This window comes from Lates calcarifer, linkage group LG4 (genome assembly GCF_001640805.2).
Source record: "Lates calcarifer isolate ASB-BC8 linkage group LG4, TLL_Latcal_v3, whole genome shotgun sequence".
Classification (NCBI taxonomy): Eukaryota; Metazoa; Chordata; class Actinopteri; family Centropomidae; genus Lates; species Lates calcarifer.
The window spans coordinates 5,187,319-5,325,133 of record NC_066836.1 but is presented as its reverse complement, the minus strand read 5'-3'; the positions used below and the strand labels follow the sequence as shown (position 1 = coordinate 5,325,133).

The window sequence follows — 137,815 nt, the reverse complement described above, 5'->3', positions numbered from 1 at the left end:
TATGTAGCATATCCGCATATCCCAACTTAACCCAACATAACAAACATTACACTAATTTTAGTGTGCTTTACCTCAGATGCATTCACGGTAAGTCCCAGTGCGACATAACCCATTGAGTTTCCTCTGAGTTCGACGGACAGGTTAACGCCATTGGGAGCCACTGGGGGGCTGGCAACAAGAGACCCAAACAGACAGGTGCCGTTTCCTGCAGGATCACAGTTATTTGGTGTCTCCAAACACAGTTTACTGACTCTGCAGCCTGTCCGAGTGATGTTCACCTGGTAGACACACAAACACACACACTCAGTAACACATACAGTACAAGTCACAAAGTGGACATATAACAGCTTCAGTAATTTACATTTATTACTCCCACTGAGCTAAAAAATCTACTCTGCCAGACAATGATAAATTAAAATTTCGCCATTGCGGGACTAAAAGGATTATCTTATCTTAATAGAAATATATATACAGTATATATATAAAATATATTATGTTTCCAATGGAATGATTTGCCTACAGATCTAAAATCTGTCATGTTCTGCACCATGTTGTCCAGAGCAGTGAAATGAACATGTCTGGTCCTAAAGGAAATAAAAAACCTAATAATGTCAGCTAAAGAAAAATACTGCTGTGATTATGGGAAATGTAGGACCAAGCCCTTTCTGGATTTTGACTCATACCAGGGTTTAAAACTTAACATAACTTATCCTCCGTCACTTAAATTTAGCCCAGTTTAGTTCCCTAACTTTGTGGAAGGGCAGTATTGGATATTCTTTGACTGCAATACAACAAACTACATTTCTCAATTCCAAACACAAACGATCCATATATTGTTTAGACTATATAAACTAAAAATCATCAATATCATATACCCTAACATGAACACTTGTATTGTTAAGTTTTCACAAACAGATGCATTTGGAAATTTCCACAAACAAAGGCAAATTGTAATTCTATTTTTAATTCTAAAACTTGTAGTGAATTGTAAACTGTGTTTAAAGTACAAAGGTCAAAATGATACTGTGATGTTGTATACTGAGTGAATGAAATGAAAACCAACCTCTGTATTGTTGGCAAATGACAAATGAGCCGTTCCTCGGACACCAGGTGCCACAAAAACCATAAAAGCAGCGACCAACAGGATCAATCCTCGTTCCATCTCTACCAGGGAGACAAGGACAAAATATTAAAACCAGTTAAATAACATCTCATTTTTTCTGTACAAGGACAACAAGGAGGAAAGAAAGAAAACCAACTCAAATAACTGTCATAATCACATCTTCAAACCTTCATTGTTTACAGTAACAGGAAAAAAATCTTTACTACAAAACTGTATGTATAATAATATCGGAGAGATTAGAGTAAAAACTAATGAAATGGTCTATCTTCACTTCTTTTCCAGTCATTTGAGGCAAAGGTAAAACTTAAAAATCAAAACAACCTCTTCCTTTTTTTTATTAACAATACACAAAAATATGTAATACATAATATAAATATATTTCAGGATCTGGTTGAGACATAATATGGAAAATGAATACTCTTAACTCAGCTTAGTTTCTACAATGCAAAAGTAAATAACTTTCCACTTCTTCCACTTGAAATAACTTCAAATAATCTCATTACTCTTATTTGAATTCTTAAAATTAACCTAATTAAACCCTATAAATAATAATGAAAATAACAATTAAAAATAAGTATTCAGGAAAATCCTAATAATAAAAAATGTGGTTCAATCAAGTTTTGAGAGACTTACCTAAGCTGTGAAAGTCAAATCAGTTGAGTTGAGAGAATGTTCTTTGTTCAGCGGTTTCTGCTCCTCTGAGTGTGTCTGATCCCCACGAGAACGTTTTAAATCTTCATGCTGGTGGTGGTGATGCAGAAGAGGGGGGAGGGGTTTTTGCAGCATCCTGAGGAGGGTGTGGCTTTGTGAGAATTCACCTGACCGACTACCTGCCCTGCAGGTGCGCAATTCCTTTATGTTTGTGTCACCTAAGCAGTTTCTTGAAAAAAGCCACATCATACTAGAGGGCAAATAAAGTTTGTGGTTTACCAAGAAGAATGTACTCAAGAGTTTATTTTAGAGTCTGGATTACTGAACATGGGCCTATTCAATCGTTCATCCACTTTATACATGAACAGATATCTATTTATTTATTTAAATCATTAACTAACATTTACAACAAAATAAATAACTAAAATATAATCTATGATCGTTTGGTTGATCTGAATTTTTTATCTACTCTCATATAAACTCATGAAACACTTTACTTCAAGTCCTTCTCTAACTGTTACAGCTACATAAGAAGCTGACCACAATTATAACTTCTTCCTCTTTTAGAGCACAGGGGATCAGTATTATACTTACACACTACATAGTCACAATTAGGAAGATTCAATAAAGGAAATAAAAATTCAGTTTTGAGAGCAGATTAAACATTTATCATAAAAAAATACAGAATTAAAAGTGAGGTAGAGAATATAAAATTATTGTATGCTGTGTTTTACTATGCCTGTGCTAACAAAGATTAAACTGGTTACGTGAGAAGGTTTAGTTGTTAAGTGTGTAAAATCACATCTTTCTCTCAAACAGCACTGGTAACATTATAAAGTAACATTAGGATTATGATATGTAACATTATGATAATTAGTTTATTGTAAGACAAACTAGATCATGAACCATTACTGTCTAATTAAAGGAACAGTGTAATTTACCGTTCAATGTTACCTGCTGATAACACAGATATGGTGTGTGACCGAAACTGGATTGTTGGGTATTATTATGCCAAATGCTATGCTGGTGAAAGCCAAGGTGTGATACATCAAATCGGACATTCCTATCTGTTTCCATCCTCCATGTTCCAGTAAGTAAAGTTAGGTTTGTATCCTGGGAATTTTGTATGTTTTTGAGATGAGACAAACGTTTAATGCGTGAGAGGGAGATGAATTTGCAGTGGAATTTTTAAGCACACTATACCAACATGCAATACAGCTAAATTTGACTTTTAACTCACCAATATTGGTGAGGAGATGGTATTTCTCTCTGTGTTTTTCATCTGTAAAGGCTGAAAAACTACTGAAACGGTCTGTAGTCCTTTGTGTGGCTCTAAACTCTCTCCTTAGACAATACAGATCAAATTTCCTTTGTTTGTACTAGTTCTTTAAAACAGGGTGTAACCTGTTCAACAAGAGGAGAAACTCTGGAAGATGAGGAATTAATTCAGCAAAAGACATTCTTTTACAAAGAAAAAGAAGGCTTTGTGACATTATGGAGAAACTTCCATTATCTCTGAAGTGCCTTTTGTGAAAAAGACCCCTGAAACAATCACTCAGTATATAATGTGAAGAGAGGACCAGTCATTACTTCCTCTGAAACTAAATGTCAAAGGGAACCCAGGTGCACTGGTATTGTTCAGTGTAGCACAATGAAAAGCATCCAAGTGTAAACTATATATGTTTACTTTACAAAACAGTGCAAAGGACTTGTGCAAGGATAAGTGTTGAAGTTCACAAAGTGCAATTATGTCATTCTCAGTTAGAAGTAAAAAAAATCTGACCTGCATGTGTTACTAAGAGCTGAGCTTACAGCTCTGTGAGGCTGTGACGCTTTGAGCTACATGCTAACAAGAAAGGACAAAAAAAATCCTGCACACTGTTGGTCACTTGTACCTGCTTTGTCTGTGAGGCCTCTCAGTCATCCGGGTCATGGTATTTCTAAACGCTATACAACTGGACTTGCTTGAGGTTCGTGAAGACGTTTTAACCTCTCATCCAAAAGGCTTCAAACTGACAAGTGGGAAGTGCAGGCAATTAACCTGTTGTGGGCTTGTTAACACCTTGAGAGTCGTTGGCCCACCTGGCCATCGTGTGAGTCATTAGCGTCACATGAGAGTGAAATTGTTTTGCAATAACGTCCATCCACACTATGACTCACACCATGTAGTATTCATTTTGGCAACTTCAAATTCACCAACTCTACTGTTCTACTCTACTGTTGTACTGTCATTCTATCCAGTGGATATTAATAGATTTTACATGAAATGTCAGGATTTCCAAAGTCATTAAGAGTTGGGGAACATTAACTATAAATGTTATATTATGAAACCTCATGAAAGATAGTACCAAAATATAGTAAGCCTTTTATATTGTGTGGTAAAGAACAATACAGATGTTGCCTCTGAGAAAACTTGGTCTGAACTAAAGAGGAAATTCCTAACTTCTCTAGTTAATATGCTATATTAACCGAACATTAAGGTCTTAATGGCTATTTTCACTTAATCTAATGTGTACCTATATTTAAAAACATATGGTTTCAATACAAAGATATGTAGATTTGACTTTAAAGGGGTTTTGCCCTACCTTAGATCCACTCTCCACACTTACTTTGCCCATATTTGGATTTCTTGGCTTCAAAAAAACAGGGTTAAATTATCCATTTTGAAACCTGTGAATGACGCCAGGAAGGGGAGTTTCCATCAGCAGTTTGACGTCAGACTGCTCACGCCTTTAGCTCTTTTCCTGTTGAGTAAATATTACTCTTCATTGTTTAGATGGCTATGTGTTTTCAAATGCTGCCCTCTATGAATATGTCTTAAAAAATTGTAATCACTATTTAGTAATAATGTGACTTTTTTACTTGGGTGACAGAAATAATTTCAGGTTACAGAACTAAGTTTTAAATATCTGCTTTTAAAATCATATCATTGTCAGTTTAACTGGTCTTAAGTTTAGCTGAAAGGCAGCTGTGCCATAAACACACTCTTTGATACACCCTAATGATGTAATGTTTATGAAAAACTAACACCAAATACAGGTATCAACATCATGACAGGCTCTGTCTTCCTTCAGGAGAATCTGAAACTGTGGGAAGTGTCCTTCACAGTAGAGGACATTTCAAACAGGTTTCAGCGGCAGTCAGATGGACTGTGCAGATATCATTGTGTCCACATCAGTAAGCTCTCTGAGTAACTGTTTGTTCTGTAGGTTTGGACTATTTGACCATAATACTCAATTTAAATGAGCCGTGCCCAAGGCAATGTGTGGCTGTTTGTTCATAGTAAAGAAAGTTAAGCATATTCTGAAGAAAGTGTGTTACACAGTGAAAGACTTTTAGCACAGTGAGTTAGCCAAGATGTAATGGGAGTGAAATGGGTGATTATAAAGAGCCCATCCACAGTTGATCAGTGTGAAATACTGGGTTCTGCGTTATGAATACAGTGGGACTGAGGGAGTCTCCAGAGACGTTAGACTGCCCAGTGAATACATGTTAGCATGCTGACGTTAGCATTTAGCCCTGCACCTCACAGAGCCTCTAACATGGCTATATACTGAGTATAATAGTTACTATTATACTAGAAGTACAATAGTTAGTGGTTGGACTGTGGTTCAGACAAAAACAACTATATAATATGAAAATAATACCATAGGTTTTAGGAAATTGTGATAGAATTTTTTAACAGAAATTTTAAATCTGAAATTTATGAACCAAATGATGAATCAGTTCACTGGGAAAATAATCAGCAGGTTAATCAATATTGATAATAACCATTAGCTGAAGCCTAATTCAGAGAAATATGTAACTCAGTGTTGTAGCTTGTCCTACAAACCATGTAATGACCAATAGTTTCCACTGTCCCATGGTAAACCTACAGCTTGATTGATAAGATACTCTTTTGTTGTTTGGGTTAGCTCAACAAATCCCACCCCACCCCACTGCAAACTGAAGAGGTCGAATCAAACAGAACAACTGAAAACAGGCTGAGTGTGTTCAGGGTTTCTGAGAGAAAATCCTACATTTAGACAGATTGACAAACACCTAGCTGTTTGTTTTTTTTTTTTTTTTTTAAATCATTTATTCTTTTATTTTGAAATCCTTATGATGGAAAGCTGGGTCATTTGTATTTGCATCTATCAACATGATTAATTCTGCTAATCTTTACTCACAATAGGTCTTTTCAAAAATGTAGTAGAAGTATTTACCAGTTCCGGAGGAAGTGTTCAGATCCTCTACTTAAGTAAAAGTAGTAAGACCAGAACGGAAAACCTGTTCATTTAAAAGCAGTAGTTTAGGTTTATATGCAAAATGAGCTTAAGGTATCATAAGCACTCATTCTTAAAAAGTAAGTGTTATTATATAATATATGTTACAGTGCATTATTATTACTGGTGCATTCAGGTATTTGTAGGCTTTGTAAGTAAAATCTTACTTTAGAAAGTAGAGTAAAAAGTGCAGTATTTGTTATGAAATGTAAAGAAGTCTAAGTATAAAGTGTGGTAATATACAAGTTAAAAACTGACCTAAGTACACAAGATGAGTAAATGTATGGTCCACCTATGGTATTTCCAGAGAATAAAGAACAACAGACAACAAAGCTTGATTTGAAACATAAATATAACTGTCAGGTAAATGTACTGAAGTGGAAATATAAAATAGAAATAATAAGTACAAGTATTCATCCAAATTATACTTAAGTACAGAAATAGAGTAAAAACTATTAAAGCAAGTTGTGTTACAGAGGTAATTTACGAAATGATAGCCGTACTTTAACACACTCCTGGTTCAGCCCTCTGCTGCTCCCCAGTGGTGATTATGACCCAGAACACCACAGAAAGTCTTCAGTCACGTTATCTGTGTTTTTAAAGTCCCAAAACCAGACGGACAATTTATTTTCATGTTTCTGTTTAGCACAGAATAATAATTCTATAATAATTAGCATTATTTTTAAAGTAAAAAGCTTGTATACTTTGTTGTGGAGGTAACTTTACTGACTCATTCTACTCCCTGTATTCCCATTTATCCCTGTTTATCACTGCTGCACCATTGACTCAACAGTTAAACAACAGCATCATAACAAGATCATGTTTCAATTACTCTAATAATTTATTTGTTCGGTAAGAAACTAGCACCGTAGAAATAATGTTTACCCATATAAAAATACAAACAGTAAAGATATAAAACATCAGATAAAAGACAAAGTGCACTGTTGCACCATATTCCAGTGGTTACGACTGACGTTAAACCTGAGAGCAGAGACAGAGAGGTTAAAGTGCACCGAGTGAAAAACAGATGATATAAGGAAAAACAGACACTGAACAGATGATTTAATTACAGACATTACAATTCCATCACCCTGTCGTATTTAACAGGGAAGGCGAAATATAAAAACTGGCTAGATACTAGATAAAAATCCTCCTTTTCAATAAAACAGAGGACATTTAATCCTCCCTGCTGAGAAGAGTTCATGACACAGCTGACATTAATGATATAAAGTTATTATTTAGAGTTTACAGATGCCACAGGTTGCAGCTTTGCAGGATCTGCCAACTGTTGGCTACCGTTGTTTTTATTGTGTTTAGACAGAATAACATGACTGATTATTGATTTAGGCATCACAGCACTTGGGCTGCTTTCATGTGTTTTTTGGGTACTTATTTATTGTCAGAGCAGCGATTCTCTGCTGCTGATTCTGCCGACTGCTGCTCTCCTCCTGCCAGTGCATTCAGTTCAGCAGCCTCTGTCTCATCATTTCTTCTGTGCATTAAAGCTGAATACTCTGTCAGTTAACATGCAGTAGAGACTTTACTGCTGAACTTCCAAAGTGAATCCACATACACCATCCTGCTGCCTCCAAGTACCGATCGATGGATTAACACCTTGTTGATTTCAGTCTTTTCATGCGAGTTGTTCACAATAAAGAAAATATGGAATAACTTTGTCCTCGTCCATTAAAACTAAATGTACAGTCCATCTTCCAGCAGAGCGCTGGATCCAGATCGAGATCCTCTGTGGCTGTGTTTGTGCTCTCTGTCACTTCCTCTCCTATCCTTGTCCCTCCTCCGACTACCCCCTCCATCCTCCCTTCTCCTCCTCCTCTCCTCCTCCTCCTCCCCTGCCTCCTCACCCCCTGCTTTTTCAAACTGCCTCCTCGCGCTCTCAAGCCTGCTCCCCTGTTTCTCATCATGCGGAGCTGTTCCTCTCCTGTGGTGACTCCTCTGTGAGTCTGACTCCTCCCTGCTCCTCCCCCACTCTTTCTCCCTCCTCCCCGTCTCATGACCTCGATGTGACTCTCTCCTCACCTCGCTTTTTCCGTGATCATCTTGTTTCGTCCCTCTCTGTGTCTCTCTCTTAGATTCTCTTCCCTCTTTACTTTCTTTCCTCTGCTCTCTACTTTTTGCCATCTCAGCCCTCCAGTCTTTTACTCCTCTCTCCTCCTCTGTCCTCCTCGGGCTCTCTGTCCCGTCACTTTCTTTTTTGGGGAGTCTCTCCTTATCAGTTTCTCTTGTTTCATGTTTACCCCCTCTTTCTCTGTCATGCTCACTCCTGCTGCTGTGCCTCCTGACACTTTCCACCTCTTTCTGTTTAGTCACTGAATTCCACTCATGCTTTACTCCTCTTTCATCCTCTCTGCTGCTCTTGCTTCTTTGACTCTCAGTTTTGACCCGTTCTGACCTCGGCTTTCCTCGTTTTGTATCATCCGATTTACTCGCAGGTTCATCCTGTTCTGCATCCACCCTCTTCTGTTTTACATCTGTCTTTGCCTTGTCTCGCTTGCTCTCATGTTCTTCTTTCCCAGCAGTTATGCGGTTCTCAGTTTCTTTGTCTTTTTTGCTTCCTTTCTGAGACTGTTCTTTTAAACCTTCCTCTTTAGCTGCTTTGCCAGTTTTCTCCTTATTCTGCTCTCTTTCCTCCTCAGGTAGTTCCTCTAATGCAGACTCAAATTTTCTTTCTCCTTTGTCTTTTTCCTTCTTACTCTCCTCCTTTACCTCTTTCTTTGCATCATTTTCTCCCATTTTCTCCTCCTCCTCCTTCTGTTTCTCTGGATCTCCTTTCTCCTTCATGCTCTTCTCCTCCTTTGTCTCTTTCTTACTTTTCAGATTTTCTCCTTCCATCTCTTTATTCTTCTTCTGCTCTTCCTCAATCTTCTTGTCCAGTTTCTCCTCCAGGAGGTCTAGCTCCTGCTCCAGCTCGGCCAGTTTCTTCGGATCAGACTCCAAGTCGTCTTCGACCTCCACCTCCACCTCCTCGACCTCCTCATACTCCTCCACCTCGATGCCGTCCATGGTTTTCTGCAGCTGTGTTTTCACCTTGTTCAGCTCCAGGAGACCGTCTTGAAGGTCTTTACACACCTCCCTGATCTTGGTGGCGAATTTGGTTTTGGCGCCTTTGCGGAGCTCGTGGGAATCTTTGGCAAGGAAGAAAACATCCAGAGCCAGGAAGAGGGCCGACATGACCCCCGTGGTGACGCTGATGGCCTGGGCGGCTTTGGCAGCACCGCCTGCAGCGCCCAGAATCTGCACGGTGCTGATGAGTTTGTCAGTGTTGATCATCAGGGCTTTCCCAGCACGGCCACCCTCCTTCATCACATGTTTAATGTTGTGGTTCAGGGCCTTTTTGGCAGCACTCTGAGAGTATTTCTCAAAGTCCCACTCCTGCAGAGTGTCCATACCTTCCTACAAGAGGCACAGAGACAGGAAAGGATGTTAAATACTGTCTCAGAAAGACATTATAATCATTCTTTTCAAAGGTTTTCTCATCATACATGAAGTGTAATTTAAAAATCAAAATATATACCCTAAAATTCTGATTTTATTCTTTCATATTTGTTAATATTTGTTGAATATTTTTAGTGAACCATCGTTGAGGTGGAAAAAAATAACATCAACCATACAGAAACATTTTAGGATGGAAATACCTGAAAGAAACCCCCGATTCTGCTATATTACAGTAACAATAGCAACTTAGGTTGGATTAAACAGTAGTAATAGTCGTATTAAAGCTTAATTAAGTGCTTAAAATCTCACAACCATTTCCCAAAGAAAAGGGACCAGATTTTGGTGAGAATTTCTGTGAAATACAGAAAATTGAAATCTCAGTAATTCTTCTCTAGGACACTGCAGCATAAAAGCGTTCATCTTGTGATGGTAATTTTTGAGTATTAGACATTTTATAGACTAAAAATACATGGACTACTTGTAAAAATAATTGTCAAATTATCTGTGAAAGAAAATAAGTAGTAGCTTCTGCCCTAATCTACACAACACCTACTTTTTTTAGGGTAACTCGTTTATCTATTTCTGCATTACTACTCAACCCAGACCTGAAAGCGGGCATCAGAAATTTGTGATACAGCTGGAAAGCCTGTGTGAGATTATTCTTAATTTCTAAAGCACAAACTCAAGTCAAACATGTCCTCACCTGCATGAACTCCAAACACTCCCTGATGTCTTTGATCTCGTCCTGGTAGCCCTGGATCATCTTCTCCACCTTCTTCCTGTCCATGTTGGAGTGAACTGTGTCTGTGATATTAGCCGTCGCTGAAGTGATGCTGCCTGCCGTCGCCACCCCGATCCCCACCGCCGTGACAATAATAGAGGCACCGAAGGTGAAAGGTGCCAGAATGAGCCCTGTGATTGTAGCCACGCTGCCTGCAACACTGGCCACCCCCCCACCCACAGCAGCCGTCACTGTTTTCTTGTGGAACTGATCCGCGGCGTCGGCCAGGGCCAAAAGCTCCAGGATGCAGTGTTGTAAGGAGGCACCGCGCTGGTTGAAGAGATGCACGAAGAGGCGAGCTGCCATGTAGACACGATCAGCTGCCTGCTCCATAGCCCTGCAGAGAGAGAGAGACGAGAGCTGCAGTTTCCTACACTAGAACTGAAATGATAAGTTGATTAATTGATTAGTAAATTGACAGAAAAATAACTGGCAAATATTTTGATCATTGTTTTCGCATTTAGAGGAAAATTTTACACATTCTCAGGTTCCAGCTTCTTCAGTGGCAGAATTTGTCTGATGATTTGTCAACCAAATGATTAATCAATAATGAAAACAATCATCATCATGACAAATACTGAACAGGGAAACAGATAGTACATAATGAGAATATCCTAAAATATATTCCCTGAAACGCAAAATAATATTTTCTGGGGGAAATCTGAATCAAAGAAACTGTGCTTACGTATCCTCATCCTCCTCCTGGAAATTGGATGTCTCGTTCCACTCAGTCCAACCTGGAAGCCAGCAGCAGAAATAATACATATTAATAATAATAATAGCATTTTGTTTTTAATGTCTTTTATATTACATCAAACAGGTGGACGTGCACCATTATCGCACTAACCTTTTACAGAGTTCCACCACTGCATCAGTTCATCAGTTTCCTGAAAACAAAAGATATTTGTTTGTGAAGAGTCAACTTATTTCCTTGCATATATTTAGTAAAACACACACACACACACACACACACACACACAGAGAGAGGGGTACTGAAACACACCTGCCCATATTCAAGAGGGTTATCTTCAGTTGGGTAAGCTGCCATCTCCACAGGCTGGAAGTCCACTGTGCCCTCAGCTGTAACATCTGTAAGGTTCTGTACAGTTGACATACAGGACAGGGTTTATATCTCCCACTTTAACACACACTAACATGACTTTATGGTGCCGTTTGTCATGATCTCCTCAAACAAAACTGCTAACAGCTAACTCGCTAAATGCTAGCTGATCTTCACAGGCTGCAGACACAGAGTGACAACTTGTACCTAACACTGTGTTTCACAAACAAAGTGCACAATTAAATGACACTGTAATCATTATCACACATATCAGGTAAAGATATGCTGCAATTATGATTTCATGTGCATACAAATATATATTTCTATCTAAATGCATGCACAAATGTTTTTTTTTCTGGATGTCTACTTTATAATATCCTCATGCTAACCTGTGCTGGGTTCAGCTCCTGCAGCTCCACAGTCTCCTCTATGACAGGCATCTTATCAGAAGTCTGTGTAGAAAAAAACGACTCATGTCATTAAGTGAGTAACAAGCTCAACTGAGAACTTCATACACATTAATAATAAAACCATTTATGGTAAATAAGTAAAGTGAATATAAATTAAAAAGAAGACAAATTAGATTTGTAAAGACAGGACGTCAATCTGTGTGAAATAAATGAACTTAAACTTTTTATAGGCCTTTCAATCAATCAAAAATTACAAAAAGAACAGGAGCAGGGTGCAAAACAATGAGTTATGACTGAGGGACAGCTACAGGAAATCAGTACACACCTGTGAGGATGAATTAAGTTTGGGTAGTTTGGGAAGAGTTTTCTTCACTCGGAATGACACGACCTGAGAAACAGGAACAGGAAGTTTATATTAGTCAGAAGAACTCTGGAGAAACACGAGAAAATATGTGTCTAACTTTTGTTGAAAGCTAAACCCTCATCTTGACCACTGATGTTGGAAGTAGAAATTCACGTTATGAAACACAGCTGTTGAAATATATGTTATTCTTGCTGCTGCTACTTTCTGTCAGGTCTCACTCGTCTTTTCTTCTTGATCGTCCTCCTGCGTCTCAGCCCACCTCCCTCTGGTGCCTCCATGTCCTCGCTTTCCTGCAACAGAGAGAGAAAATCTTTGTTTAGCAGCTGCACAGAAACGTACATGTGATCATCTATTTGCATTTATTTTATTATCACTGTTAAGAATTTATGTATTTTTATTTTTTTCATAGTTTCTGTGTTGACAGTGGATGCATCTCACATTATCACAAACCTGCTATTCAAATTCAAAAATACTGTCTATATACAGAGAGTTTCTTCACTGAGGTCATCTCAAATGCACAGACTGGAAATTAATCTGAAACAAAAACACTTTTCCTGATACTGATTGTACAACTCGAACCAGTATTGATAATATCACACCTGGTGTTCCACAGTTTTGGGCGTCCTCCTGAACATCCCACCAAACCCTACTTTTTTCTCCTGTAAAAATATAGAGTGTGATGTTTTTATAAGTCACAAAAAGGTGTTCATTCAATCAGGTTAACACACTCTGCAAGTCTCACCTTTGCAGTGCTTGTAGCTTCACAAAGGTTTTCAGTACTGGCAGACAATTCACCGTGTGCTGACAGATCCTCCTTTAAAAAAATGCAATCACAAGTCATTTATCACTGACTGGGAACCTTCTCATAACCAGGCCACAAAGTCCAAAGTAAAGTAAAGGTTAAAAATCTACAAACTGTGGAAGCCCATTTCTGCCAATGTGATGAAAACAAAGATCCTGTAAGTGCCTTACTGAGTCACTATCTTGAGAGAGTTTCTTATTATGACAACTTCCCATCACAGTGACAGAAATGGGCCTCTGTATGAAACAGCAAATGCTGATGTTGAAAATCTATTTTAAAGTTTGCTGGCAGACAATCTGGAGAAAGGAAGGCGCCACACAGTTACTTCTAGTCTTCTGAGATTCCCTTTCCTCAGACATGAAGCTCTGAAGACAGAAAATGTAGCCTTTTGTTTAAATACTTACCAACTTGAACCGCAGCATTTTGTTACTCAAATGTTTTGTAGGCAGCAAAATATTCAGATTAAAGTGTATTGGTACTGTTGCCTACAGTATAAACGTTGCTCAACATGTTGTAAAGTGCATCCACAGACTTCATGTTGCTCTCACCTCAGCAGCGTCTGCGAGACTGTCCCAGCTGGCGGACAGTTCCTTTGAGTTACTGAGTGGATCCTGGAGGACAGTTTGTAGGCAGTCAGGTTTGTTGAGGGTTATTTAAGGAGAATTTGCCATAATATGATTCTCTTAAAAATGTAAATAACAGGTTTCACAGACATCTAACAGCTGATAACTTTACACATCAAAAAACCCAAATCAGTTTATTTAGTCACCTTAGTAACGACAGAGCGTGGAGCTGGTTTGGGAGACTTTTTGAAGATCCCTGCAAATCCTCCTGTCTTCTCCTGAAACAGATGAAACATTTACACATTAATAATCAACAATCAATAAGAGAAGAGAGAGAAACAGACTAAATTTGTGATCATCAGACGACATTTGTACCTTTGATGCGTTTGCCTCCAACAGATTCTCACAGCTGGCAGATAATTTGTTAGAATTGCCTGTGTTTGATTCCTGATAACACATGGCAGAAAATAAAACATAAAAAATGAAGACAAAATAGTCAAATGTGTGTAATACAATTTCAACTTTATGTAAATGTTATTACTGCACCTCATCTGTCGTCCCCTCTGCTGGTTTATGAGCCTTCTTAAACATCCCGCTGAAAATACTTTTCTCCTAAAAACAGAAATGCAGGAACTGAATGAAGGGGAGACATTGTTTTGTTCCCGAGATGTAGAAAAGCAATGTACTAATTAGAAATGATACATTTTATATTTGTACAGTTTGTAAAGGATGAAGATGAGAAAAAAATTCACCACAAACTTATAAACATATGTGTTGCACACAGTTTATAGTGCTGACATTTCTCAGTACCTTGGTGTTAGTGTTCTCAGGCAGACTCTCGTCACTTGCAAAGAGCTCGTCTTTGTCCTGAAAAAAGAATAAAGAATGTACAGTAAGTTCATATGCACAACAGTCACCATAGACTAAGGTGCTAACAGTGTTAGCATAAAACTAGCCGAGCACTCACCTCTGCAGCTGCATCATCTCCAGACACTTTGGGTGTTTTCTTCTTAAGGCCACTGAACAGTCCTTTCTCCTGACAAGAAAAAATTCAGATGCATGGATGGATTAATGAGGAGGAAGACTCAAAACAACCAAAAAGAGACAGAAAATAACAGCAAAGAGAGAAATGACCAAAAAGTAAAATCTAAATGCTGAAGCTTAATGTTATGAATATAAATTGAATACAGCCTTGCTGCCATTTAACCCCAACAACCCAGAGTCCTCACAACTGTCATATATGTTAAAGACAGAAGATTTTTTTTGTAATTATACACGATGAATGTGTGATTGTGAGGAGAAGAGCTGCTGTTATTTAGACTGAGTGAAAGGAGGAGATAAGGAAGATGAGTTATCAGGACACTGACCTCATCAAACAGGTTGTCGATGCTGGCTGATCTTTTGAATATGCCGGCCAGGCCTCCTTTTTTCTCCTAAAACACAAACTTCAGTTACTTTTCTCAGTGAATACATCCAGATAATTGCTGATAATTCTTCGGCACCTTTTCTTAGTTAAGATTTTAAACTTTTACTTGTATGTGTATTTCTCTAGTGTGGTATTAACACTATTACTTCAGTGAAGGCTTTAATACTTCTTCCACCACTGACAAAGGATGTGTATATTATTTTTTGCCTTTTGCATACTTTGGTTTAACATTTATTTTTTGGAAAGTACTACATAACTTTGTTTTTCAAACGAACAGCACAAACCTGAGTGCAATGTATGATAAGAACTTACAACAAACACAACAGTATCATCTCATAAAATCTGATTTGTGTAAAAACAAAGAGAGAAAATTAATTTTTTTTTAGACAGAGGCACCTTCACGACGGCTGTGTCATTCAGATTCTCACAGCTGCCAGATAACTGATTTTCACTGTTTTCCTCCTGCTCCTGAATTCAAACCAGAAAAGAAGAAATATCAGTATTCCTCCTCCACAGCAGAGATTTTAATAACATCTTGTTCAGTCACAGTACCTTTTCAGCTGCAGCGCCCTCTGCTGGCTTCTGCTGCTTCTTAAACATGTTGCTGAAAATATTTTTCTCCTAAAAAATAAAGTGGTGTTAGTGAATGTTCCCCTCTGGAGACATTTTATCTACAAAGTTTTTGTTGTATTACACCGCTCACCTTGGTAGTGTTGTTCTCAGACAGGTCGTCAGTGCTGGCCGACAGCTCACCCTGAGTCTCTCTTTCCTGAAACAGGGGAATTGAAGCTACATGAAATGTCTGTATTGTGAAGAGGTTTGAAAACTACCTGATAAAGACAGGAAGAGATCATCACCGGTGACGCTTTCCTTTCTCCTGACGCTTTTGGAGTCTTTTTGAGGAGTCCACTGAACAGCCCCGCACCTTTCTCCTGATGGAAAGAGACAAGAAAAGGCTTTAGGCTGAAATGGGACCAGTGCTGAAATATTTATAAATGAAACTGGTTCACTGAAAAGACACTAAACAGCACTGATTTAAACTCACTGACCTGTTTGTTCTCTGCCAAATTTTCATAACTGGCTGAGAGCTCATCCTCAGAGGACTCATTCTGTAAAAGACAAAGTTGCATTAACATTTTTTATCCTCTGAAAAGTTTTAAAAGATTGCAGATAAATTGAGACATTTTTTTCCTAATAAAACTTAATAAAAATAATTGTAATGTGTCATAGTTTCAACAGGAATTTGTTTCTTTAATTGTAGAAAATGTTTTGAAACTTGAATCTACACCAAATCTCTATCTGTGTACAGATCTGCATCAGTATAAACATAGTAACAGGCAATCATTCAGTGCAATGTTTTGTGAGGAAAATAGGGGAATAGTTCAAAAATGTACAATGTTAAGAATGCTTTTAAAAGACAGAGTTAATCTGCACCAACAACTGATCACTGTACACTGAAATGAGTCAAATTTCAAACAGCCTCTGGTGAAAAAACACAGTGCTCTTAATGGAGGTCATGAGGCTTTACAATATAAAAAGGTATCATAAACGTTTTCCAAGCATCCTTCAAATGTTGAAAATGGAAACACAATAAAGAAAAGCAAGTTAAGAGCTGGATAAAGGTCAGTATTTTGAAAAATGATTCATACAGTTTACCTCCTCAGGTTGAGCAGCTTCTGTCGGTTTGTGCGACCTTTTGAATATTCCACTAAATAGTCCTTTTTCCTGAAACACACATGAAACATGAGCACTCTCTCTTAAAGAAATAGAAGGATTGTTTTCTGATGCTATTAAAAAAACTCACCTTGGTGTTGTTCTCAGACAGACCTTCACTGCTGCCTGACCACTCATCGTCTTGCATCTGTTTTTCCTGAAAAGAGAAAAAGTCAATTATAACCTGTTTCACATTAGAGGTTTTTACATTCACCACTTCATGGTAACAGTGCAGAGGCTTACTGATCTTTAACAGTTAATGCCTCAGCTTCAGGGCATCTCACTGTGAAATACTCAGGATATGAACTGTATTTACTCCAGAATTTCCCACAGTGTTTATAAATAATATCAATAAAAGTTTGGCCACCTCGTCTGAAATGTGAGCCACATCCACTAACATCTAACAGCTTTTATAAAACAACATTTCATAGGGAAAAGAGCAGAGATATTTATTCACATATCATATCTTGTTTTTCAGGCGTTCTAGCTTGGGACCTTCAACGTCACCTCTCTCTTCCTGTTTTCAGTGAGTCTGTCTAATGTCCACTGTGCATCTACTAAATAAATTTATGACAAGAAGAGATGAGGCTTACCACCTCTGCTAAGCAGTTTCCTCAGGGTTCCTTGCTTTTATTTACATGATGTTTTTTATGTTGGTCCTGGGATTCAAACCAGCAACCTTCTAGTCACAAGTCTACCCTGATGTTTTACTGACATGCAACTTTCAACAACACTACTGAGTGACTGGACAGAACCAGAAAACAGAGGAGACACTTCTTACCTCCTCAGTGGGAGGACCGTCTGCAAGTTTGGACGACTTCTTGAACATTCCACTGAACGCACCTCCCTTCTCCTGAAATGTCAGGTATGCAGGTTTTTCTAAATTCTATATATCCACATTACTTCTTCCAAACACAACATATGAACTAACTGGGAAAATGATGACAATAAACGGAACTTAAACCAGAGAAATTTTTGGCCTTTTTGCTTACTTAATAGTTAGTTGCAGAATAAATTTCTACACATTTCAACTCCAGTCATGAGTCCAACTTTTAGAAACAATAAACATGATTCCACAAAGGATTGACTCTTTGAGCTGCATTGTTTCATTGTTTGCTCCCAGGGTCAGATATCAAAAAATATCTTTGCAAAAAACCCCACTGGTCTCATGTGTTTATGGAAACTGGACCAATATTCATGTATTTGATTTGTAAATGATTGATGTGGATCTTTTAAAAATGAGACTCTGGAGAGCATTCTTATGACCAAACTGACCTTGGTGTTGGCGGCCTCAGACAGACTGTCATTACTGGCTGAAAGATCTTTTTTCTGTGCTGACAGATTCTCCTGAAACAACAATCAAAACTGTCAGGAAAAACGATGCTCCAACAGGAAATGGTAGAAGGGGTTCAATGAAAAGGAAATGTGCTTAAATATTTGTCTGTCATGATTTATTTTCTCCTCTTCCTGGGTGCAGCATTTGAAAACACTGGAGGACATATGAGGAACATGTGTCACACTGGCTGTGCTCCATTTAGTCATACTCATGGGAAGGACAGGGAAACCAGTTGGCACGTAACATGGTAGGTATGATGCTGAGTCTCTTTGAGCCGATAATAAAACAGCAGCAGGTAATAAAGATGCTGCGGTAATCTTTGATTGCATCTTTTTATAGCTTGTCAGACACGACATGACAGGAGCATTTTAATTAGGAGTAGTATAAACAACAGGCACTTGAACTGCCTCATGTGCTGCCGTGACCTCCACAACAAAAGACCACGTATGCTCAGCTCGGAGCGTCTGAGGCCCCGGGGCAGTTGCCTGCTTTGCCTAGTTGGTAATCCAGCACCACAAAGAACAATGATATTTTGTAAACAGTATTTGAAAAAAAAAAAAAAGATGACTGCAATGTTTTGCATATATGATATCTATGATCACATGATAGCGCAACTTCTTCATCTCGTCATGCTAAAATAAGTGATAGAAATTGAGGAAAAACAAGAGTTAATTTTGGTGTTGCTCTTAGCAAGTAAAGGAATGAAGTTTGATGCTGAACTTGTAACATTTCCTCTAGACTTAATGATAATGTTGGCTATACAGCAAGAGCAAAAACATACATATAGCACCTTTAAAGCCTGCTGGGTCTCATGACATGTGGAGGGAGAACCACACCCATTCAGCACAAACGGAGCATTTTGCCTGTTGGGTTCATGGAGCACACCCAGTGTCTTGAGCACAATAAAGCAACTGTTTGTTTTTTTTCATTTTAAAGATTAGACAGTGTTTATGGGTCGGCTCAGACTGTCTCCATGGAAACTACGCTACACTGTTTGAGAAGCTGTACCTCTCCAGTTGTTTTGGGCGTCTTTTTGAGGAGTCCACTGAACAAACCACCTTTCTCCTACAGAGACAAGAGAAAACAAATTAAATTTACTAGATTAAAACAGTTCTTAGGAACCTTATCTTCCTCCTACAGAGCTACAGGTACATTAATTCATGTTTCCATGCTCATCATGGTGACTCATGCAGTTTCAGTGGGTGTGCGAGGGGGGAGGAGGAACTGTTAAATCTGTCATGAAAACAAACCTTGTTCTCCATTAGACAGTCAGTGCTGGCAGGGAATTCACCGTGCAACGACTCTGAGACCTAAACACAACAAAAATGTGACTCGACCTGTCTGAACATGAACACTCATGCCACTTACATGCAGACATGAAACCACCTACAGAAACAAACAGGTAGAGGCAAAAACCTCATCACTGCAGAGCCTGCATTGACAAGCAGCTTATTGGTGATTTAGGAACATAATACGAACAAACACAATACAGGTAGTAAGTGTCAAGATGCAATACTATCATAAAAATTACTAATTTTGTCAACAAATCAACAGAATTTTACACATTTTGGACCAAAGAGCATCTGAGATTAGAAGTCCTGTGTGTAACAGCAATTAATAATAATTGTCATTAGATTATTAGAAGTGTCTGAGGTGACCGATATTGATATGTCCTATTTTAAGCTCTTGGTGTGTGTGTCAAAATGCCTCATTTGTCCAAGTTTCTTTTAGGATTCAGAGTTCACCTTTTTAAACAGAAAAGCAAACATTAGGTGACCAGACAGGGTTTCAGTTTATTGTTCAAAAAGACACTTGAACAGACAAACTGGCTTTTCTGGGAGCAAAACCTACTGACTTTTAGTTTCACCATTTATCACTTGGTCATTGTTATCTAGACTCATTGTAATCCTTTAATTTACTCTCCAACATATTCACACTCTGAGCTCCACTTAAATGCTTTTATCTGCTCTTTAATATGTTGAACCACAGTTTATTCCAGTTTGAGCAGACTACCACTATCACACATTCCTGGTGACTATTAGAGTTTCTAAAATCTGTGGAGGAGAATTTTAGCTATGTTAAAATTTCACTTGCTCACACATTACCTGCCCCTCTCCAGGAATCTTTGGAGATTTTCTGAGAATCCCGCCGAAAAATCCTCCCTTTTCCTGGTGATGTCAGAACAATTAATTCACACCATCAGCTGCTGTTACATAACAGTAATAATGGTAACACTGCATCATAATCCTGTCATTTCATAGCTGAATACCTCTGCACTCACCTTTGAGTTTTCAGACAGATTATCATTACTGCCCGACAGATCATCATGCAGAGACTGTTGGTCCTGAAACACAAAATGTGAACGAGTTCAATGTGATTATCAGGCTGCAGGATTAAACTGATGATATGACCGTGTTGGCTTCGTTTGAGGAGTTGCACAATAGATCTGCCATCTTGTGTCATAGCACATTAACTGGCATGTTACAGCTGTTTTCCATCTATGTCACCTCGTCAGTCTGAGGAGCATCTGTTGGTTTTGGAGACTTCCTGAACATCCCACTGAATAGTCCTCCTTTTTCCTAACACAGACAGAAAAATGGTGCACACATGGTCAGTTATGGTATTTTTATTCGGATCAAAGTCAGGTCAATGACGTGCTTTTGTTGCAGGAAAATCTACTTTAAGTCTGTGTGTACATGGTGATTAAAGATAACGTTATCTCTGCTGCTCCCATAGCAGATACTGTGACTGAAAGCTGCTCACCTTGTTGCTGTTCTCAGACAGACTGTCACTGCTGGCCGACAGCTTGCTGTTAGCACTCAGATTCTCCTGAAGTATCGAGGTAATATTTTGGAAATGTGGAAAACAAATGACAAAAGCTTTACCAGATGACAGTAAAATATATCCAAACTCCCTGTTCTATCCAAAGCTACAGCCAGGTTAGCGGTTTCTCATTGTTTTCAGTCTTTATGCCGAGGTAAGCTAACTGCCTTCTGGCTGCAGCTTCATATTTAAAGGTGCTATATATGAGTTTTCTCTGCCACCGAATATGGTCTCTCGGTAGTGGGTGGTGGTGATTTGCCAGGACCTTCAGCCATTGTTGCTTTTACAATACAAGAGGTTATAATAAGCTCTCTGAGCAGCGCTACTGCTTCAGGGAAGCTTGGACACTACAATGAGTTCAGTTAGCTGGTTAGCATGCTAACTTCAGTAGAGGAAAAGAAGCAGTAGAACTAGAGGCAAAACATTGCCGTTGCTTTCCACCAGTGGAGACAACTTTTGGTGAGTAACGGAATAAAGTTTGATTCTGTACTTGCAACAGCTGTTAATGCTAACAATGACTTTGTAGCGATAAAAGCTTGTACACTTAGTTGTATTTTTATAAGCAGAAAATCATTAACATTTTTGCCAGCTCACCTGTGCAGGTGTCTCATCTGCTGGTTTGCTGGATTTTTTAAGGACACCAGAAAAGAAGCCTCCTTTTTCCTGTAGAAAAGAAATGTGTTTTTGAAGTATAGTCTAGTACTCTTTGAAAATAACAATTAAACATGTGGATCTTTTTACATATTTGTTGCATATTCTTCAAGCCAATATTAATTTTACATAAAAAATGAGCTTTTCAAACACAAAAAGTTAATTCTTGGCAGCTACTTTACTCTTTAATCTTACACTTAAATAAACTCTTTAAAGTTTTTTTTACTGTGTGGATTCTGTTTGTAAAATGGTATATTTATGTCAAGTTTACTTGCTTGCTAATGCCACTAAGACTTACATGGGACTGTTCAGATGTTTTCTCCTCTTCCTCAGCATCTTCAGCATCACTGTCTGTTCTGCTGACCTGGGAGGGAACACAACAATGAGTGAAAAGGTTCTAAGATCAAAGATCAAAACTGGAAATTCAGTTTAAAAAAATAAAGAAAAAAAGAGTTATCGATGTTACCGTCGGTTGAGGAGACAATCTCTCTTTGGGTGTTTTCCGAAACATCCCAGTGAACAGACCTCCTATATCCTGAAGAGACAAGTAGGAAAAAAAACATCTGCTTTTAAGTCTTCCTTTTTTGAACATTTGCATTTGCATACAGAATATGTAACCTGATTTTCAAAAGAATGAATTTCCATTTTGTTGTTCTGTAACTTAAACACTAAAACAGTGATTCAATAATGGTTCTGTTTGTTTGGAAAAGCAGAAGCAGAACTGGCGTGTTCACATGAGCAATCACAGTTTAGCATTTTAATGTGGTTACTTATCTCTTACCTGTTTGGGTTCTGTATTTTTCTCTTGCTTGTTTTTCTCTGCTGGTTGTTCCTTATCTGAGACTCCTTCTGTGCTGGGAACTGGACTCGGATCTCTGCTGGTCTGAGAGAAGAGTCAACAAACCTCAGCACAACAGTCATAAATGTGAATTCTTTAAAATGAATAAAATCTAACCGACAAGATGTAAAAAAATAACCAAAAAAAACAAAAAAAAAAACACAGTTTTGTGAACACTTCGTCAAGTTGTGAAAGTTGTAGGTTTTACAAACTGACAATGAGATAATCTTTTCTACATTTTTATTTTCATAGACAACAGAGAGATAACAGGGAGTGAGGGCAGACCATCCAGGCAGTCTGGGCATCTGTTATCAAAATGTGGCTTTTTAAACCAAAGCTAATACATATGAATATTGTTAAAATCAGAACAATCCAGTTTCAAGACAAACACCACCACCACCAGCACCATCACCACAACAACTGTAGTCTAAGTTAAACTGGACAGGGAGACGGTGTGAAACTCTGCAGCCACCACCAGCAGAAAACACCAAACCGGACGGTGCCTCGTACCTTTGGTGACGACTTGAATTGCAAACCTTTCATCATTCCCTTCAGAACGCCCTGTCAACCGCAGTCACATGTCAAAAACAGGCTGATAACGTCAGCACACATCAACACACACACACACACTAACAACCATACAAACACTCACCGGTTTGCTGCCAGGAGCCTGTTTGGCCGGGACATCACCAGGCTTTTCCCGTTCGTCACTGTCGTCAAGCACATAACTCTGAGAAGAAATCAGGGAAACACTGACTAAACAACTGATGTTTCAAAGCATAAAGTAAAAATCTAATTCTGCTTTATATACATGTATCTCCTGTGTCTAAAACATTGTGTATATGTTTATATCTTCGTGTTTATTTAACGTGTCTATTGTTATTATTATGAGACTGTGTATTCACTGAACAAATTACATCAACACTGAATCATGAACATGCAGACAGACAACTATTGTATGTCTCAATACACACTAAGGTTTGACGTGTACACACCCGCACACACCTGTTTGCCTCCAGAAACCTGTTTAGCTGAGGCACTGTCAGTTTTGACATTTACATCAACTTGTTCGGCAGACGCTTTTATCCAAAGCGACAACACGAATGCTTCAGTGCAGTGGGAGACTGTGAAATAAGCTCTAAATCAGTTCAATAAGTGCAAGGAGATCAGGTAAAGAAGTGCACAGTAAGTGCTAGTTTGGCATGTTAGTCTAAAGCGGAGAAGAGCTGCAGGTGTGTTGCTTACAGTGAAAGTAGGTGTTTTCTCTTTTTGGCTCCGCCATAACATTCCACCCAGGCCCGATGGATTATTCTACAACACAGCACATGTAAATAAAGAGGAAGACACTGTGTATTCTCTTTGTAAATCTGGTCAGAGGTGGAAGCCAGTACTTCCAGCTGTGGTACCTGTTTGAAGTCTGCTTCATCTTTGGGACCTTCAGCATCCTCTGGTTTGTCATTTTCTTTGGAGCTCTGAGGAGGAAGAGGAACGTCATTGACTCTGCATTTTATACAAAACAAGCGAGGAGGAACATGGCATTTTCATTGCATGTCTTTTACGTACTTTGGTGTCCTCGGCCTGCGCCCTCCTGCGGTGGCTGGATCTGCTCGAGGCGTTCAGTTCCTGCACAAAATACACATGAAAAGGCCACGAGGGAACAATAACAATAGATGTTTGAAACAGGAAAGAAACATGAAACCTCGGGTAGCACAGGATGATTCTTTACTGTAAACTGCTCTCACACTAAACTCCAGACTCACTTTGATTTCAATTAAAAAGTAATTCTCCACATAAAACAAACATATATGTTCCCACAATATTCAACAGCCTTAATACTTTATTTAAACCTGACTCTATCACTGGCTATAATCACTCAACTGAGTATTTGGGTGTACTGTACCTTTTCTGTGGGTCTGGGTGGAACCACAGGAGTTTCAGGCAGCTTCTCTTTTGTGTCTCTTTGTGGTAAATTTCCATTGGCCTGACACAGATGGAAAAATATGATAATACACCTCCTTTTGTTTGAACAATAATGTATAAAGGTAAACATATGAGTATCAGTTAAAATCAAAATAAAACATTTTCAATAATTATATTGATGTTGATATACTCTCACATGCAAGCTCAAACTTAAGACTTTTCACGTGTCTCTGTAAAACCAAGACATTTAATAAAATTTCATTTTTAAATACCGCTTTGTTTGTTGTTGCTGCTGATTTTTTCAGTCTGTATTGTGTGTGACTTAGCTCCTGGACAGAAAAACAAAAATCTTTTTCAGAGTGTGATGAAAACAGAACTGCCGGCACATTCACCGCAGAATTATCTATTTAAGCAGATAATATTTAGATTCCAGTTCGCCCAGTTTTTAAGGCACTGCTCTCATATTGTTAAACTGAAGCTGGATAATTACAGAAATAAGCTTGAGTGAATATTCACTGTCTCTAAAAAGTGACTGAGTGACACGAGGAAAGTACATGGACAAAAATCTGTTTCAGAAAATCACATTTCATAACCTACAGCCTAGAAAAGATTACCGGCCCAGCAGAGAAACATTACAAGTCTCTATAAAAGATCACTAGAGTCTTCCAGGTCACTCGTTTAGAGTATAGTTTAACATTCAGTACAAATGAACCAATGATGAGACTGGACTAACAATCAACAAAGCACATAACTCTGCCAAGGCCAAACAAACCTACACATCTGTCTAGCTCTTATAACAGAAACATGAAAGGATTATTATTTAAGTCTGCACCCGAGTACACAAACTCAAGACCATAAATATGGATTTATTTACATCAAGATCCATATATAAGTTTCTTCTAAGAAATAGACTAAAATGTCAGAAAATGCCCTCACATCTCGCAGTGTTAAAGCAAATTGGTTCAGTATTTTTTTTTTTTTTCCGTAATCCTGCTGACAAATAACAGACACAGGTGAAAAGATAACCTCCTTGACAGAGGTAAAGGTTGTTCATGCTGGACTTACAGAGTCTGTAGGTCTTTGAGGCAGCACAGGAGTAGGTCTCTCCAGTTTCTCTGGGTCATTTCTTTTAACCTGTGAAGATAATTTCAGATTTCATTATTTACCTAAGTCTGTAACCTCACTACAACATCCCGAGGCTCATATATAGAAAAACACATGAACTTTAATCAAAGGTTTGGGTTTATTACAGTACCTCAGCAGGCTTTGGAGGAGGTTTAGGCTGTGAATAGAAAAACACATTATTTTATAGGAGCTGTTTATATACTGTACACAGTCAGAGTGTTCTCTGTGTTAGCTGTAAATGTTCTCACCGGCTTTGGTTTCTTTTTGACTTCTGGCTTCACCATACATGCCTCCATCCTGCCTGTAGAAACAATACAGAGAGATACAGTTGTTAAATTTGACCAGTTTACAAGCATCATTGCTTTAAACAAGAAAACAACTTCCACTGTTCTCCACAGGACGAGCTCCAGCAAGAAGAAATCAATATACTTTACAGTTCATACTAACAGGACAGAGAAAAAGCTTTCCCCAAAGATTTAATATGCATTTCCTCTTCCAAGACATTTCTGTCGTGTCTCGCCACCATCTGTGATTTGTTTTAATGTTTTGCAGCTGTTAGCAGTTCCTCTATTCCTCTGTGCAGTGATACTCAGGATTTTTAAAGCAGTATTAGAGCACACACTGACTTGTTTTGAAAGCAGACTTAAAACCAACATGGAAATCAGTTTGTAGTATAGAATCAGGGGCACAGCTCAGGTGCTGTACATGCTGGTTTCCTGGGACACAGACATGGAGCAGAGCTCTTGCTAATGCTCGTTAATGTCATTGGTAACACCTGTGTGTTTCATGCTATGACAGAGCCAAAGTGTCTGCTGTGAAAAAGGCTTTTTAAAATACTGATTTCTAACATGTCAGTTGAGAAGACAGATTTATCTTTTGCAGCGCTGTGTGTCCCATAATCCACTTAGTGCCACTGAACAAATCAGCTAACAGGCCTTTTTCATGGCACACATTTTGACTTGTCATGGTGGGAGAAGCACAGGTGTAAATAATACCTGTAATTCACCTGTGCTTTTCCTCCCATGATGAGTCAGTCATCCTGCCATGAAGAAGGTATATCCAAGTCACAAAATGCTGAGTAATCATGACATATTCAGCACATGTTTCTGTATAAGAGATCATCAATCACTGATAATATATATGATTGTGACGGCTAAAAAAAAAGACACTAAAATCCCATAAATAATTGAAGCCAGGTATTATCTTCACGGTTTGGTTTTGTTAGCCTGACAATAACTTGTCAGTTAAATATCACAGCCTGAACAGTAAAGTCTGATATTATGAAACTTGTCCAAGTTTACCACTGAGTCTCAGACATGGTACACTGAATATCTTTGGCTTTTTGATTAGTCAGACAATATAAGACACATTTTTTAGATCAGATAAATCATCAGTTAATAATGAGTATTTTCCCTATTGATTAATCAGCCCATTATTGTCTCCATCAATATTCTAGTTTGTAAAACATCAGGAAACAGTAAAAAAATGTCCAACAAATTATCCCAGAGGACGAGTTAATGTTATTAAACGTCTGGTTTTGACTGACCAACAACCTCAAAATCACACATATTCTATTTACTGTGTTGTACGACACAGAAAAACAACAAATCCTCACATTTGAGAACCTGGATCCTTCAGATGTTTGGTAAAGTAAAATACTCCTGTATCAGCAGCAAAACAGCACTGAGCAATTCATCCTATCTCTGTGCACCATGTTATTTTTGCAAAGTCTTAATCCAGTCAACAATATGCAGTACAGTGAACTGTTTAAGTGCAGAGTATATGACAGCTAACACAGCCAACCACTTCTGCAACTGATCAAACCAAGTGTCACGACGTGTTACTATAAGAAGGAAATACACGTTACAGTGGCCACTTTAAGTTACAGTATGAAACATATGGAGAAGTACAGCAATACACATTTCCTAAATCTGCAGCCAGCTGAAGTCAAAGCCAAAACTCCACTCGGCTATCCAGTAATTAACTCCAATAATTTAACGACTCTGAAGACACAGAAACTGAATCTCTCTCATGTCAGACTGAGCGCTTTCACCTACCGAGGGTTTGAAGACACTTCAGAGATATTTAACATTCAGTTTACGCCACGCAAACAAAATCTTAGCGGCGTGCACTGGCGACTCCTTCAACGATAAGACATTCCCAAGAGTTTTAAAACTTCACCACACCCACACAACATCTGCATGCATGATGCGTTCAAAAGCTCCTCAAAACCTCAGACATCCCACCTCCGAAGTCTCCTCACGCTAAAGTGTTTTGTGTGTGTGTTGTTATGTACAGTAAAAACTGTGTTGGATTTATTTACATATTTACTCAGAAGTATAAAGATGGGATTTCCCCATATGTCAGGTTAATGTATAATGTTTTCAAATTCACATTTTTTACATTTAGACAAAATATACTCTGTAAATAAAATGCAAATATATATTTTGTACAATAAACATACAACAATATGATTAAAAAATATTTAATGTTATTGTTTTATGCAGATTTTACATTATAACTCAGTATAGATACATTTTTTTCATGCAGTTTTTGCTGCGAGCATGCAATGCTATTTACTTAGCCTACATAAAATGCAAAACAATAATATGCACGTCTCTGTCAGCAACAGTTGTTCTTCCCTCAACATCATGTGCACCACCATACCTGTCTGTCTCATGTTCCCATGTTTCACAAGTGTATTTACCGTGTTGAGTAATCGAAATATATCCGACACCACCCAAAGGCAACATCAGTTATAGGTCGAACAAAGCATCTTAAGCAAACCAAAACACGCCCTGAGAGCTTCTGTGCCACAAATCCTCACAGTGAAAAAGTCTGCAATATAATGAGGAGAAATTCTACCACACAGAAGATCTCAGTCAACAAATCCCCATAGGCTGATAGTTCCCAGGATCAAAAGTCCAATATCTCACCTGGTCTTCACAGTTGGAGAGGATGCAAGATCTGAAACCGTTGTCTCCTCTCTGGCTTTGTGATGGCGGTGGATTCACCTGGGAGTTGGGCGTGGCCACTTTGAGGTCTACCTGTATCTGTGGGCCTCTGGTTCCCAGGCAGTGAGACTCTGACTCATCAGTTTCAGTGTCAATAACATGTAATGAAAATTCAAACGTGATAGGAGTTGTTCCAAAAATAGAAGTCCAAAGACTGACACATTAAGAGTGAAATCATAGCAACTCATAGCAGTGGAAACTCACTCTCTGCATCTGAAGGTGTCAAAGGTCTATTAATATCACATACTGATACATACATACATTTAAATCTACTGATCTTTAATAAATCTTCTTCATCTTAAATCACAGCTATAAAAATAATCTTAAAACTTTATTTTATATAATTTCCCCAGGTGAGTCATCCTGCATCCAGAGGCTTTTATCCCTATTTCATCTGCATCAGGACTGAGTTTTTTCATAAGGGAAACCACTGAAAGGTGGTTATTGGCCTTTTGTTTTGTAACAGTACAGATAAAAACTTAAAAACTAACGGCCTATGCTGAAATTTTTTTATAAAGGGTGATGGAAATGCAGAGACATCATCATGGAAATCTCTGAAAAAAAGTAAACGGTGCTGAGAGACACTGACAAATGAGTTTATCTTGGTTATTAACTGAACAAATACCAACTCAGCAAGTGCAGTCATCAGTAGAAGGAGATAAATTGTTTGTTCACTTGCATAAAATATACAGATTGACAAAGTGTTTCTCTGACTTTTTATTAACAATTTTTACATTTACATTTATTACACATAAAGTTTTACAGCATATTGCACATAAAAATAGGTATCACCGAATAACCAGCTCAACCCAGAATAAGACCGGAAAATAAATATGAAGTAAAACAACAGTACAGATCAAACCTCGACTTTGAAATAAGTCTTGATTGCTCCGATAAAGGACATGATTGTTTTCAGGACAGGGTGAGTCAGTCCTGTGTCATTCCAGTCATCTAACAAGGATCTTTTTTTTAACACCTGGAAACCATTAAAGCAACTAATACAACAGAAAACGTCATTAAAAACCAATGGCTGTGCCTTGAGTCGGTTGCACCAGCTGTGTGTGTTTACTGAGTGAACACAAAACACTTCTAAATTGCTCCACAAGGACTATTTCTCATATAGGGATTAGTTGCTATTAAATATTTACACCAAGTGAATGTCAGGTGTAACTGCTGTCTAGCTAACGGAACAAACTGACACAGCTAACGTTAGCTTGCTAGTATGACCAGTTAGGAATTTTAGAAGTAATGACGATAGCTGACTTTCACACTTGATCAATATGCTCTTTACTAATGATTTAAACTGGGAAGAAACGGAATTTACCACAGATAACAAAATAATATAATGTTAAATGACCAGTAACAGGTTTCTCATGCCAGGATCAGACTACACTATTGGTTTGTCTTTCACGATGGTCAGCATGTCAGACTATGCAAATATGGTGCCATACATTCTTTCCTTGTCTTAGTCGGGAGATTGGCAACACTATAAGTTTGATCAACCATCGCTCACATTCTTGTGTCTTGTTGGGAAGGTGGGTCAAGAAATTGTAAACACCCAGTGTAAAGCATGCCAAACCAACAAGGGGCAATATAACCCTGATGCCATGTTCATTCATCATTTTTTTTGTCGGGGTGTTGTGGGGCATCCTGGACGCCACCCCACTGATCTTTCATTATGTCACATTACAAAGTCTGTTCATCAATCTCGACGTTCATCTTGAGGCAAAACCCTATTTCGCAAATCACTACTTTTGCAATAGCTAGTGACTTAGAAAGGACTTAACACTCAAAATTAGTGATTTACTTATGAACAGCTGATGCAACCCAACTGTGTTCTTCCTCACCCTCCTCTCTCCTCTCACTCAGCAGCTTTAAAACAAAACTTATTACTGTTTACTGTTTATTATTCTTCAAAATGAGACCAGTGTCATCAAGACAAACAAGACTTTCTGAACATTAAAATATCCCACATCATATCTATAACCTGAAGCAGAGGGGAAGTGGTTTCATTGCAGCCCTGACATCCCAAACAACAACAAAAAGAAAAGAAAAAAAAGAAGAAGAAACACATTAATGCTGCTCTGCATCATATAGTATTTCAAAGGCATTATAAATAATAAAGGCACTCCTCTCTTTGAGTATACACAATCTCTACAGCTGGTCAGTAAAAGCCCCAGTGTTTCAATATGAACCAATAAACTTTGATGAACTTCTAAGCAACGCTTTATAAAGTACAAATAGAAAATACTTTGCACCTATAGTATATCTTGAATTAATCTAAAACTACACCATCCAAATACATGATTTATATAAATCCCACTTTCTCATAGACGACACAGCAGTTTCACACGTTGGCATAACTGCCTGAGAAGCAGATACGATACTATATCTACCGCAAAACCTCAGTTCCTCCATGTAGTGTAAATGCTGAGCGGTTTCCTAGCAGTCAGTTACCTAAAAGAAAAATCTAGAAGTTTTAGAAATCTGTGTATTTCATCAAGAGTGAAGTCGCCTCTTTGGACATTCACAATACGTCTGATTGTAGTTTCAAGTCGGTTCTTTTGGAAGTTTTGTTCACACATATTCTCGATTCTCATAGTCCTTTTTGATGGCTTTTTTAATGCGGTCAATTTCATCTTCTTCTGAACTGTCATATCTATCATCTTTCTCTTTCTTGTCATCATCCAAAGCAGCTGTATCTTTGTCAGGGTTGTTTTCTGGTGTGGTGGACTGCAGCTCCTCTCGTATCGAGTTGAGCTCCACCAGACCATCGTGCAGTTGTGTTGCCACCTCCCTGATTTTGGCAGCGAACTCTGACTTTGCTCCTTTCTTGAGTTCTTTGGAGTCTTTAGCCACAAAGTAGATGTCCATACCTACGAAGAAGCCAGTGAGCACACCAGTGGCCATGCTGGCGATCTGCACCGCTCTGGCTGCTGTGCTGCCGGCCATATTGGCAATCTGAACCACACGCATGATCTCATTGGCGTTGATGAGGATAGCTTTTCCTGCCATGGCACCGTCCTCATAGAAACTACTACTGAGCACAGGGAAGTCACGATTGTATGCATGTTTTTTCATCCTGATCAGGTCAAATTTGCGCAGGTTCTCTATACCCTGCTTGATGAATTTCAGGCACTTGTTCAAGTCCACCATCTTCTCCTGGTAGTCTTCCACAATCTTCTCCACCTTCTTGCGGTCCATTGAGTTGTTGACCTGGTTGGAGATGCCGGCACCTGCTGAGGTCAGACCGCCCGCAGTGGCAACGCCCAATCCCACTGCCGTCACAATCAAAGAGGTTCCCATAGTGACTGGGGCCAGAGCAAGGCCGGCGATGGTGGCAACACCCCCGATGGCGCTGGTGGAGCCGCCGGTGATTTGAGCGATCTTTGTTTTCTTGTTGAACTTGTCCAGGGCATCAGCAATGCCGTTGAGGTCGATGACGTGCTGCCAGAGACTCTCAGCGCGCTCCGAAAACAGTTTGTTGAAGACACGAATTCCCTTCTGCACCTTTTCAGCCGTCACAGCAAACGCCCTGAAAACATAATGTTGAGAGTAATCACATAGAGCCAGGTCACTGTATGTAAAAATGACATTTTTTCCACTTACGCCAGTGTATGTAGACATGCAGACAGTAGTGTATTAGTAGTAGTATGTGCATAAAACTGAAAGTATCGGCATGCCTACATACCACTAGAATTAAGAGAAAAAGGTATACTGAAGAGACTGAAGAAAAGATGCAGTATACAGTATGAGCTTATATATTTGACCCTTCACTTACTTGGCCTCTTCTTTTTCTGTCATGTCATCATCTTGAGGTGTGTCTTCCCATGCTGAGGAAGTAAAATTAAGAAAGAACAATTGTTATCTTTCTCATCATCTCACACACAATACTTGGCCAAAAGTATGTGGGCACCAGAACATGATGCTCATGTGCTTGTTGAACATCTAATTTCAAAACCATGGGCATTATCAGCTGCTATATGAGACCCATTTAAGACTCTTCTGGTTTCAGGTCTTCTACCAGATTTTTGAAACTGACTCAGGGATTTGGTCCTATTCAACCATTACAGCACTGGTGAGGTGCTGTAGCAATCAGATTTTGTGGCCCAAACCTTGAAAAGCAGCATGTATATGTATGAAAACAGGGTCGTTCACATACTTTTGGTCATGTAGTGAAACTGCTTATAGAAAAAACTCCAAATTCTGCCCTCTACCCTCAGAGTAAACCCTGCAAAAAAGCCAAACAAAATGCTAAACATTTTATTGTAACTCACGCTCCACTGTGTTCCACCATTCCATAAGATCCTCCACATCCTGAAAGATACCATTTGCATTTTAACGGATGCTATAAACAGTAAATAATGGCGCATCAGACTGTATTGGAATCTAAATTTGGTGACATATCTTGTTTCAGAGACCAACCTGCTCATTTTCAGGCTGTGCTGGATCAATACGGAAGTCCTCCAGCTGGTCAAACAAGGACCTGTTTCCACCTTCATTCTGCAAAAACAGAAATAATACAGCTTTAAAATCATATATGAATACTAGTATTTTTATGCCCATGTTAAGACAAAATCTCTGAGTGTCGCTGAAGTTTATATCAGTGAGACAAGACTGAAACTTATCTTACTTAACTGAACTTATCACATATACTCAGTTTCACTTTTTATATGATGTGTGCTCAGACTAAGAGAAGGGAAGTGATGGTGTAAGGGATTTTGAATGGTCTGACTGCTGCTTTTGCAGAAGTAAAGAGAGCCAAACTTTTCCATGGACACAATGAAAAGGGAAGCAGAGAAACAAGTCTGGGCACATTGTAACCTAATCTCAGCTCATGTTCCATGTTACAGACATGCACAAACACTGTGTGAAGGTGTGGAGGTGGGTTTCATGTCAGCAGTGGAGGGACAAAACAACAACAGAGCATGTTGGCTATAATAGTCCCTGATGGGAGCTGAGTAGACACCCTGGAGACAAACACTGTAGATAACTGCAAGAAAGAGGTTGTTTTCAGGGGGGAGGAGGAGTGGAGGGATCAGGTGACTGAAACAGACCTGTTGTCTGTTATCTTGAACCACAATGAGTAAGACCGCAACATGCGAGTCCTGTGGACAAATATTCTGATACTGACTGAGTGTGAAATGGGTAGACGCTGCTTTTAGTTCAAAGCTTAGTGTGTGTGCCAGGCAACTTAAGAAAGGAGAAGTCAGAAAGAGAAGCAACATCAAATACAATTTTCTGTCTCAGAGAAGCAAAGACTGATGTGTGTTTTCTTCTCTCTACCTCTGCTGTATTGTCTGCAGCTCCGTCTCCTGCAGGCTTCTGTACAGCTTTGGCCTAAAACAAGACATACACACACCATTAAAGCACCTGTATTATCAATAGAAATTTAGCTTATATATGTTATAAAGCAAAAAGGAACACTGGAGAAAATATCAATGTCACAGTAACTCCTTATTTTAATTTTCCCTGATCTTCAAGTTAGCAGGTAGGTAACTAGGTCAAACATTAGCTCCTAAAGATAATATGTGTTTGGAGTTTCATCTACGCCACTGTAACTTATCTTGCCAAAATAACATGGCAAGACTTCATATCCTGAGTCAGCAGCTAGAGAGATACAAACAGGTGGCAAACTATACACTAAGCATATGAATGGAGAAAGAAACCAGATAAAGATGGCTCCTTACACAAAGGCTCATTGAATGATATGATCAGTATGAAAATGATGCTTATGGTCACAAGATCTCAACCCAACTGAACAGCTACAGTGTGGGAGGGTGTCAGACAGCTCTCTCCACTACCATCATCAAAACACTTCCCCACAGAATAATTCAAACAAGTAGATTATTTCTGCCTTCAGGTCTGTTCTGTCTCAGTTCCAAGTTCCTACTGCACTATGGAGCAGGAAGTATTTTTTTGACAAAGTTTTAGATTTTACATGGGTTGGTGTTGTCTTTATTTGAAATCACCAAACCTCCACTGGAAGTTTTGTTTTTGTTAGTTAACACCCACTGACATCAGCTTTTTCACATGATCCTCGTATATTCAACACTAAATTTAATTTGCAAAGACTAACAACCACTGAATGCCTGACATGGGTGGATGCGTCACATGTGACGTCGGTCTGGATCAGTCAAGTCAAATTATAGTTTGTCTTGTTCAGTAGCACATAAAAATACACTGCCTGATGCAAGGGCTCCGCACTGAAATAAATCCACTGTTTCCACAAACCCCCCCAAAAATATCTGATTCATTTTGATTAGGTTGCAGGGATATGAAAGATGTGACTCCAGTGATACTACTGACATGAGAGAAAACAAGTTTGTCAGTCACATGTCATGTGTTTCAATGTTACCTTGACCCGTGGCATAAAGGGATTGTGTCGCTTAGGTTTCTTGACTTTGGTCTAAAAGGAAAACAAAACAGGATTTAAGTGTTACCTCAGGGAACATATACAACAAACTCTGAAATATTCCTTCAGCTGTATTTACAGTAAAATGTTTGTGATGACTATCAGTGTCAAAATCAAACTAAAGAAACCGACAAGCAAAAATGAAGCAGAGGGAATTAATGAAATTACCTCTTTTTTGTCCTTGTCCTCCTCATCTTTCTTTTCCTCTTTGGACGAAGATTCATCTTCTTCTTTCAGCTCCTCATCATCAGATGCAGCCTAAAACAAACCATAAACAAACACTATAATAAAGCATCAGTGTAACAATTGTGAATTAAAATACAATTTAAACATTAAAGGGGTTATTTGTAAATTTTCTCTGGTGGTGACAGCCTGCCAAGAGCTTCACTACATGCTACAGTGAGTCACAAGGAAAGTGATGAACTGGCTAGCTGGTTAGCAATACTAACTTCAGTTAGCTAATCAAGTAGAAGAAAAGCAGTGGTAGAACCACAACATTGCTGTTGCTTTCCACCACTGGAGACAGCTCTTGGTGACTAAAGGAATGAAGTTTGATGCTGAACTTTACCAGCAACATTACCTCTAAACTGGAAACCAAACAGCTGTCAACTTTGACTATGCAGCTACAGCACAACTTACAAGTAGCTCCTTTAACATTGGGTAGCCTTTGCCAAACAAAATTGAGGAGGTAATGCATTAAACATAAGCCCAGGTGTTGTAGGCAGAAAGTGGAAAATAGATAAATATAAAGCCTGTCATGTACCTTGGCTGCAACACGTGGCATAAACGGGTTATGGTGTGTGTGTTTTTTCACCTTGGCCTGTAAAAAAACATGGCACAGTGACAGATGTTAGGTGACATGAGAAGGAGTAACTGGAAAAACTACATTTCATTTGAGCTACTGGTGACTGAATAAAACAACTGCATCTGCACTTAATGTGCTGCTACTGTCAAAGAGCAACAAAAAACATCTCTCTGCAAATAATATACATACATGTAGTGTTTGTTTCATTCCTCAAATACTCAGAATCTATATTTTTGTTTAATGTATATCAAAGTTAATTAATTAATTCTGATCTCACCAACATGTACTCTGTTGTTATCTTAGTGTTATCTTTGTTAAACTCTGACAATAGCCTGAAGGTGCCACATGTCATCTGCATGGCTCTGGCATGAAAGAACTGATAAGAAGGAAGCAGGAACTAGAACAATTAGATCCTGGCAGAGTGCAGTTCTCAAATACTGTGTTTGTTTTCACCTGCATGTTGCAGCAAGAGGTGGGTTCAAACCACACGCAGATGACTCACACATACATTTTATGTAAATAAGTCTATCCAGCTTTATGTAACTGTCATTAAGTTAGGGCCGGGTATCGTTCAAAAATGTTCGACACCAAAACCAATACCTTGGCTTTGATACTGGTTCCTGAACTTTTTTCAATACCAATTATATCAAATCAATTCTAACAAAGAAAATGACATTACATATTATGGTACAAATCTTGAGTTTTATTTTTCAGCTTTCCACCCAAAGCAGTTTTCTAACATAGAAACTATACAACAAATAATTTTCAGTGCAAAAGAACTGAGAGTCAGTGTCTAATGCTCACTGCTGCATACTTAAATCTTCTGTGCAGCTGAACACGGAGCAACTTTCTGCTCTAAAATTGATTCTGTTGCTCATTCAGATGCTTCATCAAATTGGTCATGTCCTTTTTCCAAATATTGCATCGCGCACTAATGGCATCAATCTTGCTAAAATGGAGACACACTTTTGACCTTGGCCGCATTTTCTAACCGCTTCGACACACACACACACACACAGTAGTTCCTACACGTGAACCCTGTCTGTGGGCGTCACCACGTATTTTTCCTGCATGCCCCTACCGCGTGTAACATTACAGCCCATTACCAGCAGCATGACCGATGATGATGAAGAGATAAACTCACTGTTTTGCTCTCTGGAGGGTTCACCTCATCTTCGTCTTTGGCCTCTGCAGAGTCATCCTGTTTGAGACCTTCATCATCTGACTGGCTCTGCAGCAAAGTAAGCAACTTAGTTAATAATAATAATAGTTTTTTATTTTTTTTTTAACCTTCAAATATCTTTTAGCATTAGCATCTCTTTTAAATGAGATGTTTTTAGGGTTTTTTTGTAACAGTGGTCAGAGAGTAACTCACAGCATAGCCAATAACTGATATTCAAAGTCAAACAAACAGCCCAGTCTATCAGCAAACCATTGCATCAGTTCAACGCTTGTACTGTGTGTACACATCAATACCTGATGGTTGGTCTTCTGCTTTTGCATATCACGTCTCGCTCCTCTGTTCATCTCCTGAAATTAAACCAGAAAAGTTTCCTAAAACACGAGGGCTCAGAGTCCAGCACCGATACACATGGATATACATCAGCTCCAAACTGATACAAACAACCAATGTTCTGTAAACATTGGAGGCTAACTCTACCTCCCCTGTTGGTCTGGTAGGAACTACAGGAGTCTCAGCAGGCTTTTCTTTTTTCTGTCTGGAGGTCGTGTCAATTTTATCCTGCAAATAAAGACACACCAATATTTGTAAAGTGACACCCTAGTGATACAAAACATGAAATTTAACCACTTATGACTATTTTAAAAGCACTGTGTGTAAATGTTATGCTTGCTGCTTGCTATGTGGCATAAGACTGTTATATAACTTATTTAATTTGTATCCTGACATATATGTTCAAATGAAATGAAAACTCTGAGGACAGAAGAAATATACAGACCTGCATGTTGTTTAGTAAACTGAGAAGTGCAAACTGTACCTGATTATGATTATCCTCAGTTCCTCTTGATTTCACTTTGTCGTATGTGAAAGTCCTCTTCATTTCCTGCAGCACAAAACGACAGAGACAGACAGAGGAGAAGTCAGAGAAGCCTCACATGGACCGCATGTCATTGAAAAGCAGGTGTGTTCCACTGCATGCAAACCTCTTCAGTTGGTCTGGGTGGGACCAATGGAGTTTCACTCTTTTCTTTCCTTTCTCGCTGGTTCATGTTGCTTTTGACCTGACAAGGACAGACACACACACACACACACACACACACACAGAGTCACACAGTGTGCTGGAGCAGGAGGGCACTGAGGTCTGACAGCGAGCAGGCAGGATTTACAGGGAGGTAAGGGGAAGAGGAGGATGTGGTGGAGGTACGGAAGAGAAGGAGCTTGAGGAGATGGGTATTTTTGACAGAAGTTGATCAGCTGTGTGTGTGTGTGTGTGTGTGTGTGTGTGTGTGTGTGTGTGTGTGTGGTCACTGATGACTCAAGTGATGCAATAAATAGACTGACCATTTTTGGCTCCTCCACTTGTTTCTCGTTCTCCTTGAGTGCCTCTGTGTCTTCAGTGTCTTTCTGAACAAAGGACATGAAATATTAGATATTAAACTGTATCAACCAAAATCTGATAACTTTTCTAGTGTTTACAGGTCTGTACCAGTACTTTTGTACATTTTGGCTCCTCAACAGTGAATCTCATTATATTTTGGTGACTATTTTCAAATGCTATTTAGACTTTCCAGTGTATTTGACCTACTCTACCATTACAGTCATTTTCATTCACTTCTGTACGGCACAAAAATCAAATGGCAGACTTTTGAAAAGTTTGTCAAAAACTAAAAAAAAACTATGGTAATAGATTTATATTGTACTGAAATGAACATAAACAAGTGGTTGTCTCAAGTGGTCGAAAAACTAAATAAAAAATGTAAATTGCACCAACACAATTAGCTGTGATTACAAGTTTATGTGATCTGTAGTCAACAAGCTAAAACATGCAAATATACTGGTATAAGAGTGTTCAGCACATCGACACTACTCATTAAAATGAACAAAGAAAACCCTACAGACATCACCACCACCACTATCGTAGTCCTGATTATGACTTCCACCTCCACCAACACCAAACACATTTAACGGCATAATTACTTTGTTTCCAGAGCGAAATGGATTCAGTTTGGACATGGCTCCAATCATGGCGTTCTGAGAGGAAGAGCACATCGTTCTAAGTGAATGCCTCAACATTTCAGATTTGCATCTTTCTCAGCCATGAACCACACTCGGCTCAGAGTAAAGCTAGACCAACATTAGCTTATTAAAGATACAGAGGAACCAAAAACAAATCAAAGAAATCCATGTCAAGATTGTTCATTTATGTTATGTGTTTATATTTAGTGTTTTTCAGAAGCTCAAAGCAGAATTTTACAGAAAGTTTTAATAAAATTTTTTAAAAGCTTTCTGTTGAAACCAAGGGGCACAGACAGATGATGTGAGGCTAACAGATAACTGAGCCTTTTATTTTACAGTAATGTAATGACTACTAATGACCTATTTTTAGCACAGTGACAGTGCATTCAGATTGCAAACAAAAGTATGTCACCACAAGGCTATTATTTCTGAGCAGACAAGAGCACTTGACTGATGTTCAACAAATATGTCGGCAGAGGAAATTCAAAGCAAAAAAATGTAATTAGTTGTTCAGATGTTGATCAGAAACCTGTCAGGCTGCCATGTCTTCTGGTTTTCCTACTGATGGAGTTTAATATCATGTATTGTTTTCTTAAGGGCTCAGGATGCTGAACATGAGCTGCAGCATCTCCGGTTTAATGTCCCAGAGGGAATCCCTTGTTGCATGTCCTCCTGCTCTAATTTTCTTGTCCACTCTCTAGTGTGAACTTTAGTCTGCAAGATGAAGAAGCTGTTCTCTGTGATATTTACTTAAAAGACTTAAGGTATGAAGACCAGACAAGACAAGTTGAGCTGGACTGCAGATAGGGCCTATGGGTAAAACGTTTGTTAAAAACTTCAACATTTCACTCATGACTTTCGTCTTTTCTGCCTAAGAACTTCACAATGCCTCTTGCATATCAGTGGTAATAAAGCAAGACACTAAAGCCCTGATGGCATCAGAGAACCGTGGTGTGTAACTGCATGAACAGGATAAATAAAAAAAAACAGGAACACTATCAAAGCACCTGTTTGTTGCCTGATGACTTATCGCTGCTTGCAGGTGGATCCTCATCATCAGAACCTGTCAGCTTCTCATTCTGCACAGAGAAGACAGAAATCCTTACTTCATGAAAAACAAATAAATTAGGCCGTACAGTCCTTGTGTGGAATTATCAGTAGGAACTTTTCTTATTTCTTGAGCGCTAAATCAAAAGATTACAAACTAAACTGCCCTTACTTTGTGTGCAGATCGAAATGGATTCAGCTTTGTCATCGCCCCAGCAAGTTTATTCTGAATATGAGAAAAGAAATCAAGAGAAATTGAACTACATGGAAACACAGGAATGAAACTGAATGAAAATTTTAAAACCTTACAAACCTGTTTGTGACTCTGCTGGCCCTCTCCATTGTCCAATGTCTCCTCATCATCAGAATCGGAGTTCTTCTCCTGTAAATCAAAATTTCAAAAACATATGGTTAAACTTTTCCACAATATATAGTGTCAGTGGAGTGTGATGGAGTGCAATACACCACATCTCACCTGTTTGTCAGTGTAGAACGTGCTCTTCATCATTGCACTGAAACCGTTCTGAAAAAACACAAAGACACTGTTACTGTCACACACTGTTACAGCAGATCTCATTCCTAAACATTCAGACAAAAAAATCTGAGTTTCTTAAAGCCTGAAAAGTAATTTTAAAAAACTGATTTTTATGCCACGACGTCTCAGTACAGTCCAAACTGTTAAGGCAACAGAAAAAAGATTCAGTTACTGTGGTGTAATGACAAACCTGCTTGGCTTTGGGTTTCTCTGTGGAGGAGGTATTCTCATTTGAGTCTCCAGAGTGTTCAGTCTTTTCCTTCTCCTGATATAATAACACATCAGAAAGCATCAGCAACAGGCTGCTAGAATACACTATATATAATATTTCACATGATGCAGCATTCACTGAGAGAGAAAATGACCTGAGATGAGGAAGTGAAAGGATTCTTCCGGATCTTTGTTGCCACCCCACCCTGACAAGAGGTTAAAGAGCACTTTAAGTTACAATCTGACATCCTCAGCTGTTCCTTACATGTTCATGCCTCATCCCTCACCTTTGAAGGCTTCTCTGTGAGACTGTCCGTGCTGCCAGAGAGTTCATCTTCCACAGATAAATCATCCTAAAGAGTGTGATACATTATAACCCAAAAACCAAGACAAAAAAGACACAAAAAAACACATTTTTTCACTTTTCCAGGGAATATTACTCAAACAGAATACTTAACCATTTGTACTGAAAACCTGTCATTGACTAACTTTCATCTTACCTGAGACTGAGATCTGGCAGCTTTTTTCTTGAACACACTTAGAAATCCTCCTTTCTCCTGGGGAAATAATATACAACATTAACAGTTACATTATTTATGGTTATGATTGAAGTTTTTGTTTCAGTTGAGGATGGAGACAGCTTTAACACACCTTTGCGTTGTTCTCAGAAAGATTGTCATTGCTGCCTGAGAGCTCGCTGGCTGCAGACAAATCCTCCTGAAAGTGAGACACAAACATCAACCAATTAATTTATCATCTCTTTATAAAGTAACACAAGTAAATGTGAGACAAGTGAGATGCACAACTCTCACCTGAGATTGTGTCCTTGCGCCGAAAGGCTTTGATTTTTTAAATATTCCACTGAACATCCCACCTGACTCCTAGAGAAAAAAAGATCATATTAAAACATTTTTCCATAGTGGTGGATTTTACTCGAGCAGGAGTTTGACACAGCAGCTTGTACTCTCATTCAAATAGGAGGAGCCTTCCTTCCAAAATTGCTCCAAACTCAGCCTTGAAAATGGTGTTGTGTTACAGTTCAGAAGTTAAAGATTATAGTCTGTTAGTGTAACAGTGTACAAGACAAGTTCATGAAGGTCACCTCACCTTAGTGTTGCCATTTGCAGAAAGATTGTCGTTGCTGCCTGAGAGCTCGCTTGGTGCAGACAAATCATCCTGAGGGAGAGAAGCACGTCCAAATAATTAATATTATCATCTCCTCATACTTTGAAGTAGGTTAAAGTGAAATGAGTGAAATGCACAGCTCTCACCTGAGATTGGGTCCTCACTCCAAGCTTTGGGGATTTTTTAAACATCCCACTGAACATCCCACCTGACTCCTGAAGAAAGAAAAAAGCCACAAAATAATTACTTACATTGTAAATGTTACTTGAAATAAAATAAACTCTATTTTGTTTTGTATTTCTGAACTGATGCAGCTGTCCCTGCTGAGACTGGCAGGGATTTACACATCAGCAAGTACTTTCTTTCAAATTGCTGATGACTGCAGTTACACCTCGCTCTCTACACACAAAAACGAAAACAACAAACGTACCAAACTCTCCATTCAGTGAGTCGAGCTCTGCACATTAACTGGAGGGCATCAGAACCCCCAGTATATGTGTATATTTGTCGTTCTGTGGCTATGATTTTGAATCTTAGTCTGGTATGTAACCAACTTTTATTCAGGCTGTGATCTCTGATTGATCTATACTAGTTTTATTGATAAAGATTTTTTTAAATGATCTGGTGGATGACACTCACCTTAGTGTTTGTGTTCTCAGACAGACTGTCATTACTGGCTGAGAGCTCATTGTCCAAAAGATCCTGAAACATGAGGTGATCTGTTAGCCTCTTCCTGAAATAACACAACACTACATTCTAGATGTCAGCAATTAATCTGATAATTTCCCAGATGATCTATTTTCCTTGTGTGTGCAGGATATGTAACAGAAGATCGTGTTTTACCTGTGAAGGCCTCCGGACGTGTCCTAGTTTGGGTCGTTTCAGTATCCCACCCAAAACACCTGGTTTGTCCTGAAGAAAGTGGGGCAGATAAAAGTTTAAGTTTCAAAGACTAACATGACTAACTTACCAATAATATCACAGAGCAAAAACTGAACTCACCTTTGATGACTTCTTGTTGTCTGTTAAACTGTCTCTACTGTCAGAGAGTTCAGGATTTTGTAATGACAGGGTGGCCTGTTGACAGAAAAAAGTTGAATACCTAATCTGAATATTTAATTTAGGAAACTCTCAAATTTTAATATCAAACTGTATAAAACAGAGAAAAGCAGTAAAGCAGATTTAAGACCCAGCAAATATTTGACCTTTTTGTTTGATAAATGTTAATAAACGAGCAAAACTGCTGCTGATCAACTAATTGATAAACTGACAACTCATTTCAGTTCTAGTTCAATCAGCTGTGCTCTTAAATATAAAAGTACAGTACAGTACAGTACGGTGAGTTCATGAAGGCCTCTACGAACCTGTGGCTGAACCTCTTTGGCAGATTTGGTCGTCTTCTTAAACATTCCTTTGAACACGCCTCCTTTGTCCTGAAACATTCATCAATATAAAAAATCTCTGTCACTGATTCAAAATGCGATACAGTATTTACAGAAGAGAAATAAGGTTTGAATGAATGAATGAATGAATTTACACACCTTGGTGTTGTTGTTGTCGGTCAGACTGTCGTTGCTCTTTGAAAGTTCACTGCTGGCTGATAAATTATCCTATAATGTCACAGAGTCTTTGTGTGAGTGATAAATCTGCAGATTATTTTATTGATCAGCTGATTGATAGTTTATCTATAAACTTTACAGAAAATGGTGCAGAAATGTTTGTTGTAATTTGCCAAAGCAAGACAAAACCCAAAAGATGCTCAGTTTACTATCACAAACCCTTTTGAGACGCTTAAATTCAAAGAATGCTTGGTATTTTCAACCAAATCACTGTATGAACTGCTGAATTGCTCTACTCTACAGTGTAGTAGCTCATTTCTAGATTGAAATTAAATAAAGTAAACATTAAAACTACAATATCACCTGTGCTTGGACAGAGGATTCTGCAGACTTAGTGGATTTCTTGAACATCCCACCGAATAACGCTGCTTTTTGCTGAATGAGGAGAGAAGAAGAGACATGAAATGTTAAGGATGAAATCACAAACAAGAATCATCTCCACTGTTGTTTCAGTGCTGACGTAGAAGCCACATTCAGCATGAGTGAGTGACAGATGGTAAACACACACTGACATGACCTGTGAGTCAGCAGCATAAATCTGCCTCACTGCTCCCCCGCTTTACATGGAGACTGAACTGGATAAGATGCCAATCAATAACGCCAGCTCACTGATGATTTTATTCATTTTTAAAGGAGGTGTTTTCAAGTTCACATCTCACAGTCCAGCTCCATGTCCAGATTACATGTCTGGACTTGAAGCTGGTTTCATGCCTGGACCTGAAAACCTGATGTGATTGTCATGTTTCTAGCTCGGGTGGGGGAAATGATCATTTTACTGATTTGCCTGTTTAAGAAGGAGAAACTGGGGCATTAAAATAATGAAATACAACAGATTGGATAGAAAACAAGCAAAAGTTAAGTAGGAACTGTTGAATCTCTGTTTTTAATTTCTGCTCAACTACATTTTAAAACCTTAATCAATGATGGAACAGTAAATAAAAAGGTAATTAAATGAAGATGGTGATCACGTCCCATATATTAGAATTGCAAATTCAGTTAATTTACAGTTCCTTGTTTGTTAAGTGTTTATGATCATATATGTCATCAAATAGTGACAAGTGGCCATTATTATTAAGAAGATATTGAAATGTCTTGTTTTGTCAGACCAGCAGTCAAACAACGAGCAAATAATCACATCTGAGAAGTTGGCATCAGTAAAAATGTTGTATTTTTACTTTAAAAGTGACATAAAATCATTAGTCAGTTATCAACGCAGTTGCAAATCAATCATTTAACTGATTCATCAACTTATTTCTTCAGCTCTGGGGCACTGGTTTGTCTCTAGATGCCTGAGGAAATAATAACAAACTGCCAAGTGTAATGGAGGTCCAACCACAAATCTATCAAGTTAGTCCGGCCATTACATTCAAACAAAATAAAAGTCAGCACTTGCTTCCCAAAGTCACTGTTTATTGTGAAGACGATTGGTTCTTGTCCACATACTTCAGACCCACACTGTGTATTTGCATTTTCAGTCACAGATTGAGGTCAGGGCGGTAAACCGCAAAAAACCTCACGTTATTATCCGACTTTAAGGAGGAAAACCCAAAGTCTGCAAACATTAACTGACAGCTGAAGTAGCTAAAAATGACATTAAAAACATTAACTCACTGCAACGCCTCCTCCATCACACTCCAAATCCAAATCCAGGTTATCGTACCGATCCTGCCAAATGGTAACGACACGATTCAGTGTCATTGAAGGTTATTTTCAAACGCATTAACCGACATGTTGAACAGTTATGATACAGAAAGATGGTTGAAGTTTAACCGTTAACTCACCATTGGCCACTCTTCCTGCGTCCCTGTTTTGTGTTCAGTTATTCCGCAGATTAACCGACGTTAGTGGATAAATGTTAGTGGAAATGTTTCCGTCCTCAGGAGAGAGTTTATATCTTCCCTTGTCGACGGTGTTGCCGGTTGTTTACACTCGCTGGGATTTGAAGTTTAAGATCCTCCCTGCTGAGTGAAAAAACAAGGGAAAAAAAGAAAAGAAAAAGGCTGGAGACCGGAGACTTTCCACTGATCCTTGTGACTTCTGTGTGGGTTTTCATAGAGTGGAGTCTCTGTACTCATAATAGAGAGACTGGTAGATCCAGTTTTTGGTCTTTTAACTGTGTTGTCGTGCGGGAGAAGGCGTGTCTGTCTCACCTGGGGGGCTAGAGATCAGCTTGATGCTGCGTTCAAGTGCTGCTCGGACATTAACTGCTGCCCAAGGCCATAAAAACACCATTAAAAGTTACGGCCATTGTTGGGTGGGGGAAGAGACAATAAGCTCACTTAGTGAACGCCATGAGGTCCGACCTATTAAATAACCATCAGAAAATTATTCATTTAACCCAGTGACTGAATAAAAACATACAATGCCAGTTAAGCTTGCATGTATGACTTCTTTGTATCATCAAAATGTTCAAATTATACTTAAATATATCATGATAATGTATATCACTGCTTAGAGTTATTTATGCCTTAATGTGTTCATGACTTTGATGCTGTATCTGGCAAATATGGGGCTGATTTTAATAACGTTATAAACTACTTGGATAAATAAATAACTAATTTTTAACACAAGTTAAAATGAAGCTATTTGCTGGGAATTTGTATCATCTCTTGAATTTCAACAACCACTTTCCAAATAGCATAACATATAACATATTTTACTTTGTGGTAACATATCTGTTCAGATCACTTCATCACTTTATCTTTTATGATAAGTTGTGTGCCATTTGCAAGGAAAGACTTTCAAAACATGAATTTAAAAAAATTACAACACAACTTTTTCAAAGTGCTTTTATTTTCAAGACCTTCAGATAATGTCAGACCAACAAACACGATAAAATGCGCTATGGCAACAATGGAAGAACAGTTGAATAGCTGTTTCATATGTTATTTCATATAGCAGATTTCCTAATCCCAAACCTCTGTCACACAACAGCAATATTTGGGGAAATATTAGGACATTCAAAATAACTCGGTTAAGGCCTATGGAAAAACACATGCTCTGAGGTATACTTAAAGTTATATTGTGATTTTATATACTTCCATTAACATTTATGTCTCTATTAAAGTTATGGTGAAATTACTGATATTCAATGAGAAGCACTAAATATAGTTTTATTTACTTACCATGTTTTACCGTGACTCATTATCAACCTCACAGAGAAATTCAGTGCAGATAACAAGGTTGTAAAAGCATTAGATGATAAGCTGTGTTTACACATCTATCATTCACCTCTCACTGTTTGAGAGGATCTCAGTTGCAGTCTCCATTTTCCATTAAACATGTGTCAAATAGCATTTAATCCCAACTCTGAGCTTTTTGGTTTAAATCCACGGTAATTCATACAAAATCTGACAATAACATGACTATCACCACCCATTTACTTACCCAGGAATATAAAAGATATACTACTAATTAAAAGGAAATCCTGTCTCAGCCTGGTCAGAACTATCACTGAGAAATTTGTTAAACATGAGGAAAGTATTGTGTGTAATATTTTTGTTTGTCAGGTAAACAAACAATATATTCCAAACCATATTTTCCATTCTAATCTTCTAAAAAAAATTAAACCAAACAACAAAGTGACAGTTGCAAATAATTTACTCAAAGAAAATATCATATCACATCCCACATTCCATTTTCCTTCCATTACAATTTTCAAATTAAAAAAACATCAATAAATTCAGGCTACATAAAACTATAACATGATACTTATAAAGCTTTGTCATTTTTTATACTTGCTTGTTATATTTGCAAGTTTCTCTTAATCTAAATTAAAGACACATGTAAACACAATTATTATTGCACATTTACCACAATTGAAGCAAAACATCCCATAATCTTTGTTAGTGTAGTGATAAACTGTTTTTAAGAACTAGAGGATTATTCCTTCCAGGAGAGAAAGTAGAGCTTTCCTTGTCCGTCCCCACAAACCAGCTCAGTGGGTTTTTCTGGATTCACCTCCAAAAGCAGGACAGGACCTCCACACACAAACATTCCCACCTAAAGAAGGAGAGAGACAGAATGGAAAAGATGTGCATAGAGAGGAGAAAGTTACCAGTTAACAGTCTTAACTGAAGGAATACAGTGTTAATGCATGTTGTCTTTGTTAGAGCAGTATGGCACAGTCATGTTAAGATATATCAGAGTTCGGATACACACACAATACTAATGAATTGGATCAGAGCTTTGTTTTTTCATGGGGTTCACTAACAAATCAAAAGCTACAAAGATCCCCGGACCTATCCTGTAAGACTTTAATGCACCTGTTTCTTGGTGACTCTGTCCCACAGCTTCACTGTCCTGTCATCGGAGGCTGAGATGATGGTGCTGTCGGTGAGTCTCAGCACACTGATCCTGTCACTGTGAGCCTGAGAATAAAATAAAATCAAAATCATAATCAAACACTATTAACTAAAGTGCAACGTTGTGCTGCTTTTCAGCATTGTAATTTTGTTGGGTTTTAAACTCCAGGTCAGACAAAAAAAACATACACGAACATTTAAAGATGTCCTCATACCACAAAATTATACTCCCATACAACACAGTGCTGGAGTAAATGTAGTTACTTTCCATCTCTGCGATGTGAAATATGCACTAATCTCTTCTGTTCTGTGCCAGAGTCAAGAGTCTCTTACAGGTTTTCTGCTGGTCCATGATGAAAGCTCAGGAGGCTGGTTGAACCACATGTTGCCCCTCATGTCTCCACACACCACAAACTCTGAAAGAACATTCAACACATTAAACAATCACATTATAAACAAATAAATGAAAAGCTGGCACATACAGAGGTAGTTCCACTTTAAGTAAGAGCAGTGATTTTAACAGCTGCAGTGCAGTGTTGATGTTTGTATTAGAGATTCAATGATTAGTCGACTGAACAGAAACATAATTGGTGACCCGGCTTGTACCTTTGTCCACAGTTAGAGCTGTTACTGGGGTTCCGATCTTCTCATTCTCCTCAACATCGTACTCAAGTTGCATCGAGCTGAAAGCGGAGCTGAGACTATTTTTGGGGCCCATGGCAAACTGAAGAAAGAGAGGACAATGCCATCAGTCAGCATTTCTTTTTACTAAAAACAAAGTTTGTGGTGTCCCACCCTTGAGTTTCAACTTAATTTGTCATCTAGATGATGTGCCTACTGAGATGGACAAAAGGAAAAGAAACTGGTATTTTTGTTTGTTATGTAGGAAGGTTTTACAATAAAAATGTATGTGTACTTATCACTTTATAATTATGTTTTCTAAGCTAAAAGACAATATTTTATTTTCAAGCACATGAGAATATGAGTTACAGGCCAGGGAAAACTTACAATGAAGCCGATGTGAACTTTTTCATCTTCTTCGCCCACCAGCCACATGCTTTTCTCATCGTTACGGATCAGACTCAAAATTCGGACACTTTGGGCCCAGCTGCAAGAAGACAAGTACAAAAGGAGCTTTGAACGTTAACTTTTTCACACCTTGGGGCTTAAAAAAAATCAAACCTCTCAATGTATAAGAAACAAAACCCAACATCTAGGGCTGAGGTGGAGTGTTTGTCAAATGAGGCAGTGTAAATTAAACTTATATATTAAATTTAAACTGTTCATTTGATGTTTTAGGGCAATTTAGGGCTCGTGTAATCAGTACATTTTCAAATGTGCCAGCTGCCATGTTTGTCAGCTATAGAATAATGTTACCATCGATATTTAGTTTGATTCCATATTAGCCTCATTCTCACTATGATTCCGTCTGCCAGCAAGCACCAACTTTCAAGGAAAAATGAAGGCTCAATTTACGTCACAAACTAACATATCTAGCACAAAATGATGAAAACTTAAATCATTTCAGGAAGAAGCGAGTTTTCTCTAACGACCCCTCAAAAAGCTCAAGATTTTGGTACACGCTGTACAGTGTGTATCGTTACTTTGAGACTGTGTGCTGCCAATTGTTGTCCTCATGTGTGACGTCAAATATTATTCCACAGCCAGACACGCCGATCAGGACGGAGCAGTAGGAGAGGTGGACCACTGGTCTGTTCACTTTGTACGTTTTTACCTTCACCAGGCTAGGAGAAACAGAAATACAGAAGCAGGACTGGTTAGTTTTTTAGAATCAAAGTCTCACTAGAAATCCCCAGTTTTCTGAAACTCAGCAGCTCAAACTTAAAACAGAGAAGCGGCAAAATCTGGGGGCCTGTAGTTGGTGTTGGGGGGAGTGCAATAAAACCAGCGAATGTACTTTAATTAATACAGGCAGGAAGTTGGGTTTTATTTTGGAGTCTTTCAAGTCTTACTAATGTCTTATGAAATCTTTACAATAATTCATAAAAGTCATACAAACAAATTTGATGTCAGGCTTGATGATTTTATGCCACTGTAGAAATCAGCATCTGCTCCAGAGACCAGTCCAAACTTCCCACTAGAGGGAATAAGTCTTCAGCCGGTTACAGTGGTTGTATTCTACATTCTGCTAATGTGGCTTCCCATCTGTACAGGTATTAATCCCAATCAGGACTGATTACATTTTAAAATTAGGTCACGGGATGCTCTCAGAAGATAATGTATTGATTTTGACACATTAATCAAATGTGTAATTTTCATTGCGAAGTTTGTTGCTGCTTTCAAATTTAACATAAAATTGAGGGCAGTGCAGTTTCATGTAGTGTGACTTTTGTTGTTTACCTTGCGGTGCTGTGTTGTTGATTCCACACCAGCTTCCACACGTCAACAAAACACTTTGTGTAGCCAACAGCAAACTGGCTGTGAGGCATGGAGCAGACTGCTGTGATGGCGCTGTCTGAGGCCTGACACACACACAAACAGACACAAAGCATTAGTGCACAAGCACAAAAACAAACACAAGGTTCAGTATAAATCCCTTTGTCTCATGCATTTCTTCACCTGTTTGTGGCCAACCAATACGCTGTGCTGCCACAACTCCAGCAAACCAGATTCATAACCAGCAAGACATAAATCATCCTCCTGAGAGAAGCAGAGCGCAGTGACGGGGCCTGAGAGGTGGACAGGACTCTCTGGGAGGAGAGGACAGAATACAGAGGTGAAATGACATGAAACGTCAGACACCATACAAAACAGCTGCAAAATAAATAATATGATAATTACTTTCTCATGACACAGGAACTCATTTTCTGCCTTGCAGCTGTGACTGGAATCTGGTTGTGATATATGGCAATGTTTCTGGTTTAACAAAAAGGATCTAGCTCTTTATTAAAAAGGTTTATCTCTGTAGGAATCCTATCCATAATGTTTTCAGACACTTATGATAGTAATCTAAGCCTGTCTACTGTTCACAGTGGCCTGGTACACTGTTGCTCAGTCCTGCACTGATTGCAAAGATTGTTTGTCCCTATCAATCATCTGCACCCAAAAACATGGGAAAATAAGGTTTAGGAGTTATAGTTTAACATCTGATACTGTGAACAATTTTCTCACTTTATGGTATTATATAGAGGAAGAGTATGCAGTATTACTTGCTGTCCATGTCCAGCATCGCAGTGAGCCGTCTTCAGAAACACTGAGGAATTCTGGGGCTCCTTGCTTGCAAACAACTCCATGAATTGCACCACTGTGTCCGTTGAAGGTGCTGAAGTGCTGCATCTGTGCGTAAAAAATAAAGGATGCAAGAGAGGAGACAAAATCTGAAAAGTAAGTGTGAAGCTCACACTTAGAAAATCATTTTTGCTCTGCATCTAGATTACAACTAAATAAGTATGAATGAAGAGAAAAACACATGAACAGGACAAAACTGACCAACAAGAAAATTACAGAAACAAATCAGGAGCATTTATTTTGACCGACAGACCTGCAGTGGTTTCCAGAGCTGTACTGTGCCGTCATCAGATGCAGTGATAACAGTCATTTCTTCTGGGTTGACTTCTGTGTTCTTGTCTTAAAACCAAAGCAAGAATAAATAAAAAATAAAAAATAAAAATAAGGCTTGGTGACTCATTACACTGTGCAATGTTATAGAGCAATTTACCTGTATTTGTGAGGAGAGAGCAGTGGTGTATACGCTGCTTGTGGGCAGGAATGTGGCAGATTTCTGCATTGGTTTCCCAGATCCACACATGTAGTCCTCCCTCTGCACAGCCAGCTATCACATACTGTCCCTGCATACAGAAATAACAGCAAGTTGCTTTCTTAGTCTCAAGAAAGAAAATAAGGACAACACAGATAAATTTCTTCTCTGTACTCAATCGATGAAGCTCTTACTCCACTGATACATCAGCTGACTGCAAAAAAGTTTTCTAGGAGGAAAGAAAACAAGATTTATATTTATGTTCTCTGAGAGACAGCCGTATAATGTTCTCACCACACAGCAGACAGAGGTAAGAGGACTCTTCCAGGAGATTTCTCTGAGGCACTGGCCTGCCTGCAGATCCCACAAACAAAGTCTCCCATCGTTTGAGGAGCTAATCTGAAAGACAGATAGATGCTGATGAATAGTAATATGGTAATAAAAATCTCTCAGGTAACAGCTCTGTATGGGGGACCTGTAACTCAGGTTTGTTAAAATCAATGAAGAAATATAATGAGGACTCACCACACAGTCTGGAGTCCAGACACAGCCAGTGATCCAGTCTCTGTGAGAGTGAGGGAGTGACTTTGAAAGAGCAGGAGGAGATGAAGTTACATCCCACAGCATCAGAGCCTGAAACAAAGATACACCTATGATTATAACACAGCCAGCACCAGGTCTGAAACAGAGGTTTAGTTTAGGTATGTTTCCAGCTTTTTACCAGCTAGCATTAAATCCCTGCACATGAACAGTTCAAATGTAAGTCCATAAAACTCTAGATAACTCTACCTGATCTTTTCCACCGGAGAGCAGCTGTCCACCATCAGGGCTGAAAGCCAGACAGGTGACCCCTCCACTGTGGCCTTTCAGCAATATTTGAGGATCAATACTGGGGTCAACGGCCAGCTCACTCAACAACCACAGACCAATGGTGCAGTCATCTAATTCAAAGGGAAATACACACGAGGAAATAATAAAACATGTATTAGTAGAGAGAGTGATGTTTTAAGAAAAGGTGACTGGCAAAAGCATCCTCTACCGGAGAAATCTATCATGTTGCCTGGAAACCATGATAAAACGTGCTTCTCTGATGTCAGTAACACATACCTGAGGCTGCAGCCAGGTAAGTGGAGTTCTGTGCCAGAGCCAGGACGACACCTCGTTGCGCAGCAAACATTTCCCACATTTTCAGGTCCCCCATCATTCCCTCCTCTCCTTCTTCTCTCTTCCAGGCCCTCAGACGTTTGTCACTCCCAGAAGAGACCAGCAGCTCAGGTTCAGTCTGCTCCGGGTCCAAAACCACCCACATCATGCACAGTACAGACACGTCAAGGCGTCCTGGTGCCCAAATCATCTCACCTAAGATTAAAATAAAATCATTTATGGTTTGTTTTTTAGTGTATAACATCAAATCTTTGTAAAACATCCTTTCAGATAAAGTGAAAAAGTAGCTTAAATCAATGATTATTTTATCTGTGCAGCACAAAGTTAATGCTGCAGAATAATAATGTGACTGTAGCTACATAAAGAAAAATTCCTGTAAACAGTGAAATTTAGAAATATGTTGGCAGTTAATGATCTGAAGTTCTGTCAGTCTCCCAGGGATGAAATCTTATAAATAAGATGGCACACACCTGAGTCGAGACGGAAGAGTCTGATGCCTTCACCGTGGTATCCCACAGCAGCGTAGTCTCCATTTACAGCCACACACAGCGCAGCAGGGACCGAGTTCACAGACTTCCGTTTCTTCTGAGGAGGCTCCTGTTCACTCTGAAAAACACAGATCATTTACTGGAAAATTCCCATTTTCATTTACATTCAATTTTTGGAGATATATTTGTAGTTCATTTTTCAGCATGTTAAAAGGAGTCTCACAAATTAACGCCCCTCTAAAATATAGTATCTCAACTTAGATTTCAAAAAGATAGAACACTGTAAAAAATGATTGACTAGCACCTAGTCTCTGGCATGCATACACCACACAACCTCTGCACTGTAATGGTAAATGTTAATGTAGAACGGTAAGAGAGGTAAAAGAGGAATAGGAACTTACTTCATCTCTCTTCAAGGCAATGACTGAACGCCCAAGTCCTCCTGACCAGAGCTGGAGCTGTTTTTCAGGAAAACAAAACAGACAGAGAGAAAAGAGATTTGATTTCAAAATAAGAGAGAATGTGTAGTAATCTTAAGTAAGTAATCGTATCATTATGATCCAGCCATTTTGGCCAGCAGATTTCTGTTTATTTTTTCTGGTCCGAGTTCAGTACGCGCAGGCAATGATGTCTCACCATGTGATCTGAGCCACCGCTGAGCAGCATGGCTCCTTCATCCAGGAAGGTGAGGACCTCTGTGGCTCCACAGTGAGCCTGGAAACATCCAACACAGGTGGAGGTGGGCACTGACCACACCCTGACCTCTCCAGATATGGAGCCAGAGCAGAGCATGGAGGAGGAGGAAGAGAAGGAGAGACTACGCACTGAGCGCTGGTGACCAGACAGGGACTGAGGAAACAGACAAGAGGAGAAATGGCAATTATATCACCACAACATCTGGAATGTGACCTTCAACACATTTAATATCTCAGCACTTTCAAAATTATTGTTTTTAATTTTTAAAGAATGAGCATTAAGCTAATTTTAGCTCCTTATACAAGTAACATGCAGCTTTTCTTTGGTCTCTCCTCAGTGTGACTCACAGTTTGAGTTTTATTCTGGAGCCAGTTCCACACGATCACGTCCCCGTTCCAACAACCAGCAGCCAGCAGATGACCCTCAGGGTCAAAGGTCACACAGTTAAATGGGCTGGCGCTGGACAGGGCTGCTACCTCATGTGCTTTAGTAGAGGACCACACCTGAAGAGCAGAAAAACATTCAGACAGTACAATCAAAGATGGATAACACTGACAGCAGTAAATTCTATTATTAATATTTTTCATCAAAGTTGCTGCTCATCTTCCTGAGGTATGAATAAAATAGATTATAAACAGTTATTTAAAATCACACACAATAAATGAAATTTCATGTGATTTGTTTGAGACTAACTTTCAGCTTGAAGTCCAGAGACACAGTTGCAAGGTGTTTATGGTCTGCAGTGATATCACTTGCTGTTATAATATTAGTGTGGCCATCTATAAGAGCAGTCCTGCAAGGAAGGGAAACACAAGTAAGTTTATTTAAACATCACTGAAGAACACAAATCCAGCGTGTGAGGTATGTTCCTAATTCTTCATCCTCTCACCTGCAGCCATTCTCAATGTCCCAGATCTCTATTCGTCCATCAAAGGAGGTTGTAGCGAGACGTCTGTCCTTCAGGAAGACACAGCTTGAGATGCCATCACAGTTGCTCACCAGTGACTTCACTTCCTGTTCACAGCCAGGAAAAGGTCAAGATTAGACATTTCTGCAGCATTTTTACCCTGATGGTGTCGATTTAACTGTAATTTGTTTCCATAATTGCGTATGGTATTAAAGAAAGCCATCTTCCCCAGCTAGGCTTGTCCTGGAGACAGATGATTTCTTGGTCGTGTAAACAAATAATTGAATCTCTACTCTCTCAAGTGTGAACTGGTCAGAACTGCTGTTCATTTGCCGTGATTACAAACCACCCTGACGGTGTACAAGGCCACTAAATGATGAAAAAGTGATTGAAAGGCACACATGGGAGATAAAAACTGTACATTACTAGTGGAAAAAAATGACCCATAAAACCCCCACATCCTGGAGTTAAAGTGTGTTCACACCTGTCCTGTCTGTGTGTTGATGAAATGCAGCATTCCTTGTCCAGTACCAACCACCATCAGCTCTCCATCCGAACTCACGACCAAACAGGTCGGTTCAGTGGAGAAGGTCGACACCAGCTCACTGTGGCAAAACACAGAAGACCACCGTTCCAACAGTTACAACAAAAAATCCTAAATTTATGTTCCACCTGATTGAAAAATAAAAGAATCTGATAAAGTCCACTGCATAAATTTTCAGTGATGAAAATAGTTGACTAGTTGGAATACTACTAGCACAGACAACTTGCTCACCTGGATTCTTGAACAATCTGATCTTTGTTATTCAGCCACTCAATTACCCTAATGCCTCCTTTTCCCATCAGGCCTTGTGCCCAGGTGTGAGCAGTGGTCTGTGGAGGCTCATTGAGGGCCTGCTGAATGAAAAGAGGTGGCCAGGATGAGAGCAGGGGGGCGTGACGCTGCAGGAAACTCCGGCAGTCCTCTAGATGGTCCTGGAAGCCAGCTGAGAGGACACAGAGAAACTTGTATGAGTACTGAAACACATGGCAGAACTCTTTGGATAAAATGTATTTTTAAACACTTACAGGGGGGTCCAGACGTGCGCTTCGTATCTGCAGGGGGACAAAATTTCACAGATACAATCACTAGGATTCTTTTGTTTAACTACCATTTAACATGGGAGGGTTTGGCTGAGTCAAACTGCTCTTGCAACAAAAGAGAACATATGAAAGCTTGGAGGGAAAAGCATCTAAAAAACATCCAGACTAGTGAAGGCAAACACCATGTTTATCATGCAGTATCATCGTGCAGACTCACCGTACAACCTGTAGGTCTCCAGGAGGTGGTGCAGAAGGCTGTGACGCACATTAGCATACAGAAAATAGTAGCTGGAGAGCAGGGAATGGAGCGCCTCCAGCTGGCCACTTTCAATCTAATCAATGCCAAATACAAGGATATGAGATGTTAAAATGTAAAAGTAGGTATTAATATAAAATTATAGATTTTTTTCAGTAGCAACATTACGAAATGTTGATAAATGTTTGATACAATTAATTTCACAAATGTATCATGAACTGCCAATCCTGTTCCAGGAATAGGAGCATTTATATTTTAGTTAGTAACTTAATGCCAAAGCACGCTGTATAGTATCTATGTAATGAGTGATGACTAACCAGACTGGAAGGCAGGTGCATAACAGAGTCGGCCTCACAGTGGAGGAAGGTGTCTGTCCCCTGGTGGTCAGCTAATGCCCACAGATGAGCTGTGAAAAGAGACAGAGAGTAGAACGGGCGCCACAGTGACTAATACTTTGAGCGTCGGAGGAAAATGAGTTGTACTTTACCTGCTAGTACAAGGTGAGCTCTGGTCCTGTCGCTTTCTGCCGGGAGGAAAAAGTCCTCAAAGGCCAGTCTAACATCTGGGTTTGTCAGAGCCAGCAAGTCGTCAGTGCCGTGGCAATGAGACGGACCAACCAGGCTGCAGGAAGGGAAGCAAAAGGTTTGATCTCCACCAGAGCTGTTATAATTCTACTCAGACCTCAGTATACAGTACAGTTTATTTAAATATGACTGTGACTCATATGGGATTCATACCTTTGTAAACTCTGCACTATACGGGTGAACGTTGCCATGGGAATGCGTCCCTTAGGCTTCCTGGACAGCTGCAGCACTTCCTGCCATGGCACCTGCCCGTCCCGTGAGGACAGGTCATTGCATGTGTTGAGCAAAGAGTACAAGTCTCTCTCCTTCAGGCCTGTGAGTGAAGAGAAGAAAACATTGACCCAACCAAAGTCCCTTTTCAAGCCAAGGTTATTATTGATGAAAACTGTGGACAATTATCTGAACTATGTTGGAGTATCAGACACTTTTAGGAAAGCCATTATAAAGATGAATAACTGAATACAAATCAGATATTTAAATGCTTCCTCTTGATTGTCTAATAATTTGGGGGATGTAAACTTTGTTGCAATGCACCAAGATACATGCACCAAAGCCAGTGATAAATTATTATCCTTTATATTCCACTTATACAATCTTAAATTTCTCCTTGACTCCTCTTACCAGCAGGGCTGACAGTGAGTGCTGCCAGGGCCCAGCGGAGTCCCAGCATGCCTCTGTACTGGGAGCAGAGTCTGTCCAGGCTGTGCTGCACCAGCTGGCTCAGAGACTGGGGCAAGCCCTGCAGGCTCTCCTTCAGCTGAGACACAGACGTACAGGAGACACCACCATCATTGTTACTATCCACACCAGCAGCTGTTCATGCTCTTACCCCAAAGATATTTGTCTCTATCAACTACTTCCACCCCAAAACATGATGATGTTTGGAGTCAGACATCCAGCTGTGGTGTTTGAGTTTAAAATAAGAGCCTTGGGAATATATTATATCAATGAGCCCTCACAAAAAAAAGGAAAAATTTGATTTTGTAGAAGTGTCCATAAAGAGTGAAATCAGACCTTATCAAAGGAGGCAAAGTTCCTCAGGTCTTCACAGGCCAGGTGGAGGTAGAGAGGATTCACTGCTCCTTTCTTCATTATCAGTGTCTGGAGCTGGAAAAACACAGAAAACACAAGCGTTAGGTAAAAAACAGATTGAGAAAACATTAGTGTAGAGAAATATAGAATTATAACACATAGAGAGAACCTGGTTGTTGAATGCAGAGTCACTGAGCTTCTTCCCGAAGGTGTCAAGTCCCCTCTGAACAATCTCCTTCCTGTCCGGCACCGTAAGCTGTCCCAGCGTAAACAGGACAGCGCTTCTTTTCTTGGCCAGGGTTTGTAGCAGAGCTGCTTTAGATGGGATGCTTACTACCAAACACACTCCCTGACAAGAAAGAGAGAATATACTTTATGGAGTTTTTGTATTTAATATTTGATCTGCAAACTACAACTTTTAAGCAGTAATGTCACATTGGCAGAGCTGCCTTTGTTGTTCTAGAGTATTTGGATGAGGGTGTTATGCATGACAAAATAAAACTGTTTCTGTTTGACTGACCTGAGGAAGCTGCTGTGGTATCCAGTCAGAGGTGAGCTGACCTCCGCCATCTCGGACAGCATCCACCCCATCAACTACCAGCACCACAGGTTTGTCCTGCTTCACATCACTCAACAGGGAGTGAAATTCAGACAGCAACTCTCTGAGATAAGAAATATATTATAGAAATATATTATTATAATGCATATGATGCTCAGACAATGTGGCCTACATGTACATCATAATGATTTGGGAAACAATTCAAAATCTAATCACTTGTAAGAGTGGGGAAGCGGTGATTCCTTCTCAGTGTCTTTCATCTTCCTAAACCACTTTATAAGGAAGCGGAGAAGGTTCTCCACAGAGCGTGCTGATTGGCTGGCAGCTGTGGAGTAGGAGATGACATCACAGACCAGGTTTCTCCTGGACTTTACTCCGGTCCTGAGGGCATCTGCTAGAGCAGCCTGTGTGGAGAGAGACAGATATACATATGTAAAAAAGTTTTATTTCATTCAACAGTTGAAGACACTCAGGGCTTTCTCTGTCTTTATTATTACTTCTGTCCAGTTCCTGACAGGCTGATGTCTTTAACACATTTACCATGAAGACAGTTTTGCCCTCTCCAGGTCCTCCCTCCACCACCATCATCCCTCCTTTGGTCTGGACCTGCTCCACCATCTCCACAGCTCCAGACAGCAGCTTCGCCCTGCCAAAGAACTGCCTCTGCAGCGCCCCCTGATGCACTTCCTGTTCAGTCACATCTGACGCAGCCTCAGCCTCTTCATCCTCCTGCCAGATAGATAATGATAATGAGGTGTAATCTACTGTTATGTTGGCTATGTTGACAAACTGTCTGGGATATACCTCTGAGAAACTAACCTCCACAAACTGCTTCAGAACTGCCATCCAAAGGTCTTCCAGCACAGCCTTGCCAAAGTCCTCCAGGTTTTTCAGATATGGTTTCCCTTCCACCACACCTCCCCACTCACATGGGTAACTAGGACAGAAAGAGAAACGTACAGGCTCAGCAAATGTATCTACAGTGATGTTTAAATGTGTTTTTTTAAATCTCAAAATGCAACCAAAAATTTATTACCTCACAACCATTGAATAGATCTAAAAATGGTCTTTGGATTTCTGATAAAAATAGTTTTAATACCACAGTCTCGCTGCTTTTATGACTGACATGACTCACTTTTCAGTGACCTTGACATCGCTGGCCCGGATTCTACTTTTTAGAGCAGCCATTTTTGACTCAGCCTCCTTTGATTCAGGAACAAAATCTGATTTCCAAGCCACTGGAACTGATCTGAGAAACAGAGACACAATGGATTTAGTTTGAATACTTATACATTTAACACTCAATTTCATATTTAAATAAGTATATCTACCTGCTGTGAGTATTTCCAAATTGATTAGAAGGAGTTACTTTACAGTAAAATGATTCATTCATTCAAACTAGAAATTTTGATTTGTGAATATGACAGCGTACTTGGTGATATTTGGGTCCCTGAAGTAGCAGAACATTCGCTGGTGTGCTGTGTCGGGGAAAAGAGCCTGAAACTGACGGATCTCCATCTCTGTGATGGACAAACCTGCTGGTGCCGACGCCAGCTGCACAGAGAAGAACAGAATTATGAATTATGACAGAATTCTACTTTTTTCAATATTTTAAATTAATATTCACATATAAAAACAAACTCAATTCCCTTTAATTTTAAAGTAATAATGTTAGTTTTATTTTTTGTGCCCCTGTCATGATGAAAATTAAGTACGCGGAGTTTGTTTGAATAATTTCTGTCCTTTTTTGGAGACTTATAGCGAGCCTGACATCACTAACACTAACCTCATTTTAAAGGTAAAGTATTACAGCATTAAGATGGTGTTTGTTGATTTAAGTAGCACAGAAACTACTCATTAGTTCTTATATAAATTATTTCATAAAGTCAAGTCTTACCCAGCTGTACTGTGGCAGGTCAGGGAGAACAGGTTTGGGGGGAACCAGTCCATACCTCTCGCCCAGGATTCCTACCATCATCTGGCTGCGACACACTTCTGACAGGCACAGCTCCGTGGTTCGACCCGACTCCTCCTCTGTTACACCCCAACGCAGCTCCACCTCCTGCAGGTAGAGGCAGTGCGGCGCAGCGCGACGCCGGAGCTCTGGGAAGACGCTCCTCACCAAGATGTCTCGCTCAGCGTGCATGTCTCGGAAGGTGGAGGAGATAAACACACGCACACCTTGCCACCTGAGGACAGAGGACGGAGTTAAGGTGAGGAACACATAAAGAGGAGGGAAGAAGAGGCAGATTAGCTGAGTGTTAAAATGTTAAACAATGACATTTTTATGATCATTTACAACTTATGAGAAAATGTAAGGTTTAGCAACAAGTTTTCCAGGGCTTTAAATAAAATCTACCTTAACTTGGGGCTGGCTGGTATTGGGACGAGACTGCTTGTGGTCTGAGTGCCTTTAGCTCCCTCTGGTGGTGCAATGTTGTACAGTTTGTCCAAATGTTCTACATGGTCCAGCAGCCTGGAGGATCCTCGCTCTGCCACAAACCTGATCACATGATTACAGAAATATTTTAATATTTTAGGAAACGTATGCTTATTTGCTTTCATGACAACAGTTAGACGAGAGGATCAAAAACACACTCATGTCTGTGGGATGACAAAGACTGGAAACAGGAAGAAACAGGTAGCAAAATCAACCTCCCAGCACCTCTAAAGTTCACTAATATTTACATATGGCCATATAAATGGTATTGACCTTCTCATCTAACTTTCAGAAAGAAAGCAATTAAATATATGCCTTGCTGGAAAAGATAAGTAAAAATAAACTCCTACCATAATCAACATATATAATCAGAGTTCCATTGGACATAAACATTTCTTACATTTATATAAATATCTCAATCAGCCTTTGGATGAAAATGAGCAACCAGACGTTTTACCTGAGTATTTGCTCACTGAAGCCTGCCAGCTTCACCTGGTTCCTGTGTGGGCTGTATTCAGAGTTTCTGTAACACGTCAACAACAGCAGATGCATTCAAGATTATTTAGAAATAGGAATCAGAAAGAAATCACTACTCTACTTTCTACTGTACATTTTTGCATTAGAAAAAATCTGTCTACCCTTAAAAGAATCCACCAAACACTGTCATCAATGTCAGCTTCCTAATATTGTTTGTAAGATCTAGGCAGCACAAAAGCACAAAAATAATGCATTACCGCGCTGACATGAAGACTTGCACCTCAAGAACTTTGCTGTTTATTTCCTTTCTGTAGGTGTCGATGGTGTACTCAACATCATGATTCAACCAACTCTCAGCCAGAATGATGATGTTGTCAATCTGAGAAAAATAGCAGCTCTTGAATACTTTCAACAAAGACAGGCAAACACATCTCTGATGTGAAGCATCCTGAGAATCAGAGATTTCCTCAGCAAATATCATTCAGTGACAGAGCCAAGCAATGTCAGTAATTTGGAAATGCAGATGTAAACATGTTGACATGCACCTTCCACAGGCAAGGAACTAAATAGCTGTTGCAACTCTGAAAGTTGTGTCTCCTGCAGACAATGAAGTGAACTGACCTTGTTTTTCTTGGTTAATATTTTGGAGATATAATTGTCGTCCTTCTCTTCGTACTGCTTTTCTTGACATGCCTGTGAAAGACACATATTCATTAATAGGGAAAAAACAGAAATGTCCTCCAAAGCATACAGCTACTACTGCAGAAATTAATGCAGGTGTGTCTTGTTACACTGAGGTAGAGACTATTCTAAGTTCCTTTCTTAGATCTTTAAGTATTTATCGGTTTAGTCACTGCTGATGACAGCTAAAATTAATGTTGGTGTGAGATGGTAAAAAAGGATGAATACTATTGAAAGAAAAAATACTGACCTTTATTTGCTTCATCACACTTCTGACATTTTCCAAAAGGACGTCAGACTTGAGCTTGGCTTCTTCACCGTGACTCCACTCCATCAAGTGGAGCTGGCTGTCCTCGGCACTGCTGCTGATCATCAGAGAGAGCAAAACTGCCACCTCAGTCATCTGAGAGGAAAGAAAAATAGGGAGAGGGGTTAGTTTATTTCAATGTCTTTGAAACCTGAGTAAAACATTTCACACATCAGCCTTTCTTTGTGTTATTGCTAATCAAAAGAAAATCAGGCCCTTACAGAAGGAGCGAGCTTGTCGTCAGTCTCCTCCGTGTTTGTCTTCCCCCTTGGCTTCTTGCTCACTTTTTTTTCCTCCTCTTCCTCCTCCTCCTCCTTCTCCTGTTTTTGCTCTGGGTCTGGTGGGAGGCAGAAGTCCTGCTTCTGGCTCCAGTTGTGATCCGTAGACATGTTAGTGGAGAGCAGAATGACCGTCCGTCCAGGGAGCGGGGGCACATTGTAACGGCAGGAGATCTGTACTGCCGTCTCCAGAGCTTTGAGGTAACGGCCCAACAGATCAACAGAGTACAGCCTCTGACTGGATGCACAGATACAGAAACAGTCACATTATATGACTTTTTTAAAATTCATCTTAATGTCCGTTTGTGTTATTTTTTAAGTGACCTGACTAAGTAAATTTTCCATCAAAAGGTCATTCTTTATTTTTCTGTTGTGTCTTTCATCTGATGACCCTAACCTCACCTGTCAGGGATTATCTGCAGTTCAGTGACATCTTTAACTACTTATTTTCTGTTCATGTTTCAGTTTATGCTGCTCTCTTCTTGTTCAGCCACAGTGGCCATCGGTGCAGCAATGCAGTCATTCTTTGAAAGGTAATACTGAAACAGTGTTTCTTTCTATAGGATATCTAACCCTGAGAATTATAAGTCATCTCAAAATTAAGGAAACAGAGGAGAAAAACAAACATCCACAACATAATAATATGGTCATACTTGGCCTTCATGAGCTGGGCCTTCTTCATTCGGTACATTCGATAGATAAATGGCACTCCAAGTGTCACCCTCAGCCTGCTCCTTTGGGTCGTCTCCCATTCCAAACGCCTGTAGCGCTTGGACTTGGGAATCCTCTTCAGGATGCCCTTCAGGATTTCTTTTGCAGGGGGAATTTCTTTCTGTGTTGTGGAGGCTAAAGGACAAAGAGGTAAAGAGGAGGAAATTTATGTGTTTTCCGTTATGTGTGTTAACTGGTTTAATATTTGAAATCAACTAATATGCATATATACTTTTACTTAAATAACATTTATCCCTACTTGAAAATCAGTCTTTTTTTTTTTTTAAGTATGACTTTCAGTCAAGAGTTTTAGTGCCATCTGATGTTGACTCACCCAAAGTGTGAAGCTCCATGATGACTTTGTAGGCAGCGAGGAATCTGAAGGGAAACTGTCGACTCTGAATAACCGCTTTCTGTAAATCAAATCAAAAATACTCAGTTACAGGGGACTCAAACAGAAATATAGACTCTTTCAAACAGAGATCCCAATAAAATGCCTTCTTTGTGCTGCCTTAAAGGCATAAAGTAACACAACAGCGTCAGTGTCTGTCCTGCCAGTCAGCTCTGTGGCTACCTCCACTGCTGACTTGAAGGTGGAACAACAATCCCCCCACAATTCCAGGTTCAAGCAGAATTAAGGTGCAACGCCTGAACAGGTTGTAAGGATTTAGTACATGCTTCATTGTGTCTCACCTTATTAGTCAGTCTGCTGAGGATCTTCTTGTGATGAGCCTCACTGATGCCCCTGGTGATCATGTTCCTCAGGTTCCTCAGCATGGCCATGAATGGAAGAGACTTGTTGTCTGCACAGTAGAGACATTATTCATCAACATGTGTGATTATGAACAGTTTGTGTTTGAATACTCGTAGGTGTGATATGTGCATGTGTGTGTAGCGGATAACTAAAAATATGGACAGAACACTGTAGGTCAGCAAAATGAAACATCAGATCAAAGATAAGTTTTTTTGATGACTGACTAACTCTTTCCCATCATCATGTGCTTTGAACTGGTGATACAGTAATTAAACTGGCCAGCAAGCCCATACACGTTGCACAGTTTGATGCCAACCCAGAGTGATTAGTTTCTTTTCAGACCTATGAGTTTTTCCCAGGTGGCGGCTTTGTTGCCCTCCATGCTGAGCAGTCGTTCCCACGTCTCTGGCTCTTTGAGCTTCATTCTCTGCCCAGCTCGCTCTCTGTCCCACACGCCCTTCATTCCACTGTGGGTAAACGCCTTTGCGTCACCTGGATACCTAGTGACAAACACAACCACCATGCCGTATTTTAAAGTGGAAGCTGGACAAACCCAAGGATAGGTAAATTTATGGGTCTCAAGGATGACAGGTATATAACTAATACTCTGAGAATAACCCGACCCTTTTCTCCTGCATTTCCATTTTCTACATTCCTATTATCTACAGAATAAATAAATCAAATTCTGAAGGACAGTAAACACTCAGAAGTCTCAGCTAAAAACAAAAGATGACTGTGCGTTTGCTGTTAGAGCCCTTAACATTAACTGAATTCAATCAGCTGAAAAAGTTGCAGCAGCCTCTCTGCAGCTCATCAGTGTGAGGATACAGTCGTGATTTTGTGCCTGTGTGCGCTTGTGTCTCTTACTTTCTTCCAAGAATGGCCATGACGTGTTCAGCTGGTTCTTTAATGTGAAGCTTCTTGATCATCTTCTTCATACTGAACTCGCTCTGCTTTTTATCCACCACCACTTTACTGCTCTCTAACTGCAGCTGCAAACAAATACAAAGTACTGCAAACCACATCAGCAACAATTAAGGGACAGAAATATAAAATGCACAGCTCTGCCAAAGTTTGTTCTAAAATGTCAAGAAGTGTTTAGAATTTATGTTTTTATTACAAGTACAGGTTGTAGTTGTTCTACTAACACAAAAAAAACTTATTTCATGACACAATAGAAAACTATATTGACTTACAAACTTCTTCAGAATAGACTGTTCTGATCTGAGCATGTGCGCCCACTCTTTCAGCTGCTCATCAGTTGGTTTCTGGAAATCAGTCAAACAAACCATGGAGCGACAGAGAGAAAATATTTGAGGCACATAGTCACTGAGTGTTAATTTAGAGAAATGACTCTGCTGCATTAAAATAGAAAGCACAAAGTTTCGATCCTTTTTCAGTTGGGGCGGTTAAGAGACGAGTGGGTTTCAACGTTTTTTTTTTTAACCACAGTGAAAACAATAAGAGCAAGAAACACACATCACTAATACTGACAAACAGTTTTCTGACTGTTGATAACCATGGTGTAACATTAGTATTGTCTGGTTTAAACTTGGAGAGAACACACACAGCGAGGTGACTATCAGCACACTATGCTTTATTCACCCAATATATTCAGCTATTGACTGACTGATATATCACCATAGATAACTGATCAAACGTTTTACACCACAATTTTACAGTTTATTGAAATTTAAGCAGCTCAAGTCCAGTGAATAACCTGGTACAAAGGTAAGTGGTAAACTGCCCCAAAAACTGAAAAATCATGTGAATTTAATAGAAAACATGCCTTTTTCAGGGATTAAGAACTTGGTTAACTTACAGCTTTTCAGCAGCAATGGAAGTAAATTAAGCCTCAAAAGGTGACGCAAATACTTCCTACAGCTTCCTGCACCCTCTGTCTGTACAAAGGCAGTGTTGGAACAAACTGTTACTACACTCTCTGATGCACTAATAGGACAACACTGCACTGCAGGAAGCTGTATCGTATATTACTGTCAGAACGATGAGATAATGACCTAAAACCTAGATGAAAAGAACTAGACATGATGGAAGACCAGCACAGTCTCCAGACATAAAACCTATTGAGCTGGTTTTAGATGAACTGGACAGAAGGTGAAAGCAAAGCAGCCGACAGGTGCAACACAATTGTGTGAACTTCTGCAGTGTTGGGATGAACTTTCTGTACAATATTTCATTTCCATTGTGGAACAGACGTCACACGTGTGCTCAACTGCTGGATGAGTCAAACACTTTGATTGTTAGTTAGTTGTTTAGTTCATCAAGAAGCCCCCATGATTCCTTGTTCTAGGCTTTAATTCCAGAAACACTGCGACACTGACTTTAAATAACAAAAAAAACATCTGATGAGGTGTGGTGTTGAACTTCCAGTTAGCACTAAACCAAAAGATAAAACAGAATAAAATGAATGCTTCTGTACCTTGCCTTTGGGCCTGTTGCAGTTGTGTTTACAGCGGTGTTTGCGTGTGTTGTACTTGGCCAGTTGATACTCGCTGAACTGCTTGAACTTGTCAGCCATTGCCTTCTTCAGGCACATTGGAAGTGAGCGGCTGAAGCACTGGAAACAGAGAGTCACCGTGTTTAGATGGAACTGATACATCGAGATTCCACCAAACAGTGGACGCTCTCTGAGACTTACCGTACTGTAGAGTCTGACTACTTCCAGCCAATCAGAGGGCAGCTGCACAGCGGCACAGAAGTATCTGCGGACGTGAGACTTGGTGGAGGGCTGATTGGCAGCCAGAGCCAATAAGAAGTTTGCTGTGATGCGAATGTTCAGCTCCTGTCGAGTGTAAACTGCCACCTGGATGGGAAAGAAATAGTATATGCATATATAATATGTATATATGTGTCTGAGTACAACATGACAACTTCTTGTTCTAAGTCATGTTGTATTTATCACATGCTGTTGTTGTTTCCACATTTAAAAAGATTTTTTCCCATTGTCTGCGGGGTCTATCTATTTATAAAACATATTTAAATACTTGCAATTCCTATTGTGATTTCTATAATAACGGTATTGCTGCAGTACAATGTGTTTTCGGCAACATGGTTTGGGGGTTTTCTGAGTTGTTTTGTTTGATTGGTCACAGTGGGGCCTAAACATTGGTTAAAATACATGTTCAGGAGCTACAGTCCAGTTTGGGATACAAATAAAATTCTTTCAAATACACACCCACCTTCTCACACTGACATGTAAACTGTACAAACCTTGAGAAGAAACTGTGGGTCCTGGGCAGAAATGTCCTTTGCCAGGTTTATGATCCTGGTCCAAACACTGTCCTCTGAGTCCCAGTCATTCTGGCCTGGACTTGTGCTCTTATTGACCAAGGAGCAACACACTGCATTCAGCAGGAGATACTGAGGAACAGGCAGAAAGACAAAGAGGTAAGTGTTCACAACCCAGAGGACTTATAGTCACTTCAACACCTAAAAGCAGAGAAATTCTAAACTAAAGCATAAAAAAAGAAAGGATTTATATGACACATTGCAATATGCAGAGTAAAATTGTTTCCTCTACCTTTTTATCCTTCAGTTCCTCCTCAGTCTTTTCATTCCCTCCATCAACCTCTGCAAATTCCTCTCCGATGGCTATAGTTTGTTCCAGTTCCTGGTTGACCAACTCTGTTTCCAGGACAGGAAATTCCATGGTCGAACCAGCATGGTCCACCTCCTCCCCCTCCTCCTCCTCCTCTTCAGACAAAACATCATCTTCCTCAGAAGGGTGCTGATGCAGAAGAAGTCGCATTAAAAATAGCAATACCACCAAATGGGAAGCATCAAAAATTATATACTGATATTTTAAAGAAGAATTCATTAGCAGCCATGGTAAGACAAGACTTTACTTCTATAGCAAAACAAATGATAAATGTTTTATGTACCACAGTTGTTTCTTCAAAACACGACAGCATCACTTCAGATATTTCCTCTCTGCCTTGGTCTCCTCCAACATCCCTCTTCTCTTCTCCATCCAGACCATGATGCAGGAATGAAGGAGGATGAGCAAAGCGATTGATCAGAGCACCACTGGTCAGGTATGTGGAGAGCACAGAGTCAGTGGGGATAGAGGAAGTCAAGGAAAAGGAGAGATGGGGTGAATCACTAGTAAGAAGCTTGTTCTCAGTGCTGAGGAGGGGAGAGGTGAGGGAAGGCGAGAAGGAAGAGGTGGAGAGAAGGGAGGATGACGTGGAGGACAGGCTAGAAGGCTGGAGAGAGGAGCAGGAGTAAGGTTGCACTGCAAAGTTTATGAGTGGAGAAGAAAGCTGGGGCACCACCCCGGAGGTCTGAGCTAAGAACTTATTCTCCAGATTTGGAGGAGCATAGTTGGAAGACAAACTTCCCCCACATGTGGCTGGCTGCCGCTCTCCTTGGGCCACATTCGTCTGCTGCAAAGTCAGGGCCCTCATCTCTGTGGAGAAACACATCAATCAGAGGGTCAAAGGCTACGACAAGTTTGAGCCTCTCCATCAATAAAACCTTCACAATCCTAGACAGCATGAAGTGTTGAGATAGGCAGTTCGGCAGCATTCCTTCAACTATTTGATCAAGCATTATACTGCTGTAGTTAAGGGTGTGTTGTTCAGTGGAAAGCAGAGTTCAAAGTCTGAAAGGAGTGAGCACACAGCCCAACAGACTCTTCACAGAGATTTACTAGACACCAGGAGCAACATAAAGCACAAATATATTTTCTGTTTATTATTTTTTGTAATTATTCAAGCAAAAACACCTAACACTCTCAGATTCCAGCGACACACATGTCATGGTATACTGTCTGCTGTTGGTTTACATCATTGCAAACAGCATATCTGGGTTTTGGACAGTTGATCAAAAAACCCAAAACAAAAAAACTATTTGAAGACGCCATTTTGGGCTCTGGGAAATTATACTGTTGATCTGTTATTAAGTTGGTCAAGAGCTGAGTTTTTGGTACACTACAAGCCCTTTCTTCATATTAGTAAATTATTATTATTTTACATCTATGTATGTAAATGTAAACTACTAGACTGTGTGTAAAGTCGTATCAGAAAGACAGAAAGTCATATCACTTCTACAATGTTAATATGACTGCCATATATCAACAAAACTACCATGTTTCCTAGGGAGCCTACTTCATTGTAATGACTCCAGAGTTTGCATAGGTGTGGTGGTTAGCTACGAGCAACCGGATTAGCCGCATTAAACTCACCGCAAACCTCCCCAATTTAAACTCCACAAGCCGGGCGCTGACTCTGAACAAACGTGAATAACACGTATAATGTTACCGTTTTAATTTGCAGCAGTGTTTAGCACCTGTTTGTGAAGTCTTGTGAAGCCAAATGCGGCTCCAGATTTCCAGTACATTTCCTCATGCAGCAGCTGCTCGGCTTCTCGGAAATGATTGGTCAGTATTTTGTGTACTTTTTTACCGTAATAACGCACATATCGGTACCAACCCTAAAAATCATCGAATATCCAAGAGCAAGACTGGCGTTATTCTTTATTTTACTAAGTGTCAGTGCATTCAATAACAAGATCAAATTTAACAGTAAATCTCGTAGGATTTTCTGACATCCCTACCCTGTCTGTGACAATCAGCATAAAACACTGCTTCCCACTAAACATTTTTAAAAAAGGGTCACAAATATACAGGTTCGTTTAAAAAATGACGTTAATTTCTTGAAACAACTAGGCAGTTTTAGGGGACGTTATTCATTCAGGATTAAATAGTGTCATTCTTGGGGACTATTGTCACTTGTGCATTTATACACACACTCATTGAGTATTTGATTAACAACACCTGCTTGTTCATATAATCAGGCTGTTTTCAAGGGGAGGGGAAACTCCACGAGACATACTTGATTTGTCATTGTAGGTATCTCTCAGAGACAAGTAGTAAAATTATAACATAGCAGAAGTAGCGTCCTCTATCAATATGTTGTAAATAAAGGGCATAAAAGGTAATGCACAACGAAGGTGCGCCTAATAAAATGCTCGGTGAGAACATATATGTATATATACATACATGTGGAAAATGACTTTTTCTCAAAAAAAAAAGAAATGTTTTTATATTTTTTGACGTTGTATTTTACATATAAAAATAAAATAAAGAAAAATCTTAGTGCCGAACAAATTCAACAGAATCGTAGAATTGACCTGCGTACTTAAAAAGTTGTATGACCGGTCAAATATTACTATAAAAACCACTATTGAAAAGAGTTGTATTTTTATGCTGAACTTCTCTATTGTCCCACAGAGTCATGTTTAGGTTATAAAGTCACTGGCGACACGATGACGTTACCGTAACTCTTCGCGTACGGCTCAAAGGAGGAAACGAAAATGCTGTATTTCCGCTGCAGCAGCGACAACGGGCACGTCAAAAACGAAAATGTGGACAGTAAGGACAAACTGAGGCCGGAGAAGGACGGTTGAACTACATAGATCGTCTTCGTAGAGCTTTGTTGCCAGGCGGTTGTTAGGATTTAAAATCCCCTACCGAATATTTGTCAGTTTAAGGGTCGTTTCGAGGTTAACTGCCCCCTTGTTTTGTGGTGGTTCGCTTTGAGGAAGCAGCAGCTCGGCTAGCCAGCTGAATTAGCTAGCCTGCTAGAGATGGGGACGAGAGCCAGTCGCCTACAGGAAGACCCGGTTCCCTCTGCTCTCGGAAAAGATGGCACAAAGCGGGATTCCTACCGGCGGCCCCGCCTCACCAGGCCCACTAGTCTCATGGTCGACTTCTCTGGGAGCTTCGAGGACACGGAGGCAAACCGGAGCCGATCGGAGGAGGGCAGCGACTCGGACCTGGGGCAGCATGGGGCGAGCGCCGACGGTAGCCCCGCTGACCACCACAGCATCCCGTCTAGCATTAGCCAAGCGTCACCTGCGGACGACATCAACAGCGAAGGGAAACCCGAGGAAGACGGGAATATAAGCCCGGAGGCTGCCGTTGAGGCGGAACATCAGTCCGGAGAGGAGACAGGCCGCACGCCCCACCGCACTTTTTCCGAGCGGCTGCCCGGGAATCGACACTCTTCCGCCCGCAGCGTTGGCGCAAGATCTGCCCGGGTCCGGGGCACACACCAGCGGCCAGTGTCAGAGGCTTGGATCGGCCTTTACCGTGTTAACAACCGCCATGGCAGTAAGTTTAAATATTAACCTAAGTAGTTCTTTCTGTACATTAAATTTTAATTGTTTGTGCCGCATAAATAACACTTCCCATAATTATTGGCTGGTCTCCCATCGGTAGTTGATGGTTTGTGGTTTGCTTGGATTAGACGTTAAGATATCTCACTTACAGGAAGATCATTTTCCGCAGAAGTTGCATGGAATTCATGGATGCGTTAGAGCCCGAGCAAAGTGAAATGACTCATTGCATCAGCATCAAAATGTTGCGAAATCTGGCTGGATATGGCTGATGATGCTTTCAAAAGACAGCTGGCATTTAACTGAAGACAGGGGTGAGATACTTGGGTTCAGTGAAAATAATAGTAATAGAGATATTATGTCCAAGTAGTGAGTAAGGGTATTTATTGTCAACTTAACTCAGTCACAACAGTAAAATAAAGTCTGAAAAAATTAACACATCACTTCAGAACAGCTTTGAAGTCCAAGAAAAACCATTTGGTCTCATATCATACTATGAATTATGTATTAAAATATCTTTCAGTGCAACCCTCAATCTACCCAGTCTGAAATTAAAATGGATTATTTGTGGAATTTACATTCCTTAACAGATGATCTCTTTTCCCGTGCTTGCATGCTGACTAAAATCATCAGAGACCCCATTGTATGAAGCATAGCTATGGCGTAAAACTGGAAGTGGTGACATACGAGCTCTTTCATGTCCCACAGCCTGTTGACAGTGGTTGTCAGTGGTAAATCCTGCAGCATGCAAACTGAAAACATTAAGTAACTAACTGCCTTGTTTGTTGAAGTGCATTAAAATAGGAACATGAGTTTTGCAGAGGAAGTGAAAGTGCGTATTTGGTCTGCATGAGGTACACAGAGACGTGACATTTTGAGCCAAAACACAACAGTGTGGTGGGTTTCCCAGGCAGAGCCCTCCAGCATGCGTAAGGGAAATGGGTCACAACTTCACATGCTCGCTCACTGCTGGCAGCAGCTCATATATGGATGAGAATGTAGGGCAACAAGGCACCGTTTCTGCCGGCCTGTCACATCCACGGATGGCTCAGGCCGGAGTCACTGTTTTGCATGGTGCATACAATCAAATAAAGCTTCAAACTATTCTGGGGCAGTTACGCTTGAGGTAGCATCATTCACACTATATCCGCCATGAGAGTTGAAGCCTTTAAACGGACTGACAGTGTTTCAGTCTGCTCTTTGGTTTGCTAAGTCAACCTGTGCAATCTAGATGTCCAAACACAGCACTTGTGTTTGATGTGATGTGCGCCGCATCATCCATCATTTATACCTCGCTGTGACACAGCCAGTTAGACTCAGCTCTGTTGTGTCTCTGCTTTGTGCAGATATCCGCTGTCCTTTCTGCTCGAAGCCTTTCCCGGGGGGTCGGATTGAGGATCACCTGTTGAGCTGCCTCACATCTCCTCCCCTACCCTACAACAGTAAGTATCATATCACAGAAATGCACTAGCGGCTGCATGTTTTAAAAGGCTGGGAAAACTTAAAAGTCGCTTTGTGTGCTTGTGTCTTACAGCGGATGTTCTCAGTAAAGACAGTGGAGAGTGCTCTATCTGTTTGGAGGATCTGGTACAAGGAGAGACCATCGCCAGGCTGGCTTGCCTCTGTGTCTACCATAAGAGGTAACAAAGCCCAGTTAATGTATTTGCATTATCATCAAACAGACAGGTAAAACGGAAAAGAGGAGGGTAAAAAATGCAAATGAGTGCAGGTGAGATTAGAAACAGGCAGACTCTGAATAAGGTGCGAAAAATGCTCTCAGATCAGATGGTATTTCCAGATCTGCAAAACTGTGCTAACTGGGTTAAGGTTTTAGAAAATAAGGAAGCAAAGGTTGTTGTGTACAAGTGCTCATATCAGAAGAGACTTGCTGTCCTGTTCTGTGATATGATGTCCTCAAAAGTCATCATCACAACCACTACTGAGGCATTGTCATCAAGATTGATTATTTTGAACATGAGATAAAATGGATAAGTGCAGTTTAAGAGGAAAACTGTGTTCACTTTATGTAGCCAAAAAAAAAAAAAAGACTCAACAGTTTGCTTGTGTTTTTGTCCCTGTAATTATTTCTGTTACAAGTAAACGGTGTGAATATTTGCCAACAGCGCTTTCACAACTTTGAAAACCAGCTGCATCATTGTCACGTTTTAATTAGGTGTAGTCATAAAGAGTTTCGAAACTTAAGCTAGGAAAAAGAAATGACCGTGACATTTTTAAAGGACCACCAGTGTTTATGAATGTTTCAGCTTGTTTACTGTGTGCGTAATTTCTCATTTTCAAAGCGTGCTGTAATGTTCAACATTTTTGGTTTTTTCCCATCCACATCCAAGCACCAGCTGTTTTCTTGTAATTTTGCTATAATATCAGAACAGACCTCTTGAGGCCTGAGATTTACCAAGATTAGGTAATCTATCATAGTGAAGATCCCTTTTTTTGGGGTCCAAGTTACATCATCGTGTGTCCAAGCAGCTGTAAGCACAGATTGATTTAAAAATCCACACTTCACACAAGCGCATTACCCTGACAACAATGAAAGCACATAATCAAGTTTAACTGTGATGGAAACCAGCAGAGAGAAAAGTTGAAACTAAGGATATAAACTAAATAGACACATGAGTTCATTTCAGATAAAGCAACTAAACAACACGTCTGTCTTTTGTTTTGGCCGCAGAGGCGCAGGCTGTCAGTTCTGTACCGCAGTTTGTAGGTGTGTCCGTTTGACTGTGTAATTGACTGATCCACCCAGTAGAGCAACTGAGATTTGGAAGAAGCCTGGAATTTCAGAGACAGAGAAGAAAATAATTACTCACCACAACTTCACGCACTTGACACAAAGAACGTTTTCAGATTTGTATGTCAGTTTAGAGCCACAGCAGACAAGTATTTCCATCATCTGCTAATTACAGTCGTGATTAATCGATTGATCATTCGGTCACAGTGAAAAATGTGTATCACAGTTTCCAAAAACTCAATGAAATTGATTATTTTGTTTGACCAGTTCAAACAGAGAGAGTGAACAAGCAGCAAATCACCACAATTTAGAAGCTGCAACTAGTACATGTTTGCCATTTTAATTTACATTTAAATTATTAATCAGTTAATTTGTTGATTAATTGACCTGTATTAGTAATTAAGTCAAATAAAAATAAATACTAGCCCATCACACCTCTCGTGTCTTATCTCTGGTTTCGGTGCCTATAGCAAGCCAACGAGCTCTTAACCTTACTCACAGCCCACTTCAGTGATTACGTTTAGTCTCACTTCACATTGTCAGTAAGTGGATTAATCCTGGAGGGAGACACCACAATCAGAAATCTACCACAGAGGTCATGGCGTATTAACATGAGTTAATCAAAATGTGTAACGTCTTGGCGTCCTCACCCCCATCTCTGCTCTTTCTCCCTGCAGCTGCATTGATTCCTGGTCCAAGGTGAAGCCCTGCTGCCCCGAACATCCCTTCGATTGACTCACGGGTCACATGTTTCCCTCACAGTGACCAACCCGACTCAGGTATGTAAGCATCAGACTCACTGAGTGACACAACAGTGCCATTGTAGAGATGGCAGACTGTCTGAGGAAATGGACAACACTGTCCTTTGTGCTGTCATCCACTGAATGTTGATTTGAACTGGCCCAGCACCCACCCTATTCACCTGATTTATCCCCTGAGACTATTACCTCTTCCCCAAGGAGCTCATTGGGCGCCATTTTTACAGTGATGATGACGTCATTTTGCAATTTTCAATTACCCTGTCTGTTTTGGTGCATATCAGGCCCATAACTGTAATTAATATCTAGCAAAATGAGACACTTAAGTCATTAATGTGATATCTGTTTCAACTATTTGCCTAGCTCTGTTGCACTTATACACTACAGTATGCAGTACTTTGTCTAATGGTCACTCTTGCCTTTCTCCACCTTTGCAGGAGACTACACTGAATCCTAATAAAATCCCAATAAAGATGTGTTATTGAACAAATAAAAGCCCCCCCGTCCCTCTCAGACGCAAACCTATATTTGAGTGGAAAACGGACGATCCTAAGAAAAAGCCACAGTTGGCGACACCCTATGCTCTCCACTTTGGACCAGTCTATATGAACTCGGTTGAGACCATTTCAAGCCAAACTCCAACAAAGAAAAAAAATATCCAGCTGCTTCGTCTAATCTGTGGCCGAGACCCTTGTTGGAACGGAAGTGGAGGGGGTTCCCTTTCTATTTCACAGACTTGGCTTGAATCTGCAGAACATAAAAAAAATATATATGTCAAATAAATCTTATCATCCCAGAACGATGGAACTTGCCCAAAAAAGATGTTGAACTTGGGGAGGAACGCAAAAAAAAAGTCTGTCTCAACTGTGACTCTGGATCCTCTCCTGTGTATTTTTCTCCCTCCGAATGGGATCGGTCATTTTATCAAGTATTTTGCAAAAAGAGTATTGTTCCATGTCATTAACATCGGATGAATGTTTTCTTTCCTCGGCTCACCCCAAATGAACCAACCTCACACTGAAAGCGTGAACTGTTACCACATAAACATTGCTTTATTTTGAACTGGCTGGAGGTTGAGGGCTTGTTTTTGGTGAATGGGGGCTGCCGTTGCTCAGTGTTTTTCTTTTTTCTATTACCTGTAAACATTTCAGGGGAAAGTTTGGGTTGGCTAATTGTTTTTTCTCAGTAGGTCAGTTTCTTGTAGGTGGTTTAGTTAGCGCTGAGTTTAATGTGCTGCTACTTGGTGAGTGTTATTGGAAGGTTGTAGGTATTTCATAGGGCCGTAGTAGCGCTGGTGTTGGCACCAATTTGAGCACTTTTGTCCCTCAAGGCTGATTTTCCTTTTTTTTTTTTTTCTTTTTAACCCACATAAGATCTGGGTTTGTGTGTGTATGCAAGTGTGTATGTGTTTAGATGATGACCAGGGACAGGAAATGTCCTGAGTATGACTGTGTATTCAAGGAAGTGTGTGTGTGTGTTTACTGTAAATTTGCCCAGAAGTCTGCTTGGTCAAGCGGGTTAACCTTTTAAATTTTTAATGCTAATTTTTTTTTTTTTAAACTACAGTCACGCTGGCAAACATCCTGTTACATGTGGCATTGGTACGAAAACATGGTGACGACTCATGCCGTCCCGTTCGACTTTGAATAATGCGGTTTTGGGTTTTTGTCCCCCTCCCACGCCCCCCTTCCTCATTCTCAAACTCTCTCTTGGGGGAAGAGGGGGGTGTAGTCCGGATTTTTGGACCAGACCCTGAGCAACAGTTTCGCCATCTGGTTACATTCATGCCAGATCGGGGAGATGAAAAGGGATGGACGGATTGAGGGATGTATTTTTGGGGCATGTTTACACCATGTGGCATCTGCCTCTCTTCCCAACACTGGAGGCTATGGACAGCTGATGGATAATTATTACATAACTAGCCCCTGCACCCCACCCCCCAACCCCTTTATTTCTTACTAAGATTTTAGATATTATATCATCACATTACGATCATGGTTATTGCTAAATGTGTTACATGGCTTTCCTTTGCCTTGTTTTGTGTGTGTGTTGATTGCCTTTGCCTGGTGACGGGGTTTGTAGTGTTTTTAGGGCTGAACTGAGGAGGAGGCCCGACAGTTAAAAGGCTGCTGAACAGATGCTGTCTGATACAGGTTGTGCACAGGCCAGGGGGGAAACTGGGAAAGAACAAAAACATGAATTGATTGCTGTTTGCTGCCTGCTCAGGGCGAGCCTGTACCATGTGTTACAGTCTCTTTCCCACAGTGGTATGGATCAGTGTGGAGGTCAGCCCGGTGCACAGGTTTCCTACTGGCTAGTTTGTTCACCCCTGCCTCTGTCCCCCCCCCCCCCCCCCCTTTTTCTGATCCCCTATGTTCTGCAGTCAGAGGTGCTATGACTTGTCCAGCCACTAGAGGGCAGCCCTGTGCATGTTTCTCTCTTCTTTTTTTTGTATTGGAGACTAGAAATGCCAAAAGTCTGTCTGTGCATTGGGGGCATTGTGTGAGAGCGTGCGGAAGACATGGTGCATTGATCATTAGGTGTTACATTTGTTGTGGTGATAAGTTATGATGTTGTATACTTTGGCTGGGAAGGGAGGGGTGGGGGTGTTTGTGTGTGTTTTTTGGGGGGAGGGAAGGGGGTTTGGTGGTGGTTGGGTTGTCGATTAAAAAAAAAAAAAAAATTAATAGACAATCTAAAACCCCACATTACTCTCATTTAATTACTTACCCCCCTCAAAGCTGTGTGGTGCAATACCTCAATTTTTACCAATGCTAACTAAACGCTCTGTGTAAACTTAGCTCCTCTCTAACCAAGGATGGTATTTTGTATAAATGTTCCTAAATCCTTGGTTTTGAATCACAGGGCACCGATCCCCTGTCTGCCCTGTGCTTTGAGACCGATGTATTAGATGAGAATGTTTTTCAAAGAGTCACCACAGCAGTATCTGCATCCCCAAGATATGGACAATCTGCCTTTACTCTGGTATAAAAAACAAATTGAATTTTATTTATTAAATTGTAAATATGTAATGCAATTCAAGAAAATGGCTTGGTCTTTGTCTGTTCAATATACTGTTTCTAAGCTCCGATCTTTTGTATGTCTCAGAAATTGTTTTTATATGTATTTTTTACAATAAATATGTGTGAGAGATGTTTTGTGGATGTCTGTTTTGTGTCTTTTATGTGTAATGATGTGTTTGTTGGTTGTTTGTGCTGTTGAGTCAGGCCTAAAGCAGGACACACTGTACTAAAGAGGTTTTATGAAAGCATTTAGATTAAACTTAGCATCACTGAAAAATGCCACAAATGTTATTTAACTACTTTTTAAAGGACCCTATTTTATTTTGTAATTATGAGCAGAACAACTTCTTTCCCACTATATTTTAGGTAGTGAAAGGTAAAGTTATGGTAATGTTTTTTCCTCCCTCTAACTATATTAATACTTATTTTGTATGTGAGTTTTAAGTCTGTTAGGACTCCAACTTATTATAATTCTGAATGCTGATTAATCTCACGGTTATTTTCTCAAATATGTCATAATGTGAAATTCGCCTTTATAATTTCACAGAGCCCAAGGAGACTTCTTCAAATATCCATTTAGTTCCACTTTCTGCTGTAGTTGATTAAAGAAACTGTGATGTGGGTTTGTTCAGTGCCGACTCAGACTGTTCTCAGTTGCAACGCAGATGATTTGACACAAAAAATATGTTATTTATTGACCTTAAAGCTCCAGCAGCAAACACACTCAGTAATTGTACGGCCACATTTGTGTCAGATTACAAATGAGTCAGAGCGAAGTCAAAGCAGGATAGATTTTCACTTTCAGATCAGAGGGTCCACCTCCAAATTAAACCTCTTCTATGACGTGACTGGTAATGAAATTATGTGATTAGTGCTGTGGAGAAATATAGTGAGGTCCACTGAGACCACTTAGAAAATTTCACATAAAACAAATTAATCATAAATTTTGATGATTCAAAAATATTTAAAAACACAGAAGTTATGTAAGTGAAAGTGTTAGTAGTCAAATAGTTAATACAGTTTGCCTACTCTGGAACATGGTAAAATAACACTGGGATAATAACCCTGACTCAAACCCACAATGGAGAAAAAGTGAATCTAAAACTTAAGAATTAAAGATGTGTTGTTGTAAGACAGACACACCCTGATACACAGTTTCTGCCTCAAAATAAGTTCAGCTCATGTGAGAGGAGTGAATCCACCTTAAAGACAGCAGCGATCATAGCTGAACTGGCCCGAGATCCTTTTTTTCGCACCATGTCGATCACCGCCCGAGCTTTGTCTCCTCTGTTCAGTGTTGCAGCAGACTCCATTTCAGCATCAGTTATCACCCCTTGCTCCAGGAGTTTATCTAGCAGCCTAAGTAGAACCGGTTCAGACACCCTCTCGACAAACTGCGCCCGAACATGCAACAGCTTGACTTCACTCGGAGTCCATACTGAATTAGGACCTGGAGGATGAACAAGAAAAATACTTGTGGTAACTACATGTATAGTGTATGAGTGTGTGTATGTATTGGTAAATTCAGGACTCGATGGAGTAAACATACTTGTAGTCCTTATTTTCCAACGCTGACAATCTCCTTAACCCTACTTTTTACTATTTAGAATTTTTTGACCCACAGGTCAAAGTCTACAACCACATCTTACTAATTATACACACATAGCCAATAAAGATCCATTAAAAGTGGTGCCAAAGTGGACTGTGGATAAAAGCAGACTGCAGATGATCTGAAGCAGAACAAGGCATCTAAAGGCACCACAGATCAATCAATAACTATTATACTATTCTCCTCTGTCCTTTATTCTACGATCAGGTGGGGTGATGCTGCAGGTGGACGGAGACTTTACCAGTCAGTTCAACTTCACACTCCCAAACATCTGTGTTTTCTTGGTCTCGGACTGTTATAGTTGCTTCTTCTGTGTATATAGGGAGGCGGACCTCAAAGAGTGGGTGGTAATTTGGTCCAAAATCCATGTCAAACTCTTCTTTCTAAAAACCAGCGGCATCAGTGTCAGCATCTCCACAGCATCTGAAGTAAACTTAACCAACAGAAGTTTTATGAATCGTGTTGACATGTTGCAAAACCTTGTATTTGAAACACTCACCTTAGGCTGTATTTTAAGGGCCTTCGCGCAGTGAACGGTGTAAGTTCCCTCTCTGATCAATTTGCATTTGGGAGGCCCACTGATGTGCTCAGCGTGTCGCTGTCTTGCTTTCACCTTAAGAGACATCACAACATTTTAATTGGAGGCCACAGGCTGGTTTTACATCATCACAGATTTTCTCTTTCATGTGTTCTCCTGCCTTCCGGGGTCGGCTGACTCTGACAAACAAGGGATGCTAAGGACACGAAGAAAGATAAACAAACTACCACCACATCCCTTCCTGGCCTGGACAGTATCTGATATATGAGTGAGGCTGTAACATTTCATGAATCTTTACCTCTTCCAGTGGGATGTTGATTGGCAGGAGATGCACATTGATGTTTTGCTTCTGTGTTATTACATTTGGTGAGCGGAGGAACAGCAAAACTTGGCCGCTAACTGGTTTCATGAAGTTCCAAATCCTCCCCACAATCTCCAAAGCCCAGACCAGGCCAAAGGAAGAGAAGTGAGGGACTTTGACAATCACATGAGTGTCTGTGATCTCCACCGGTTTGAGGATGCTCATTCCATCATCGCTGATGTTGACGACAGACAGCAGGCCTTCATGGACCAGAGCTGTGAAAACAAAGAGGCATTCAGCATCATTACAGTGGCAGTGATTATTTTGTCCTCTGTTTAGGAGCCTAGTCACTAAAAAATTAAACATTGTCCACATCAGGCAATTCCCCGAATTCAAGTGTTGGTGGATGGGAAACCAGTGATGGATTGTGCCCTTGCTGCTACAAGTCAGACTGCTTACTGCTTTCAGTCATTTAGGGTACGGTCCAGAGGGTATAAATTGTTGTACCTGGGAGGATCTGTCCTCCCAGGGGACGAAGGGATAAGATGCAAAATAAATTTAAAGAAATGAAAAAGAATAAAAGACAATGTTTTTTTAAATGTATTCAGGATCCACAGAAGATAAATCTTGATGACTCTGTATTATGCTTACCATCCTCTGTTTCACAGTGTGGGAGGTGGAGCTCACAGACAGCATCATCAGGACACTGGATATTGAACAGCAGCCCTGCAGGCACCTTGCCAGCTGACAAGAGGAGGGTCTCATCCCACTGAACAGTCCTGTAGTTCAGCTCCACCTCCTGAGTTGTAACAAACACCAGTCCAGTCGTAGCACACCGGAATTCACCTGGACCAGGACACTTGAACCTGTAGGACACAGAAAAATGACCACAATGAACCAGTTAAACCCTGAGAAGAGGTCTGTGATCTGAAGTGATTTTATTGTATGATTACCTGTATGCGACTTGTGAAGGTTCAGGTAGCAGCTCAGGCGTAAAGCTTGTTGGAGGCTGGGATTCAAAGACAAACATCAGTTATTTGACTAGAAATAACTTGTGTTCAGTGAAGTATACAGGTGTTCTTACACAGTCCATACTTCATCAAAGCACACTACAGAAAAGAGAGAAAATGAAGTTTGAGTGGACTGATGGTGTGACACAAGTACAATGTGCCACTGTAATTATTTATAAATTACATTTAAGTGATTTGAAGCAGGGCAGATTCTGCTGTCTGAGAGGGATCATGACATAAAGGCAGAAACAAATGCAACAGGCCTGAACTTCAACATCTTGAAAGGCACAAAAGATCAAATAACTGACTTGAACTAAAAATGTTAACCATTTATGAAAGTATAAAAGTCATAAAAATGGTAACGGCAAGCATCTGCTCAAGAGTAACTGTGACATGTTTGTGGCATCAGCTACATTCACACAAACTGGCTCAATAGTATGAAGAGATTCACAAATCAAGAGGATATTTTCCAAAGTTACAGACTGTATGGTACCAAATTCCCCTTTTGTGTTTCCATGGAGAGTTTCCTTGCTGAGCTGGGGTGGAAGGAGAAGCACATAGAGGGATTTTAATGAGAACTTTTAACACACAGAACATCTTCATCGCCTCATCATGTCGAAAGCAGATGTTCTCCTGGAGATTCCTGGGGGGGGGGGGGGGGGGGGGGTCCACCAGCTTGTGTTTTTCAAATGAAGGAGATTTGTAATGAGGCTGCAGGTGTTTCTCACAGTAAGCTTTCAGTTTTCTCTCAGCACAGACATCACAGGTCACACAAGGCAAGGTTTCCTGGTCCAGCTGAACTCCTCGCTGTGCCATCTCTTTTCTCAGTGGCAGTGACTGTGTGAGTTTTTCTTTCTGTCAAACTAGTTTGAGGTCTGATGTCAACAGCATGTGTCCCTGCAGTGAATGAGTCCTGTCAGTTCCTGCACTTCACCACATGTTGGTTACACCTATCTTCAAACTGTAGATCTAAAAGGGGAGGGAACAAGGAAGTATGTGTGCAGAGTGGAGTTTATTGTGTTTGAAAGTAGGAAGAAGAGGGAGGGGGTTATCTGGTTTTGACTTACTCCAGGAAGAGAAGCATTTGGATACCGTGCGTTTAATCCTTTTTTTTTTTTCTTTTTTTTTTTACAACTGAGATTATTTCTCATTCAAAAACAGTTTAACTAAACTTTCAAACTTTTAGGTGAAAAACTCTTCTTGGAATCTCTGAGTTTAGAGATGGTTCCCACTTTTCAGAATTAGATCTTCTTTTCTCTAGTAATACAGTTTGAATCTGGGCTAATACAGGCTGAACCTGTACCGTGTCTGCCTGCCTTAAGTGCCTTGCCTGCCTTTTAATTGTCAAATTGTTCAGAAACGTATGCATTTATCTTTCTTAACCTGTACAAAGGGGTGAGGAAGTACCACAGCTACAGTTGTTGAATTCTTTGAATATTTACAGTCCATTGTCTGCAGTGTGTTGAGCCCTTAAATCTGTCTGGAATATCAGGATACAGTGGTTTTTCTCTCACCTTTATTGGTTTTGTGTCGTCCTCAGACACATCCTGCATTGTGTCTGCTTTGTTTGGTTCCAGTTTGACATCAGAGTCACCTGACAGGAAGAGAAGTCGCACAACAGATGTCAGAGATCAGGGTTTACTGAGTCAGAGAATGTGAGCGGAGTCCAACAGCAGCAGCTCAAAGCCTCTTATCGTCACGTCTCAGTTCTGGTTTTTTATTGGCTGAGCAGATGTGTCCAAATATCTGCTACTGAGTCAACTCTATAATATATAATCAATATATAGATATGCTAATGATTATAAACTGTCAGCAGTTCATTTATTTTAGGAATCAGTATCTATTTAGTATCTGTTGACACAAGGATGCAGTCGGGCTTATTTAAGGCTTGTGGAAAACAGACGGCAGTGCTTTGACATGAAATCTGTTTTCTCTGAAAACAACACATACATTCCCCTCTAACACACTGGCCATCATTAAAAAAGCACAGTCATCTTGATCTTTTGAGTTTTTCTTACCTTTATTTGTCAATGATGGATTCTCTGGGCACAAATCTCCTTTTTCAGCAGCATGCTGCACACTCACTGAGCACATTTAAAAAGCATGAAAATAATTTGATAAAAATTCATGCATTGTTTTATGTTTGAAAACAATTTTATGGAAAACATGAAAAAATATTAACTTCTCTCTGACCAGATTTTCAGTCTTGTGAGTGCCAGTCTTGCATACACTTTTAACTGAATGTGTTTTTCTGAATGCAGCCACTGATTCTGTGGTCTCTGACACATTTCATATGATATTTATTTTAGGCAGAAACCCATAATAAACACAGTGAGTGTTCCATTTATTCAGTCACAGTGATCAGATAAAATCAACACCCAGTGCTGAAACCAAAATGTAATTTATAAATATTTTGGTGATGAAAGTCAAATTTTATTGACAACAAATGAATTGAATGAATGAACAGGAGACACTGTGTGAGTACTCACATGCTTTGTCTCTGGAAGTTTTAATCCTCCTGTCGTTGACCCTGCAAAAAACACAACAGTTATAAAGTGAATGGAAAATAATCTGATTTTGTTTGATTATTGCAGATCATTATCAATCATTATTAGTAGGTTAGTCAGTGAACCAAGTTGTTTAAATAGCAAACGCACTTGCACCCATCTGAGCACCTGTGGGCATGTTGGTTATAAAATGAAGTGTGGTCAGGTAGATTGCTCACACATTGCTACACTGAGGTAGCAATTGTGCAATTGACCAACAAAAATCTGTCACTAACAAAGTTGGAGGTTTACAGGTGATACTAGATCTCTGCTTTAATACTAACTGTGTTTAGTACAACACTGCTGAAAGCAGCATGGACTGAGTACAACCCTCTACTCACCTAAGAGTCTCCAGTCGACAGTGTGGACTTGCCACAAGATCACACAGCTCTTTTAGGTCTGAATACTGCACAGCGTTTCCCCACAGATCAAGCTCTCTCAGATGGGAGGGGTTGGACTTCAGAGCTGAGGCCAGAGAGGCACAGCTGATCTCTGACAAACTGCACCAACTCAGTCTGAATAAAAAATAAAATGTGTCTAAAAAATAATTCATAATCCTATCAGATAGCAAACAGTCCTGACAGTTCACTTGATCTGAAAAAAAAAAAAAAAAATCCAAACATTTTTCCTTCAATAAGTACATTTCTGTTTCTTTGTACAAATACCAGTTATGAGGACCTTTTGTTTGTTGTTGTGATAAAAAATGATTTACTGTTACCAACTAACATTGTATTTTATACAATTTATTTAGAAAGTTCTGTAGGATTGACCTCAGAGTCTCCAGTCTACAGTCTGGACTCTCCAGAAAACCACACAGCAGCTTCACTCCTGAATCTTGCAGGTCCCAATTTCCACTCAGGTCCAGCTCTCTCAGGTGGGAGGGGTTGGACTTCAGAGCTGAGGCCAGAGAGGCACAGCTGATCTCTGACAAACTGCAGGAACTCAATCTGAATAAAGAATAAAATATGTAGATAAAAATCATTTATAATCCAATCAGATGTATGTCCTGGTCAGGTTGTGGTCGACCACTGCCCCTGCTAGTTGCCGATTACAACCTGAAAATGAGCAAGGAACAGAAGAAAAACACAGAAAAGGATTTTTAAAAAAGTAACAGTCACTCAATGAACTGACCTCAGAGTCTCCAGTTTACAGTCAGGACTCTCCAGAAAACCACAAAGCTGCTTCACTCCTGAATCCTGCAGACTGTTGTCTCTCAGCTCCAGCTCCCTCACATGGGAGGGGTTGGACTTCAGAGCTGAGGCCAGAGAGGCACAGCTGACATCTGACAAACTGCAGCACCTTAATCTGAATAAATAATAAATCGTGAATAAAGAAATAATCATAGGATTATAAGAATAATCATAACATTTTTACACGTGTTAAATATCAAAACACAAACACAACAGATGTTATTCATGACAGCTCATTGAAATTAATACCTACAGTAATTAATTAATTCAAAATAGATGGATTCAAGTTATGTGTTAAGGTAAATAGGTTCAGTTGTGGATTCAAAATATAAGATCTACAACAGTAACAGACAGTGAACTGACCTCAGAGTCTCCAGTCTACAGTTCGGACTCTCCAGAAAACAGCACAGCAGCTTCACTCCTGAATCCTGCAGCTTGTTTCCACTCAGGTCCAGCTCTCTCAGATGGGACGGGTTGGACTTCAGAGCTGAGGCCAGAGAATCACAGCTGACCCCAGAGAAACTGCAACCATTCAGTCTGAAGAAAGAATAAAATAAGTTGATAAGAATAATCAGATCAATCACAGAAGTCCTAATCAATGAGCCTTTCTCTAAAATAAGCAGAGTGACTATCATTCATCAGTCAGTAGCTTACTATTTTGTGGTAATATATTGCTTGAAAATTAATAAACAATGATGTCAGCATTGTCCCTGACAACCATGGTGCTTATCACATCTGTTTGCTATGTTAGCGAGGTAGCTAGCCAGCTATTGTTTGTCAGTACAGTCAGTAACTTGGCAGATTGAAATGCATCGGAGCATCTTCTCCCTCTTATACACTCATTAGCTATCTAGCTAACCACGTGACTACTTTTATACCTTGTCAGAGAAGTGGAAGCTAAGGTGTAAGCATCTTAACAACAACAATTTAAATATTTATTAATTGATTCAAAATGAATGGATTCAAGTTATCTGTGAAAATAAATTAGGTTCACTTGCGTATTCAAGATTTAAGATGTACAACAGTAATAGACAGTGCACTGACCTCAGAGTCTCCAGTCTACAGTCTGGACTCTCAAGGAAACCACACAGCATCTCCACTCCTGAATCCTGCAGTTCGTTTCCCCACAGCTCCAGCTCTCTCAGATGGAAGGGATTGGACTTCAGAGCTGAGACCAGAGAAGCACAGCTGACCCCAGAGAAAGTGCAGCCACTCAATCTGATTAAAGAATAAAACATGAATATAAAATAATTTATAATCCAATAGATAAGTCCAAATCAATGAGTTATTCTCTAAAATTAGTGGGAAGACTTTGTTGTTTTGTTATTGTCGATCATCATACAGTGATTATGAGTCAGTGAACTGACCTCAGAGTCTCCAGTCTACAGTCAGGACTCTCCAGAAAACCACACAGCAGCTTCACTCCTGAATCCTTCAGCTTGTTCCCACTCACGTCCAGCTCGCTCAGATGAGAGGGGTTGGACTTCAGAGCTGAGGCCAGAGAGGCACAGCTGATCTCTGACAAACCACAGTTCTTCAATCTGATTAAAGAATAAAACATTGAACTTCAGAAGACCAAGTTCATGTTTTAAGCCATTCAGTGTATCAGGCTGCAGTGCAGGTTGAAAACGTTAAAACTATAATTGACAACATGCTGCTGCTGCAGTTAAAACATAGTGACTTCACCTCTTAAAACCTGCTAGCCTCATCTATACACACTATGTTGTGCAGCCAAACACATGTTGAGATTCTGCTCAAGTTCCCAAAGTCTCCAAAGATGCGAGACTGGATTTTTTTGGACATATGAACAAAATGATGCACACATTCCTGATAATCAGACTGAACTGTCACTTCAGTAGTCATTCTGACATCAGATCATGTCAACTGATTTCAGTATAATATCAGCCTTCGGTCATCAGTTTAGAGTCACCACAACTTTCACATCCAATCAATCTCTGCACAGAACAAAAACAAAATGGTGTCTAACCTCAGAGTCTCCAGACTACACTCAGGACTTTCCAGAAAATCACACAGCAGCTTCACTCCTGAATCCTGTAGGTAGTTTCCACTCAGGTCCAGCGCTCTCAGATGGGAGGGGTTAGATTTCAGAGCTGAGGCCAGAGAGGCACAGCTGATCTCTGACAAACTGCAGTTCTTCAATCTATATAATGAATAAAACATGCAACTTTGGAAGACAAAGTTCCTGTGTGAAACCATTTAGTGTTTCTAAACAGGATGCAGGTTAAAAACAGTAAAACACAGAATGAATAAGAATGTCAAGTTAAAACTTCAGTGAACTGACCTGAGAGTATTCAGTCTACAGTTTGGACTCTCCAGTCCAGCAGAAAGCAGTTTCATTCCTGAATCCTGCAGCTTGTTTCCCCTCAGGTCCAGCTCTCTCAGGTGGGAGGGGCTGGACTTCAGAGCCGAGGCCACAACTTCACAGTGAGTCTCTGAGAGCTCACATGCAGTAAGTCTGTAATTAGAGAATATGTAAAATTTGTTCTGATTAAATTAGACAATTCGTAATAAAAATAGACTCAATGCATAAGATAACAAAATGTGACATAATTTGATTAACATCTGGTCTTCACATTCGTGGTTCAGGTAATCTTATCTGAAAAATACATATTTCTGGCTCACAGCATTTATAACACCTAAAGAAAAAACAAAACAAAAGATAATTTTGTGATGTAAAACTAGGAATAATGAGAATAAATCATTACTGTGTACATCTGAATGCACTGATGGATAATCATTATGCTCATGTTAGGACGTACAGAGCCTTTCTGCAGTTCCTCACAGCTGGAATCAGTCTCTGTCGTCCCTCCACTGATGTGTTGTACTTCTTCAGGTCCAGCTCATCCAGAACCTCCTCTGACATCTGCAGCATGTAGGCCAGAGCTGAACAGTGGATCACAGAGAGTTCCCTCTCTGATCTGTTCTCGGACTTCAGGAAGTCTTGAATCTCCTGATGTACCGAGTGGTCGTTCATCTCCATCAGACAGTGGAAGATGTTGATGCTTCTATCAGGAGAGATTTTGTGCATGTTCATCTCCTTCAGGTTGTTGATGGCTCTCTGGATGATTTCTGCATTGGTCTCAGTCTGACCCAGCAGGCCTCCTAAGAGTCTCTGGTTGGACTCCATAGAGAGGCCGTGAAGGAAACGAACAAACAGGTCCAGGTGGCCATTGTTACTGTCGAGGGACTTCTCCATGGCTCTCTTTAGGAAGACATCCAGAGATGGGTCCCGGCTATCGCTGTTTCCAAAAATCTTAGAAACCTTCTTGAGAAAGGAGTTTGGTTTTGAGTCCCTGTGTTTGTAGTTTTTTCCCAGGAAAGCCTTCAGTACCTGTGTCTTCCTGTTGGTGAAACAGTGGAACATGTAGACTGCAGCCAGAAACTCCTGAACGCTCAGATGAACAAAGCAGTAGACTGTTTTCTGGAAGATCACACTCTCTCTTTTGAAGATCTCTGTACAAACTCCTGAGTACACCATGGCCTGTGTGACATCAAGACCACACTCCTCCAAGTCTTCTTGGTAGAACATGATGTTTCCTTTCTCCAGATGTTCAAACGCCAGCCTCCCCAGCTTCAGAAGAACTTCCCTGTCAGCCTTCGTCAGCTCCTGTGGACTTGTCTCATGTCCCTCATCATACTTGTGCTTCTTCCTTTTTGTCTGAACCATCACAAAGTGTGAGTACAGGTCTGTCAAGGTCTTGGGAAGCTCTCCTCTCTGGTCAGTAGTCAACATGTGCTCCAGAACTGTAGCAGTGATCCAGCAGAAGACTGGGATCTGACACATGACATGAATTTTCCTGGATGTCTTGATGTGTGAGATGACTATACTGGACAGCTCTTCATCACTGAATCTCCTCCTGAAGTACTCCTCCTTCTGGTCATCACTGAAGCCTCGTACTTCTGTTACCCTGTCAACACATGAAGGAGGGATCTGATTGGCTGCTGTAGGTCGGGAAGTTATCCAGATGAGAGCTGAGGGCAGCAGATTCCCCTGGATGAGATTTGTCAGCAGCACGTTGACTGATGACTTCTGTGTGACGTCAGACACAGCCTTGGTGTTGTTGAAATCCAGCGAAAGTCTGCTTTCATCCAGGCCGTCAAAGATGAACAGAACTTTACAGACAGCCAGCTTCTCTGCTGTGACCTTCTGTAATGTTGGATGGAAAACATGGAGCAACGTGAGGAGACTGTACTGCTCATCTCTGATCAAGTTCAGCTCCCTGAATGAAAGCAGAACCAGCAGACTGACATCTTGGTTTTCCAAACCCTCTGCCCAGTCCAGAGTGAACTTCTGCACTGAGAAGGTTTTCCCAACGCCAGCAGCACCATTCGTCAGAACGACTCTAATGCATCTCTGTTGGTTGGGTAAGGCTTTAAAGATGTCGTGGCACTTGATTGGAGTGTTAAGGAGGGTCTCCATCTTTGAGGCTGTCTCAAGCTGCCAAATATCATGTTGGGTTTTAACATCATCACTCTGTCCCTCTGTGATGTAGAGCTCAGTGTAGACCCTGTTGAGAAGGGTATCACTTCCTGTTCCATCAGTTCCTTCAATCACATGTTCACAGCTTCTCTTCAGACTGATCTTATGTTCATCTAAAACCTCCTGCAGACCACTGTCTGCTGAAAAGGAACAAAATATATGGTAAGTGATTGCTGCAACACAAAGTGCTTTCTAAACAGACAAATGTTCAATCTTACTTTGTACAGTGCTGGTCTGACAGGCTGTCTGCAGTCCAGATCTTGCTCTGGATCTTTGTTCACACTGGGGACAAGAGGAGTCTCCTGATGAACTGGACTTGTTCCAGTATGAGGTGATGCACTGTCTGCAGAACCAGTGTTCACAGCTGGTAGAGACTGGATCCTTCAGGACATCCTGACACAAAGCACAGCAGGACAGCTGCTCCTCCACAGAAATACTCCTCCACTCTCTGTGGACATGGACAGATTATATTAACAAAAAGTTTTCAACAACACTAGATAATAAGAGAATTAGATGGCAAGATAATTAGATAGAAAATCACTCATTGACTGTCTCACTTTGTGTCTGGGGGTCCAACTTCATTACTGAAGTCTGGAGAATCTTCACTCTTCATTGACAGATGGCGGGATACTGGAGACTCCGCCCCGTCCTCCCCTTCCTCCAAATCACTCATCCTCAGTCAGACTCTAACTTTGGAGACACACACAAAATAATCATTGTCAGGGCAAAGAGCACAGAAAGAGCACAGTTTTCTACAGGGCCAGAGTAGTGGCTACTGGCTGGGAATGTTGGGCCACAAGGTGTAAATACAACAGCTTAGAAACCTAGGGCCCTAGCATTCACCTGGATGTTACTTTGACACATACCTCCTACCATAATATTGTTGCAGACCATTTTTACTGTGTTTATGAATAGTACTCTGAACTCTAAAACTGTTTGCACACTTATTAATGCAATTACAATTCCTGACAGACAACAGCTGACACAAATGGTTCCTCAGGTCAAGTATTCACAGACACAGTACACCAGTACATTGTAAGTCTGTAAGACTCCAGACACCACTCGCAACCTTTTACCTAGTCTGAAGTAACAGTGGAATTTTCAGTTATCACACTGCCAGGTCTCACAGGCAGGGTTTTTGCATCACTTTAAACAATCAGGAAGTGAAACACTAAAACATAAGTTAAGTGACCCACATCACCATACAAAGTGCTTTTTGTGTAGGCTCCTCACACAAGACTGTATGGTGCTGAACTGACATTGTTCTCTGACACAAGTATAATCCAGCAGAAAAGGTAAGATCATTTTCTTTATTCTCTGTTACAGAACTAAACAGCTGTGTGTGAAAACAAGCATCCTGCTGTTTACTCTACTCCATTTTTATTTGCCTGTATGATTTACTTTACTTTCAACAAGACAGGAAACATAGTTAGGTTTTGAGGTCTCTGCCAGCAAATGTCTCAGTGATGGAGACTTCACAAATACTTAAATGCTCTATGGGCTCATCAGATTTTTGTGTGTGTGATTGTTTGGGTCAGCTGAGTCTTAGCTATCTGAATCAAAGAGGAAGCAGGTGCAGCTAGTATAACTGGAACCAGGGATCCTTTGAACTCATTTAATCTTCATTATTTCAAGTCAATTATACAGAAGGAAAGAGGCTTGTACCTAAATGATCTAATTAATGGAATATGTCTCTATTTGCTGTTGTAAGTAGATCTGCACAACAGCAGTGACATCTCTGCGACACAGAAGCTTAAACTATAAATATACTGTAAGATCTCTTAATGCAAAACACCCCCCAAACATCAGAGATATTGCGTAGACATGAGTGGTTTTAGGGAGTTTGAATCAACTTTACGGTCGTTTTTGGAGGCTGTATTTTGTGGTGCTGTTGAACTGTATTGTGTTATACTTGAATAGAACAGAGTCATCTTAATACTTAGTAGCAACAACTGTGTTCTTCTTGCTTTCATAAGTCAAAACGTCTGCTCTGAAAAAGGCCTGTTACACTTGTTATTTTATCTGAGAGTAGCAACACTACACCTTCCTGATGTGTTTCCAAATACTGAAAATACAAACTTAAATATAGGTGAATAATAGAATATATGAATCCCAGACAGTTTTTAGACTAAGTGATGGCACTAAAGGATTCCCAACAATGTTTGCTGCATGCAATAGAGGTGGCCCCATTGCTCAAGTTTTACTTCCTAATGTTTATTACGTTCTTGGGCAACAAGTAAAAAGCAAAAACCTGACGTCAGCAGCCTTGTACATGCTGGCAGAGTAGTCACTGAAAACGTTAACAAAAAAACTGAAAACTGACAATAAAAAGCAGGAAATTACAGCTCTTTTGTTCTCCCTCTAGTTTCTTTTCTTGCCAGTGTTTGACCATCAATTTCCAACCTTATAGTGCATTAAAAAACACTGGCCAAAATGCACCAGTGGGAACTACCTTCTCAGTGATTCAGGTAACAAAGTTAATGAGAAAATCATATATTTAATGTAGAGCTGTAACCATTAGTTGTTGAACTAATCAACAAGAAATGAATCAGCAACTATTTTAATAATCATTTAATTGTAAAAGTAAATTTAATCAAGCAATAACTGCCAAATCTTCTCTTACCCCAGCTTCTCCAATCTGAGAGTTACCTGCTTTTCTCTGCTTAATAACTGAATTTCCGTGGGTTTTGCAACAAGAAGTTGCAGCTCTTCTTACAGTTACGTAACCAGGAACTACCCACTTCTGTTTCCCTACATTATTTATCCGTCACCTTTGACTGACTGAACATTGTCTTTGGTCCCCAGTTCCCACCACAATGTCAGACACAGCTGACCCCATCACATCCAAAGAGGGCCAGGACGCTGCTGGCTCTGATATGTCCTCACCGCCACCAGCGTACCCCTACCACGAGCAGCAACCTCCACCCTACTCTGCAACACCAGCAATGTACTCTCCACCCAAAACTGAGACAACTTGGATCCATCAGCCTTGCACTGGATATGAGTCATTTCGTGACATTATCCCAGACGCCCAGTCGGCTACGACTCCCCTCACAGCCTCGTCATCTTTTGACGACATAACAGTGAGAAGAGGGTTTGTTAGAAAGGTTTGTAGTCTGGCCACTGAGTTAAAGAATATCTGCATTTATTCAAAAATCAAACTCTGACCAATGACAAATAATCATTGTGAATACTGATAAACAATATTCAGCATTTCCCAACCTGGGGTCGGGAACCTTCTCGACGTTGCCGGAGAAATTTTAGGGATTGTAATGTGATTAACAGAATAAGAAAACAGATCAATTCTATTTCTGCACCAAAAAATAATTAAAATAATTTTTCTCCCCCTGTGCAGGTGTTCAGCATCCTGACACTCCAGTTGCTGTTCACCTTCAGCGTGGTGTGTGTGTTCACCTTCTCCACTGTGGTCAAAAAGGCGGTGCATATCAACCTGTGGGCCTACATCAGCTCCTTCATCATCTTTGCTGTGGTCGCCATCACCCTCAGCTACTGCAAGTCCTTCAGCCGCCGTCACCCCTGGAACATTGTGGGACTGGTGGGTTAGAAATACAGGAGCCACAAAAATAAAAATAATAAAAATAACTTTGAACTTTAAAAATATATTTGATGTGAAAACTGTTACTTCACATAGTCACATCGTGGAAAGAGAAGTGAAATATGCTGGTCAAGTAGACACGCCCCTGTCACAGATAAATGTTGCTCAATAAAGCTCTGGGGGAAAAAAAACACCCAAGCGGGAGTAAAAGTATTACACCTGCTTTATAAAAAAATATCTGTACATGAAAAGCATCTATTCCAGCACAGTCAGGACATAAAAGTAGCAATGCTAAGGCATTTTGGCCAATCTTAGAATTCACTGCTTGGTTTTGCTCAACATTTAGACCTCTCTTAGACATCTAAATGGATTTGAGAGAAGCTGGTACATTATTTTGTAGTTTTATTATTTCCAAACGAAAACCTTTCTCCTACCACAGGGCCACATATTCACACTGAGCCGCTGAGGTTTTGTCGGTATGTTAAAGTAAGACAGACTCTTCCTGTTTTGGAAATATATTGTGCAGAACATGGCACAAAGACTTCAAACTGCACCTGGATGTGGTTTTCAGTGAAGACTATAATTACTTAAAACAAAAATGACATGGGTCATATCAGAGGCATGTTTAAATGATATGATGTTATATACACTGAACTTCGTGCCTACAGGTTGTGGTAACCCTGAGTTTGTCGTACATGGTGGGAACCATTGCCTCCTTCCACAACACTACTGCTGTGGTCATTACTATGGGAGTAACGCTGGCTATTTCTCTGGCAATCATCGCTTTCTCAGCACAGGTTAGTCGAGCTGAAAATGTCTCCTGTATAAACCTAAATCATGATGATAGATCGGTAATGTGCAGACTTTTCAGCTGTCTTATGTATCAGTTTTGAAGTTATGGCACTCAAACTCAGTTTTTTCTGTGTTATTTTGCAGACTCGTTATGATTTCACTATTTTTTATGGTATTCTTCTGATTCTGGCCATGGATCTGATCATGTTTGGGTTCTTCTGCACCTTCTACTACTCCTACATCACTGATATTGCTTACGGATGTCTGGGAGCTCTGCTGTATTCACTGGTATGGGAAAGAACAACAACAAATACCATGATAATACTACTACTATCTAAAGGGTTATACAGACACCTAAACTGGACTTCCCTTATTATAAAACAGAAGGAACACATTCATACAGGATACAGGCATTTTTGTTATCCTGACTTTCTTTTGGCTACAATTTACACTTGGCCTTTAAGAGTAGTTTAGAACCACTGTAGCTAGGAAAAAAATCCATCCATCCTCTATCTATACTGCTTATCCTTAAGGGTCGGGGGTAGGAGAAACTGTTATGAGTGATTTTACTGTCAATGACAGGCAAGAAAAAGAAGGAGGGAACTGAATTCAGTGCTTATTAAGCTTTGCAGATACTGCCCTCAAACTGAAGTCCCAGTGGTCTGGGGGTGCCAAAGCTTGATCCTTTGTGAAAAAAGGAAGTTCAGTGTGAGGTTGATTCTGATGTCAAAGCACAGTTTCACTTCATTTACGATACCTTTTTAAAAATTTAACCATGTGATTAACTGACTGTGACAACTTAGGTATTTTTAAACCTGGGCCTTATTTTACCATGGGTGTAAATGATTGATAGGGACAAAAATCCTTGCAATTGGTCCACATTTGAGCAAGAGTGGTGAACCCAGAACAGCTAAACAGCTGCAGTACATCCACTAAAGTGACAAGATTCCTACAGAGATACACTTTCTTGTTAAAGAGTAAGATCCTTTTTGTTAAACCAGAAACATCCATTTTATTGATACCAGACTTTAGCCAAAGCAGCTAAATGAAATTCAGCCATCATTAAATCTATTATTGACAACTGTACACACTGCATTGTGTTAAAATATGTCAGAGTTAACTAGCAGTTATCTGGTGGTAATCTCTCACCCTGTCCTAAATCATCGTCTCCTCCTCTCCCTCCCTGTCTCAGTTTCTGATGATCGACTGTCAGCTGATGATGGGGATGATGAGCTTCCGCCTGGATCCTGAGGAATACATCAACGCTGCTCTCATGATCTACCTCGACATAGTCCTCATCTTCCTCTACCTGCTGGGGAGGAGGTGAAACTGTACACACACAGACAGACAAACTGTACCGATAACGAAAATGTCCTTTATTATCATTATTATCATCATGTAGTGTATATAATGTATCTGAATCCTGTTTTAAGTGACAAAACTCTGAATGATCTTGTCTTTGTCTCAGTTTTTACATAAATAAAAAATAATATTATAATAATATTATATAAGACATTTTTGTACTGAATTAGTTGTTTTGGATTCCATGTTACCCCATCTGACCCAGCAACTATTGGAACAAAAATTATCTATTTCCATATTTTTTTTAAAGACACATTCATAAAAACTCATTTTGTTTCATCACATAAAGCACCAAAGCAGAAAATGCAACATGGAATACATCTTATATTGATAAGAGGACATTTGCATGTAAAGCAAAATAGAAAAAACTAGTGCTCAATGTTGTGCGTATTTTCTTCATATCACATAGATCCATCCTCACCTTTTAGAAAAAGTAGAAACAGTTTTGTTGGTGTTTTTATAACTTGAATTATATACTCACATGCCCATTTACACATTGGGTGAGATGTATAAACTTTGAATCTGACACAGACTGTTAACATATCTGTACGGCGTTTTAAACAGCCTAGTATGATGTATAAAAATTGCTTGTTTTACGTGACCAACAGTTTAAATCTAAAAGACAGTTAGTTTGATATCAGATATGAAAAAGAAAACCAACAAATACTCACATTTGAGAGGCTGCAATCAAAATTTTTTTGGCATTTTGTTGTTGAAAAATGTCTAAAAGTTGTTGATTAATTTTCTGTCATATCTCACTGAGAAAGTGTTTTCAGGTTTAACAGCCTATGACCAAAAACGAGAGCTTAACCGTATCTACCTGTAGGTGAAGAATGAGTAAGTGATATATCATCCCTGCTTCGTGGAAAGGAAAACCCCTGATAAATTGCAGTTTCTGTACAGCCTCACCACAGTGAAGAGTAGTTGAACTTGATCCGCAGCAGGTACCTCATGCGGGTCTGGGCAGGGTTGTAAACGATGAACTCGTTGTAGAGGAGGGAGTAACCGCTGTTTTTACCCACCCCTGTCTTCACCCCAGGCCCCATTGGCACTGTGACACCATCCCTGAGACAGAGAGAGGTGGACATATTCTCATTCAGATGATTTTAACCCATTTAAGTACAAATGGCATTGCCTTTACTTTACTTTTAACTATCAGAATATACCAAGTTTTTAGATAGATGTTCAACCCCTCAGATAATTTACTGATTTTTGTTGTGTAACAGTTGAGTGCAATTAAATCAATGTTTGGCCTGTATGAAATGTATCAGTGTAATGAGACAGACTCACAGTGTGACAGAGTTTTTGGGGTCAGGTCCGGTCTGTCCAAGGCCCTTGGTACTGTGTTTACCAGCAGGCAGCTTGTTGGCCTCGTAGTCGGCATCTAGCAGCTCATTACAGTCTCCCAGAGCGACCTGCAGCCACGCACAGACACATGAGTTGTGGTCTTGTATTGACAAGTCTATAGGGTCTGAAATAAACAGCCTCTAAGCACCACAGTTTGTCTTTCGAGGATAAGTCAAGAGGTTTCTCCTGTTACCTTCCACAGACAACAATGTTACTAGAAACAGGTGACGAAGAGCAGGTGTGAGACCTGCAAAATGAAAATCAACTCTATAAATTAGAAAAGAAAAAATACTTCAACAAATTGGAAAATATTCTAAATATGACTAAGAGTCAAAACATTGATTCTCTCAAGGAGATATAGTTTTTGGGAGTTAAAGCCCAGTGTGCAGACAATATTTTCAGCAATCATCATTTGTCCTGCACCTGCCCAGATATGGGTTGACGTGGCATGTGCACAAAACTACCTACATTTTCATTGCCACTGGCAGGTGAAACAAAACTTTAATCTCGCCACAGAAAATTGTCAACTCACCTCACACAGTAGCAGCAGTCCAACATGATTGTGCTGATTGGCAAAACAGTAGTTGGCGCTCTTTGAAGACATGTCAGCAAAGTAGATACCTTTACCAAACTAGATGAAAGAAGAATAGGGAAATAATTGTCAGTGTGATTAGTTGGTTCAAGTTCAAGTGAAAAACAGCACTTGCATGTTTTTTTCTAACCATCCTACCATGTAGCCAGTGACGGGAGCTTCAGGTGGGGCCACTCTGAGCCCCTTACTGAGGATGCCGACCCAGTTAGACAGACGGGAACCATGCCACAGCAGAGTCCTGGTAGTGGGACAAACAGACACACACACACAAACTAATAATTTTCAGACTTTACACAGGTAAATATGGAGCTTAACAAAGCAGATTTCACAGAATGTGTTCCAACACAACACATGACATCTGAGGCAAAATAAACCAATAACTGTATCCAGTCTGTATTACCTGTTGTGTAACTGTGAGAGGAAGTTGTTGCTCTCCCCGTCTCTGTCCACTGAGAAGATGTCAACGATGGTCATAGAGTAGTCACAATGGGTTGGAGCGTGAGTGGACTGCAGATACTTTTCTATCACCTTCAAAACATAGAGATCAGGGGAGTTTACAGAGTTTTCCATGAACTTGTTGCTTGCAGACAAATAAACAGAGCAAGGAAACCCAGGGGTTTATGGTTCTACAATAGATTCCTCTCCCTGTCTGATGGGACAGTACTTATTTACAACAGAGAGACCTTGTACTCTTGACTGCCGGAGTCCAGAGGCTGCAGGTTGCACTGGAGGGAGCGGTATTGTCTGTCCAGAGGATGTTCATCACTTCCTTCACTGGACTGGACCATTTTCACTGCTATCTGGATGTCACTCAATGCCTAAAAAAAGACATATATACATAGTTATTATAGCAAGGACCACAAATTTAAGTGAAAAAATAAGCTGAATAATTGTAGACCACATCGAAATGCTAAAATCTTTAAGTTAATGGAGAACCTGTTTACCTCCAGCAGTGCAATTTTCTCCTTCAGCTCATCCTCTGTGCGGATGATTGGGGGAGTTTTCAACCTGGAGAATTACAACGTTTAATTACAATAAAATAGAGACCAAACGGCTCTAAACAATTTTCCAACACCTTGATTGGATCCCTCTAACTGTACAGCCACACATTCCTTACCCAAAGTCATGGGGGATACGGGTGTAGAACTGGTTGCATGCCTCCAGCAGCTCACGACTGCTGCCTTTCTTCTTCAAACACTCCTCAATCCTCTTTAGTGCAGTGTAGCCTGCACTGATCTGCTCTGAGGTTAGTTTGCCTGCAGGTAGAAATATACTGAATTTGAAATATGAAGCACAACAATGAAAGGTTTGAAAACACTGATCACTTGTCTGACTACTCATTCAGATGTTGTGTTGTTTTGATCGATTCTGTCAGACTCACCAAGAGGAGCTTTGCGGGTGTCAAACTTCATCTCCAGCACACACTCCTCCATGGCTTTAAGGTCACAGATGAGCTCTAGGAGAGACTGGATCTTCACATCCAGCATGGAGGTCTTCTTTTTGGGTACAGCGTCCTCTGTAGTCTGGTTCTCATCCTAGAGCAGTGAAATACACGTATGTACATAATAACAGACCCCATTTTCGATTCAGTGGGAATGCCTGTCACCGGATTGTCAAGTAATAATCATAAAAATACTGAGGAGATAGTAGTTCTTTTATTTTTAAGCATTACCTTTTCATTTGAGCTGTAGTCCATTAACACCATGTCATATTTTCCAGCTACTTTCTCAAAACTCGTGCGCTGTTCCCACTCGTTCTTGGTCTTGTCTAAGAACCTGTGGCAAAGCAAGCAAGTTTCAGAATTTCACTGAGCCCACTTCCATGTGAGACATGGGAAACAATTTTTTTCAAAGGCGCAATCTCACTTTTTCTTGAAGATATTTTTGGCTTTCAGCAGATCTCCACCACAGGCTGTAAGGCTGTTTTGACCCACTTTGCCCACTGATGACATATAAGGAGACACCAACCAATACAATACAAAACTAAGTAATTTCAGTACTAATTTGTGTTCATTTCCTGCATAAATACAAACATGTAAAATATGCAAAGAATCATCAGTACATACACAGTAAACTCACCTCTGCCCCATCTCATCCACACACTGTAAGCTTTGGAGCTGTCATCTTCCAGCAGCTGGATCAGGTAGTATTTGTTGTTGTTAAACTGAAGATTTGTCTGCAAAGTAATACAGGAAATGTTTGTCGCAAGCCTAAAAATCTATTCACTTTCCCACAGATCAAAATGTGAAATGAAAACATAATCCATGTGATAATTTAAAAAAGCAGATCCATTTAAGTCCATTTGAAATTAAATGTTACTAAATATTTTACCTGGTTCAACATCACATCGTAAACATCATTCCCTTCATTGTAAACATGAGCCTGAAAGAGGAAATAAAGAATATATTAACGAAAGTAACTGCACTTGATCAGCATCCTTTATGTTGCCTGTGTTGTTTAATGTGGTTTAAGACAACAATCATCTAAAAAGTGCTAACCAAACTCCTTCTAGGCAAGTCTCATCACTTGGGATCCTGGCATCGCCTTCAGACAGTTACTTCTGGCTAACAAGACCAGGCACTTATCTAAATGAATGTTGACAGAGCCTTAACTTTAATTTCAATGGTGAGCGGGACATAAAATGTAGAGAATCACCAGTCAAATCTGTAAAACCACATGGAAACGTTCAGTTTAAACTGCAATCCAATTACACTGATTTTAATTTATTTAAGAGCACTCATTGAAAAGAATATTAACACACTCAAGTATAACAGACCATAACAGCAGCTTTTTAACAAGGGGAACTGTAACTAAAAACTTTAACAGGTGTTAAACCACAAACAGAATAGATGCCATGAGATGACTCTCATGTCTTCAGTACCTTTCCCAGTTTGGCTTTACATTCAGTGTCCACTGGAGCTTTGCCCTTCATGACCACCGTCTTCACAACCTCTGTCCAACATCCAAAGATGAGAGACAAAACATTGATGAGGTAATCTGACAATATAGTATTAACCACAGGTAATATCATGTCCTGTTAACTTGTATAAATTGATGTATTTTAGAAACAAAACAGAAACCACTTCATGATGTTGGCAAAGTTACTGCGCTTTGTTTGTCACCAGTCCCTCAACAACTACAAAATTACATTTCACTTTAGAATTGTATTACCTACACAACATACAACAAATAGAAACATGTTACCTTCACTTTTTATTTCTTCTTTGGGCATGTCCTCAGTTTTTGTCTGACTCTTGCTTTGCCCTCTCCTTCTCTTAGCTACAGGTGGCTCCTCCGTCTCCTCCTCTTCCTCTTTAACTTGAACTTTAGAAGAGGCAGTCGAGTCACCAGCTTCATCCAAACTCTCTGGACAAAAGAAGAACAGAAAAAAACATTTTAAACACATTTAGTAATTTGTATTTCTTTATTTAAAAAGCTATCATATGAACAAAAACTATACATTTCATATAATACTACTTCCAGCAGTGGTGATGACAGAAATCAAATGGCTGTGACAAAAACAAAACACACACCTGACTTTACTGTCTGAGAGCGAATCTTCCTCTTGTATTTCGTGACAGGATTAATCTGGACCATCTTCTTCAGGTCGACTTCATAGGCCGTCCCAGAGCCCAGAGTTAGAGTGACGGTGGTTTTTCCTGAGGAGACAGCGGAGTCCAACACAGCACAGGCTGAGGGCAAGTACAGTTCCCACTGTCCTTCATCTCCCTTCCACTGCCACACTGATTGCACAGAGAGAGGGAGAGAGAGTAGGGTTGTTTGTAACTTTGTGCAATAATGAATAATGAATCCTTACATTTCAAGACAGCATTTTAGGCTCTGGTAACTTGTACCTGCCATTTGTCTTTATTTTGCATTGTAAAGAGTAAATAATTGATGCCTTAATAAAAAATAATCAATCATCCAGGCAAGGGTTTTGGATAACTGGAACAAAATGAAGTCACTAATATTGTATGATATGATATCTCCTGTATCAACAAAATATTTTTTGACTGCTGAATGCAAGATTATGAAAACATCTCTTGTCCTGTTATACTAGTCACTTGAAAACAGCTGTAAAATTATCAACACAATACATTTATTAATCTTTTGAACCACTCAACTCATTACTTACATGTTGCCTTAAAACCCCTTCTCGGAAAAGTATGACCTCAACACCTCTCTTAATCTGTTCCCATTATAAGTGTCTTCAATGTAACATTTATTGCAGGGCTGGCATATACAACAGTGTAAAATTACTCCATTACAATTAAGTGTTGTGCATGTAATATCCTACTTCAGTTAAAGTGCATTAGGGTCATAAGCAAAATGTGCTGAAAGTATCAGAAGGAAAAGTAGTGGAGGTGCAGAAAAATGTCTCTTGTGGCTGATTTAGATGACATTAAGTGACATTTGATTGTTAATACAAATAGATCAATAAAACATGCAGCATTTTACTGTTGTAGCTGTTCGAGGTGGAGCTAGTTCCAACTACTTTATATAGTTTGATTGTTTAGTTGTATGTGTTTAGTTTAGTAATCTGCATCCGTGGCTATAAATCTATACTGAACATTACAGTTTACATCACAGTATTTTTTAACACTACCAGCGTGTTAGATATCACCCTTTGGATATCTTTCAGACTGTTCCGTGAAAGCTTTGCAACTACAATAAAGCCTACATGGACAATAAATTGGGTATCATTAATTTTTCCCTGCTGTGTTCAGACCATAGACTGTACATGGCTCAGATATTTAACGTTCAGTCATGTCCCGGGTGCAGAAGTGACGTAGTCACAACACAGCAGCTAGCTAACTCTTCCTTCCAGCGTCAAACAAACCTGTTTTTGACTGGACCTCTTCGTTTTCGGCTGCACCCTGACTTTTATTCCTCGACCCTCTTGTTCGCCTCATGGTGGTTTATGTAAAAAATTATAATTGGCTAGTTACAGTAATAACTGGGCCACAGAAACATCAGACAAGGCGACAGACTTTAAACTTTCCTCACCGCCGTTTCCTGGCCGGTGCCGCTAAAGATCGTCTAGTGCGAAGATTAATCACTCGGCAGTTGGAAAAAGAACTTGTCACGCATGCGCTCTACACTCTCGTCAAAAAGGCGCGGAGGCATAGCCGTTACCGTGGCAACAATTTTATCGTAAACCTGATGCACAATTGAACGTGAAAATGTATTTAATCACATATGCTTTAACTTACTTTAGTCTTTACTACCTTCACTTACTTTAGTCCTTATAATACTCATGCGAAATCTATGCAAAGTAAGTCACAAGTCGGACCCGCAAATAAGCGCAGAGTGAGCGCTCTGTATGTGCCCTTATACGGGGGGAACACAATTTCAGTCCCAAATGTTCCGCCTTAACCAGTAGTCGGAGATATTTTGTTGGAGGATTGGAAGCGAGCTAATGTGGTACCCCGTGCTTGTCGCGGTGTGGCTGTAAGTCAAAATAAAAAAATAAATCTTAAGAAATACCGTATAAACTGCGAAAATATGGCAACACGGAGCTGCAGTGCCCGTATCCTCTGTCAGAGAGCAGGGGTCGTGAAGATGATGTACAGGGTGAGTGGCATTGAACGCAGCATCTTTGCTATAGAGGTCAGACTCATTGAAACTTGACTGAGTTCAACAGTTTGCTATATTCACGGGATAAAACCTTGTGAACTCCCTTAAAACCTTTGAGGCTCAATGTATAGATAAATTAACTCTACATCTAAGTTAATCAGTGGAGAAATCAGGGATAAAATATGAACGACGGATAAATTAAAGATGGAGCAGATTTTAAATCAAATACTAAAAGTCTTGGGTCTGAAACTATCTAATGGAATTTCTCTTCTGTTTTGTTGTAATCTTATAACAGAATGAAGTTGGGTACTGTTACCTCACTAGAATTTAAAGAGAGTATTTTTTCCTCCTCAGGGAATAAGCACAGCTGCCCTACCACAGCCCCAGGTAGATTTCCTTAAAGGAGAACCACACAGGAAGCATCCAGGTGTGACCAACCTGAAAACTCTGCGCCTACCTGCGGAACTTCAGATGGCTGCACAGTCAGTTATTCTCAGTATGTTCAGTTGTGATTGTGACTGTCAGTTGACATGTCAGATATTTCTGTAGCTTCGCTGGTCTTGAAATTAAATGTCAAAATGCTGTGTTGACTCTCAAATCTCTCCACCTGTAGGAGCTGAGGTGCCTCAGCTGACTGACCGCGCTCATAAACTCACTAACTTCCTGTGGAGCAGGAAACGAAAGGTCGAGGATAAAACTCTGCGAAAGAAAGCTATAGGCCTGGAGAAAGAACTGTGGGAGAAAGCGATGCAGAAGAGAGGAGGTGGGTGAAAGAGGGTGCACAGGTATATTAACTGTAAAGAGGTTATATGATGAAGCAGCTGGCAAAAAAATGTGCTATGTATTGCAGATATAGATGAGGAAGCACTTGCAGACCGCATCAGAAGGAGAGTGTTTTCAGAGCTCAGAAGAACAACATATCATTGGACTTCCATGAAGTAAGAGTTCCTTTTACCTACATGTTCTTTTATAAAACGACACTATTGATGAATTTTTTATCTAAGGGTGTGTTCAGAAATGCTCCAGTTAATTTAACTAATTTCAAAGTAGAGAGAGAGAGAGCATCCTGTAGAGTTTATACACAGCTCACTGTCTTGTGTTGTCAGGTATGATGAAGAGTTCGCTGTGGTGTACATGGCGGCTCGGCTGGCCGGGGGCTATGCGGCAGCGAGGAGAGCTCTAAATGAGGTATGAGAAAATGGTGGAGATCACAGGTTAATTCACATGATGACACTGGGATTTCTCTTAAAAAGTTAGTCCATCCACATCACCTAAAACATTGTTTATAGACTTACAGTGATAAAGCTTATGAAAATGACAGAATAAATATGAGATTATGATGGCTGAATGTGCTAGTGAGTCAAATTTCTGCTATTACATGTCCTAAATGACTGCTTGTCTTTTTTTCCCATCATTCCAGATAAAGAAGAGAGATCCCTCCTTTGCCCCTCAGTCTCTCCTGGATTTTGGTTCTGGGCTGGGAACAGTTGTCTGGTTAGTGCATAATACAACTGCAACATAAAGAGAGTTTTCATTTAAATTACAATACTATAAATCCAGTCACTGTCTCTGCAGGGCATCACACTCGTACTGGGCCGACTCTTTGAAGGAGATGGTGTGTGTGGACAGCTCTGGACCAATGAACATTCTGGCAGAGCAACTTCTCAAAGGTGCACACACACTCGTTTTATTTATGATTTGATTTAGATTTGATACATTTTAGATTTAGGTTTGTCAAATAGCTCATCAGACATTCTGAGCATTTTTGTGTTTTGCTGAGCAGGTGATGACGAACAAGCTCAACCTCACATCAAGCAAGTCTATTTCAGACAGTTCCTCCCCGTGTCTCCTACGGTAAGACCAGATTTTCAATTTTGAGCTCCAAAAGAAAGATTAAAATTCAGGTTCTTGCTGTATATGTGACAAAAAAGAGACATTTCTTTCTTCCTCACACCATGGCACATGAATAATTAGTCTACAACCACTATTACGCAGATGTATGCAAGTTGGAGTGGCTAAGAAACTTTTATTCTTTTGTTTCTATTTCTGATTAGGCAGTGGTGATCTTTCTCAACAAAAATCTGCTTCCAACCACATTTTTATGAATTCATTTTTTTAATTAAAAAAAAGAATTAATGTGACAGTTTCCATAGCTTTATGATGAAGAGTCCTGATAGTGCTGTGTCTCTCCTCTCAGGTGCAGTTTGATTTGGTAGTCGCAGCTTTTACCCTGTCAGAGCTTCCCAACATGAAGGAGCGAGAAGAGTCAGTGTTCACTCTGTGGAGAAAGACCAACTCATATCTGGTTCGCTTCCCGTTTAGATGATGTGATGTGTGCTTTACTGTCAGTTTTCTGTGATCCTTTGGACTGTATGTGCGGTCCTGTTGTCATCATTTTGTGTGTAAATTGCAACTTGTCTTGACAACTTTTCTGGTATCATTCTTATTTAATAATATTTTATTAAGTCTTTTAATTTTTTCTTACAGGTGTTGGTAGAAAATGGGACCAAAGAGGGCCATCAGATTCTTATGGAAGCCAGAGACACTTTATTAAAGGTATTCAAATTCAGCTGGTGAAATAGCACTTTTAAAATCCTCATAGGGAACTTTGGTAAGTGTAAGTGCTGTGCAGATGATCTGACACTGGAAGCAGACTGATAACTTTTAGTTCTCTATCTCCAGAAACAAGAGAGGATAGTCCACGACTCCAGACCTGCTTCAGTGTTTGCTCCAGTACGTTTAAATCCCAGCTAGTTTTAAAATATCATGCTGTAACTCCAGTCGAGTGTCACAGATTTATTGGATCTTTTCTCTTTTGTTTGGGTTTTTTAGTGTCCGCATGAGCTGACGTGTCCTAAACTGGCTGGATCACTGACCTTTCCCTGCAACTTCCAGCAGCAGTACCACCCTCTTCCTCTGCCTGGGGTAAAACTCAACTCTGGATTACAGCCATGTGTCACTTTTTAAAAGCAAATATTAGTTACTCAAGCATGAAAGTTCTTTCTTGACTCTGGAAAATAAAAGTTTGACAGAATAAATCCTAACTCAAGGTTCTTTTATGTGATTTTTACAGAACTTTTAGCTGATATACACACCTGAAAAATATTATAAAATTGTGATTAAGTTAACATTGTGTCAGATCAGTTTATTGAGCTTTTTAAACTTGAAATAGGTTTATAACATGATATCCTTCCCATACCTTCATACTTAAATTTGTCAAGTAGTCGGTGTAAAGTATCTGTAGGTAGAGCAATTTTCTTTGCTCTGCCATGTTATCATCAGTGCTTATGCTGACCTTTCTGTGTAAAACACATTATTTACCGTGCACAAGAGCATTTGTTTTATATCAGTTACTGACAGAAGAAAAACTAATTCTATGTTTTTAACTTTTAAAAAGACAGATTTCATATCAAGCTTCTTTTTTTTTCAGCACAATAGTTGTCAGACGGAGAAGTTCAGCTACCTGATTCTGACTCGGAACGGACAAGTGGAGGCAGAAACAGAAGGTGTGGACTGGGCCCGGCTGATCTCACCAGTGCTGCGTAGAACAAGACATGTCCACTGTCAGATGTGCTGTCCTGATGGACAGCTGCAACACATGGTGGTGACTGCTCGGAAACACAGCAGGTAAAAGTCCTGCATCACACGTCCTGTCAAACCCATTAGCAGTGGCATCATTTTTAAAGCTTGGGTTTGATTTATGTTGTTCAAGAACTGCTAAGGGACAGTATAAACATTACTGGCAATGAGGGGTCAGAAAAGGGACCGGAGGGTTGGAGGGAAGTCTGAAATATTTTGGGAAGGCAGGGGAGGGTGTTTTAGCTCCCTACTCACACATTGTGTTTCATTTTCTTTCATCAGAGACATTTACCGCTGTGCTCGAAGCAGCAACTGGGGAGATCGACTGCCGATCATTCAGAAAGTCGAGGAAGAGGAGGAGGATGAGCAGAGTGATTCAGAGTGATGATTCAGCCGGGAAGAGACACATTTTTCAGATTAATGAAATACTCCCAGGAAAATGAAATAAGACGGCCGTCCAAGCACTCATCAGCCGTTAGTTCAGCATTTCCTTAAGGGAACTAATAAAGGACTGACTCATTGAGTGCTTACCGAGATTACTTCAATAAAAAGTCATAGTTCCGTTTTGCTGTACTTTACCCAGCTTACTGTGCACTACCTTCAATAAACCATAGTCAGTTTTTTTATCTAAAAAAAAAACATGCTGCAGTTTTCTTAACTTGAAAAAGTCAATCCAAGAGACCATCTGAATAAATATCATCCTTTTAATGAGGGACTTCAAAATTCAAAAGAACCACTGATTTTCACAGTTACTTCCTGTTGTTTAAATGAATGTGTTTATGAAGGAATGATTACACTATGGGTGTACTGATCAAAGTTTAGAGAAGCACTTTGTAAAACCTGATTCATAAACATTTTCCAAGCAGTCCACAGATCTGAAGAATGGGATTTACAGCAATGTGTCATTACCTGTTTATGACCCTGAGTTCTTGTTCAATTGTTATTTTTGACACTAATGATTCCATACATGATACAGTACATATGAAGGCCAGCACACATTCTTCCAAAATCTGTTAACTCCCAGCAATCTCCTTTAGGGCTGAGGTCAAGTCCGGGTACTTGTACTGAAATCCGGCCGCTAAAGTCCTCTTTGGTATGACTTTCTGACCCTGCGTGAGGACCACAGCCCTCTCAGAGCCCATCAGGGTGTTCATGACAAAGCCTGGCACAGGTAAAATGGTGGGCCGCCTCAGAACCCGGCCCAATTCTTTAGTGAACTCATAGTTGGTGTTCAGCGCAGGAGCAACCCCATTAAACACTTGCTGTGAAGGGGACGGAGTGTCGGTAGGCGGCTCCAGGGCGTGGGCAATGATCCCTGCCAGGTCCGAGACGTGGATCCAAGGAAACGGCTGTCTGCCTGACCCCAGAGTGCCCCCGAGGCCGAGCCAGAAGGGCAGCAGCATTTGCTTCATGGCACCACCATCGCGACCCAGCACTGCCCCTGGTGGAGGGAGGAAGAACAGGGAATGTCTTAAAAGGGATGTGATTGTGTTTGGGTGCTCATACTATCAACTATAATAATTTATTCCAGCTGAATTTATTTCATTATATGATACAAACTGCATTTTATCACATTGTTTTTAATTTTTTAATCCCTACTTTTTTGCAAGATACAGTAAAATTATTTGTATGTACTGATCAAAACCAAGTCTTACTGTCTGGCAGGAAATCTGGAAAGTCCGGGCCATTAACATTCAAATTTTTACCTCCTCAAATTGCAGAATTTTTGTCTGTAATTTAAAGTGAAATATGCAGTTTTATGTACCAGGCCTGATGACGACTTGTTTGGTGGTTTTCACCACATTCTCAGGAAGAAGTGCTGAGGCCTCCCACTCTTTGACGAGTTTGGAAAGGAGGTCAAATGGTGTCCATTCACTGTCTTCTGTATACTCAGCTGTCAGACTGGGTTTGTAACAAGCTGTGAACATGAAAAGCGAAGAAAAGAAATATATTTTGTCTATCTGTGTATTCATATAATAAACCTCAACCCAAGCAGCATATGAGAATTTCAAAGTTTTGACACTGGGCAGAGACTTACCTACACCAGATACCAGCACCCAGGAGTGAGGGGGACTGGGGGATGCAGCAATGGCTTGAGCCAGAGCTTTTGTCGTGTCAATGCGACTGGAGAACAAATCTTTTTTGTAGCTTTCGTTCCACCTGAAACCGCAAATAAAAACAGATCAATAGGTTAAGATCCAGCTTCGTTAAAACAGCTGGCCCCAGTACCCACAGCAAGACTCAGCTGCACAGTTAAATGACCACTACTTTTGGTTTATTTGTTAGTTACAATGGACATTTTTCACTATTTTCTGAAATTTTATAAATAAGAAGATGAACTGATAAGCTGAGAAAATGATACAAAGATTGTCAGTTGTTGACTTAGTTTATTCGCTGCTTACCATCGTAGTGGGTTCATGAGATTCTCTCCAGCCAAGTTTACTGCACCGTCACATGGTGGAAGGCCACAAGACTCCAACTCACTCTGCAGGAGCACAAAAGGAAAAGTACAGGAGTTAATTCATGATACTGGATTTTTAGAGACAAGCACAGTGATTTGAAATATGGCGGAAAGGGGAGAGTCACTTAAAATCACAATGTTTCAGCATAATGGTAACCGGTAGCTGGGATGAATCAGGTGCTCTTAAACCAACCCTGTTCCCCACCCTTTACTATTCCTCTGACTTAAACAAAGATCATACCCATGTTATTTTTCCTGGACCAGACTGGCGAGATATTACTGTAACCTCGTGACCTTTGTCTCTGAGCAGGCGAGTCAGCTCACGGCCCACAAACCCAGATCCCCCTCCTACAAGGAAGACATATAGAAAAATAAACAAACAGATGAACCACAGAGAATCTAGCAGTGCTGTAAAACTACACCGCATTTATCAGAGAGCTGTTTCTGTTACTAAACCTATCCTCACTGGTATAAACGGAATGGCTAATACCACAGAAATACCCGTCAGTACATAATTAAATGTGAATAAACATTAAGTGTCACACTGAAGGCACAGGATAGCCATAGTAGTGCGCATGCGTAGTATGCATGCTTACAAAACAGTACTCCTGTGCATTAGTTGAGCAAACTTAGGCTTTGTATAACAATTAAACCACACAGTGACAGTTTTCTAGGTTTAGTCACACGGCGGACACGTTACTTTTACTATAACTTTCTGGACGAACACAATGCACACGTAACTTGACTTAGTTTATGCCTTTATAACTACGGCAGCTAACAGCTAGCTGGTAGCGTTATGTCACACTGACCTTTCTGAACGTTTTTTAATATATATACATATATAATTCTTTAAAACCGCACATACCTATTAGGACTCTCATGGTTACCAAATTTCAGTCCACTTCTGAATTAAATCACTGAACGTCGCAACACGTTACACCGTTTGTCTCTGACTGCACCGCTCTGTCTTGTGTCTGTCAATGAGTTGGTTTGAGCACTTTTGGACCAATCGGCGTTCCGTACTTCATCCAGCAGTTACGTCATTTTGTAGTTCAAACGGAGCTCTGTCTGTGGGAACCTGTTTTAAAATAACAGGTGGCGTTCAATCACGGGTTTATTTAAACACAGCAGCCGTTATCTACACAGTTATCTGTTATTATTTACTTATTTAAGTCATGAGTGTGCATTTAGAGAATAGTGGTTTTAATAATGTTTTATCTCAATGTTTTTTTTTGTATATCCAATCATTTAAATGGGTTACCTTCACATACACAATGATACATTTATGTCCCATTTGTTTATTGGTTTCAATACATGAATAAAAAAAAGCAATTAAATTTGTGAAATTCAGCTGCTAATTTAATGTCAGAACCAAATAAAACGTTACAAACGAGATATATGACAAATATAAATATAAATAAATTATTAAAAATGGTGAATATAGAGTACAATAACAGAACAGTCAGGGTTTCTGTTTATTTCAGGTTTTATTTGATAAATGTTGTTATATTATTGTTTTATTATTTATTAGTGTAGTCTGAATGCACAACAATGCTGTTGAATGATGTCCGTGTATTTGTCGTTGTAAGTTTTATAATTATTTACTAATACCTCCATAGAGACTGGAATAAAAATGCTCTGAGAATCAGATGCAGTTTCTGCTGCATGTTTATTCCTCAGTGTCATATTAGCTCATTTATTCTGCAGCAGTCAGACCCGGAAGCTTTCTGGAAGCTGTTTAGTGACGGCGGACAGCAGCAAACACGTGGTTTTGATAAAGAGATAAATTGCGCCTCAGCTTCATTAACGGCCTCTTTCTTCCTTGTTGCGGTAAAGGAGGTCGGTCGTGTTTCGGCGGAGAGACGAAAGCCACCACGTGTTTTTAACCCCACATCCACGGTATGTGTTCATGGTTTTCTATCAGATTACATTGTTAACATGCAGCTGGTGTAGTTATGTGCCTGCCAGTGGCTGTTGTTTGTTGCGGTTGTTTCCGCACAGATTATCATTGTTAGCTCCGCTGCTGCAGCGACCTCATGGTGACTAACAAATGAGCTACTTACAGCTGGAAATTAACAGGCTGCGTCCGAGTGAACGGTGCATTTGGATTGAAATTAGTCTCTTAATGCACTCTCAGGTGTGTTGGGTTTATAAGCTCCCTTTAAAAAAAAAAAAAAAAACATTTACTTTCACACGTGGAAAAAGACAAAAACATTAACTCAGCTGCTGCACTCAGGTACAATTTTAGGTACTTTTATTTGAATTTGTTACGAAAAATGGGAGAATTTCACCTCCTCTTTGGGTCTTTAAACAATTTAGATACAAGTACCTGAGAAGTTGAGCGGAAATGTCGCTGTAGTGGAGTATTAACTCACAGGCATCGGAAACATGTGACAAAGGCCCCAAACTGAAGGGGGTTGCAAGACAAACCACTGGTGCAGCACATTGTTTCTGCAGAAAAATCAGACTATTTTGATTTATCCTTAAGTCTTACTTTATATACTGCAGGAAAGCTTATAAATTCCTTCAATAGGGATCAATAAAGTTAACCCATATTAATAATGATGCACTATTTAAGTGAGTGAGTAATTAATCTGAATTTGCAAGTTGTACCTAATAAACTGGTAATTTAGTGTAAATTTCCCAGCATAATTTACACCTGCTTAAATCTGCATCTCCTCTAAGCTGCAGATCAACCTTCTGAAAGTTCTGTTAAGAACATAAAGTCACATTTATACAGTCAAACCTTAATGATGAGTTGCATGTGAGTCCGTGTTTCACCTGAACCTCATGATTATTCTTTCACTGCACTGATGGGTTTGACAATATCCGATACTAGTGAAGCGCTCATCATGTTGCAAGTTTAAACTAACCTGTCATGTTTTCTTTCTGTATTTCAGAGCCTGGCCTGGATATAGTTTAATAAAATGAGGTCAGTATCTGTCGTCTTGATCAGTTCACAATATCCAACACTGTACAACCGGCTTTAAGTTTAAGTCTATGTATTCATGTTTTCTACGTATATAAATACATCCCACCTTCATGACTGTTCTAGTGAAACGTTTGCAGGCTGTAGTTTGTGGTTCTGGTAAATTGTGGTGCATTATACTTATAGTTTTACTGAGGTTTCACCTTGTTTTACTTTTTACAGGTAATTGGATCACAGCGCAAACCGAGACCACTGCTGGATCGTCCCAGTTTGGGATTTGGTAAATTAAAAGGTTCAAGTTGAAAATTAATTTTTATTACCTTGTTCACAGATATGTCAGTTTAAAACCCAGTATTTATAATCTATGTACATGTTTAAGATCTTTTTTTTTTTTTTTTTTTTTTTTTTTTTATTAAATACTCTGTCCAATTAAGGCACAGCTGTTCTGCTATAAAGTCTGCTTTTATGATCAATGTTTGAAGCTGTAATTTGTGAAACTTTTTAAACTTCATAAATGTAGATATTATGGTGGAGCTGGCACAGGTTTATCTAAAGTGGCCACTGTAGTGTCATCTTGTGACATGGAGTGAACTGAGATACATAATAAAGCCAAATAAGTGTTAAAGTGTGTACAGTGTGTCCTTTTTCTATTTTTGTAGATCATGTAGGGGTTGTAAAGTTGAGTGCAGAATATATGTTCATCAGTACTTGGGTGTTGGTTACTAAGTCAAAGAAATGGCACAGTGAAACTTTTTTTTTTTTTTTTTTTTTTTTCTAAATCAAAAACAAAGCAATATAATAATCCAACAGGTTTTCAAAAATATAAAATATCTAAAAAGATGTTACAACTTTTTATAGTACAATGCTTGAAAAGCAATATATCAGTGCATAATGGTGTTAAAACTGACTCAAACCTGAAGCTGAGATTTACATTGTGCAAATTCAAAATGTATTTTCAAAAATCCCACACTACAGAAAATGAAACAAACTATGTGATCAAACTTAAAAATTTCATTGACAAACTGAAAAATGTGGTAAATAAAACAGGGGTTAAGAGTTTGAGCTTCATGGTTTCATTTATGTTCTCATTTTGAACACTGGCCCAGTTTAGAAGAAAACTGGGAGCAGTCGGTCCATAAAGTTGGTTCAGAGCTTTTACAACACGTCAGAGTCCAGCTCCAGACATTTCACAGAGCGTAAAGTGGTCTGCTCTAAACAAATAGTTAAAGAATGGATTTGAGTTTTCCATATGAAGGCCCCTGTTGATACTGATGTATTTTGACTGTGTTTATGATGCAATAATCTAAACGAAGAACTGGATAAATGTGGTTCGGTAATCTCTTCGGCCTTAAATGGGAATGTACACAGATGATGGAGTTGAGCTCCTTAAAGTTTTTTTAGCAGTGCATAATAATTTAATGTTTTAGAGCACATGATAATGTGAGCTGATTTAAGTGTTAATGTATTTGTCAACAACTACCTTTAAGTGGAGACTGCTGCACGAACAGAAAATAACAAAGTAAAACAGTTGTAATGAGAACAGAATTGTGGACAAATACTGTACATGAAAATATCCCTAAAAAAATAACAGCTGTGTAAAACATTATAGTGTGCTATAAAGCTTTAATGAAATGCTTATGTACTGCTTCTAGATAACGTATAAGGAGGCTTGAAGTAAGTAGTTACCTGATAAAGAATTAAAGTTTGTGTTTTTCTCACAGTGGAATTTCTCTGTAAGCAGATACAGTACTATATGTTGTAGTTATTAATAATTGTAAATTGTGTGTTCTCTTTCACTGCCATGAAATGTAATAAAATATAAATGTACAAAGAGTATTTACAGGTCAGGAACAAACAATATCATTTCTTCTGGCTGTACCACTGACTTCCAGTCAAACTTATATTTCAGCACATTGTATCTACAAAACAAAATACTTAATGTTCAGCTCTAAGCTGGTGCTTTGAGTTTGTTTGGTTTTTTTTAAGTACAGAAAAGTCAGGTTCAAATGTTGCTTTAACCAAAAGCTGCACATGCCACATGTAGTTTTGCATGTTTCATTCGACGTTCATCTCCCATTTTGTCCCCCTGTGCTGTTTGCGGAGTCAACAAGACTGGTTCCCACAGTATCTTTACCCATGACCCGACTCTTTTTGTTTCCTGTTTGGTCCAATGATATGCCCTCAAAGAGCTTAGCCATGAAGGCGAAGCCATTCTGCTTTATGTAGGACTTTCCAGCGAAGGTGTAGAGGACAGGATTGGCACAACTGCTGATGAAGGCCAGAGCTGAGGTCACTGCACGACTGGACTTAGAGATGTTGTCCAATCTGCAGATAAACAGATGACTAGACATTTTAGACCACAGCTACACCTAACAGGTGTTACATTTAGGGTTTGCAAAACATGAAATTAAAGTTATATTCAAACATCTCGGTATTTCATCTAAGAAATACGTAACCACACAGGATAATCTTGTCTGCATTTGTATTTATAAGAATGTTACAAAAAATAATTGTTCAACAAAAGTGCATGTTAGTCTCAACCAATGTGTGGAAATCCATCAGTTTCCTCCATATGTGACATTAGGTAAAACCACTGGATAAAACCTAATGTCACAACCTTTCAGAGTATTGTTTTGTGAATCTTTGGTAAATTAAAACTACCAAATGTCAGTGAAAATATTTGTTTGAGATTTTTGTGAGAAAATATTTTCTTACTCACATTTTTTTTGTCTGCGATCCTTCTGAGTACCATTCAGCCGCAACCTTGGACAAAACAAAACACTGTGTTCGTTAAAAAGGTCACATCATTCATCTAAAAGCAGAAATGTGAGCAGATTCCATGTGATCATAAATAATACCGTGAACATATCCCCACACACCTGTATCATGTTGACGACGTGGTACGGCAGCCAGAAAGCGCCAAACATCACCACAATGGCCAGGATGAGTTTCTCACTGCGGACCTTTCGCTGGAACTTGGTCTGCCTCAGGCGTCTCAGGATAAGGATGTAACTGGTTATGATGATTGCATAAGGAAGAATGAATCCCACCACTGTCTCAAAGGCATACTGAAAACGTACCTGCATATGGGAGGATAACAAAAAAAACAAAACAGATGTGTAATGATTGCATGGGTTTCAGCAGGCATGAATGGATCTGTCAAAACAAGGCAGAACAAGACAAGAGTAGAGCTGAAATTAGTGGTTGTAGACAGTGAGACAATTTGGAAGGGTTTGGATGCTAGCCCAGCTTAATGTTGCTCTGCATTAAGTTCAGGATGTGTAAATAAAAATTATTTAAATATCGATTTAAACAGTGATGATTTGTCAGTGTGATCACAACTTGTTTCTTCTTCTTCCTATTTTTAAACCTTTATTTATTCATGGTAGTTTTACTAAGAGGAAGTCAATCCCCTGGTCTGGGGATTGGACTGACAAATTTACATCTCTAACCTTTAGGCTGCCACTGCAGGTTTATGAAAAGAGTCTCAATGTAAGGTCAGTTTTCTACCTCTTCTGGAGCTTCTGATTCTATCTCATGATCATCATCAGCACACAGACTTGTTGTTGAATTGTAGAAGTTCAAATCATGAGTTCAGAAGTTCAAATTTATCAAACTCTTTGTCTATGCTGGCAGAGAGCTCCAGAGGTTCATTTATCTTCTGGTGTTTTTGTGCATTTGGTCGGACAAAACAAATGATTGGATGACATCACCTTGGGCTTCAGGAAACTGTGAGGGGTTTTTAAGCAAAGAGTTTTTAAGCTTACTTACATGTCGAGCCTCAGTGTGATTGGGCGCACACACCAGTCTGTCGTTGTTCATTTCAGCGTTGTCCTCTCTCACGTTCCGAAAAACAAGCGAGGGGATAGCAATGACCATCACCAGCACCCACATGCCTACGATCACCCTCCTCACAACCTTCCTGCTGGCCATCCTGGACACTCTTCTTGGAAGCACCAAAACCACCAGCCTGTGCACACTCATCAGTGTGATGAGAAAGATGGATGCGTACATGTTGGCGTTGCACAGGTAGAACAGGCCTTTGCACATGATGTTGCCAAAGTCCCATGTCTGCCTGGCGAGGTAGACGATGAAGAAGATGGTGAGGATCATGAGAAAGCCATCGGCAAATGCCAGGTTGAGGATGAGGATGGTGGTGACTGAGCGTCGTCGGATGCGTGCCAGGATGCTCCAGACAATGAAGAAGTTGCCAGGGACGCCCAGGAGGAAGACCAAGCCGAGGATGAGGGCGCCCAAGGCTGTGGAGAAGTCATTGCTCACAACACTGCTATCCTCTGGTTGTATGGTTGTGGCATTGACAGGCAAATGTGGGGGGGGAGTACTGACGTTTGTCATGCTTAGAGAAGGTTTGATCCTGAGGGCAAGAGACAAAGTTAGAACTAAAAGGTTTATTTTGGTTCTTCTATTCAGACAGTAATACCATTGTTGTGGTGATATTTCTATCTCACTCCTATTTTGTCATTCTGAAACTAAAAAACACCAACTTTTTTTCACAAGTGGAAGAAATGGGCCTCTATATGAAACCTGTTTTATGTCACTGTTAGCAAGCTGTATACCACTGCCGTATGGGAGAGATAAGTAGACTGATAGATAGAAATCTCTGCTCATAGCATGACAGTTTATCTCTTTCCTTTTCTGCATAACTTCACGAATAAAGAATCTCACCTCACCATCACTGGTGTATGATGGCAGATGCAGGCTTGCTTTTTACACTGATTGTACCTATGATTGTACCACACTCCACACTTTTATCATTAAAACTAAGGAAGCAGATGTTCTAATTCTTGTTTTCTGTCCTGATGTTTTTAAAAGGCTAGTTTGAGACTGATAAACTGTCCTCTCATCTCTTTTGTTCCTCAAAAATGTTCAATTATGTGTTGGACAACCCTTGATTAAACTGCTGTCACATATTTCTGATAAATGTCTATATGTGTGCGTGATGTGGACTGCCATTATGTCTCTTCTTTAAAGTTAACAGGAACATGGAACAGGAACAAGGAAATCAATTCTAACTGTCAGTGATGAAACATCGCAGAAAAAGAGGAAAATAGTGATAGAAAATACACAATCACAATATTGTACCAATGATTTGGTTCTTTCACCTAATATTTTATTCAAGTTATTGAGAAGTTGGGGGCTTGACTGTTAATTTCTGAGCACACCTGCTTGTCAAAGATGGATATATTCTGTGGAAAATAAGTGCACAAGTAATTGAAGATAAAGAAAATATTTGTTCACTAGTAGCACACAAGCAGTTTACAGACCTAGAGGATGGCAGCCACCCTGACGCAGCCTCTAAAATATTCACATTAGACTTTGTAGCCAACATTGTGCTTCCAACGTAGAGGCAGCATGCTAAAACACGCCAAACATTAGCAGTACTGCGTCAAACAAGAGCAGTATTTCAACACGGTCTTTGAATCATTCTTTTTTCTGCCCTCATTTGTCTCTCTTCTGTAGATTCTTTCTCACTGTCCTTTCACATGGAAACTGGTCCCACAGAGTGCAGAGGCCACAGAAGGCTGACCTTTAAGGAATAACACATCCCTGTATCTATCTCTGACTTGTATATGGCAATCATAGTAGAAACATCAATCTTGAGTGACATAGAGAGAATATCATTGGATCAGAAACTGATCATATCACAATATAATCTGTGCAAAACAGCATTTAAGCCACATGAGAACAAGAAAATCAAGTCCTTATTTCATGATTAAGTCCTAATTTCACTGCTCTGGTCCCACTAAAGCCAACTGTTTATTTTCCCCTAAGAGCCTTATATGAGAGTGAATGAGTAAACAGAGTGAATTAATGCCAGACTTACATCACGAGTAAGAAATGCAACAGAAAGCTCAGTCTAAGCAACACACTGTTTGTTGGGTGAGAGCTCTGTTTTTCAGACATTACAACTTTTTACAAGAAAACTCTTTGAAGTTTTCAATAAAATCAGGTGTCATTAGGTTTTTCCAAGACGGCTGCCAGAACTGTCAGATCAGGAAACATACACAAAATACACAAAGATTTGCCATTTATGACCTAAAATTACAGTGAATATATCACGTAAAAATATTGTTGTAGTGGAAAATGCAATAGGAAGAAAAAACTTTGATGTAATTTATGTATTGCATGAGAAACTGGTAAATGGGAATGAAGTAAAGACACTTTTAATGTGATGTGATGATTTTTTTTGACAATTATTCAAGTACAAAATCAACAAAACAAAACCTAAGGCACTTTTGGAAAAGTCTGAAAATCAACACAACTCTGTAAATCACATGTTCCTGCCAGAAACTGTGTTTGCCAGTAAAGTAATAAAGATGGATTCGCTTGTAGTCCACAAGTGTTAAAATAATGAATCATAAAAAGAAAAAAAAAAACTTGCTGGTGTAAATAATGAAGTCAAGAGAAGTAAATTATTATTTTAAGATGGAAAAAGAGAACAGGAAAGAGGCAGATGTTAGTAAAATCCAGCAGAGCGATTGAAGAAAAATGTTAATGAGAGGTTGGAAAAACAAAAAGTTGAGAGTTTTCCTGTCAACATTCAAGAATGACTGACCTTTTCCTTTGTGATGTCTTTCTCTGTGATGTGTCTCAGATTCTAATATCCCACTGCTGCTGTCCGCTCTGTCCGGCTCTTACGGCGTCTCTCTCTCTTTTGAGTTGTCTCTGTTACCTCAGTCCATGATAAACTGAATCATGTCCTGCCTCACATGCTGCAACATGTTGTGGTTTAAGAGAGGGAGGCACAGAGGTGTGTACTTCCTTAAAACTCTCACTGTCTTAAAGATTCTACTATTTGCTTCCCCACATATACGAACATCTGTGGAATGTATCTCATATATCTGGGCTATAACACTCTTTACATAATATGCTTTTTTGTAAAAAAAAAAATGCATGTGTGCATTCTTCTTGAAAACATGTCACGTATCAAAATAAATGTGTCTGGAGGCACTTTTCTCTCTGTGTGATTCAGTAACTGTTACGTAATGTGACTGAACAGGTAGGTGAATCAAATGTTTGCGCAAGCTCCCTCACTGTCTTGTGGGCACACTGGGGGTACCTACACCTACAGAGAGCACACACACACACACACACACTCATAAAACTCACACTCACTAGTTCATACAAGTCTCTGGCACTAACAGGAATTACGGTTTCTGCAGAAATGAGGAGAAGCCTGAAGCTGAAGTTTGTTACGCCTTCCTTCTAAGAAAAGTTTGAACCAGAATCAGAAAAACTTTCATGATCCCTAAATGGAAATGGTTACTAGGACAAAGGAAGTAAAAAGATAATATATATATCATTAATACTACCAATAATAAATACACAGCGAAGAGGTGAACAGAAAAATGTGCAGATGAAGATAATGTACAAGAATCTCCAGACCTCTTAACACCAGCATGCAGATAAACGTATGCGCTTATTAAGTGATGTCATGTGTTAATACAGTTTCACACCTAAACAGAAATAAACAGATGGCTTTATCAGAGAGTTATCTGTGATCTGTGCCACTTAAATGGAGAAGCAACTAAATGTGCATGTGTTCACAACGGTCTGAACAAACACCTAACACTTTAACCACTTTGAGATACTATACATACTATATCTATTTAATCTCATCAGAGTACACATAACCACAGTTTTAAAGTGGTGTGAAAGAGCGCTACCAAGTAAGTGACAAAAAAACTTTATGTGGCTCCAGATCTAAATGTGTTAAACCTGATAAAGTGATACCACTTGAGTCAGTGTTGGCTGAATCTGAAGACTACAAGTCTAAAAAAAGAAAAAACTGAGGGTGTCATCTCTGCCTGGGGCTAACAGGTTGAGGTTGTTCATCTTCTACCAGAATAACACACCCAAATAGATGCACTGTGGGTAGTGCAGGTGCCAGATTTTGAAAAGACAATATCTCAGGTTCTGCTGTATCAAGTTAATACTTGTTTTTAAACTGTGTAACGGTGTTACAGGGCCTCAGTGCTAAATTGTTCAGAAAAGGTCATCTTAAAATAACTAAGGTTTGGGGGGAAAAAAGAGAACTTCCTTTGTAGAACCTATCTACATGGTCCGGGGAAATATTCAAGAACACACCTAAGTGTAATTAGCCTGATGTTTCTCGCACATATTAAATATGAGTTAATATTAAGGCTTAATTTCTAGTTTCAACAGACCTGATACTGAAAGAATTTTAAGACAGAAAGGTGATCTGAAAATGAATGACCAAGGAAACTGACTCAGAACAAATCTAAAAACTTTGCTTTCAAGAATATCTTTCATTGTAATGTTTTATTTATCTTCTGTAAGACTTTTCTTTGTACACACATATCTCACTCATTACCACAATGTTTCTTGGAGAAAGGGAAGGAGTGGCTCCCTTTCCTTAGTCCAGGGTGGCGTCTGTTTACTCATCATATACTGTATAATGTATGTTACAAAATGTTCAACTTTGACCTGAAAGATGTACGGTCAAATAAATGTCCCTGTGTCTGACAGCTGTCACCCATTTGTCTTTATGGTTCTATAGATACGGTCACCGTATATTTTAGTGCTCTGATAAGACTCGTGGGATTTGTGGGATCACCATGTTGTTGGTCTGCTTTTCCTGAAATATCTAGAAATATTGTAAAGGGTGTCATGAAATTTGCGCATTCATTGTGCCCAGGGGATGAACCCTAGTGACTTTTATGATCCTCTGATTTTTTCTTCAGCACCACCAGGAGGTTCACTGTGTGATGTACTGGATGGATTGCCATGACATTCATGTTCCCCTCAGGATAAACTGTAAAAACTTTGTAGATCCTCTAAATTTTCACTTACTGCAATCATTAGGTCAAATATTAAATTGTCCAGTTCTTTGTTTTCTGACTAAATATCTGCAAAACTAATGACATTCCCATTGGTTTTAGCTGTAGTTCCTGATAGACTATTTGTGTCAGTTAGTTGCAAATACTTGATATCAGAGAAACTGGCTTGGACTCACATTCTATAATATAAGCAGGTAAATATGAATATACAGAATTAGGAAGTAACACTTTACTTAACACTTCATGTTTTAAAATATCTCTGGATAGTGTGAATTCTATAGGTCATATATTCATCTAATTTATTTTAGTATTTTTAAAACAGCACCACAAGTTGCATTCATTTTCAAGAAGTCAAGAACCTTTTATAGCGAATATGTTTTTTAAATGTGCGTGTTATAATAGAAATTAAACAATTATTGAGCAAAAAATGCTTAAATCAATACTTTCCTGTACCAGCTTGCCTGAATATACAATATCTGAATATATTGTAATTATATGAAGATAGAGTAATTCAAGTATATGTTCATCATAACACCACAATATGTACTTTAGTTGAAGCCCTGGGCTATATAATAAATCATTTAGGTGTCTGTCCCTCTGATTCAGAACATCAGTCTGTCAGGAATAAAGTCACAAAACGTTTTCCACTGATAACAGTAATCTGTGTCCTCAGGCTATAAAAGTACAAATGACATTTGTGGGAAGTTACAGCTATTCTATCTTTCACCACACGAGGGCAACACCACCACAAGAATATCTTCCTCTTCTCCTGCTCCCATAAACTTGACACTCAGCAGTTCCTCCTGTGTGTTGCACTCATCCATCACATTGCAGCAGTGCTTTAAACAATTTACTAGCCATTCAGCACTACAGTTTCACAACCCCACAAAAAACTTTCCATTTCCAGAAATGCTCTGTATCTGAACTGCTGAAAATGTGCTTACAGTACAAGCATGTACTTTGTTTCTCAGATTTAAGTTCAAGTTCAACTTTTAACATAAAGATTCACTGGCGGTTACAAAACCATAACAATTCATTTTGCACTTTGGCAAACCAAGTTACAGTAGGATTACTGTACAGTTGATGGCGACTTCAAGTCAAACGCATCTGCATCTCTTTCTCTTTATTTTGACCTTCAATCCCAACTAAGCCAACATTATTTACACCCAAACTCCAAACTCCATGATAAAGTGTAGATGAGGAAACATGACTCTTCCAGGACAATGGTGTATATCTGCTCATACAAAGCTAAAGGCTGTGATACTGGCAATCCAACCTTCTGTCACTTCTAACTGTCCATACTCAGAAAGTCACCAGGTTGCAATATACATTTTGTTTGCTAACAATTAAATAAAGAACAAAAGATTTCATGAATATACAAGATGGAGGAAAAATTTCATGATAATTTTCCAGAATTCTGTCTCATGGCATTGCATGGCAAACACTGTAGTGTCTGAGAAGGCTTAAAAATACATAACTACTGCTCAGACCAGCCTTCCTGATGAAATGAATGAACTGGTCAAGAGGTGAGAATCAATCAAGAAGTATCCACAGGTGCATTTGTTGCATTTGTTTGTACACAGCAGGTCACAGAGGAAGTTATATGAAGTTCAAACCCTGCACATTTTCCCACCTCTGTACACCCAGTGTCAGGTTGTTGGTTTCAGTGAGTTGCTGTATTTGTCAGATGCAGGAGTTCTGCACTGATACCTTCAGTTTGGACATACATAGTCTTGGCTGTAAACTTATAGGCTAATAGTCGCAGCCAATAGCAAACTAAATGACTGCGTATAGGAACCTTTAGCTATCACAGGGCTTCCAATCAAACTCAGTTCTTTTTTTAACCACTGGTATTTAATAATTACATGATGATGGTGTTGAAGGGTTTGTCGAGTCTTGAATACGGCCTCAAAAAGTCCTGAGTCTGCCCTGCTGGTAGCGCTTATTCCTCTCCCCAACCAGACTGTAACATCTTGAGAGCAGTCCAGGATCCAAGGCCTGCCCACACAACCCCAAGAGGATGACAGGGAGAGTGAAACAAGCCCCCAGTTACTCTCCAGTATAACATACGCCTGATGATTGTGAGAACCGGAGGAGGGCGAGGAGGGAGGACAGAGGGGGAGAGACAGAGAGGAGGAGGAGGAGGGGGAAGAGGAGGAGGAATAAGGAGCTGGGCTGAGGCGGAGAGGGCCAGAGAGAGAGGGAGAGAGTGTTTATTTAAGTTTTTCGTCTCCTGACTCAGACAGAGAGCAGACTACAGAGGATAATGAGAAACAGATCTGCGGTGGAGAGGAAGGAGGGAGGGGAGACTCAAGAGAAGGAGGGACGAGGAGGAGTTGGTGGGGAGAGAAGAGAGGAAGGAGGAGTGGGGTAAAAAGAAAAAAAAGAAGAAAGGGGGAGGAGAGGGGAGAGTGACAGCCTAAGGAGGGGGGGGACTGTCGTGTTCATCGCCACAGGAAATAGGCCCTCTTATGTGCAGTAACTGACAGTTAACATCACAGCCCTGGTGGCCGTGCAGCCGGCCTACAATGGCAGGTTTTAGAGACAGTGAGCCGCTTGCCATGAGTCCCGCTCATGATTGGAATAATAATCATATTGTTTTGGGCTTAAATGTGTCACTCACTTAATGATGCTGGGGATGATGTGGAGATAAACCTGATTCTAGTGGGGAAACACCGGGGAAATTATGCTGGGATGATGCAAAATGAGATGGAATCAGCAGAGAAAAGCCAAATTTGCAGGGTATTGGAGTATTAAGTAAACGTTAAGTGAGTTTGACTAAAAGAGAAACCTCCAGAGTGAGTGGGGAGGGGGGGAGAGGAGGGAGGCTAGAGGTTGGGCAGGGGGGATTCATGACTGACAGGCTTAAGATCCTATGGGGAATGAGTAACCGACCAACTGGAGCTGGGAAACCCACCCAAAGGCAATTAAGGGTAAAGGACGACAAAAATATTTGATAAACTTTTTTTCCTCTCTCTGTCTTGAACGGGGAAGAAGAGGGAGAAGCCGCAGGGATGGCGATGGAGCTAGAATGAAAGAGCCGACTCTATCTCGGGAGTATGTTTCGGAAAAGACTGTGAGGTATCCCGAGCGAAGATTTAATTTGGACCGCAAGGCATCAAGTCTGAAAAAGTTGCTAAAGATCTGAGCAAGAAGCAGCCCTCATCGTGTGGAAACAGCGTGGAAAAGTTGCTGAAGTGACACCGAAACCCTCCAAGAGCAGGGATATTTGCGCAATGACACGCACATAGGAGAAAGTTTTGGGAATATCTCCGGGAAAGTTTTTTTCAGGCGCACTAAAGACAGTTAAAGTCGCCGTAGCTACTTGATACAGGGAGATAAGATTGTATCACTGTATCTGTATCCTGTCCTTGCTGCCGGAGGGCGATGGGGGCCGCGCCGGGCTCGGGCTGGGAGGAAGGCGAGTTCGAGTTCAAGTTGGTGTTTGAGGAGGACCCGCCGCCGAGGCAGAGCCAGGGGCCATCCCCGGTGCGCACAGCCGAGCCGGAGAGCTCCGGTCCCGGGGAGGAAAGTGAGGGCGCCCTGCTGCACCTGGACTCCTCCGGCGGCAGCAGCCTGGGTTAGAGTCATTTCTTGGATAGTTGAATGTGTCGGAGTGAAGGGGCACATTAGATATAGGAGGACTGTGAGACCAGACAGGCTTCAAATGCATGGGAACTTCTGTATATGTGTGTGTTTGTGTGTTGCATGTGCTGTAATGAGGGCCTCCATCTGCACGCCTGTGCTTATGTGAAGAGTGTGTGTGTGTGTGTGTGTGTGTGTTTGAACTCGCATGTGATGTGTGCGTGCCTGTTTCTGTAAGCATGTGAAGCACGAGTATATTTTTATTGTGTGTTTGTTTTGTGTGTGGTATGCATCTGAGTGTGTGTGCATATTCTGTATTCCGGATTAGTGCATTTGCGTGCGTGCATTTGTGTGTTTGTGCATGTGTGCGTGCAGCCCCAGACTCAATGTGTTTCTAATCAGCTGTGCGTGTGAGTGGAGTTAACAGCTGCCATCTGGGAAGGAACCTCAACCTCTGTGTACTGAACGCGCACCACATACACACCTCCCTCCCTCTTTCACTCAACCTCCATCTCCCCCATTTTCACTCCACACACACACACACCTCATATCCTCACATCCACTCTCTCATTTGTTTCCCGCCCACACTGGCATACAGTTATATTACCACACCCAAGGCATGAAAGTGAACTGCAAGAGAAACAAGAGAGTAATTCTTCACTCTAGGTGATTAATTTGTACTTTTCAGAGGGTAAACCTTCACAGAAGTTGGTCTCCTGACACTTTGATGTCCCTTCTGATATTCAGATTTATGTCCCCATCTGATGTAACATGCAAACCAGTGGGGCGCAATTTTTGTGGCCTGTGACGCATAAAACAAAGTAATGTTGACTTGCCAACCCTGGTCCCTGGCTGCATGTGTCTACCAGTTGTAACCAGTTAAACTAAACAGTGATTTAATTTTCTTGTAGGTGTTCAAGGAGGTCAAAGTTAGGAATGGCACATTTTCTTTCATGATACTGACAACTGAAATCAGTGTATCTGCCAATACAGAGCACTGATGGATACCAGTGCTATATTTTCCCTGTGTTTAAAGCAACTTTATGCAACTATTTTGTTTTAAAATTCCAGCTTCAGAATCATTTTGATGACACGCTGTCTTGTAATAGGAAGAATGGTGCCTCTTTCATCCCCATCCCATGCCCTGAACACCTGCTCTTGCACCACGATCACTCACACTTTATGGCACTATGTCACACAGGAGAAGCTAGCTCAGTAATTCTTTTTGATGTATTTTGCTGCTCGTTGCCTCAGCGATTGATAGGCTTTGTTTTCTGTACATGAGCTTTTAGCTTCCAGGTGTATCCGTAACCGCTCAGACTCCAGCGTCCTGCAATAACTATTTGTGGCTGTTTCTGCTGCTCAGCAAAAGTTACATAGAGTTGCTTTAAAGTGTGTATGTTTTGCTGCATCACTGGAATAATTTAAGGTAACATGAGGCCAGAGATTGTTGTGGCTTTAAAAAACCAGCTGGCAGCGTGCCTTGTCTTAATGAATGTAATTTGTAGCAGAAACACTGAATTTGAAACTAACAGTGACCAAATAAAAGGATTTCATGTAGATGGGTCATGTTGCGGTTAAAACTCAATTGGATTTCTAAGGTGGGTATTGGCCCAAGAAAAAAAGGGAAAATTTAAAAAAGACAAAATTAGCGAAGGAGTCACAAGAAAAACAAGCATGAATTTTCATGTAGTTTCTAACCTGCTAATTATCTCACAACTCTTCAGTTTTCTCATGTGATCCCTTGTGGGGGTCTTGATCTCCAAGTCAGAAAGATCTAATTATCGCTCCTTGTGAGAGGTTCAACTCAGGACACAGGATGAAGTATTACATTATATTTAACATGTCAGATGAGGCTTCCCAAAAGAATGAACTTTTTGGCTGTTTTAGGTCTGACCACAGCTTCGTGTTGACATAGTCATAGACTGTGACACACTCACAGACCGGAAGGTGAATTAATCGCAGCCAGTAGCAGGATGAGAATCTACTCATGAGGAACTCTGAGCCACCAAACAAACTGAAGAAAGCAAATTCAACTCTCATTCCTTTTTTTAAACGAGGATGTCTAGGAATTACTCCACTATTTTTGAACCTAATTTTCCCACGTTTTTAGGGTGTAAATGATTGGTAGGGGCATTTTTTGGAATCAGTGCAGTACTGAGTAAGAACAGTGAATAGCTGCTGGAATATAATCCAGTGGGCAATAATCTGTGTCAAACTACGTCCACTAAAGTGTTTGTTTCTGCCACTGACAGGCTCAGATTGTTATTGTAAGTGTCTGACAACATTATGGAGAGGATTCCTATAGAGATAGACCTTTTTATTAAACAGTAAGATCCTTTTTGTTTGACCAGAAATGTAGTTATATATCGCTACCAGACTCCACTGACAAAAACAACAATTTTTCCAAGCAGAACACAGGAGCTGCTGGAATACCACTGTTAGTTTGTTTGTGTTATCGTGTGATTCCAAAGATTTTTGACCCTAGCAATCATTTACATTCAAAATCATGGGAAAATAAGGCCCAGGTTAAAAAATGACTGCATCATCCTTTAATTTCATTGCAGTGTCCAGAAGTGTCATATGGGGATTAGGTAGGGGTGTAGATGATCAGGTTCTGCCCATCTCACAACCCTTCAAATTCAACTTCCACCTCCTTTATGGAGCCTGGGAACCGCTGATTGAAACATCACTTTTTTGAGGTTCAAGTCAGGACACAGTAAAATATATTACTGTATAGTCGATCTGTTAGACTTTAGATTCGCTTTATTGTGTTCAATAAGTGTTAGGTAAGTTTTCTTGGCCTATAAACTCCTCTGCTGGTTGGTACACAAACATCTAAATCTTTGTTTCATGTGAAAAAAATCCACCAGCAGAAGAGTTGCCTCAGCACTGCAGCTTTAATCACTTGGAAATATTTTTGTTGCCAGGAAACATTTGAAGAGATTTTTTCACCCCAAGTCTTAATTTGTTGGCAGTTGCTGTTGTGTGTCCATGTTGCCCAAAAAATTGCCTGTATGGCTCACCGCCACTACATTGCAACAGTGATCAGTTGGAGCCTCGCTCATTACAGAGTAACTACCGTTTGGCTGCGTGTGGAGGCCGACCGCACCACACTGGGGAAATGTTGTGGTGAGGACTGTGGGTTTGAGGGGTCGTGTCCTCATGTGGATTGGTTGTTTGGCAGAGTCCGAGAAGTTTTACTGAGAATGTTTTCTGAAATGTTTAAGAAGGGAGTGTTGAAAAGCTCCAAATTGTCTTCATAACTGTTAAGATTAGCAGCAGAGTTGGGTTTTTGATTCTGAGCGGTGTAAGATTCAGATCAGTGAGGAAAATGTAATCTTCATGGTTTGGTTAAAATTCCCACCTCACCCCTTCCTGCATAATTAGTGATTTGAATAAATGGAATACATGGATTAAAATAGTTCTTCACACTCAAAGGAGAGTGGGGGGCATGAAGTAAATTGTTGCCATATGACTGGGAGATTGTGGAGAATAAAGCCAAAATCTACATTACTTATTGAGTCAAGTTTATTATATATCAGGATAAGTCATATGAAGCTGCATTGTCACCTTAGTCCTGCAGATATCTGTAATTGTATTCCTATGATAAACAGATGAAACAGTGAACAGATTTTAGGAAGTTAGCATTTTTTCAATAAAATATTCAGTCTTGCCAGAAAACAAGGCAAACATATATATACTTTTTAGATGAACATGAATGACAATAGACCAGAATAACAATATAAATAGACTTAATATTCTTATAATTCAAAATGTGGCACATAACCACCCAGTGGCATAATGAGTCAGCCCTGGGCCTCAATATGAGATGTTCAAAGCGATTAATCCTTATTTATATAAAATGAATTGGTAAAGAAGTCGTCATGTTCTGTGCATGCCCCAGTACAGCTGCTTTACCTGCATATATAGTAGTTATGCCTCTGCCCCAAAACCACAGTGTGTGTTTTATAATTTTTTTGAGGAGCTGGTGGACAGACTATTACCAGTAGATAGAGCCAGGCTAACTGTATCCCCCTGTTTCCAGCCTTTGTGCTAAGCTAAGCTAACCATCTCCTGGCTCCAGCTTCATATTTACAGTACAGACATTAGAGTGGTATCGATCATCTCATCTAACCATTTCCCAAAAAGGTCAAACTAACTTGTTTTAAAGCTGCACACTTCCTGAGAAAAGGTCCCAGTTGCATGCATTTTCCATATGGCAACAATTACAGCGCAGTAAATCAAGGAAAATTGATGTGTAATGAATGATGCAGGCATGTTGATGATAAAAAAAAATGAATATACCACAAACTGTGTTTACAATATTTTGATTGACATCAAATGAGTCTTTCTCGTGCCAGATGTGAAAGAACAGGAGATTTTCAGAGCAAACTGACATCATGTGGTTCTGAATTAAGATTAACGGGAGGTCACATGACCCCTGAAACTCACAACATGTGATATAAAAAGTTTGTTTGAACAAGGAGGAAAAAGTAAACAGAGAGCAGCCAGAAAATAAATTGTTGCCATGTGGAAGCAAAGGTGAATATTAGGGAAATGAACACACTTTAAACGCTATTAGCAGCAGTTGATTATCGGCATTTTTAAAGCAAATTAGACCAACTTTTTTCCCACAGCTGCAGTGCAACTGCACACTGACGACGCTCTCAAGTATATTCAGTCTGTGGTTTGAGCTTGCAGTGTTCATTTTCTTCATTTTCTAAATCATATATTTGGTGTCTTTGTTTTGCCACAGTTCCTCACATTCAGTCTGATATTTGCAGTTACAGACAACCACTTGGCTGCCACTCATGCAGGACACTCCATCAGCATTCCCAGCCCGCCATCCTCAGCCAGTCAGCGGGCTGGGATGCATTCCCCGCCTCCACGACGGGCCCCGGCCAGAGAGTTCAGCGGGACCTATGAGAGCCTGCCAGCGCGCTCTGTGCAGGTGAGACAAGTTATTGCAGCTTCTCTGCACTGATGGTAAACTGTGAAGGTAAACTTAGGCTTTAATCATTTTTAGAGACTGTGGGAACTGTTAACACAGTCTGATTCTAATAGCCAGTGGTTTTATTTAATCCAAACACAGGTCAAAAGCAAAATAAGAAACTAAGAAACTTCTAAAATATTGATAAATATAAACAGAGTTTGGTGCGTTTGTTACACTGACAGTCCTTCAGGCTCTGGAAGCCGAGGATCATGAAGAATATGCACTGTTCGGCTGTGTTTCAGTTCAGTGAAGGGGACTTCACAGTCAGAGCTCTGGTCAACTGATTGACAGGCTTTGTTTTCTGCATGAAAACTACATAACTGCTCTGACAAGGAAACCAGCAAAATTAGTGACCTCTTTCGGCTGCAGAGGGCGCTTCGCTTCAGCAAAGTTACATCTTGTTGCTTTAATTTAAACTTCCAAAGTCTTGAAACTTACTTAAAGTAATCTGTTCCACTGAATATTTAGTTGAGTTAGCCAGTGTTACATTATTGCTTGAATGCAGTTAGAAGCAGGAAAATCCACTCTCTGCTGTTGCATTTAGTTCCTTCACTATCTAGTGTGTGAGTCAGCTGCTAAAAAACAATGTTGTGTTGATGTGAAATAAAATTTTGCAGACAAAGATGATCCCTTGAGCAGAGGTGACTCATGGTGAAAACAGTTTCAAAACAGTTCCTGTTCTCAGCTGCATTACTTCATGATGATAATGTAACTGTCACAAAATATTAAGGCAGCTTAATGCAGACTGTGATAGAGTTTGTAAATCAAGTGAAAAGTAAAAAAATCAAAGTTTCCAGCGGTGAAAAACAGAGAAAAGCAAATCTTCACATTTGAGAAGCTGGAAAAAGCAAATATTTGGCTTTTTTTCTTGATAAATAACTTGATTGTTAAATATTTATCAGTTTCTGTCAGTTGACTGAGACAGAACGAGACAATAAAGTATCTCTCCCTTGCATTCATCTTCTGATCAGGTTTCAGAGTCTCGTGTGGTCGAGTGTCCCAGCATCCAGATAACCACCATCTCCCCTGAGGACGACTCAGCACCCACCATTTCCAGCTACTGGGACATGGGAGGTGGGGGTGGGTGGGACCGAGAGCGCCTCTACCTCCCCCTGCTGGATCCCTTTACCTACCGTGACAGATGCCCCGGCTCCCTCAGTCCCAGTCCTGCCTCCAGCCCCTCCTCCCGCGGCTGGCTGAGTCCCGCCTCCAGCTGCGACTCCCTCCTGGTGGAGGAGGAGGAGCTCAACGAGGCCGCCATCAATTTTGGGCTTTCGCCGTCATCAAGGCCCACTTCCCCCGGAGGTAAAAAGCGCAGAAACTCCCCCCTGGCCTCCCCCTGTACCTCTCGGAGGGGCAGTTACTCAGATGAACTGCTGGGGTGCAACCTGGAGGGTGGAGACTCCACCCCTCAGTCACAAGCTCCACCTAGCAGCTGCGAGCTCAGCATCCCACAGAAAACCAGGAAGACATCTTTGGAACAGGTAAAGATGTCAGTTTTTTGTTTTGTGGTAAAATATTACACATTTTATAAAATGTGGATCACTCTGCAAAACTTTTGTCCCCCAGTTGTCTCCCAGGGAGGTGGATCAGGAGCAGGCTCCAGGCCACAGCTCCCCCTGCCCCCTGCCAGAGACCCAGCAGACCAGGAGAGAGCCCCCCTCACCGGTCATGGACTACCTCTCTGTGCCCCCCGCTCTGGCGTGGGGCAGGACCCGAGCCAGCGCCCACAGCCCTCTGTTCAGGCAAGGACACACACACACGTACATCAGCATATATACAGGAGTATAATCTCAGAGAGAAATCATCAGTTGCCAGAAAATCAAAGTTGTTCTTCTCACTTACTTTATGCTGTTTTGCACCTGCCATATTTGCATGTGTAAATTCTATGTAGATCTCATTAGTTGCTCCACTAAATAGTTATTCATCTGCACCTGTTGTCCGTCTCTCCCTTGACTGTGTTCACCGCTCATGAGTAAACCCGTCAGTCTAATGATTTTCTGACCCAACACAGGTCTAATGCTCTGCCGCCACTCGACTGGCCGCTGCCGTCCCAGTTTGACCAGTATGAGCTGCGGATTGAGGTGCAACCCCGCCCACACCACAGAGCCCACTATGAGACAGAGGGCAGCAGAGGAGCCGTCAAGGCCGCGCCGACGGGACATCCTGTCGTCAAGGTGAAGCACAAACCTGCAGATTTACATATGTTCTGAAAGATGTAGTTACGCTTTTAGTGACAATAGAGATTTGTCAGATTAATCTTATATATTCATTGTAATGTTGCCTCTACAATAAGATTATTTTAACATCCGTCTCTGACTAATGTTACCTTTAGTGTAATTTCTAATCAAACTGAGGTACAAATTGGTGTGAAAGGTTTGTGTGTATACTGAAGCAAAGTCTTGGGACACGTGTTGCCGCTGGCCTCATCACAGCTTGATTCCACCTCTCACACTGTGTCTCTCTCTCTCTCTCTACAGCTGTGTGGATACTCAGAGAGGAAACCACTCTCACTTCAGGTTTTCGTAGGAACAGCTGACGACAGATCCATCAGACCACATCCGTTCTATCAGATACACAGGTACTGGACTGTATTTCTATGTAACCACATTACTAAGCATTCAAGGGGCAGGTCACACTGTATATTCATGGAAAACATTGTGTAATCACTGTGGCTTTAATTCTTGCATAATCTACCACCAGCTGCTTGTTGTGTTGGTCTAGGAAATTTTTGTCAGTGTAGCTTGTTCCTAATGAGAGCATCAGAATATTAGAAGGAGAGGTGCATCAGGAGGAAAGACACTAGATTGTCTTACTTTGTTATTACTCTTCTCAGCTCCTTATATCTTGGGGCATCAGAAGCATATGATTTGTCTGTATTTGAAAATATGTAATTTATCCTTAATTTCCTTAATCAATTTACTTGATAGACAGATAGATGCTCTTTTCAGGATTCAATAAAATTTTGCTTGTTATCTGCAAGTGAGTGTACACAATACGAAACGGTAAATAAAAGTAAAAATAACATTATATTTAATGTAATATATATATACATTTAGGGCTGCAACTGTTGATTATTTTAAATTTTCAATTGATTTATTACCTTTTTTTTAGATTGACACCACCAAACACCAGCACAGCAAACTTGATAGTTGCTGGAGCATGCACTTTGAGAAAGACACTGTTCACCTCTGATGGATCACTGGTCTATCACAACAACTGTAAATGAAGGGCTGTTATATAGATCTTTTTCTTCCCCTTCAGGGTGACAGGGAAGATGGTGGGTACTGCCAGTCATGAGAGCGTTCAGGCTGGGACCAAACTGCTGGACATCCCCCTCAGCCCAGAGAACAACATGACTGCACTGTGAGTGGAAGGGAGACAGAGTAAACTTTTCTACCTGCACACAGAACAAGTCAAGTATATACTGTAGGCTTTAAAACAGCCTCGAAATTGGAGTACAAGGCTGAATAACCTGCATATGCTGACACAACCTGTACATCTGTTATGTCGTAGCATCGACTGTGCTGGGATCCTGAAGCTGAGGAACTCGGACATCGAGTTGAGAAAAGGAGAAACGGATGTTGGCAGGAAGAACACACGTGTTCGTTTGGTGTTTCGTACCCACCTCCCTCTAGCGCCCCCTGTAGCCCCGCCTGGCCGGGTCCTGGCTCTGCAGGTCGCCTCGCTGCCCATCGAATGCTGTGAGTTGCTGGTTACATGTAGTTTTAGGGAAACTAGGTATCACTGCGGATGCACTTGGATGGCCTTGGTAGTGCTAATTTAGGTGTAGTTTGGTCTGTATGAGCGTCAGTCTTTGACAATTTGATAATGTATGATAATTAATGTAAACAGAACAGTAACATTTTTACTTTGAGATCATTATTTTCAGGCTTGTGCACAAAAGTGGAGTATATTTACCACTACCAAAGATCACAATTAATTTGCCTGACTTTTTTATCCCTGCTGTAGCCCAGCGTTCGGCCCAGGAGCTGCCTGTTATCGAGTCCGTCAGTCTCACTTCCTGCTCTGTGGAGGGCGGAGAGGAACTTCTGCTGAGTGGCACCAACTTCCTGCCAATCTCCAGAGTCCTTTTTATGGAGAGAGGGACAGGTAAATGTCCACAGAGGAGACAAAATGCTAATAAAATGATTCCTGAGCTTGTGTTTTTATTGTTTTTGTGAGTTTCTGACGTAAAGGTACTTTGATATTCTCAATTGAAGTTAAGTGGACACTGAAGCTTTAGTGTAACTGTGTGTGTCTCTCTGTGTGTGCATCTAGGTTACACTTGTCTTTAATTCTGCCTAATGTCTTTATCTATTAGATGGTAAATTACAGTGGGAGGAGGAGGCTCATGTCGACCGTGATAACAGCAATGAGGTAATTTTTTACAGCAGATACAGCTGAAGCATCTGATGAATCTCTTCCGATCTGTAATATTTTACATCTATACCTTGTTTTTTTGTTTTTTTTTTACCTTACAGTGTTTGCTGTGTGTGAGAGTTCCTGCCTACAGTGACCTGTCTGTCAGTCGGCCTGTGTCAGTTAGTCTTTATGTCTCCAACGGGAAGAGGAAAAGAAGCAGCACTCACTGCTTCAAATATCTCCCCAGTGAGTGTCCATCCCCACCTTATTCACCTCTGTCTCTGTCCTCTGTTTTGTTTCACAGTGAATTTTATTTATTATTTGTTATATGAAAACATTTTAAATAATACATAGCCTTACTTACATCTGGGGATGTGGCTGATGATGGATGAATTTCTGATAATCATTAAGTTCAGTTGGAGGATTCCACAGCAGTGGTGTTTTGAAAACATCTGAAAAACCTAAACACTTTTTTTTAGAGATTAGACAAATAAGTCATCTGGTGTTATCTTTCTGAGCTCATGGAAAACTAGAATTACCGCCTCACGGTTTTATGCCTCCGCCAACTGCACTTCATTAGTGTGTGAATTCTTGAGTTATGGCCTAAAATGTGTTTTGTGCAGTCACAGTGACCTTTGACCTTTGACCACCAAAACCTAATCAGTTCATCACCTCCAGGTGAATGTTTGTGGCAAATTTGTAAAAAAAAATCCTTCAAGGCAGTCTTGCGATATCACATCCAAGAAGCCAGAGACTTGTTTTTTGAAGTCTTAGTGACCTTGACCTTTGACCTCTGACCATCATCCTTGAGCCCAAGTGAATGTCTGTGCCAAAATGGAAGGAATTCCCTCGAATGGGACATCCATGGCTGTCACCAGCGCTGAGGCATAAAAAGCCAATGTGTTAATATTAATAAATATTATTCTACATGTGCAGTGACTCAGTTTTTCTGTTTCTACCTTAAGTTATGTTTAAAGAGGAGGACCCTCTGCTGTCCCGGCCTTCTGTGCTGCCTCTGGACAGGGGGACTGTGTGTCCTGTGGGTGGTCAACCCAGGATGGACAGAGGCTTCCATGTGAGAGGTGACCCAATGGCTGATGACCGAGGCATTGGTTTCCACCTGCCCCCTTACCCCTCCACCTACTCTCCACCCTGCCCCACCATGAGCTACCAGGACGAGTACTGCTCTAAACCCGATGCTGCGGTGGAGGAGCCCGGCGGGTCCAGAGCAGCCCTGTCCGAGCGTCACCCCAGCTTCGAGAACCTGGAGCTGGGCTTCACCGAGCTCCTCCCCCCTCTGTACCCCCGTGGCCCGCAGCCTCCATCCCCTTCCCCTTCTCCGTGGTTGGACTCACCCTACCTGTCCTCCTCACCCTCTCCCTCCCACTCCTCCTCTCTCAGCCCGTTCCCTGCCGGCAGTCCTATCTCGACCTCCCCCCTGCCTCCCATCCCTACCTCTCCTTACCCCCAGTACTCTGCTTATCCTCAGGAGGTGTGTCCCTCCCCTCCCTCCAACCCAAGCCCCTATCAGGACATCTGCCCGGCACCTTACTCCCATTATGAGGGCTGGGACCCCCAGGGAAGGGTGCTGGGGATGGGACATGGGGGAGAGAGGGATGCCAAGATCCAGGAGTGCCCCTTGGAGTTTACCAGCTCAGTGTCTATGCACCACATTACCTTTGAGGAAGGTGAGCTACACTTTTTGAACTTTGTATTAAGGAGTGTAAATATGTAGAAACATTGAATTAGGTGGCTTCATTGCATAGCTAGACAGAGGACATGGAGAAACACAGATGATAAAAACTGAAGTGAGTGGATTCATCAGTGTTCTGTTAGTTGAGTGTCATATATGGTTACATGGATGAATGGGTGTGTAGATGGATAGTAAAGGGAATAAAAGGTTACTGTATTTGCAGAACTTTTTTTTAAAGATGATGGTTTTTGCATTTTGCCTTTATTTTATGGTTGATAATCTAGAGGAAGGAAATAGGGAAAATCACATTTTGGGGTTTTTTGTTGATACTGAATTATTATTTTTCTGTTTGTTGATATACCATGGTTGGAGATGCTCTCCATACTGTTCTTTAGTCCAGGTCATACCCATCATTGTGGTCAGTACCAGTGGCATTAAAATTAATCACAAATTATATTTTCTGGTTCACATTACCTGCTTGGTCAGTTACAGTTACAACTAAAAAAACAACTTCACAAATGAAACACTGAACACTCCATCACTGTAGTTAAAGTTTAAATGCATTGAAATTTAACAGATGTCAGTTTTAATCCTGTAGTTTGGGAAACACTTGCCACCATTTCTGCTAGTTACAGGGGTCAGAAAATACAAATTTGGATGACAGTGTGAAGCATGAGTGGATATGAAGTGGGGCGAGCATGTGGCAAACACCATGGCTGAGATATCAAGTGCTCAATGAATTATGATTCTCTTAAACGTTGTTAATGAATGTGACCATCTCTCAGTGACGTGTCATTCTTTTTAAAGTGATAATAATTGTAATTTGTGGTTCTTTACAGTGAATTCTGTATATCATAGCCAGGATTGGATTTTTGCACACACATATACAGCCAACACCACCAGTACCAATTGTGATATTTGAGGATTTAAGAGAATTTGTCAGCCTATATTCTTTTTTAAAAAACATTAACATCCAACATATACAAATATTTTTGATAAATTATGCAGGAGATATGCTGTTTCTAAGCTACCTCAAACATTTCTTTGACTTCTCTGTAGCTTACAGCAATTTCTTGTTACTTATTGGCTGACATATACAGTGGACATAATTGCTGATAATCTAATACCAGTCAATATATCAGGTTATATTATTATCTTTGAAGTATCGAAGCACACTCTATAAATTTGCCTGCTGGCATTTTTAGATGTTCCCAAGCATTTTGTCCTGCGCAGCGATGAAAAATTGTGGCATGAGCCAACGACAATGCAAAACTGTAGCAATGCATATTACCAGTGACATGAGTATATGATGTGGGTAGATGGATGAAAGGCAGGACTGATTAACAGGATTGTGATTTTCTCCTCTTGTCCCTCCACAGTATCAGAGTTCATTGGAGAGGACATCCAGTCTTACCAGTCAGACTCACACATGGACAACCAGCCAAACTGAGCTCAGAGCAGCCGTTTGATATTCAGCATCCTTTTAAATCCCATATGCACTTGGTATTAAGATGCCTCTCTCCAGTTACATGTGATATTGACAGGGGATTTTTGATTACCAGGACACTGTTGTAATTATGGTCACAGGTAACTGCTACGGTTTTATAAAGGGAAACTAATGTTTTTAACATGTTTTCAATATAAATTATACAAGAAACTGCTTTGATTATGTGTTTTTCTTGTGGAAAATTAATCTAGAATGGAGGAGGACAAAGGGACTGAGGGGAAAAAGGCTTAAACCCGCGGAAAATTAAATGATTTAATAAGATATTATATAAGACACAGTGTTTTCTACAATCCCACCTAACTATACAAATATCTTTCCTTTGTTTTAAAAAGACACAATTATTTATTTTTCCTCAAAGTGTCTTTTTTTTTTTTTACTTTAATTTTAAGATTTCACAAGCAGACACGTCATCCATCCTGCAGTAAGTACACATCTCTCTGTTCAGTTCCTGGATGTGATGGAAACTTTCTTAGTAATGGCAACTGAATTTAGGATCCTGTGTTGCCAAATAGTGGCAATTATTTCTGACTGTCTAAATGTCAAAAACTAGCAACTAAAAACAGCTGTTGCAAAGAAAGACCTTAGAGATCAATATGCTGAAAGTTTGCCTTATCTCAGCAGATGTTCTGTGGCTGGTGTAAAGGTTAATGTTGGAGGATGGCTCTGTAAATTTGACCTCATCAAAGGACAATGTGACCGGGCTGTGACTGTTAAAGCTGTTTGACAGTTTTGTATGAGGAATAGTTTGTTAGATCCTCTCCAAACAGAGCAGGTTTGTCTGGAAGAACAGTGCCACCTGGGGGGACTCAGGACCAGGACGCCTTATTGGCCCTAAATCAGCATCTGTGTTGAGATATTACTCATTCTGCTGTAGAACTTCACAGGTTTTATTTTCTTCTGTTTCTACTTTCTCCACTAAAAAGACTGTGGCAATAAACAAAAGTTTTTCATTATAACAAAAACAGCAAAGGCCATAAAAATGCACCAACCTAACAAAAAGACACTAAAGCAGCATTATATGTTTTCTTGACAGTTTTATGGGTCTATATGGTTCAGCACAGCCATAAATGGGCATGTTGGAAGCTTGAGACCAAAAAAGCCTTAATGGTAAGGGATAGATATAGCTGGTGTGGAGCTCTGAACATCTTTTAAGATGGACTTAACGTTGGAATCTGGAGCCATAACTCCTTCATGACATTGACTTTTCCAGTTCCAGCTCCTACTTTTTTCTCTCTGGCTGCAGCTCAGGAAAGGTAGTTACACATGGAAAGTTCAGAAGAGGTGAATGTGGCTAAAATAATGGAATGGAAAGATCCTTTACTGAAATACACCCAACTGTGAAGGGCGTTTATTTATTCACATTTAGGGCAGACAGCTTTTTAAGAACATATGCTAGTTGTATATTATACATTAATATATGGAAGTATTGTTTACATGCATTGTGTTGCTAAATGCCCCCTGCTACCTGAGGCCTGTGCTTTGAAGCAAGTTCAACGTACCCATGATATATCACCATCAGACAAAAGAGAAAAAAGTAAATAAATACAAAACTTTATTGTTTCTTACTGGATAAGCGTTT

General features: G+C 40.1%; 12 protein-coding genes and 1 long non-coding RNA gene across 35 annotated transcripts in view; 5 read left to right on the top strand and 8 right to left on the bottom strand.

Annotated features, from left to right (window-relative positions):
• Positions 1-1,880, bottom strand: part of LOC108884285 (putative ferric-chelate reductase 1) — a 4,659-nt gene extending 2,779 nt beyond the window's left edge. Inside the window, exons 1-3 of the mRNA XM_018678104.2 lie at positions 1,757-1,880; positions 1,064-1,164; positions 72-278 (exon numbers count right to left, since the gene is read on the bottom strand). Of these exons, the coding sequence (XP_018533620.1) occupies positions 72-278; positions 1,064-1,162 (306 nt within the window). The 5' untranslated portion in view covers positions 1,163-1,164; positions 1,757-1,880. The remainder of the gene's footprint in view (positions 1-71; positions 279-1,063; positions 1,165-1,756) is intronic.
• Positions 1,881-6,373: 4,493 nt separating this feature from the next.
• LOC108884286 (uncharacterized) lies at positions 6,374-28,315 on the bottom strand. 4 transcript variants are annotated; one of them, XM_018678108.2, is made up of 47 exons: positions 28,241-28,315; positions 25,553-25,605; positions 25,435-25,461; positions 25,245-25,313; positions 24,452-24,508; positions 24,160-24,240; positions 23,823-23,882; positions 23,666-23,731; positions 23,505-23,570; positions 22,912-22,989; positions 22,770-22,820; positions 22,203-22,304; positions 21,888-21,956; positions 21,720-21,785; positions 21,365-21,433; positions 20,711-20,776; positions 20,455-20,526; positions 20,229-20,291; positions 20,053-20,115; positions 19,198-19,257; positions 18,956-19,012; positions 17,887-17,958; positions 17,393-17,464; positions 16,703-16,768; positions 16,555-16,623; positions 15,948-16,007; positions 15,756-15,830; positions 15,602-15,667; positions 15,451-15,519; positions 15,295-15,366; positions 14,840-14,905; positions 14,440-14,508; positions 14,283-14,339; positions 14,019-14,084; positions 13,848-13,919; positions 13,679-13,750; positions 13,458-13,520; positions 12,850-12,921; positions 12,707-12,766; positions 12,326-12,397; positions 12,069-12,131; positions 11,723-11,785; positions 11,277-11,372; positions 11,121-11,160; positions 10,959-11,010; positions 10,196-10,610; positions 6,374-9,450 (listed from the first exon to the last, which is right to left on the bottom strand). In XM_018678108.2, the coding sequence occupies exons 2-47, from the start codon at positions 25,598-25,600 to the stop codon at positions 7,732-7,734; spliced, it is 5,028 nt and encodes a 1,675-aa protein (XP_018533624.1). In that variant the 5' UTR covers positions 25,601-25,605; positions 28,241-28,315; the 3' UTR covers positions 6,374-7,731. The 4 variants fall into 4 exon arrangements, with proteins under 4 accessions (XP_018533624.1, XP_018533623.1, XP_018533621.1 ...); XM_018678107.1 differs by lacking the exon at positions 28,241-28,315 and adding an exon at positions 27,362-27,480; XM_018678105.2 differs by lacking the exon at positions 28,241-28,315 and adding an exon at positions 25,752-26,048.
• Positions 28,316-29,020: 705 nt separating this feature from the next.
• On the bottom strand, positions 29,021-45,429 carry apol1 (apolipoprotein L, 1). Of its 3 annotated transcripts, XM_018678110.2 has the most exons (35): positions 45,052-45,429; positions 44,882-44,935; positions 43,574-43,645; positions 43,193-43,261; positions 43,016-43,084; positions 42,654-42,728; positions 42,495-42,563; positions 42,291-42,353; positions 41,798-41,866; positions 41,634-41,702; positions 41,339-41,407; positions 41,178-41,243; positions 41,027-41,083; positions 40,814-40,879; positions 40,682-40,732; positions 40,507-40,581; positions 40,257-40,304; positions 40,095-40,163; positions 39,954-40,007; positions 39,742-39,813; positions 38,696-38,749; positions 38,060-38,122; positions 37,702-37,779; positions 37,536-37,601; positions 37,199-37,279; positions 37,015-37,068; positions 36,683-36,769; positions 35,497-35,553; positions 34,902-34,991; positions 34,677-34,727; positions 33,605-33,658; positions 32,744-32,821; positions 32,596-32,635; positions 32,100-32,151; positions 29,021-31,853 (listed from the first exon to the last, which is right to left on the bottom strand). In XM_018678110.2, exons 1-35 carry the CDS (start codon positions 45,052-45,054, stop codon positions 30,896-30,898), a joined length of 3,102 nt encoding a protein of 1,033 aa, XP_018533626.1. In that variant the 5' UTR covers positions 45,055-45,429; the 3' UTR covers positions 29,021-30,895. The 3 variants fall into 3 exon arrangements, with proteins under 3 accessions (XP_018533626.1, XP_018533628.1, XP_050925824.1); XM_018678112.2 differs by lacking the exon at positions 38,696-38,749; XM_051069867.1 differs by lacking the exons at positions 41,634-41,702; positions 41,798-41,866.
• Positions 45,430-46,852: 1,423 nt separating this feature from the next.
• tep1 (telomerase-associated protein 1) lies at positions 46,853-69,116 on the bottom strand. 3 transcript variants are annotated; one of them, XM_018678116.2, is made up of 56 exons: positions 69,020-69,116; positions 67,612-68,138; positions 67,251-67,457; positions 66,941-67,090; positions 66,369-66,533; positions 66,150-66,287; positions 64,906-64,977; positions 64,577-64,701; positions 64,052-64,209; positions 63,649-63,758; positions 63,290-63,368; positions 62,898-63,090; positions 62,188-62,482; positions 61,910-62,062; positions 61,600-61,671; positions 61,236-61,357; positions 60,959-61,024; positions 60,421-60,564; positions 59,959-60,250; positions 59,494-59,615; positions 59,197-59,310; positions 58,881-58,998; positions 58,602-58,790; positions 58,278-58,465; positions 58,023-58,164; positions 57,672-57,851; positions 57,485-57,577; positions 57,092-57,227; positions 56,624-56,783; positions 56,374-56,507; positions 56,204-56,292; positions 55,848-55,962; positions 55,616-55,642; positions 55,323-55,533; positions 55,032-55,152; positions 54,530-54,654; positions 54,334-54,433; positions 53,988-54,143; positions 53,581-53,793; positions 53,346-53,402; positions 52,927-53,062; positions 52,400-52,651; positions 52,082-52,233; positions 51,818-51,925; positions 51,587-51,691; positions 51,254-51,383; positions 51,077-51,162; positions 50,745-50,871; positions 50,155-50,285; positions 49,936-50,057; positions 49,179-49,319; positions 48,583-48,682; positions 48,181-48,298; positions 47,908-47,990; positions 47,536-47,640; positions 46,853-47,272 (listed from the first exon to the last, which is right to left on the bottom strand). In XM_018678116.2, the coding sequence occupies exons 2-56, from the start codon at positions 68,134-68,136 to the stop codon at positions 47,153-47,155; spliced, it is 7,872 nt and encodes a 2,623-aa protein (XP_018533632.1). In that variant the 5' UTR covers positions 68,137-68,138; positions 69,020-69,116; the 3' UTR covers positions 46,853-47,152. The 3 variants fall into 3 exon arrangements, with proteins under 3 accessions (XP_018533632.1, XP_018533634.1, XP_018533631.1); XM_018678118.2 differs by having other exon boundaries at positions 68,992-69,108; XM_018678115.2 differs by having other exon boundaries at positions 68,916-69,102.
• Positions 69,117-70,034: 918 nt separating this feature from the next.
• Positions 70,035-77,509, top strand: zgc:66427 (uncharacterized protein LOC406256 homolog). Its single transcript, XM_018678131.2, has 5 exons — positions 70,035-70,844; positions 72,196-72,291; positions 72,384-72,489; positions 74,276-74,377; positions 74,794-77,509. Exons 1-4 carry the CDS (start codon positions 70,319-70,321, stop codon positions 74,331-74,333), a joined length of 786 nt encoding a protein of 261 aa, XP_018533647.1. The 5' UTR covers positions 70,035-70,318; the 3' UTR covers positions 74,334-74,377; positions 74,794-77,509.
• Positions 77,510-78,045: 536 nt separating this feature from the next.
• On the bottom strand, positions 78,046-91,837 carry LOC108884290 (NACHT, LRR and PYD domains-containing protein 12). Of its 16 annotated transcripts, none has more exons than XM_018678122.2 (21): positions 91,698-91,837; positions 89,632-89,764; positions 89,293-89,522; positions 87,354-89,211; positions 86,876-87,049; positions 86,561-86,734; positions 85,941-86,114; positions 85,618-85,791; positions 84,937-85,110; positions 84,515-84,688; positions 84,154-84,330; positions 83,725-83,898; positions 83,327-83,367; positions 82,856-82,921; positions 82,352-82,431; positions 80,781-80,836; positions 80,479-80,693; positions 79,825-80,102; positions 79,488-79,601; positions 79,230-79,371; positions 78,046-78,829 (listed from the first exon to the last, which is right to left on the bottom strand). In XM_018678122.2, exons 2-21 carry the CDS (start codon positions 89,745-89,747, stop codon positions 78,543-78,545), a joined length of 4,878 nt encoding a protein of 1,625 aa, XP_018533638.1. In that variant the 5' UTR covers positions 89,748-89,764; positions 91,698-91,837; the 3' UTR covers positions 78,046-78,542. The 16 variants fall into 16 exon arrangements, with proteins under 16 accessions (XP_018533638.1, XP_018533635.1, XP_050925810.1 ...); XM_018678119.2 differs by having other exon boundaries at positions 87,354-89,214; positions 91,698-91,836; XM_051069853.1 differs by having other exon boundaries at positions 87,354-89,214; positions 89,632-89,760; positions 91,698-91,836.
• Positions 90,211-94,935, top strand: si:ch211-284o19.8 (protein lifeguard 1). Its single transcript, XM_018678129.2, has 6 exons — positions 90,211-90,369; positions 91,880-92,181; positions 92,430-92,630; positions 93,299-93,427; positions 93,567-93,710; positions 94,615-94,935. The coding sequence occupies exons 2-6, from the start codon at positions 91,891-91,893 to the stop codon at positions 94,747-94,749; spliced, it is 900 nt and encodes a 299-aa protein (XP_018533645.1). The 5' UTR covers positions 90,211-90,369; positions 91,880-91,890; the 3' UTR covers positions 94,750-94,935.
• On the bottom strand, positions 94,778-101,774 carry parp2 (poly (ADP-ribose) polymerase 2). The gene is made up of 17 exons (XM_018678126.2): positions 101,563-101,774; positions 100,256-100,465; positions 99,927-100,088; positions 99,604-99,674; positions 99,054-99,104; positions 98,802-98,898; positions 98,589-98,664; positions 98,396-98,498; positions 98,105-98,258; positions 97,841-97,979; positions 97,668-97,731; positions 97,407-97,541; positions 97,124-97,251; positions 96,862-96,961; positions 96,664-96,762; positions 96,075-96,199; positions 94,778-95,849 (listed from the first exon to the last, which is right to left on the bottom strand). Exons 1-17 carry the CDS (start codon positions 101,633-101,635, stop codon positions 95,690-95,692), a joined length of 1,947 nt encoding a protein of 648 aa, XP_018533642.1. The 5' UTR covers positions 101,636-101,774; the 3' UTR covers positions 94,778-95,689.
• A 328-nt stretch (positions 101,775-102,102) lies between these two features.
• On the top strand, positions 102,103-106,456 carry mettl17 (methyltransferase like 17). The gene is made up of 14 exons (XM_018678127.2): positions 102,103-102,296; positions 102,654-102,795; positions 102,913-103,062; positions 103,150-103,237; positions 103,406-103,487; positions 103,720-103,793; positions 103,875-103,969; positions 104,083-104,153; positions 104,497-104,604; positions 104,787-104,855; positions 104,982-105,032; positions 105,132-105,224; positions 105,730-105,926; positions 106,161-106,456. Exons 1-14 carry the CDS (start codon positions 102,228-102,230, stop codon positions 106,261-106,263), a joined length of 1,392 nt encoding a protein of 463 aa, XP_018533643.1. The 5' UTR covers positions 102,103-102,227; the 3' UTR covers positions 106,264-106,456.
• A 108-nt stretch (positions 106,457-106,564) lies between these two features.
• sdr39u1 (short chain dehydrogenase/reductase family 39U, member 1) lies at positions 106,565-109,357 on the bottom strand. Its single transcript, XM_018678128.2, has 6 exons — positions 109,205-109,357; positions 108,581-108,687; positions 108,281-108,363; positions 107,917-108,038; positions 107,644-107,796; positions 106,565-107,319 (listed from the first exon to the last, which is right to left on the bottom strand). Exons 1-6 carry the CDS (start codon positions 109,218-109,220, stop codon positions 106,892-106,894), a joined length of 909 nt encoding a protein of 302 aa, XP_018533644.1. The 5' UTR covers positions 109,221-109,357; the 3' UTR covers positions 106,565-106,891.
• Positions 109,358-110,070: 713 nt separating this feature from the next.
• On the top strand, positions 110,071-111,619 carry LOC108884298 (uncharacterized). Its single transcript, XR_001961026.2, has 3 exons — positions 110,071-110,238; positions 111,240-111,271; positions 111,491-111,619. It is a non-coding gene; the product is annotated as an uncharacterized LOC108884298 (long non-coding RNA).
• Positions 111,620-111,641: 22 nt separating this feature from the next.
• ltb4r2b (leukotriene B4 receptor 2b) lies at positions 111,642-118,002 on the bottom strand. Its single transcript, XM_018678132.2, has 5 exons — positions 117,846-118,002; positions 115,040-115,643; positions 114,148-114,348; positions 113,988-114,031; positions 111,642-113,593 (listed from the first exon to the last, which is right to left on the bottom strand). The coding sequence occupies exons 2-5, from the start codon at positions 115,622-115,624 to the stop codon at positions 113,335-113,337; spliced, it is 1,089 nt and encodes a 362-aa protein (XP_018533648.1). The 5' UTR covers positions 115,625-115,643; positions 117,846-118,002; the 3' UTR covers positions 111,642-113,334.
• Positions 118,003-122,982: 4,980 nt separating this feature from the next.
• nfatc4 (nuclear factor of activated T cells 4) lies at positions 122,983-136,386 on the top strand. Its single transcript, XM_018678133.2, has 13 exons — positions 122,983-123,670; positions 128,463-128,629; positions 129,643-130,155; positions 130,241-130,416; positions 130,686-130,848; positions 131,152-131,252; positions 131,936-132,037; positions 132,188-132,375; positions 132,644-132,784; positions 132,996-133,051; positions 133,156-133,282; positions 134,002-134,724; positions 136,109-136,386. The coding sequence occupies exons 1-13, from the start codon at positions 123,478-123,480 to the stop codon at positions 136,177-136,179; spliced, it is 2,721 nt and encodes a 906-aa protein (XP_018533649.1). The 5' UTR covers positions 122,983-123,477; the 3' UTR covers positions 136,180-136,386.
• Positions 136,387-137,815: the final 1,429 nt, after the last annotated feature.

Bases quoted from the DNA above. Each gene is read 5' to 3' on its own strand.
- LOC108884286 (XM_018678105.2), bottom strand. From the start codon at position 25,830: ATGGTGGCGAGACACGACAGAAATGTCTTGGAAGAGGAAATGCATATT. The intron at 16,008-16,554 runs GTAAACTGTATG...TGTCTTTTACAG, and splicing joins AAGCTGCTCAACCTGAGGAG to AATGAGTCCTCTGAGGATGA. The intron at 11,373-11,722 runs GTTAGCATGAGG...TCAACTGTACAG, and splicing joins AGGAGCTGAACCCAGCACAG to AACCTTACAGATGTTACAGC.
- apol1 (XM_018678110.2), bottom strand. The intron at 40,008-40,094 runs GTTTGTAAGGTT...TCTCATATTCAG, and splicing joins GCCAGCAGAGTCACAAACAG to AATAAACTTGCTGGGGCGAT. The intron at 32,636-32,743 runs GTTGGTCTCTGA...GGTATCTTTCAG, and splicing joins CACAGCCTGAAAATGAGCAG to GATGTGGAGGATCTTATGGA.
- tep1 (XM_018678116.2), bottom strand. From the start codon at position 68,136: ATGAGGGCCCTGACTTTGCAGCAGACGAATGTGGCCCAAGGAGAGCGG. The intron at 63,369-63,648 runs GTGAGACACAAT...TTTGATTTACAG, and splicing joins TCAGCAGACTGACTAATAAG to AAAGCGGTTATTCAGAGTCG. The intron at 47,641-47,907 runs GTAAGAGACTCT...TTTTATTCTCAG, and splicing joins CATGGACCAGCAGAAAACCT to GCTCACAGTGACAGGATCAG.
- zgc:66427 (XM_018678131.2), top strand. From the start codon at position 70,319: ATGGGGACGAGAGCCAGTCGCCTACAGGAAGACCCGGTTCCCTCTGCT. The intron at 70,845-72,195 runs GTAAGTTTAAAT...TGCTTTGTGCAG, and splicing joins TGTTAACAACCGCCATGGCA to ATATCCGCTGTCCTTTCTGC. The intron at 72,490-74,275 runs GTAACAAAGCCC...TTCTCCCTGCAG, and splicing joins CTCTGTGTCTACCATAAGAG to CTGCATTGATTCCTGGTCCA.
- LOC108884290 (XM_018678119.2), bottom strand. From the start codon at position 89,747: ATGAGTGATTTGGAGGAAGGGGAGGACGGGGCGGAGTCTCCAGTATCC. The intron at 83,899-84,153 runs GTCAATCCTACA...TTTTTTATTCAG, and splicing joins TGTAGACTGGAGACTCTGAG to ACTGAGTTGGTGCAGTTTGT. The intron at 79,372-79,487 runs GTGAGTGTTTCA...GCTGGTTTTTAG, and splicing joins CCCTTAAAATACAGCCTAAG to AAAGAAGAGTTTGACATGGA.
- si:ch211-284o19.8 (XM_018678129.2), top strand. From the start codon at position 91,891: ATGTCAGACACAGCTGACCCCATCACATCCAAAGAGGGCCAGGACGCT. The intron at 92,182-92,429 runs GTTTGTAGTCTG...CCCCCTGTGCAG, and splicing joins GAAGAGGGTTTGTTAGAAAG to GTGTTCAGCATCCTGACACT. The intron at 93,428-93,566 runs GTTAGTCGAGCT...GTTATTTTGCAG, and splicing joins TCATCGCTTTCTCAGCACAG to ACTCGTTATGATTTCACTAT.
- parp2 (XM_018678126.2), bottom strand. From the start codon at position 101,635: ATGAGGCGAACAAGAGGGTCGAGGAATAAAAGTCAGGGTGCAGCCGAA. The intron at 100,466-101,562 runs GTTTGTTTGACG...CTGTGCAATCAG, and splicing joins AGAGGTCCAGTCAAAAACAG to TGTGGCAGTGGAAGGGAGAT. The intron at 97,732-97,840 runs GTAAGGAATGTG...GTAATTCTCCAG, and splicing joins CGTATCCCCCATGACTTTGG to GTTGAAAACTCCCCCAATCA.
- mettl17 (XM_018678127.2), top strand. From the start codon at position 102,228: ATGGCAACACGGAGCTGCAGTGCCCGTATCCTCTGTCAGAGAGCAGGG. The intron at 103,063-103,149 runs GTGGGTGAAAGA...TATGTATTGCAG, and splicing joins AGCGATGCAGAAGAGAGGAG to ATATAGATGAGGAAGCACTT. The intron at 104,605-104,786 runs GTTCGCTTCCCG...TTTTTCTTACAG, and splicing joins GAAAGACCAACTCATATCTG to GTGTTGGTAGAAAATGGGAC.
- sdr39u1 (XM_018678128.2), bottom strand. The intron at 108,039-108,280 runs GTAAGCAGCGAA...TTGCGGTTTCAG, and splicing joins CTCATGAACCCACTACGATG to GTGGAACGAAAGCTACAAAA. The intron at 107,320-107,643 runs GTACATAAAACT...TCCCTCCACCAG, and splicing joins ACAAGTCGTCATCAGGCCTG to GGGCAGTGCTGGGTCGCGAT.
- ltb4r2b (XM_018678132.2), bottom strand. From the start codon at position 115,624: ATGACAAACGTCAGTACTCCCCCCCCACATTTGCCTGTCAATGCCACA. The intron at 114,349-115,039 runs GTAAGTAAGCTT...TCCCATATGCAG, and splicing joins ATCACACTGAGGCTCGACAT to GTACGTTTTCAGTATGCCTT. The intron at 113,594-113,987 runs GTGAGTAAGAAA...GTTTATCTGCAG, and splicing joins GGATCGCAGACAAAAAAAAT to ATTGGACAACATCTCTAAGT.
- nfatc4 (XM_018678133.2), top strand. From the start codon at position 123,478: ATGGGGGCCGCGCCGGGCTCGGGCTGGGAGGAAGGCGAGTTCGAGTTC. The intron at 130,417-130,685 runs GCAAGGACACAC...GACCCAACACAG, and splicing joins GCCCACAGCCCTCTGTTCAG to GTCTAATGCTCTGCCGCCAC. The intron at 132,376-132,643 runs GTGAGTTGCTGG...TCCCTGCTGTAG, and splicing joins CTCGCTGCCCATCGAATGCT to CCCAGCGTTCGGCCCAGGAG.